We start from the raw sequence: 134,984 nt of genomic DNA on the forward strand, positions 1-134,984 counted from the left end.
CCAGCAGCTCCGGTACAGAATGACTGCTGTGGGTGAAACACAGACTCTTATGCTCCGCCTGCTGGGTGGAACCAGCAGGCAGGTTCCACCACGCATACTCCAGTATAAGGTACATCCCACCTAGGTACCACGATACCCCTAATATAGCCTACGACATTCACCCCCTGTTTAAAAAGGTGTCCGGCGGGGATGGTGGCCTTGCTTTTACAGTGGTAGAGGTTATAGCGGTACCCTTCGGTGCCTTTACATGCAATACACATATTTACAGACAATTATTTACAAGTTCATTTCACAATGAAACTATCAGCCGGTCGGGGGCCCTGGTCGTTCTCTGCGATCATCGCAGTCCCGGCGGTGATGCTGGCGTCGGCTCAGGCATCCGTGGCTCTGGGAGCGTGTCGTCCTCAGCTTCATCACATCCGGATGGGGCCAGTGGGAGGATGGATCCTCCTGGGAAGGGGGCTGCGGTGCTGTGCGACGGTGAAAAAATGGTTGGGGTTGGTGGGGGGGGGGATCCAGGGGGGGGGTCAGATCCTGGAGGGACACCGTGTCTTGTCGGCTGTCGGGGTGCGCCACATAGGCGTACTGAGGGTTAGCATGGAGGAGATGTACCCTCTCAACCAGTGGGTCCGACTTGTGGGCCCGTACGTGTTTGCGGAGCAGGACGGGTCTGAGGGCTGCCAGCCACGTTGGGAGTGAGGTCCCCGAGGACTTCCTAAGGATGGCAAGGAAACGTTCATGAGGTGTTTCGTTGGTAGTAGTGCACAGTAGTGATCGGATGGTGTGAAGTGCATCGGGGAGGACCTCCTGCCATCGGGACATTGGGAGATTCTTGGACCGTAGGGCCAGTAGGACGGCCTTCCAGAATGTACCGTTCTCCCTCTCTACCTGCCCGTTTCCCCGGGGGATGTAACTGGTCATCCTGCTGGAGGCAATGCCCTTGCTGAGCAGGAATTGACGCAGCTCGTCACTCATGAAGGAGGACCCCCTATCGCTATAGATGTAAGCGGGGAAACCGAACAGCGTAAAGGTGCTGTGGAGGGCTTTAATGACGGTGGCAGCCGCCATGTCGGGAGAGGGGATGGCGAAAGGGAACCGGGAGTACTCATCAATCACGTTTAAGAAATACGTGTTGCGGTCGGTGGAGGGGAGGGGGCCTTTGAAATCCATACTGAGGCGTTCAAAGGGACGGGAAGCCTTTATCAGGTGCACTTTCTCTGGCCTGTAGAAGTGTGGCTTGCACTCCGTGCAGATTTGGCAGTCCCTGGTGACGGTCCTGACCTCCTCGATAGAGTAGGGCAGGTTGCGGGTCTTGATGAAGTGGAAAAATCGAGTGACCCCCGGGTGGCAGAGCTCCTCATGGAGGGCCCGGAGTCGGTCCACTTGTGTGTTGGCACATGTACCGCGGGACAGGGCATCAGGAGGCTCGTTTAGCTTCCCGGGACGATACAAGATCTCATAGTTGTAGGTGGAGAGTTCAATCCTCCACCATAAGATCTTGTCGTTTTTTATCTTGCCCCGCTGTGCATTATCAAACATGAAAGCAACTGACCGTTGGTCAGTGAGGAGAGTGAATCTCCTGCAGGTCAGGTAATGCCTCCAATGTCGCAAAGCTTCTACTGTGGCCTGGGCCTCCTTTTCGACTGAGGAATGGCGGATTTCGGGGGCGTGGAGGGTGCGTGAGAAGGCCACGGGTCTGCCCGCTTGGTTGAGGGTAGCCGCCAGGGCCACGTCGGACGCGTCGCTCTCGATCTGGAAGGGGAGGGACTCGTCGATGGCATGCATCGTGGCCTTTGCAATGTCTGCTTTGATGCGGCGAAGGCCTGGCTGGCCTCTATCGACAGGGGATAAACTCTGGTTTGGATCCGTGAACGGGCCTTGTCCGCATAGTTGGGGACCCACTGGGCATAGTAGGAAAGAAAACCTAGGCAGCACTTCAGGGCCTTGGAGCAGTGCGGGAGGGGAACTCCATAAGGGGGCGCATGCATTCAGGGTCAGGGCCTATAACTCCATTACACACTACGTAGCCGAGGATGGCTAGGCGGTCGGTGTTGAACACGCATTTATCCTTGTTATACGTGAGGTTAAGGATTTTTGCGGTCTGGAGGAATTTTTGGAGGTTGGTGTCGTGGTCCTGCTGGTCGTGGCCACAGATGGTGACGTTATCGAGATACGGGAATGTGGCCTGTAAACCGTACCGGTCAACCATTCGGTCCATCTCTCGTTGGAAGACCGAGACCCCATTAGTGACACCGAAGGGAACCTTTAAGAAGTGGTAGAGCCGCCCATCTGCTTCGAAAGCAGTGTATTTGTGGTCACTAGTGCGGATGGGGAGCTGGTGGTAGGCGGACTTAAGATCCACCGTGGAGACCTTGTATTGCACAATCCTGTTGACCAGGTTGGATATGCGGGGGAGAGAGTACGCGTCCATCCTATGCTTCTCCCCGGTCTTTACCACTACTTGAGCTCTCCAGGCGCTGTTGCTAGCCTCAATGACACCTTCCCTCAGTAACCGTTGGTCTTCTGACCGAATAAAGATCCGGTCCTGGGCACTGTACCGTCTGCTCCTGGTGTGCAATCTGGGGTGAGGTTCGCAAACAGGGAAGGCGGATCGACCTTCAGGGTCGTGAGGCTGCAGACAGTGAGGGGGGGGGTGTAGGGCCGCCGAATTTGTAAGTTAGACTTTGGAGGTTGCACTGAAAGTTCAACCCTAGGAGCGTGGCCGCGCAGAGGTGGGGAAGGACATAGAGTCGGTAGTTTTTGAACTCCCTTCCCTGGACCGTGAGGTTAGCTACACAAAACCCCTTGATCTCTACTGAGTGAGATCCGGAGGCCAGTGAGATTTTTTGACTAACGGGGTGGACGGGGAGAGAACAGCATCTTACCGTGTTGGGGTGTATGAAGCTCTCTGTTGGATGTTCTCTTCGGGCGGTGTGTGGTCAGCCGAACTGGGGTCCTGGGAGTCCATCCAAGATGGCCGCGCCCATTGGTCGCACATGACTGGGGCTGCACAAAATAGTGGCGCCCATCCCTCGCACGTGGTGTCTGCAGGACAAGATGACGGCGCCCGAAGGCCACACGTGGCCCTGGAGGAGGAAGATAGCGGCGCCCGCTGGCCGCACGGGAACTGTGGGGAGAGTTGTGGTGGTATTCCGTATTCGCCTCCGGAGACCGCAGCGACCGCCAGGGCCTGGCATACCACCACGAAGTGGCCGTTTTTGCCGCATCCCTTGCAGATGGATGAACGGGCTGGACAGCGTTGTCGGGGGGGGGGGGTGTGTTTGGCTTGCCCGCCAAAATAGCAGCGCCCCCACCCCCCCCCCCCCGAGGTTGCCAGGCCGTCTCGCAGCACAAGCTTGTGGGGGGATGGGAGATGCCTCGGGTCGGCCGCGGGGGGGGGTTCCACGTTGCCCAGGAGGCTGCCGCGCGGTCGGGGACGTAAGCGCGGGCATTTTGGGAGGCCACGTCCAGGGAGCCAGCAAGGGCTCGTGCCTCCTTGAGGCCTGGTGTGCTGGCGGATTTGGGAGGGCAGCATACCTGCAACAAAAGCGTCCCAGATCAAAAGTTCTGTGTGGTCGCTCACCGAAACTTGCGTGCAGCTGCAGTTTCTCCCCAGCACCAGGAGCACACGGTAGAATTCTTCCAGTGATTCCCCAGGGATTTGTCGCATCGTCGCTGGTAGATGTCGGGCGTAGACCTGGTTTACAGGGCGAATATAATGTCCTTTCAGCAGCTCCATTGCTGCATCGAAATTGTCCGCATCCTCGATGAGGTAGTAGATTTCTGGGTTCACCCTCGAGTGCAGAACTTGTAGTTTCTGTTCCTCCATGGGTGTGTTTTCGGCCGTCCGGAGATATCCATTGAAGCACACCAGCCAATGCTTGAAGGTTGCCGCTGAGTTTGCCGCGTGGGGGCTGAGTTGCAGACACTCCGGCTTGATTCGGAGCTCCATTCTTTAAAAACTAGCGTATTAAATTGATGCACGATCAATGCCTCCAGAAGCGAGATTGGAGACAATTGAAGGATGTTAGATGTTTCCCCCAGCAGCGCAGGTACAGAAGAAAGCTGCAGGGGTGGCGCGGGCTCTTAGACCCCGCCTTGCAGGGCGGAGCTAACATACAAGCTTAACCAATGGGAACAAGTACATTCTCCACCAATGGTATTCCGGCATTACCAGGTACCGTAATCCTTCTAACATGGACTACCAGACCCTCGCTCCTGTGGGATTAACCATATTTACCCGGTGGATTCACCCCTGCCCTCTGGGGTTCCCCTTTGTTTGGGCGCCGTCCAGGATGGCCGCTGTCACTGCTCTCTCCATGCGGTCAGGCCCCTGCACTCCGGGGTTTTCCTTCGTCCAGGGGGCACCCGACATGGCCGCCCGCTATGCGACCGCCACGCGGGTAGCCCCCTGCACTCTGGGGTCTCCCTTCACCCAGAGATCATACTGGGTGGATGCTTGCAGCGATTCCGTGTTCCGAGCCCTTGGTTGTGGCACTTTGCAGCCTATTGTTGTTCCTTTTCTAGCCTTGTCTGTCCCCCTGTTCCCCCCCACTGGTCGCTCCCTTCCTGTGCCCCACCCCCGGTCCCTCCCTTTCCTCCCCCTCTCACCGTATATCTCTCCTTTGTCCCTCTTTCCCCTGTTGCTATCCCCGTTTGCTCTCCCGCCTCTGTTGAGTGCCCCCCCCCCCCCTCTGAATGGGGCCTTCCCCTCTGTTGGGGGCTGGCTGTGGCCCTGCTCTGTTGCATGTCCCCGTTGCTAGCTTTCTTGCTGGTGCGGTGACCCCCCTCTCAGAAGTGACAGTCTCGCTTCTCCCTTGCCCAGCCTCTGCATTTTTCTGCCACTCTTCCCCCCATCCTACCCTGTGCTCCCCTCACTTGATCTCCCTTCTCCGCTATTCTTGTTCCCCCGTGCTGGGGCCTGGTCTCCCACCTGTGACGGTCCCTCGGTAGTGGTTCGCTTTTTGTTCAGGGTGCGCTCGCCATGGTGGGGGTGGGGGACTGCCCCTGCCTCACCCCTCCCACCCCCCTCCGTCGGCGTGTTGTTGCCCCTTGCCAGGGGCCCCGTATTTCTACCCTCACTGTTGGCTTTCCAGCCCGTGTTCCTCTATAAACTTGTTTGCTTCGGCAGGGGCTGTGAAGAATTACTCTCTTTCTTGGTATGTGACCTAGAGTTTCGCTGGGTACAGCATATCAAAGTGCACATTGTTCTTGTGAAGAGCTGCTTTCGCTCTGTTGAATTCGGCCCGTCTCCTGGTGAGGTCTGCCCCAATGGCCTCGTAAACTCTAATGAAGTGTCCTTCCCATTTGCAAGCTCTGTTTTTCCTGGCCCAGCGCAGGATTGATTCCCTGTCTTGGTACCGGTGCAGTTTAGCTATAACTGCCCTCGGGTGGTCCCCTGCCCTGGGCTTCGGGCGCAGCGACCGGTGTGCTCTGTCCATTTCTGGTGGGTTGGGGAAAGTTTCCCTCCCCACTAAAGTTGCCCAGCATCTCGGCCACGGGGTTTCTACACTCGATCACCTCTGGTAGGCCCACTATCCTGACATTTTTTGTCTTGAGCGGTTTTCCTGATCATCCACCCTGCCCTTCAAGCTTCCCTGGGTTGTGCCCAATCTCGCCACCTCTTTCTACAGGGCCGTGATCCAGTCGCTCATGTCAGTCACGGCTTTTTCCAGCTCCTTAATGGTCGCCTCTTGGGTTTCCAGTTTCTTCTCTGCTCTGCCCAGGGCGAGCTGCACCTCCGCCAGGGCCTTGAGCATTGCTGCCTGTACTGCAGCCTCTATGTCTGCTCTGGTCCCTGCCTTGTTTTCCTGCTGATGTTCCCTCAGCGCCTTGGCAAAGGCTGCCTTCCAGTTCCAGTTCCTCTGGCCCAGGGGGGAAATACTCCTGTCTGACCAGTTGCGACGATGCTTCCGTTCCCCCGCTTCGTGCGCCAATTAGCTCGTCTGAACGGGCTTGCATGTTGCCCCGTTTGCTTTTGGTGCCCTTTCTCCCTCTGCCTTGGCGCCCTTCTGGCATTTTTATTTCCCCTTTCCCCCCCCCACCTCCCCGGGGAAACGCGGGGTAGGAGGAGGGGTGGGCCAAACGTCAGCAGGGAACGGGGCAAGCAGTAAGGAACGACTCTCACCTCCCCCTCTTATTCCCCCATGATTTCATCCCCCCATTCTGTTGGCCCTTCCCCTGCTGCCGCTCTTGGGGATGGGGGGGGGGGGGGGGGGATGTTCGCAGGTCCTCGGCCGCTCACGTTCTGCTGTGCAGGGGGAGGGGCTCGGCGAGCCGGCCCGTGCTCCGAGGTGCTAGCTCCGTTCGGGCAGGGGGGGCCGCGACTCTCCCCGGCCGCTTCCAAGTCTCTGCCCCCCCCCCCCCCCCCCCTCGGGCCACCGCTTACCGGTCCAGTCCCTTGCGGCCTCTTCTCCCCCTGCTCGTACCTCTGGGTGAGCGCTGCGTGGGTCCTTTCGTACTTTTTCTCCTCTCCGTTTAAAAAATAAATGTGCACAAAAATAAAAACCCACAAGGATTAAGAGGAATTTTAAAAACCCGGCCAAAACAAGAAGAAAAAAAACCCCTGAGAACCGAGTTCTGTAGCGGGAGCTGCCCCATGCAAGTCTTCCCCTGCAGACAAATAAATGTGAGACGGTTTGAAGTGATGACGTTAAGTTGATCACATCTGACGTGTTACAACTGACAGCCTTCCATTCTGGTAAATTGTGATTTGCACATGTGAACATGAATGAGGTCAGTTTATCACCAGTTTTGATGACCATTTGTGATCATAGAATCCGTGGTGCTCATCATCTTACAAATAAAATCAAATAAAAAAAGTGATTTCCCCAACTAGGCAAGTTCATCACGGTAGTGGTATCTGAAGCCAGAAGCTTTCAGAGTTTCAGAATACAATACAGTACAGACAATTCAGAGACTCTCCACTGCAGGTTTTACACTGGTTATATTTCTTATTTTAAAGCTTTTATACATTAAGCAAATTCAAGTTTATCAAGCCAAGATTTTTTAAAGCAGGCATATCCAACCCACCTACAGAAATCAATGGGTTAACACATAACTGTATACCTATGTTAAGTTAGATCATACAATTATTAAAAGCCATACATTATTCATGATTTAGTTTATTATACAATAGTTCTACTAAAGTCCTTTTGAATCAGGAATTCTGAACTATTAGAAAACTGAAAAAGCATTTAAATTCCTTCAAGTTTTTGACACTTCATTCACAGTTGTTGCAAAAAACTGCTCAGAATTGCAGCCAGTCTTATATGAACCGTTTTCCATTTATTCAGAGCTTCTGCAATAAATGTTACATTAAGAGAGCAGCTTCTCTTTAAAAAGCCAAGCCCCAAGATGTAATTGGCTCAAAGTTCATTTTAAGGGTCAGACAGAAGAATGCTGAACAATCCTGAAATTAAAAAGTAACTCCGATCCAGTTGGATCAAAGGAACACAACCAAAACAATTGGTCTTCTCTTGGATTCTGATGGAGCTGCTGAGTATGTTGGCATATTTTTAATTTCAGGTTTCCAACATTTGCAGTTTTCACTTTTTGAATGAAAACAGTTCTGATGAAAGCCCCAGCTGAATTGTGGAGCATTTCACAATCCTGCCCTCTCACAGAATAGAAAGACCAGGCCTCAGAAGCCAACTGATTTCCTCTTCCCAACTTCAAAAGGTGCTGTGATCAATTTCATCATTTCTACGATCCAAGATAAGAACTGCTAACTCAATACAGACAAGGGATAAAACCAGAGATAATCTCTCCTATCCTTATGACTAGAGATCAGACATTACTTTAATCAAAATGACTCTTTTACAAAAATGATCACCTTCAGGAAAAAAGTAAATCTACCATAAAAGGTCAAACAACAGGATGGATTTCCACTATAAATTTAGTGCTGGTGTGACATAGTTATTAAAAGTGTGGAGTTAAAGTCTAAATCAACTCTGTACAAGAATGCTCCAGAGAATCGAACTCTTCACATCTCATTCTTTAGCATAGAGTTAGATCGGACTCCGAATTTAAGCGACATTTACACCAAAATAAAGTGAAAAAATATTTCTCACAGACAATACAGTTGTGGTGTAAACATATTATTGGTGTATCAGTCTTAAGGATGATTTCATTACATTATTCCAGAAGCAAAGATTAGGAAAAAAACAGATGGATTTAGGCAAGTCATATTAGTGAAAGGATGTTTTTGGTGGCAGAATGCTGAAGAGAAGGAAGTGGGAAATAAGGATCCTTTTTGACCACTCCTAATGTCACGATTAGGGAGATCAAAAACAGATCACGCACATCATGACTACTTCAAATCATGACTAGCAAGACTACATCCTGGGATTGAACATGATGAAATTTACCAACAAAACCACTAGTGGGATTTTAAATGTAGAGTCAAGATAACAGGGACTGCAACTGCAGAAGCATGTGCTTTATGTAGGTTTCCCCATGACCTACAAATACAGGCAATTTAAATTACTTTCCCAAAATTTATTGTACTTGCTTTTTCTTTATGTCTATAAACAGGCAACTATTATGTTAATAGGTCACGGTTTGCGACACAAACTTGAGCAGCTATGATGCGAGTTAAGTCTGCAGAGTTTTATTTTTTCATTCCACTAACATTCTTAAAATCGGGGAAGAACCTCAGAGTAATATTACAACACTGCAGTTAGTTGTTTTTGTTTGATTCATTCATGGGATGTAGGTTTCGCTGACAGGGCCAGCATTTATTGCCCATCTCTCGTAGCGAGCTGCCTTCTTGAACTGTTGCAGACCACGTGGTGAAGATACTCCCAGTGTTGTTACAGCGAGGGAATTGCAGGAATTTGACTCAAGTGATGTTGAAAAAATGACAATATATTTCCAAATCAGGATAGCACGTGAAGTGGACAGGAACATAAGAGGTGGTGGTATTCCCAAGATGTCCAAATACGCCACTGGCTATTTTGGTTTTCTCCCTTTGCAGACTGCAGTGTGTTGGAGACACCAAGTTAGAAGTCACAATAAGGTGCATGAACAAAGAAGGGACATAGACATATCAAGTAAAAAGATAGGACTCTGGAAGGTGGAGCTGAAATGGGAAGAACAATGGATTTTGTATCCATGTACACAAAGTAAAAGCCAATGCACGATATCGTGGATACAAAGCTAATAGACTGTTGGCCTTCATCTCAATGGGTTCGGAATTAGAAAGTAATAATAATAATAATCTTTTCATTGTCACAAGTAGACTTACATTAACACTGCAATGAAGTTACTGTGAAAAGACCCTAGTCGGCACATTCCGGCGCCTGTTCGGGTACACAAGAGGGAGAATTCAGAATTCTCAGCTGGTACGGAATTGAACCCGCGCTGCTGGCCTTGTTCTGCATCACAAGCCAGCTGTCTGCCCAGTGCACATGAATGTAGCTCCAATAACATGCAACAAGCTCAACACCAGCCAAGACAAAGTAATCTGCTTGATCGGTATCCTACCCGTTACCTTAAACTCACCTCCGGCACCATTGGCACACTCTGGCAGTAATGAGAACCATCTACAAAAAGACCCAAAGCGACTCACAAAGGCTCCTTTGACTATGCCTTCTAAACACATAGCCTGCATCACCTAGAACGACTAGGGCAGCAGATACATGGAAACACCACCACCACCCGCCAGTTCCCCTCCAAGCCAGATCAGCCTGAATTGGAACTATATTGCTGTTCCTAGACAGCCGCTGGGTCAAAAACCTGGAACTCCCTCCCTAACAGCACTGTGGGTGTACTTACATCACATGGTCTGCAGCGGTTCAAGAACACAGCTCACCACCATCATCTCAGGGGCAATTTGAGATGGGCAATAAATGATGGCCTTTCCAACAATACTTATATCCCGAGAACAAATAAAAAGCTATGCTTCAGTTGTACAGAGCTCGTCAGACCCCCACCTGGAATACTGTTCTGCGCACTAAAGCGCAGGAAAGATATTTTGACCTTGCAGTCTAGAATAATAACAGCACTTAAAATAGACAATATTTTTACTCCTGCACGTTTAGAAGGTTGAGTGGTGATCTAATAGAGCGGTTTAAAAACTGAAAGTTAGAGAGCTTGTTTGTGTGTACCCTATTTCCTTTCAATGTGGGTGGGGCAAATCAAGTCGGCATAAAATTTAAAGTAACAGTTAGACTGTTGAAAATCAGGAAACATTACTTCTATAAAACAGTGGATATATGGAACGATTTTTCCCAAAAGGCTATGGGTGCAGGATCAATCAAAATATTCAAGAATGAGACAGAGATAAGGATACTAAGTGGCGGGGATGTGCTGAGCAGTCGCAAGAAAGCTGGCTCTCCTCTTGGAAACTTCAAACCAAGTACTTTCAACCCGAAAATTGGCTGCTAAGCCAACAAAGAAAACTCACCCTCCCCCGAAAATCACCACATACCCAAAGATACGACCTCGAACCAACAAAAGGGTCGGAGAGAGAATAAGGGCAGCAAGAGCCAGGATAGAAAGGACGAGACGGCAGACGGGAGAAGGCAGAGGAAGCGGAACTGCTGATACAAACGGCAGCTTACCCACCAATAGGACAATGGATTGAGATCCTAAAACAGATGCCATGAGAAATCATGGTAACGGTAAAGTTGGCGGTTGCAGATGCCCTGGCCACTTCAAAGAGGCGAGGAGGGAGCGACGACTGGAGGTGGCAACGTTGCAAGAACTCGAGAGGGCAGCCACCAATCAGGGAGACTGGATCATCTCGCTGGAAGCAGAGGTGGCAAGGTTGGTGGAAACCCAAGGAGCGCTCAAGGGGAAGGTGGAAGCTCAAGAGAACAGGTTTCGCTGCCAAAACCTTAGGATCGTGGGACTACCGCAGGGCATGAACCCGTGAGTACAAGGCACAGATCCTGGGTAAGATGGTTGGGGGCAAAAGCATTCCCAAGCCCAAAGCAGAAGGACCACTGCGGGCCATCAATGCCAAGCTCCACCGGTTCCAGGACAAGGAATGCATCTTGACCTGGGCGCGAAACATGCGGGAATTCCATTTGTAATTTTTTTCTCTCCGCCAGTAGTTTCATGGTTGGGGCCGTGGATTATCGCCGATCCATCTCTCATGCATGTCCGAGAGGTGGGCGTGGTTGGGGGAGGGGGTTGGAAGAAAGAGGAACAAAATGGGTGGGGAATGGAGGAAGCCTCCATGCTACTACACGGAAGTAAATGAAGAGGGTGAGCCACAGTGCAGCTCCTGACAGGGAGGGAACGCCTGGCAGAAGAGGGGGTTCAGAAGGAGGGTAGAACACTGGTTGCAACAGGTCACACATGGCGACAGCTGGAACAAAGGAACCAACGACACCCATCTTAGATGGCCCCCAAACAAAAGGGAAACCCAAGAGTGCAACGGCAAATCCACGTGGTGAGAATGGCTGACCCCACAGGAGGTGGAGGGTTGGGGGGGCGGCAGAAATCCCCCATAAAAGTCACCAAGAACGTGAGGGGACTTAATGGCCCAGTGAAAAGATCCAGAGTCTTTGCCCATCTGAAAAACCTGAGGGCTGACGTAGTCTTTCTCCAAGAGACACACCCGAGGATGAAGGATCGACTGAGGGTAAGAGTTGGATAGGACAGACCTACCCAGCATGTTACAGGACGAGAGCTAGGGGGCAGCCACACTACTCAATAAGAGGACGACATTCACAGCGACAAAGATGCTGATGGACCTGGGGGTATGCTATGTCATGGTTAGGAGTGTTCTGGAAAGGGCACCGGTGGTACTGGTAAATGTGTACAGTCCTCACTGGGACAACGTAGACTTCATAAGAAAAGATCATGGCAGAAGTCCCCGACATGGACTCCCGCTGACTCATCATTGGGGGTGGGGGGGGGGGCAGGGTCTCCTAATGGTGTACAGGACCCACAGATGGATCTCAAATCAGGGAAACAGTCGGCCATGGCAAGAGAACCGAGCACCTTTATGGAGCAGGCAGGGGCGGTGGACATGGAGGTTCACATAATCAACCCAAGGGAGAAGGAATTCTACTTCTCCCAGAACCATAGAGACTACACCAGAATCAACTTTTGTAGTGGGAAAATCAGGTGCTTCCAGGGATGGTAGGGGCGGAGTACTCCGCAATAGTAATCTCTGACCACACACACTACGTGAATGCGAGGTTGGGGATGGGCCAGGCCGGGCCCAACCCCCCCCCCCCCCCCCCCCCCCCCCCCACCCCCCCCCACCCCCAATGGAGGCTGGACACAGCCTTCCCCCCAATGGAGGCTGGACACAGCCTTCCTTGTTGACAAGACCTTCTGTGAAAATGTCACAATTCATTGACGGGTACGTAACCTGCAACTGGAATGGGAAGGTCTCAATCTCCACATTTTGGGAGGCATTGATTAAAAAAAAGGGGGGGGGGGGTGGGTTGAAATAGCGTACAGGACGCTTAGAGACAGGAAGGAGGACGGCTAGGCAGAAGCTGGTTGACTCCATATTGGAGATGGATTGGCGATACTCCATGGCCCTGACCATGGAACTACTGGCGGAGAGGAAAGGATTACAAATAGAATTTGACCTGTTCTCCACCAAGAAAGCAGTGCACCTGCTCTGCCAGACACAGGGGCCATTCTACAAGCACAGACCACCTGCTGGCTCTCCAGTTGAGAAAGCAAGCAGCCACAAGGAAATAGCACAGATGAATGTGATATGCAATGGCAAACTAGTCACAGCAACAGACGAGGTTAATGAGGCCTTTGTGACTTTCTACTGAGTTCTACACATCCGAGCTTTGGAGGTGGACATGGTGGTGAAGCGGTTACTCAATGGGCTGGATCTACCAGTTGTGTTAAAGGAAAACAAAAGAGGCCGGGCCTGGAACCACCATTAGAACTGGGGTAAAGCGCAGCACAGTGGCGCAGTGGGTTAGCCCTGTTGCCTCATGGCACCGATGTCCCAGGTTCGATCCCGGCTCTGGGTTACTGTCCATGTGGAATTTGCACATTCTCCCAGTGTTTGCGTGGGCTTGGCCCCCACAACCCAAAGATGTGCAGGCTAGGTGGATTGGCCACACTAAATTGCCCCTTAATTGGAAAAAATAATTGGGTACTCTAAATTTAAAAAAAAAAAGACTTGGGTAAGTCATGGAGAGCATAACTCCCATGTAGGCAGGGAAGGCGCCGGAACCAGACAGATTACTGGAAACAATTCTATTGAAACTCCACGCCAGCACTCACCCTGCACTTGTGTGAGATGTTCAATGACTCACTATCGAGAGGGACCCTGCCGCCTATGCTGGCACAGGCTTTGATATCACTGATCCGATAAAAGGACAAAGACCTGACTAAGTGCAGGTTGTACAGACCCATCTCACTCCTAAACACTGGCGCCAAAGTAATGACGAAGGCCCTGGCAAGACAAATGAAGAGTTGCGTGCCAGAGGTAGTCATAGAGGATCAGATGGTCTTTGTCAAGGGTAGACAATTAACAGCGCACATCAGGCGCCTGCTTAACGTGATCATGATCTCACCGGGGAAGGTGATCATCTCCCCAGATGCAGAGAAGGTCTTTGACAGGATTGAATGGAGGCACATCAGAGGTACTGTAAAGTTATGGGTTCAGGCCACGGTTCATCTCATGTGAAACTACTGTGCAGCTCATCCATGGCGTACGGACACACACCACCTCTTCTGAATACTTCAGGCTGCACAGAGGCGCTAGGCAGGGTGCCCATTATCCCCGCTCCGATTTGCTCTGGCAATTGAGCCACTGGCTTAGATCAGTAAAGGGGTGGAGAGGCATTCAAAGGGGAGACAGAGATCATAGAGTCTCACTCTATGCGGATGACCTGCTCCTCTATATCTCAAACCTCCTGGCCAGCATGGGAGGAATAATGGAACTCTGAGCCTTCTCAGGTTAAAGTTAATCTGAGCAAGAGTGAAATCCCTGTGAACCAGGGTGGGGCTGGGGTGGTAAGATTGCCATTCAAACAGGCCCATACTAAATTCAGATACCTGGGAATCCAAATAGCCCACAACGGGACACGGATCCATAAATGATACCTAAGACAAGGCTAGTGGAAAAGGTAAAATAGGACCTACAGAGGTGGGACTTGCTCCCGCTCTACTTGGCGGGAGAGTCCTGACAGGTTCCTTTTCCTGTTCAGATCCCTCCTGATCTTCATCCTCAAGGCCTTCTTCACCAAAACTGACAAACTAATCATGGCGTGTGTATGTGCGCGGGATGTGAAAGAGCTCTAGGATCAGGAAAAAGGTGCTACAATGAAGGAGAAGCATGGGGAAGTTTGGCCCTCCCAAACCTCCAATTCTACCACTGGGCTGCGACTGTAGAAAGGGTACGAGGATGGGTCAAGGAACTGGGGGTGGAATCGGTAAAGATGGAGCGTTCCAGTATGGGATATCCCACATCTGGAAAAACCATAGATTCATCCCCACAATGATGCACACCTCCTTCAGAAGATGGAGACAGGATGAAGTTCACTGACGGTAGGGGTCCTATACATACACGGCAGAGTAGCAGCTCTGGGGGAACTCACGGAGAAACTCAAACTCCCAAAAGGAAATGAGCTAAGATACAGACAAATCAGAAACTTCCTTCAAAGAGACGACGATGTTCCCCGGATACCAGCACGCTCACTATTGGACAGCCTTCTGACCGCAAACTACAGGACGGCAACTGCACGGACATGTGTGGACGGATACTAGAAGGGGTACGTACACCCCTCGATGAGACATGGGAGAAATGGGAGGATGGATTCTGGATCAGAGGACATTGAATTGAAGCACTATCAGGGCAAACATTGCCTCCACATGTGCAGAGCTGAGCCGAACGCAGCTAAACGTGATACACAGGGCACACTTAAATAGAACACAATTTTTTTGTTTGTTTGTTCATGGGACATGAGTTTCGCAGGTTGTGCTAGCATTTATTGCCATCTCTAATTGCCCTTGAGGGGCAGTTAAGAGTCAACCACATTGCTGTGGGTCTGGAGTCACATATAGACCAGACCAGGCAAGGATGGCAGATTTCCTTCCCTCAAGAACATTAGTGAACCAGATGGGTTTTTATGACAAGTCGACAATCGTTTCATGGCATCACTACTTTTAATCCCAGATTTTAATTGAATTTAAATTTCACCATCGGCAGTGGAGGAATTTGAACCCGGGACCCCAGAGTACTCTTGAGCCTCTGGATTACTAATCCAGTGAAAATACCACTATGCCACCACATCCCCCAGGTGCTTCCTAGAAGTGGAGGACAAATGTGAATGGTGCCATAGAGGCCTGGCCAACCATACCCACATGTTCTGGTCTTGCGCAGGCTTGTCGGATACTGGCGACCTTCTGTGAAGCCAATGTCCAAGGTTGTGGGGGTGAGAGTGGAGTCATGTCTGCTAATGGCAGTCTTCAGGGTATCGGAGCAGCCAGAGCTTTTTATGGGGAGGGGGGCAGATGCCTTAACCGTTGCCTCCCTGATTGCAGAAGACTCCTGATTGGCTAGTGATTGACAGCGCCACCCAAGGCCGCAGACTAGCTGTTTAATCTAGTAGAGTTTTTCAAATTGGAGTAGATAAAATACTCCAGACGAAGGCTTCCACAATGCGTGGAGGCTATTCATCAGCCTTTTCCAAGACCTGTTCATGACAGCAACCAATAAGGGGGGGGGGGGGGAAAAAGAGGGAAACAAAACAGATAGTAGAAGAGGGGGGGTGGGGGGAAGGGGGGAGGGAGATGCCAAGAGGGGAGCACAGGAAAGCAGAATGGAAGGGACGTAGGGAAAGAGCGTAAGAATGCAAGGCATGTGGCACGGTGGTTAGCACTGCTGCCTACATCACCGAGGACCCGGGTTCAAATCCCAGCCCTGGGTCACTGTCCGTGTGGAGTTTGCACATTCTCCCCGTGACTGTGGGGGTTTCACCCCCACAATCCAAAGATGTGCAGGTTAGGTGTATTGGCCATACTAAATTGCCCCTTATTGGAAAAAAACATCTATAATTGGGTACTCTAAATTTATATATAAAAAAGATAAGGATGCTGAGGAATGGACAGAAGGCATGTAATTAGACTTGAGGTAGAGCCAGCCACAATCTATAGAATGGTGGAATGAAATACTCCTGTTTGTAACTGGATTTATGTTACCCAGCAGCATGGGCCAGCCCAATATTTAGTAGTACCACAATACTTTGACCATATTTAAACTTCCTTCAATCTTGAGCAGATAGGAAATAAATGTATTAAAATGCCTGCATTAAGATGGTTCATCATATGTTGTAATGCAGGTTCAAACACATTTAAGCTTCTGATCCAAGTGTTTTGCAGGAGAGGCAAGGAAGGACAGGACAGGCAAAATAGCAGCAGTTTCATTTGATTGAAATAATTAACAGTAGCTTTTTTTTTTTTGGAACTTCCTACATGGAAACTATAAACTAAAAAAAGGAATGTTTCATGACCTTCATTGACAGGACGTCACACTAAACGGTCTGAAGCATCTTCACCTTATAGATCGATGGATTCCAAAGTATGAATTCTCTTTCACTGAGTATGGTAGAAGTGTCTTCTGGACACTCAATAGTAAAAGGGCTGGAGCTTACCCCACAGTGCTCACATCCAAACTTTTTTTTTTTTTAAAAAAAGGACCCATTACAAAAGTACATGCTTAAGGCGGGTGCAATATCTACTGAAGGACATTTTAACTAAAGCTGAACAGTGAAGGTGTCCCATATTCTCCAACCAAGGTGACTATTACAGAAAATTAAATCTTCCCCCTCTTTAAAAAGGCTATGGAAATAATCTTAAGCACAAGTACAGATCATAGAAGTCTCAACCTAGAGCAGCAGTCAGGATCCAAAAAATGGCCACAGTGCCCCAAATGAACAAGGGGAAAATTGGCAGCTAAGCTTACCTCTACTGATCATTACTTAGTGATTTTTACTGTAAAGTGCATGATCAGACATCAGGTGAGAACAGGATCAGGCTCAGCTGTGATGCCCAAGTGGTCAAATAGTCAGTTATGTGTAGGACTGGACATTAAATATCAATAGTCTTTTGGACAAGGCACCAGAAAAATGGCTGACACACATGGAGCTGTGCCCAACAAGAAAATACTTCCAGAACAGAAGGGGAAAAAAATTGAGAAATCCCAGCTATAGTTCAGAAAAAGAGTGAATTGTTAGAAAAAATAAATAAGACCACAGTGGCTCCATTGTAACTGCTGCTTCTCCATAGCAGGAACACTTCCTTTGCTTTGTACAGATGTAGATGAAGTTCTTCCCAAACGACCCATCCTTGGCAGGATATAAATTCTTAACGCAATGTTACAGTGGGATTCCACAGTTCGATGAAGAATACTCTTGAGTGACAATGTATCAAGAGTCAGTCTGCAGCGGGAAGACTCTGGGACGTTTCTTGCAAGTTCCGAAAAAGGTAGTCTTCTGATTTGCAGCTGCACTGTACAAGGCAAGCAGTTTTCACAATATCATACAACAATTGCTCTCTCCTGTCTTCTCCCGATTTCTTTGACCTGGAAAAAAAGGGCAAAATGACAAACAATTGTAATAAATAGTGAAAAAAGAGTTTCACTACTGGCTAAAAAAAATTTTTGCCCCATCATTTTCAGTAGGCTAGTTTTTTCCCTAAAAATATTTATTTAAAAAAAATATTTTTTATTCTCCTCCTTTTTCACATTTTCTCCCAAAAACAATAAACAATAATCAGTAACAAATATGTCAATCCCCATATCAATAACAACAATCCCATCCTCCCACCAAACCCCAAACATTAGCCCGCATGTTCACACAAACAAATGACAAAATGAATTAGGGATCACCCACAGTCGCCATTAACACACACAGCTCCCCTCCCCACAACCCTCCCACCCACACACCCCAATTAATGTTCGATGTGATCCAGTTCTTGAAAGTGCATAATGAATAATGCCCATGAATTGTAGAACCCCTCAGTCCTTCCCCTCAGTTCAAACTTAACCTTCTCAAGAGTCAAGAATTCCAACAGGTCCCCCCGCCAGGGCACAGGGTGGAGAGGCTGCTCTCCAACCTATCAGGATCCACCTTTGGGCGATCAACAAGGCGAAGGCTACAACATCTGCCTCCATACCAGTTTCCAAACCTGGCTGGTCCGACACGGAATGTGGCCTCCCGGGGGCCCGGGTCCAGTTTCACGTGCACCACTTTAGAAATGACCCTAAACACCTCCTTCCAGTAATCCTCTAGCTTGGGACAGGCTCAAAACAGATGAACGTGATTAGCGCGGCCCCCCACCCCCGCATCGTTCACACACACATCTTCTACTCCTTCAAAGAAACGGCTCATCCTCGCCCTCGTGAGGTGTGCTCTGTATACCACCTTCAGTTGTATCAGCCACAACCTCACGCACGAGGTGGAGTCATTCACTCACCGGAGAACCTCACACCAGAACCCTTCCTCCATATCCTCTCCCAACTCTTCCTCCCACTTGGCTTTGATCCCTTCCAGTGGTGCCTTCCCCTCTTCCAAAATAGCTTTGTAAACCGCTGACACTACCCCCTTCTCCAAGCCCCCCGTCATCAGCACCTCCTCCAGCAATGTGGAGGCCAGCTCCACCGGGAAGCTCTGTATCTCCTCTCTGGCAAAATCTCAAAGCTGCATGTATCTAAATATTTCCCCCTGCTCCAGCCCATACTTCGCTTCCAGCTCCTTCAATCCTGCAAACCGACCCCTTCCTAAAAATATTTATCACCAGATTATCAAGAATATGCAAAAGGTACTAAAAGCTCTCATTGCAGGAAAAGAATTAATTTTATATTATTAACAATCTTCACCAGGTTTATTAAACTGGAGCAGATAAAGTTTGCCCTGCGAGGATCGGCTCAAGGGTTCACCAGGCGGTGGCAGCCATTTCTCGACTACCTAGGGGTACGTTAGAGGGAAGACGGATGACCAGCAGCAGCAACCCGGGGGGGGGGGGGGGGGAGGCAGTTGAGTATAGGTCAATAGAGTACGAGGTTTTGTTACTTGTATATTATTACTACTATTATTATTATTGTTAAAAAGTTTAAAAATTTCTGTTTTGTTACTGTTATCGTTTCGCTTGTTTTGTAAGCGGGAAAAATGTTGCTCAGGGAAAAAATTTTTCAATAAAATATATTTTTTAAAAAAGAAACAATCTTCACCAAAGCAAGAGAGTCATTTCAACACACATTTCAGCAGAACATCAATACCAGCAACTGAGGGAGTTTGCAATTGCTAAACACCACCTTTACCCATCATATTTCTGGATACAAGGAAAAGGTCCTATATTGCATCAATTTCAAAATTACCATTTACTGAAATGTAGTGACAATGATGGATGTGAGAAAATTTTATCATGCCTTGACTGGAGCTGTAAAAAAAAAAAAGACAGCAAAACATGCTTCGTACAACATGCAACACCCTCAAGAGTCTGATGGGATACCTAAACAAGCCAAACTCACCACACAATAACTGTCCCTTCTCATAAGAATACAGACCCTCCCATCCTGCCAAATCGCAACAATGATGCCTGGAGGGCAAATTTTATTATTTGGACAGGAGGGCGGAGAGGAATTGCCTGACCTAGAAAATAGGAGCAGGAAGTAGTCATTCAGCTCTACGAGCCTACTCCGCCATTCATTCTGATTATGGCTGATCATCCAAGTCAATAGCCTAATCTCACCACCACAAGTGCTATAGCTAACTGCTTTTTGAAGACATACAATGTTTTGGCCTCAACTACTTCTCATGCTAATGAATTCCACAGGCTCACCACTCAACTCTGTCCAAAACTGTCTACCCTGTATCCTCAGACTGTGACTCCTGGTTCTGGACACAATCAATAACATCCATTTTTGCATCTACCCATTTAGAGCTTTATAGATTTCTGAGATTCCCCCCCCTTTCTTCTGAAATCCAGCATACAATGCTTTTTTACTGAAAATATTTTTATTCAAGGCATTTTCATACAGACCAAATCAGTAAAGTAACCAAACAATTCAATGAACAACCACTCCTGAGCAACACCATCCCCCTTCCCCCCTCCCGTAAGGGGGCACCTCTCTCCTTACAAGGTTCTGAACCTGCAGGTACCTGAAGCCATTCCCCCCGAGCAATTCATATACTTCCTCCAAGTCCTCCAGCCCCACGACTCTGTCCCTTATGAACAAGTCGTCAAAGTGCTCAATCCATGCCTGCCGCTACCCCCTAAACCTCTCATCAAGCCCCGCTGACACAAACCTATGATTACTACAAATCGGCGCCCACACCGAGACACCCTCCATCCCCCGATGCTGCCTTCACTGCCCCCACACGCTCAAAGCTGACACCATCACTGGGCTGGCAGCGTACCTGGCCGACGAAAAAGGTAAAGGCGTCAACATCAAAGCCCTCAAACATGTACCCCTGCACGATGTCGCCTCAAACCGCCCCCACATAATACAGCGAATACAATCCTAACCGACTCGATCTCTCCTCATACCGCAGTCTTGCCATCCCAAGAATCAGTCTGGCAAACCTTCGCTGCATTCCCTCTAGAGCAAGAGAATCCTTCCTCAGATAGGGAGGCCAAAACTGCTCACAGTATTCCAGGTGTGGACTCACCAAAGGCTCTGTATAATTGCAGCAAGACATTGCTGACCCTGCACAAATCCTCTTGCTATGAAGGCCCGCATGCCATTTGCTTTCTTTACTGCCTGCTGTACCTGCATGCTCTCGTTCAGCGACTAGTGTACGTGGACACCCAGATCTCGTTGCACATTTCACTCTCCTAATTTATGGCCATTCAGATAATAGTCTGATTTCCCGTTTTTGCTACCAAAGTGGATAATCTTACACTATCCAAAAAATATTGCTTCAGCCATTCACTTGCCCACTCGCTGAACTTGCCCAAATCACAACGAAGGATCTCTGTATCCTCCTCGCAGCTCAGCTTCCCACCCAACTTGGTGTCATCTGCAAATTTGGAGATATCACATTTTGTTCCCTAAACCACATCATAAATATGTTTTGTGAATAGCTGGGCTCCCTGCAATACCCCACTAGACACTGCTGATTCCCTGCGATAACCCACTTGAAATGAAAATCGCTTATCGTCACAAGTAGGCTTCAAATGAAGTTACTGTGAAAAGCCCCTAGTCGTCACATTCCGGCGCCTGTTCGGGGAGGCTGATACGGGAATTGAACCGTGCTGCTGGCCTGCCTTGGTCTGCTTTAAAAGCCAGCGATTTAGCCCAGTGTGCTAAACCAGCTAAACTTGTCACTGCCTGCCAATTTGAAAAAGACCTGTTAATTCCTACTCTTTATTTCCGGTCTGCCAACCAGTTTTCGATCCATTTCAAAACACCACATCTAATTACATGTTCTTTAATTTTACACGCTAATCTCTTATGCGGGACTTTGTTAAAAGCCTTCTGAAATTACAAATAAACTACATCTACTAGCCCCTCCTCATCAAATTCCAGTAGATTTGTCAAGCAGGATTTCCTCTTCATAAATCCATGCTGACTCCTCCTGATCCTGCCACTGTTTCCCCAAGTGCTCTGCTATAAAATCTTTGATAATGGATTCTAGATTTTTCCCACTACCAATGTCAATCTTAGTGGACTATAATTGCCGGTTTTCTCTCTACCTTCCTTTTTAAATAGTGGGGTTACATTAGCTACCCTCCTCTGCAACCCCACGGCACCAAGGTCCCAGGTTCGATCCCGGCTCTGGGTCACTGTCAGTGTGGAGTTTGCACATTCTCCTCGTGTTTGCGTGGGTTTTGCCCCCACAACCCAAAGATGTGCAGGCTAGGTGGATTGGCCACGCTAAATTGCCCCTTAATTGGAAAAAATGAATTGGATACTCTTTAAAAAAAAATTTTTTTTTTTTTTTTTAAAAAAAACATTAGCTACCTCCAATCTGTAGGAACTGTTCCAGAGTCTAGAAAATCTTTGAAGGTGACCACCAAAGCATCAACTATTTCTAGAGCCACTTCCTTAAATACTCTGGGATGCAGGTCAACAGGCCATGGGGATTTAAAATCGACCTTAAACCCCATCAATTTCCCCATAATCATTTCTTCACTAATACTGATCTTTTTTAGTTCTTCCCCTCACAAAATCTCGTCTTCCAATATTTTTGGTATGTTACTTGTGTCCTCCTTTGTGAAGACAGAACCAAAGCATGTGTTTAGTTGGCCAGCCTTTTCTTTGTTCCCCATTATAAATTCCCCTGTTTCTGACTGTAATTTCTTCACCACCCTTTCTCTTCACATCCTTATAGAAACTTTTACAGTTTTATGTTCCCCGCAAGCTTACTCATTCTCTATTTTCCCCATCTTAATCAATCACTTGGTCCTTCTTTGCTGAATTCAAAACCGCTCCCAATCTTCAGGCGTGTTGTTTCTTATTGGAGGGCATTTTGCGACACTGGACTATGATATAAATTATAGGTGGCCCTGGAACTACATTTGTGCTCCTATATTACTTTTGAATAGTTCCGATGAGACAAAAGGTACTCATTGGCTTAGATGCATGTTTAGAAGAGGCAATTTGTAGAAATAGAAAGTGTATACACAATGCTTGTTAATATCAGAAAGGACACAAAATGGCTCTTAACTATTTTAGCAATACCAAAGACACAAAATGACTGAACTAGCCACTTTCCTTTAAAAATAAGTTACAAACTGTGTAAACTACCTCATGAGAACCTAGAGAGTATTTCAACAGCCGCTGACAGCATTTTGTGTTCTGGGAAGCTGTTATGTGACCTTGATAAGATCAAGGACCGCAGTTGCAGACAGGACATCATTGTTAGTTTTGAATGACTTCTGTATGAAGTTAGGGGTGGGTAAGACAACACCCACTTTAACCATATGTGTGATAACTGGGATGCTAGGAAAATTGATTGACTGCATGCAATGAAGTGTGATGCGAATATAATTGATTGATTGTATGTAAATGAGGATACAACTAATTCCGCCCCTTGAATCTGTATATTAACCCGTGTGAGACCTAGCCCAAGTGAGAAAAGGTGCTGTCAATAGGCTGCAGAGCCTCAGGCCTTTTCTCCCAGAATTCTGATATAATAAACTGCTTTTTACTTATACTCAGGCCTTCGTGTGAATATTTTCAACTCAACATTTGGCGTAGTTCGGCAGGAGGTTGCTGAGCCGAACGGCGCTTGAGCCGGTGAACAAGGCGAGTAGTCAAACCTTCGACCGCCAGAAATTAGAGTCACTCAGCGAGGCAGAGGGAATTATTTTGGGGGTTTTGTTCTGTTGGTCCGCTATACCATTTACTTTAGTACTAATCGGCTGCTCGAGGACCCATGCCGAGCCGGAATTAAGGGAGCAATTGAGCCCTCACGTGACGGCCAGAGTTAGTTGGGAATCAGAGACGCACAGACTGTTGAGTGTTAACGGTCGCGGGATTTGCCGTGACATTGCCAAGCCAGGCCACCACCCTACGGGAGTGGACGAAAGGTAAAAGCTTCTGAGCACAGTCGCCTAGGTACACCAGATACGCGGGTGATAGAGAAGAGACGGCACGGTTAACACATCATGGAAAAGAAAAGAGAGGCACAAGGCCGCCTTTCTGGGGTCCCTGGGGATCCATGAGTCTGGTGTACGGATAAGAGCAAAATACTCTGATACAAAAAAACAATGATCAAAGATGGGTGGGATCCCGACGCAGCCCCCGTAGAACAAAAAGTGGTGGGATAAACAAAAGCGAGATACGGCAAAAAAAAATAAGGCAGGAGTCATCTTAGTTCACCAGTTAGAAGAACAAATGACAGAAATTAAGTGCACCCCCGTGCAGCATTACGCTAATAATGTAAATGACAAATTTAAAGCCTTCACACCGTTTGAAAAACAGGCTAGTTTAAAGGAATTGAGCTCTCTCTCCCACATTCACACCATATCATTTTAAGCATAGCAATAAAGCGAGAAAAGATAGCGGCAGTACAGATTGTGCAAACTCGCAAAAGAATCACAGGGAACGGCTACAATTACGGCTAAGGACTGTCCTGGAATGTATCAAGGAGAGGGGAAAGAAACAGGCTCCCTGGGACATTTTAAATTAACTAAAAGTTTAGACATGTCCAAAGGAAAAGAAAAAACTCAAATAAAGTAAAAATCCAAAAGATCAGACCTCGTGGTCATTGAGGAATGAGGAGGGGAAGGTACAATGCCCGAGAAACGTTGTAACCCAATTAATAATAGTGGAAGCCGGGTGGATTTCAATAAGACACACTGCGGCACAGTAAAACAAAAAGGGGTTGAAACACTCAAATCAACTTTTGTTCAGAAATAACACTGGATTCTTGTCTAGAATAACTTCAGATAGTTTCAAATTTTCGAGATCGGTTTTCAGTTGGAGATTAAGCCTTTCAAGCCGTCCAGATAAACTCGGAATTTGAGTAACATTAAAAAGGAAAGAATAAATAATGTTTGAGATCACGTAACAGACGCATATGGCATCATTCTAAGTTCTCCGCCTCCTTCGGTTCTGTACAAAAATTTAACTATTGCAGCAAGCAGGTCATCTGCACAAAAAAATATACGTTTCACAGTTAACTGATATTTGCGACCTGTGAGAATGTGTGTTTGGTCGGTGAATGTTAATATCTGCTAAGATTTATCTTCTGAGAAGTAACCTGGAGTTTATCATTTGCACCTTTAGAATAGGAACCAGAAGGATTTTTACCGAACTATTTTGGTGAAAGCACTGAAGTGCTAGGTTTCCTTTGTGAGTGTGGTGATATTTGTGTGTCGTCTGACTTGGTGATTTAAAGATGATAGTTTGAGTGTAATTAATACATTTTTCTTTTCAAAGGTTATCATTGACATTTCCAGGTTAATTTTGATACACCAGGAATTTCAATCAGGGTACAAAACCATGTATGCAAGAATAAGAAAATATTAGTTTTATGGTGTTCATTGGAAGTTAGGATAGTTGTAATACATAGGACAGTTGAAATACATATGACCAATCCGGTGTTTCATTAGTTCAGGGTTAAATCTTCCCTGACAACGCAGATGTATTAATTCTGAGATTGCAGAATTAAGTGTAAAGGACAGATGGGTAAATAAAATATGTCCATGATCATGTTTCTTGTTTAAACAAAAGGGTGACGACAAAATTATACAGAGAACCAAGATACAGCGCAAAATTGGTTGTCATATATTCAATAAGTTGTGTTTGATATTTTAAAATAAATGTTTAAACTAGCTCAGAAATTAAAACTTCATACAATGTGGAAGCTGGTTTTTAAAAAAAAAAACATAACTCTGATTAAAAGCAAATCTATATTCCAAGAGAACACATCATTCTAAGACACTTGATCACGGGAATTTGGCAGCAATCCAACTTTTACCCCACCTCCTTTTCAAACCAGCAGAGAATTGACCCGTGCTTGTTAATGCTTGGATTTGGTTATGTCTCTCTTGTAGGGACCATGAATTCGGATTCAGTTGAATTGGTTTTTGGAGCAGGCGAGGAACTGGATTAGGGGTTTGCCCTTGTCCACGAGCTCTGGCTTTGTAATTCTGATAAAGTAATTTTTTTTAAACCCAGCCGAAGATGTATTTTTAATTGGAGCTTACAAATTGTAAGTTTTGAATTGTCAGATATAATCAGATTAATTAACCCACTCTGTCTCATGCAGAATGGATCTTTTGTGTTTTACTTTACAAGTAACTACAAGTGGCACAATATTTGCAGTAGCTTCAGGAATTTGAGATAGTGGAGTTATTGTAAACTGGCTAATTAACCAGGCAAAAGCACGTCAAGGTCAGGTTCAAGCGCAACAGAATCAGACGTGTAACCACGAGGAAAATAGATATGAGAAGTTTGCAAAACTACTAACCCCTGAATAACACACGTGTTCGGCCCATACAGGAAAAGCTTTATACGGACAACATCTAACACCTGGTGACGACCAGGGCACTTTCCACTTTTCCTTTAAATTTTCAGGTTAAACATTCAAGAAAGGCTGGAACGACAGCAGCAGCTGTGGGGATTTGTGATGGCTCGAGATCTCAGAACAACTACAAGCACTGAAAAGTGCAGGAACATCACTGATTTCACAACGGACACAGGATGAACGTAGCTATATGAACTATGGTGCTTTATATAATTTTATTGACGGGATGTGCATCCCAGCAGCCAAAGACTGGAACAATGATATAGCTTATTTTAATGCTTGGCTGCAGCTACATTCGGGGAAAGACAGCAGATGCATACTCAAATTGTGTCTGTACTTCTCGCGCGTTCAGGTATTGTTTATAATATGAAATAAATATGTATAGTGTTTTTGAAGTAAGGTTGTTATGAAGCAGGCTGCCAATGACATGAGTGCCACTAGATTTTGAGGGCATGACAACCTACACAGGGTTAGAAGAGGCATAATCAATAATGCAGTGACATGACTTAACACAAACTTCTATGGTAAAGTCACCAGACATACAAAGGTTAAATGCAAAGGTGGAACAACTTACAGGAATAAGGAAGAGAATATTAGGGAAAGCAGAGAAAGGTCTAGCCAGTTTTGGAAAAGAGGGCCTGGATATACAATTGAATAGGACAACAGTGTTAGGGACGGTAGGGTGGCACGGTAGCACAGTGGTTAGCATTGTCGCTTCACAGCTCCAGGATCCCAGGTTTGATTCCCGACTTGGGTCACTTCTGTGCAGAGTCTGCACGTTCTCCCAGTGTCTGCGTGGGTTTTCTCCGGGTGCTCCTGTTTCCTCCCACAGTCCAAAGACGTGTAGGTTAAGTGGATTGGCCGTGCTAAATTGCCCTTTAGTGTCCAAAGGGGTTGGGTGGGGTTGCTGGGTTACGGGTATGGGGCAGAGTTCTGGGCTTAAAATGGGGGTGCTCTTTCCAAGGGCCGGTGCAGGCTCGATGGGCTGAATGGCCTCCTTCTGCACTGTAAATTCTATATGACACACACTGAGACAAACAACAATAATTAACAAACTCATCGACCAAGAAAAAGAGACAGCGGAAGGCTCTGACAGGGGCAGTTAAGCCACAATATTGATCTGATCTAAAGGGGGAGGTGCCTGATTGAATAGACAGCCCGCAACTGGCTAAGCTAACCAAATGACGAGGGTCGCTGGGCAACCGTACTCTGAAGGGGGTAACCAGAGTATACTCAGCGATCCCCGACTGCAAAATGGACGAGATAACGGGGGTAGAGATAGTCCTGATGATCCCTATCATCACACTGGACTCGGGGCCATACCCTCACAACCAACTGGAGGACAATAGAATCGTACGAGCTAACACCTCCCTCAGGTACTATCTCATCGACACCTCTGCTATACACAGGGATAATATATGGGATCACCCTCACGTTGCCCCCACCCGGTGGGACAGGGAGAGTTGGACAAATGTGGGTTAATCAGAACTCATGGTTGTCTCTCAGAGATTACACCTGCCCTCATGCATTTAATGTTCACAGGGAAAGGGAAATACTGCGTCTCCGCCACCGTAACCGCCTATCGCTATAATGTTTGTACCCCTTAGGCCCACCACTATAGGCCTAGTAAGGGTCATTTGAGTTATGATTATAAAGAGCCAGAGATGGTCCCACATCTTGCAGAAACTCTGAGGGAACAAAGACTCCGGATCAGTCAATCAGTTAAGCTTTACATGCAATGAAAAAAACCAGTCAATGAAAAAACCATGCTTTGAAAAAAAAACACCAGAGGAACTACTTCAGAGTGAAAGTTAGTGCGGGACTGTTAGATGAGCTTACTTGAAAACTGCTATGAATAACATCATTTAATGAGACAGCAGAGATAGCTAGGGAGGCAGGAATGATTGATATCAAGACATTAAATGTGACATACATGGGTTCGTTTGAGGGGCGATCTTTGAATCACATGCACGGTGTACATGGGGAACATCTGGAAGGTTACATACCCCAAAGGCTGTATTGTCTTTGCTACACCCTGCAACCCTCATATCATTTCATTGTGGTCAGTTGGAGTTCTTTAAACATCTTCATGATCAGAAGGAGGGAGTGTTGGAGGGCATTTTGTGATACTGGACTATGATATAAATTATAGGTGACCCTGTAACTACATTTGTGCTCCTATCTTACTTTTGAATAGTTCTGATGAGAAAAGGTACTCATTGGCTTAGATGCATGTTTAGAAGAGGCAATTTGTAGAAATAGATAGTGTATACACAATGCTTGTTAATATCAGAAAGGACACAAAATGTCTGTTAACTATTTTAGCAATACTAAAGACACAAAATGGCTGAACTAGCCACTTTCCTTTAAAAATAAGTTACAAACTGTGTAAACTACCTCATGAGAACCGAGGGAGTATTTCAACAGCCGCTGATAACAGCTTCCCAGAACAAGAAATGCCACGTGTCCTTGATAAGATCAAGGACCCCAGTTGCAGACAGGACATAATGTTAGTTTTGAATAACTTCTGTATGAAGTTAGGGGCGGGTAAGACAACACCCACTTTAACCATATGTGATAACTGGGATGCTAGGAAAATTGATTGACTGCATGTAATGAAGTGTGATGCAAATATAATTGATTGATAGTATGTAAATGAGGATACAACTAATTCCGCCCCTTGAATCTGTATATTAACCAGTGTGAGACCTAGCCCAAGTGAGAAAAGGTGCTGTCAATAGGCTGCGGAGCCTCAGGCCGTTTCTCCCAGAATTCTGATATGATAAACTGCTTTTTAACTTGTACTCCGGCCTTAGTGTGAATATTTTCACCTCTAAAATTTCTATTGGCCAATTTGCAGGATTCTTCCTTCGATCGAATACGATCTCTAATTTCCCTTGTAAGGCATGGATTGGCCACCTTTCCAGTTTTACTTTTGTGCAGACAGAAATAAACAATTAGTGCAGTTCAACAGTGCGCTCTTTGAATGTTTGCCATTGCCTATCCACGTCACCCCTTTTAAGTAATGTTTCCCAATTGGTCATAGCCAACTCGCGCCTCATATCATCATCGTTTCCTTTATTCAGGACCGTCTCAGAATCAACAATTTCACTCTCCACCTTGATGATAAATTCTATCATAGAATGGTCGCTCATCCCCAAGAGGTCTCGCACAAGTCTATTGCCAATAATTCCATTCTTTTACACAGTATCAAGTCTAGAATGGCCTGTTCTCTAGTTCGTTCTTCAACGTATTGGTCCATAAAACCATTCAATACACACTCCAGGAATTCCTCCTTTAATTTGATTTGCCCAATCTATATGCAGATTAAAATTATCCATGATTACAAATGTTCCTTTAATCGCATGCGTCTGTAATGTCCTGTTTCTAACATCCCACAGTTGTGGCAGTCTGTACAATGGCCACTAACGTTTATTGTCCCTTGGTGCTTCTCCGTTTGACAGATACAGATTCCACATGGTCAGAGCTAACATCCTTCCTCACTATTGCGTTAATTTACTCTTTGACCAGGACTGAAACTCCACCGCCTTTTCCTTTTTGTCTGTCCTTCTGCTGGAACCAACATCCTTCTTCACTATTGCGTTAATTTCCTCTTTAACCAGCATTGCAACGCCACTGTCTTTTCCGTTTTGTTTGTTCTTCCTAGATACTGGCAGAAACTGACGTTCAGTTCCCATCCCTGATCACCTTGCAGCCATGTCGGCATAAACAGATTACATCATACCCGTTTACATCTATTTGCACAATTAGTTAATCTGCTTTATTGCGAAAGCTCCGCACGCTAAGCACAAAGTCTTTAAGCTAGCCTTTTTAACATTCCTGCTCCCAATATTTTTCATCATGGCCCTGTTTGAAATCTAGTCCTTGGTTTCTCTGCCTATCATTTTTCTATTCCCCTTTCTGTCTTTTGTTTTTGCCCTCGTTTTCTCCTCTGACACCTTTCATAGGTTCCCATCTCCCTGCCACTTTGGTCATTTTAGTTGTCAAGTACTTAGTGTGAGACTGAGCCAGTCAGAGCAGGAAGCAAAGAACAAAGAACAAAGAAATGTACAGCACAGGAACAAGCCTTTCGGCCCTCCAAGCCCGTGCCGACCATGCTGCCCGACTAAACTACAATCTTCCACACTTCCTGGGTCCGTATCCCTCTATTCATGTATTTGTCAAGATGCCCCTTAAATGTCACTATCGTCCCTGCTTCCACCACCTCCTCCGGTAGCGAGTTCCAGGCACCCACTACCCTCTGTGTAAAAAAACTTGCCTCGTAAATCTACTCTAAACCTTGCCCCTCGCACCTTAAACCTATGCCCCCTAGTAATTGACACCTCTACCCTGGGGAAAAGCCTCTGACTATCCACTCTATCTATGCCCCTCATAATTTTGTAGACCTCTATCAGGTCGCCCCTCAACCGCCGTCGTTCCAGTGAGAACAAACGGAGTTTATTCAACCACTCCTCATAGCTAATGCCCTCCATACCAGGCAACATTCTGGTAAATCTCTCCTGCACCTCCTCTAAAGCCTCCACATCCTTCTGGTAGTGTGGCGACCAGAATTGAACACTATGCTCCAAATGTCGCCTAACTAAGGTTCTATACAGCTGCAACATGACCTGCCAATTCTTATACTCAATGCCCCGGCCAATGAAGGCAAGCATGCCGTATGCCTTCTTGACTACCTTCTCCACCTGTGTTGCCCCTTTCAGTGACCTGTGGACCTGTACTCCTAGATCTCTCTGACTTTCAATACTCTTGAGGGTTCTACCATTCACTGTACATTCCCTACCTGCATTAGACCTTCCAAAATGCATTACCTCACATTTGTCCAGATTAAACTCCATCTGCCATCTCTCCACCCAAGTCTCCAAACAATCTAAATCCTGCTGTATCCTCTGACAGTCCTCATCGCTATCCACAATTCCACCAACCTTTGTGTCGTCTGCAAACTTACTAATCAGCCCAGTTACATTTTCCTCCAAATCATTTATATATACTACAAACAGCAAAGGTCCCAGCACTGATCCCTGCGGAACACCACTGGTCACAGCCCTCCAATTGGAAAAGCATCCTTCCATTGCTACTCTCTGCCTTCTATGACCTAGCCAGTTCTGTATCCACCTTGCCAACTCACCCCTGATCCCGTGTGACTTCACCTTTTGTACTAGTCTACCATGAGGGACCTTGTCAAAGGCCTTACTGAAGTCCATATAGACAACATCCACTGCCCTACCTGCATCAATTATCTTTGTGACCTCCTCGAAAAACATATGTTCTATGTTCTATGTTCACAAAACCATGCTGCCTCTCACTAATACGTCCATTTGCTTCCAAATGGGAGTAGATCCCGTCTCGAAGAATTCTCTCCAGTAATTTCCCTACCACTGAAGTAAGGCTCACCGGCCTTTAGTTCCCTGGATTATCCTTGCTACCCTTCTTAAATAGAGGAACAACATTGGCTATTCTCCAGTCCTCCGGGACATCACCTGAAGACAGTGAGGATCCAAAGATTTCTGTCAAGGCCTCAGCAATTTCCTCTCCAGCCTCCTTCAGTATTCTGGGGTAGATCCCATCAGGCCCTGGGGACTTATGTACCGTAATATTTTTCAAGACGCCCAACACCTCGTCTATTTGGATCTCAATGTGGCCAAGGCTATCTGCACACCCTTCTCCAGACTCAACATCCACCAATTCCTTCTCTTTGGTGAATACTGATGCAAAGTATTCATTTGGTACCTCGCCCATTTCCTCTGACTCCACACATAGATTCCCTTGCCTATCCTTCAGTGGGCCAACCCTTTCCCTGGCTACCCTCTTGGTTTTTATGTACGTGTAAAAAGCCTTGGGATTTTCCTTAACCCTATTTGCCAATGACTTTTCGTGACCCCTTCTAGCCCTCCTGACTCCTTGCTTAAGTTCCTTCCTACTTTCCTTATATTCCACACAGGCCTAGTCTGTTCCCAGCCTTTTAGCCCTGACAAATGCCTCCTTTTTCTTTTTGACGAGGCCTACAATATCTCTTGTTATCCAAGGTTCCTGAAAATTGCCGTATTTATCCTTCTTCCTCGCAGGAACATGCCGGTCCTGAATTCCTTTCAACTGACACTTTAAAGCCTCCCACATGTCAGATGTTGATTTGCCCTCAAACATCCACCCCCAATCTAGGTTCTTCAGTTCCCACCTAATATTGTTATAATTAGCCTTCCCCCAATTTAGCACATTTACCCTAGGACCACTCTTATCCTTGTCCACCAGCACTTAAAAATTTACTGAATTGTGGTCACTGTTACCGAAATGCTCCCCTACTGAAACTTCTACCACCTGGCCGGGCTCATTCCCCAATACCAGGTCCAGTACCACCCCTTCCCTAGTTGGACTGTCTACATATTGTTTTAAGAAGCCCTCCTGGATGCTCCTTACAAACTCTGCCCAGTCTAAGCCCCTGGCACTAAGTGAGTCCCAGTCAATATTGGGGAAGTTGAAGTCTCCCATCACCACAACCCTATTATTTTTACTCTTTTCCAAAATCGGTCTACCTATCTGCTGCTCTATCTCCCTCTGGCTGTTGGGAGGCCTGTAGTAAACCCCCAACATTGTGACTGCACCCTTCTTATTCCTGAACTCTACCCATATAGCCTAACTGTCCTCTGAGGTGTCCTCCCACAGTACAGCTGTGATATCCTCCCTAACCAGTAACGCAACTCCGCCACCCCTCAAAACTCACATCAGTGCCAAAGCAGGGTAACTGTTAGTGTTACAGTTGACCTAAGCAGGCAGGATTTTTATCCCACATTAAAGCAAATTTTCCGTAATCCCAGGCTGCTCTCCCCTTTGTGGGACACACACACACACGACTGACTGGTGATGATTTAAACCAAGGATCCCACATCCCAGGTGAAAGGCAAGGTTGAGAAGGCGGAGAATTTATGAATAACCTCAGCCGGTATAGGAAGTGAACGTCGCTCTGCATTTCAAACCACTGAGCTAAACAGGCACCTACACCTTGTAATCCAACCGTGGAATTTGGTACGGCCACAAGTGTAGCATTAGGCAAGGGTAGATTAAAACCTCCCATAGTTGAACAACTGTGAACCTAATGAAGATGATGAAGAATGATTATTGGAGTGATATATCAGACAATAACCAGCACTCTGGAATTATACCTCAGCAGGAAAGGGGTAGAGAAATTAAAACATGAAGCAATTAACATTTTACATCACCCTTTTTAAACTGAATTAACATTCGCCTGTCGAAAAGTGGAGAGGAGAGGTATGGAATGCTTTAGTAACTTCAGCTCCTGAGCACTCAAACTTGACACAATATTACCTTGGGAATTAGGTTCTGGCAATGTCTCTCTGGCAACCAAGTGCATCACGGTCATCCTTCCAGGAGGAAGCTTCAAAGCTGACAAAGGGACAAAGGTTTTCAGAATATATTAGCATGAGAGAAACCAGATGTGCACAAAACTGGAGACAATTTTTCAAAATAGGTTACATGGTAGGATAAAAGGACATGGGTGCTGAATGGTCAGACCCCTTTTGGAGCTTTGTGACCCCTTTTGGAGCTTTGTGAGCAGTTTTGAGCCCCGTATCTAAGGAAGGATGTGCTGGCCTTGGAAAGGGTCCAGTGGAGGTTCACAAGAATGATCCCTGGAATGAAGAACTTGTCATATGAGGAACGTTTGAGGAATTTGGGTCTGTACTCGTGGAGTTTAGAAGGATGAGGGGGGGGATCTCATTGAAACGTACAAGATACTGCGAGGCCTGGATAGAGTGGACGCAGAGAGGATGTTTCCACTTGTAGGAAAAACTAGAACCAGAGGACACCATCTCAGATTAAAGGGACGATCCTTTAAAACAGAGAGGAGGAGGAATTTCTTCAGCCAGAGGGTGGTGAATCTGTGGAACTCTGCTACAGAAGGCTGTGGAGGCAAATTCACTGAGTGTCTTTAAGACAGAGATAGCTGGGTTCTTGATTAATAAGGGGATCAGGGGTTACGGGGAGAAGGCAGAAGAATGGGGATGAGAAAAATATCAGTCATGATTGAATGGCGGAGCAGACTTGATGGGCCAAGTGGCCCAATTCTGCTCCTTTGTCTTATGGTCTAATTGGTATTCTGCAGTGATCAGTACTGGGGCCTCTTTTGGAAGAAGGGAGTGTAATCAATTTGTACAGATAGGAACAGGAAGTTACAAAGGAACGCAAGTAGGTCAGTGAATGAACGAGTGAAATGGTATCAAATGGAGTTCAATGCGGGAACAGGGGAGGTCATCTACTGTACCGCTTGGAGTTCACATTAATTTAAAGGGGTGTGAAACTAGACACTGGAGAAGCAACGAGGTTTAACGCTGTGTATACAAATCACTAAAGAGCAAGTAGACAAAAAAAAACAAAGGTTAATAGAATATTGGTTATTACCTCAATAGGTCGAAATACAAAGGGGAGTAAGCTCAGCTTCAGTTATAAACAGCCTTATATTGACCCTGGAGTGGATACAGCACAGATTCACCAGAATGATGCCCAGGTTTAAAGGATTAAATTATTTGCAAACATTTGCCATGTATGCCCTTTAATTTAAAAGATAGAAGATGATCAAATTGTGGTGTTTAAAAGGATAAAAGGATTTGATAACAGGATTTCTTCTGGTGGGGAGAAGAATGGACCTTGTTAAAATTAGAGCCAGGCAATTTGGGAGTGAAATCAAAGATTTTTTTCACACAAATGGTAGTGGAAAGGAGCAACTGAAACTTTCAAGACTGAGATTAACAGATTTGTTGGCAAGGTATCGAGGGATATGCAATAAAAGCAGGTAAAGAAATTGTGGTGGTCAGGCATAATCTAACTGAAAGCTCCAGCTGTTGAATAACCTACTCACAAAGCAGGTACCGTAAAACATTCATCAGGCCTTTCAGCAGATAGAAAATAATCACATCTTTCCCGTTCAGATACTATTGTGTGCTTTCAGGTTTCCATTTAAATCACACAGAATGAAGGAGCAACACACTGCTCAATCTTCCAAAATCTTTTCAATTGTAAAAAAAACGCAACGTTTGCAACTTACCCCCCAAGGTGACATTTCCATGTAAAAATCTTCCTTGGTAAATAAGTCGAAGAATGTTGGGACTACTGACCTGTTCTTCATCCCAGTCTGCAAGGACAGCAAACACAATTTCACATTCAACTATAAAGCAAATATTTTAAAGTCTCCAATTTAAAAGTCTTTCTCAATATTGCATTTCATCCAACACTTGAGGGAAGGTAAAATGGTGGGGGATGCAATATTTTGCAGCTAAGTAAAAAATCAGGTCAAGCACAAAAACCTCTGAATGGGCAGGGTGTTGTGCCACTGGAAATATATCACAGGATAGGGTGCTGTGCCACTGGAACCATAACACAGGATAAGTCAAGAGATCCCCGACTGGCGAGAAAAACAAATCAGAAAGGCAAAAGGTTTGTCAAACAATTCAGGAGGAGGAGGAACAACAGTTTTAATGCAAAAGGAGAAGGGGTTAAAAAAAAAAAGTACTGGTGGGGGGGAGGGGGCATAGAAACAATGGTTTAGCACACTGGGCTAAATCGCTGGCTTTTAAAGCAGACCCAGGCAGGCCAGCAGCACGGTTCAATTCCGGTACCAGCCTCCCCGAACAGGACCGGAATGTGGCGACTAGGGGCTTTTCACAGTAACTTCATTTGAAGCCTACTTGTGACTATAAGCGATTTTCATTTCAAAATAGGAGCAGGAGGCCATTCGGCCCTTCGATCCTGCACGGTCATTCACTATGATCATGGCTGATCATCCAACTCAATAGCCTGATCCTGCCTTCCATATCCAACTGCTTCTTGAAAACAAGTGTTTTGGCCTCAACTGCTTTCTGTAGTAGCAAAGGTAAGCATGCAGGTGCAGGAGGCGGTAAAGAAGGCCGACCACTATGTGAAGAAAGTTCTCCATCTCAGTCCTAAAATGTTTACCCCTTATCCTCAGACTGCGACCCCTGGTTCTGGCCAGTTCCACCATTGGGAACATTCTCCTTGCATCCTACCCGGTCTAGTCCTGTTGGAATTTAATACGTTTCAATAAAACCCCCTCATTCATCTAAACTCAGCAAATACAATCCTTTTAAAATAAATTTCAAGTACCCAATTGTTTTTTTCAAATTAAGGGGCAATTTAGCGTGGCCAATCAACCTACCCTGCGCATCTTTGGGCTGTGGGGGTGAGACCCAGGCAGACATGGGGAGAAAATACAAACTCCACAGACAGTGACCCGGGGCCAGGATCGAACCCAGGTGCTCAGCGCAGTGAGGCAGGAGTGCTAACCCCTGCACCATGCCGCCCAACAAATACAATCTTAACCAACTCAATATTTCCTCGTACATCAGTCCTGTCATCCCAGGAATCAGTCTCATAAACCTCCTCTGTACTCTCTCTATAGCAAGAACAACCTTCCTCAGATAAGGAGACCAAAACTGCACACAATATTCCAGGTGTAGCCTCACCAAGGCCCTGCATAATTGCAGCAAGACATCCCTGCTCCCGTACTCAAATCCTCTCACTATGAAGGCCAACATACCATTTGCCTTCTTTACTGCCTGTTACACCTGCATGCTTACCTTCAGTGACTAATGTGTGAGGACACCCAGGTCATTGCACATTCCCCTCACCTAATTTATAGTCATTCAGATAATAATTTCCTGTTTTTGCTGCCAAAGTGGATAACCTCACATTTATCCAAAATATACTGGATCAACCATTCATTTCCTCACTCACTCAACTTGTCCAAATCACAATGAAGGATCTCTGCATCCTCCTCACAGATCAACCTCCTACCCAGCTTTGTCTCATCTGCAAATCTGGAGATATCACAATTTGCTCCTTCATCTAAATCATTAATATATATGGTGACTAGCTGGGGTCCCAGCACCAATCCCTGCAGTGCCCACTAGTCACTGTCTGCCATTTGGAAAAAGACCAGTTTATTCCTACTCGGTTTCCTGTCTGCCAACCAGTTTCCTGTATCGCAATACACTACCCTAATCCCATTTGCTTTAATTTTAGACACTAATCTCTTACGTGGAACATTGTCGAAAACCATCTGAAAGTCCAAATAAACCACATTCACTGGCTCCCCATCATCAACTCTACTAGTTACATCCTTGAAGAATTCCAGTAGATTTGTCAAACGGGATTTCCCTTTCATGAATCCATGCTGACTCGGTCTGATCCTGCTGGTGTTTTCCCAAGTGCTCTGCAATAAAATCCTTGATAATGGATTCTAGAATTTTCCCCACTACTGTTCTAAAATTCCCAATTTTCCCTCTACCTCCCTTTTTAAATAGTGGGGCTACATTAGCTACCCTCGAATCTGTAGGAACTGTTCCAGAGTCTAGAAAATCTTTGAAGATCACCACCAGCGCATCCACTATTTCTAGAGCCACTTCCTTAAGTACTCTGGGGTGCAGATTATCAGCCCCCAGGGGTTTAATTAACCTTCAATCCCAATTTCCCCAATACCATTTCTCCACTAATACTGATCTCCTTCAGTTCTCCCCTCTCATGAAAACCCATCTTCCCCAACATTTCTGGTGTTATTTGTGACCCCATTTGTGAGGACAGAACCAAAGCATGTATTTAGTTGGCCAGCCTTTTCTTTGCTCCCCATTATAAATTTCCCTGTTTCTGACTGATGTCTTCACCAATCTTTTCTCTTCACACATCTAGAAACGTTTAGTCAGTTTTATGTTCCACGCAGGCTTATTCGTACTCTACATTCCCCTTCTTAATTAATCTCTTGGTCCTTTGCTGAATTCTGGACTGCTCCCAATCCTCAGTTTTTCCTGACCAATTCGTAGGCTCCTTCCTTGAATGCAAGTTGGCATCTTCCAAGATTTTATATACTCTCGAACAGTACCTACAGATTGGAGGGTAGCTAATGTAACCCCACTACTTTCCTTGTAAACCATTGTTTGGCCACCTTTCCCATTTTACTTTTGCGCCAGACAGGAATAAACAATTATTGCAATTTACCCATGTGCTCTTCGAATGTTTGCCACTGCCTATTCACAGTCATCCCTTTAAGTAATGTTTCCCAATCCATCATAGCCAACTCATACCTCGTATCTCAGTTTCCTTTATTTTGATTCAGGACCTTAGTCTCAGAATTAACTATGTCATTCTCCATCTTGATGAAAAATTCTATCATATCATGGTCACTCATCCCGAAGAGGTTTCGGATACCTGGATTGCCAATGAATCCTTTCTCATTACACAATACCAAGTCTAGGATAGTCTGTTCTCTAGTTAGTTCCTCAATGTATTGATCCAGAAAACCATCCATATACACTCCAGGAAATCCTCCTCCACAATACTGTGACTAATTTGATATGCCCAATCCATAACCCATAATTACAGATGCTCCTTTGTCACATGCACCCCTTATTTCCTGTTTAATGCCATTCCGAACATCACCACTACAGTTTGAGGGTCTATGTATAATTACCCCCCCACTCCACCACCCCAAAAGAAGGTTTTTTGCCCCTTGGTGTTTCTCAGCTCCACCGATACAGATTCCACATTGTTGTACCTAATATCTTTCTTCTCTATTGCATTAATCTCCTCTTTAACCAGCAATGCAACTCCACCGCCTTTTCCTTTCTGACCATCCTTCTTAAATACTGCATATCTCGGAATGTTCAATTCCCATCCCTGGTCACCCTGCAGCCATGTCAGGATTACGGAGACTATAACATACCCTTTTACATCTATTTGCACGATTAATTAATCCACTTTATTGAGATGCTCATGCGTTAAGGCACAAAGCCTTACGGCTCATCTTTTTAACATTACTTGTCCCATTCCCACATATTGTTCACTGCGGTCCCAGTCCCACTTATTGCTCACTGCAGTCGTTAGTTTATCTGCCTATCACTTTCTTATTCCCCTTTTACTTTTGTCCTCTATTCCCCCTCCTTGGACTCCTTGCATAGGTTCCACGTGCCATTTTAGTTTAAACTCTTCCCAACCACTCCAGCAAATACTCCCTCTAGAACCTCAGTTCTGGTCCTGCCCAGATCTGACGCATCCAGTTTATGCTGGTCCCACCTCCCCAGAACCGGCCCCAATGCCTCAAGAATTTCAAACCCTCCCCTTCACACCATCTCTTCAGCCACATATTCATCCAATATATCCTATTTCAACTCTGACTAGCACATGAACCGGTAGTAATCCAGACAAGACTACCTTGGTGGTCCGACGTCTCAACTTTCTTCCTATCTCCTTAGAGTCTACTTTTAGAATCTCATTCCTTCTTTTAACTATGCCATTTATATGCAATTTATACCAGGAAGGTTGAGAATTTGTCTAAAATTTTATGATAGGATTCCTCTGATGAAACTGCATCCAGTACAATTTTTAGCCATGGATGCTGGAAGATCCAGGTTTGATTACTTTCTGATCACAGTTTATGAAAGGAGGGCGTCCGGCAGCAGATAGGTGGTGAGCAGTCACACATGCTCCCACCGGGGTACTTTGTTTTTGTCCCTCTCTGCCCATTCCAACAGGAATGAGGCAGTCTCTCCTTCCATGCTTAGGGATGCCCTGAAGGCAGAAATTAGTGGGGGAGGGGGGGGGGGGGGGGGCGCATAGGGACAAATCTGGGAAGGTTGAGAGACAGTGGCTGGTTCTTGAAGTGGACAGCCGGCATTCAAATCGTCCCGACACCAGAATTATTGGTGGAAAGAAATTGCAAATGGATCGAGTTGTCAATGGGTAAGGCGGTGAGCCAGCTGGGACACTCTGAAGTGGATTTACGAGTATGGAGAGAAGGCCAGTCATCTGTTGGATCACCAGTTGAGACGGCAGGCTGCCTCCCAGGAAATGCAGGTTAGGGACTCGGGTGATGAGTTGCTTTCTGCCCCAGAGAAGGTTAATGAGCTGTTTAAGACCTTCTATCAGGTGTTGTAAGAGTTAAAGCCCCCGGAGAAGGGTATATCAATGAAGCAACTTTTGGATGGGCTGACCATCCCAGAGGTGGAGCAGGATTTGGAGACACCGATCGGGCCACAGAGGACAATAAGCTGTATTTGGTTACTGCAGACAGGCAAAGCACCAGGTTCGGATGGACTCCCCATTGAATTGTACAAACAGTTTGTTGGTCACACTTCTTCTGGATATGTTTAATGATAGTGTCCTGGGGGCGTTGCCAGCCATGTTGGCACAGGAGTTGATGTCCTTGATCCTGAAGGCCAAGGATCCCATGATCATGGGTCGTAACGGCCTATTTCCTTATTAAACGCTGACGCTAAGTTGTTGGAGCCCCGCTGACTGAATTTGTTCAGTCTGCTGTTTGTACAATTCAGTGGGGAGTCCATCCGAACCTGGTGCTTTGCCTGTCTGCAGTAAACGAATACAGCTTATTATCCTCTGTGGCCCAATCGGTGTCTCCAAATCCTGCTCCACCTCTGGGATGGTCAACCCATCCAGGTCAGCAGGTTTTAGTATGGGGTCCCCCTCTGTGAATGTGCATACTAATGACCTGAGCTCAGTGTATTTCCAACTGAACAGGGGTACAAGGCAGGGATGTCTGTTGTCTCCACTTTTGTTTGCCTTAGCAATCGAGCCGCTTGCCATTGCGTTGAGATGGTCTAACAAGCATGGTGGGAGGGAATATAAATGCAGAAGATTTTTTTACCATACATCACAACCGGGAGGGAGATGATGGAGTTGCTCAGGAAGTTTGGCTCCTTTTCGGGGTACAAGCTGAATTTGGGCATGAGTAAATATTTTCCAGTGAACTCTCCCAAGGAGGGGAGCTGATCTGGGTTGCTGTTTGCCCAACCAGGACTAGCTTCTAGTATCCAAGAATCAGGGTGGTCCATGAACTTTTCTAGTCTGGTGGATGGGGTGAAGGTGGATTTGAAAAAGGTGGGATGCCCTCTCTCTGACCTCAGCAGGAAGGGTACAGACAGTTAAGATGAACATTCTCCCGAGGCTTTTGCTTTTGTTCCAGTGTCTCCCAGTCTTTCTTCCCAAGGTTGCATTAATAAATTGATATCCGATTCTGTTTGGGCTGGTAAGACTAGGATATTTTTGCAAAGGGATAAGCAATGGGGGGGGGGGGGGGGGGGGGGGGGGGGGTTGGGGTTGGCACTGCCTAATCTGTTATGTTACTGCTGGGCAGCAAATATTGAAACAGTGTGGGGGTATTTCAAGGATCCGGACTCTATAGTGGTTTTCTGCATAGGGTCAATCGGAGGGCCTTGATTACTGCACCACCACCCCCTGTTTTTCCCTGCTAGATTCTCTTCGAGCACAGTGGTGATAGCCACTGAGGTTTGGAATCAATTTAGGCAGCACTTTAAACTGGGTTCCATGTCACTGCTCGCTCAGATTTGCAGGAACCAGGTTTGTGCCGCCTGGCTTAGACTAATCGTTTAGGGCACGGGAGAAGGCGGGATAGAGAGGTTTAGGGACACATTTCTGGGGGGGCAGGTTCGCCAGCTCAGACAAGTTAATAGAGATATTCTGTCACCCTCGAGGGAATGCATTCAGGTGCAAGATTTTTTTTTGGCAAGGAACTTCCTTTATTTTCCTTGGTACCATCACCTTTGCTTATGGACAGGGTCCTGTCCTTGGCCGAGTTAGGGGAAGCATCTTGCTGATTACCACATACCGGCCACCATCAACTGAAGAAGCAGTACTCCGTTGAACACCACTTGGAGGAAGCACTGAGGGTGGCAATGGCACAGAGAATGCTCTGGGTGGGGGACTTCAATGTCCATCACCAAGATTGGCTCGGTACCACCACAGACCAAGCCCTAAAGGGCATAGCTGCTAGACTGGGGCTGCAGCAGGTGATGAGATAACCAAGAGGAAAAAACATACTTGACCTCATCCTCAATCTGCCTGCTGCAGATATCTGTCCATGATGGTATTAGTAGAAGTGCCACCGCACACTCCTTGCGAAGACAAAGTCCCATCTTCACACCCTCCATCATATTGTATGGCACTACCACTGCGCTAAATGGAATAGACTTTGCACAGATCTAGGAACTCCAGGCTGGGCATCCATGAGGCGCTGTGGGCCATCAGCAGCAGTAGAATTGTATTCAACCACAATCTGCAACCTCATGGCCTGGCATATCCCCCACTCTACAATTACCACCAAGCCAGGGGGATCAACTCTGATTCAATGAAGAGTGCAGGAGAGCGTGCGGCATACTGAAAATGAGGTGTCAACCTGGTGAAGCCACAACACAGGACTACTTGTGTGCCAACCAGCATAAGCAGCAAGTAATAGACAGAGCTAAGCGATTGCACAACAAACGCATCAGATTCAAGCTCCGTAGTCCCGTCACATCTAGTAGTGAATGGTGGTGGATAATTAAACAACTCACTGGAGGAGGAGGCTCCACAAATCTTCAGCCAGAAGTGCCAAGTGGATGATCCATCTCGGTCTGCTCCAGAGGTCTACAGCATCACAGATGTCAGTCTTCAGCCAATACGATCCACTCCATGTGATATCAAGAGACGGCTGAAGGCACTGGATACTGCAACAGCTATAGCCCCTGATAATATTACTGAAGACTTGCGCTCCAGAACTTGACTCACCGCTAACCAAGCTGTTCCAGTACAGCTATAACACTGGGACCTTCCCAGCAATGTGGAAAATTGCCCATAGAACATAGAACAATACATCGCAGTACAGGCCCTTCGGCCCACGATGTTGCACCGAAACAAAAGCCATCTAACCTACACTATGCCATTATCATCCATATGTTTATCCAATAAACTTTTAAATGCCCTCAATGTTGGCGACTTCACTACTGTAGCAGGTAGGGCATTCCACGGCCTCACTACTCTTTGCGTAAAGAACCTACCTCTGACCTCTGTCCTATATCTATTACCCCTCAGTTTAAAGTTATGTCCCCTCGTGCCAGCCATATCCATCCGCGGGAGAAGGCTCTCACTGTCCACCCTATCCAACCCCCTGATCATTTTGTATGCCTCTATTAAGTCTCCTCTTAACCTTCTTCTCTCCAACGAAAACAACCTCAAGTCCGTCAGCCTTTCCTCATAAGATTTTCCCTCCATACCAGGCAACATCCTGGTAAATCTCCTCTGCACCCGCTCCAAAGCCTCCACGTCCTTCCTATAATGCGGTGACCAGAACTGTACGCAATACTCCAAATGCGGCCGTACCAGAGTTCTGTACAGCTGCAACATGACCTCCCGACTCCGGAACTCAATCCCTCTACCAATAAAGGCCAACACTCCATAGGCCTTCTTCACAACCCTATCAACCTGGGTGGCAACTTTCAGGGATCTATGTACATGGACACCTAGATCCCTCTGCTCATCCACACTTTCAAGAACTTTACCATTAGCCAAATATTCCGCATTCCTGTTATTCCTTCCAAAGTGAATCACCTCACACTTCTCTACATTAAACTCCATTTGCCACCCCTCGGCCCAGCTCTGCAGCTTATCTATATCCCTCTGTAATCTGCTACATCCTTCCACACTGTCGACAACACCACCGACTTTAGTATCGTCTGCAAATTTACTCACCCACCCTTCTGCGCCTTCCTCTAGGTCATTGATAAAAATGACAAACAGCAACGGCCCCAGAACAGATCCTTGTGGTACTCCACTTGTGACTGTACTCCATTCTGAACATTTCCCATCAACCACCACCCTCTGTCTTCTTTCAGCTAGCCAATTTCTGATCCACATCTCTAAATCACCCTCAATCCCCAGCCTCCGTATTTTTTGCAATAGCCTACCGTGGGGAACCTTATCAAACGCTTTGCTGAAATCCATATTCACCACATCAACTGCTCTACCCTCGTCTACCTGTTCAGTCACCTTCTCAAAGAACTCAATAAGGTTTGTGAGGCATGACCTACCCTTCACAAAGCCATGCTGACTATCCCTGATCATATTATTCCTATCTAGATGATTATAAATCTTGTCTCTTATAATCCCCTCCAAGACTTTACCCACTACAGACGTGAGGCTCACCGGCCTATAGTTGCCGGGGTTGTCTCTGCTCCCCTTTTTGAACAAAGGGACCACATTTGCTGTCCTCCAGTCCTCTGGCACTATTCCTGTAGCCAATGATGACATAAAAATCAAAGCCAAAGGTCCAGCAATCTCTTCCCTGGCCTCCCATAGAATCCTAGGATAAATCCCATCAGGTCCCGGGGACTTATCTATTTTCAGCCTGTCCAGAATTGCCAACACCTATTCCCTACGTACCTCAATGCCATCTATTCTATTAGCCTGGGGCTCAGCATTCTCCTCCACAACATTATCTTTTTCCTGAGTGAATACTGACGAAAAATATTCATTTAGTATCTCGCCTATCTCTTCAGACTCCACACACAATTTCCCATCCCTGTCCTTGACTGGTCCTACTCTTTCCCTAGTCATTCGCTTATTCCTGACATACCTATAGAAAGCTTTTGGGTTTTCCTTGATCCTTCCTGCCAAATACTTCTCATGTCCCCTCCTTGCTCGTCTTAGCTCTCTCTTTAGATCCTTCCTCGCTACCTTGTAACTATCCATCGCCCCAACCGAAACTTCACACTTCATCTTCACATAGGCCTCCTTCTTCCTCTTAACAAGAGATTCCACTTCCTTGGTAAACCACGGTTCCCTCGCTCGACGCCTTCCTCCCTGTCTGACCGGTACATACTTATCAAGAACACGCAGTAGCTGATCCTTGAACAAGCCCCACTTATCCAGTGTGCCCAACACTTGCAGCCTACTTCTCCACCTTATCCCCCCCAAGTCACGTCTAATGGCATCATAATTGCCCTTCCCCCAGCTATAACTCTTGCCCTGCGGTGTATACTTATCCCTTTCCATCATTAACGTAAACGTCACCGAATTGTGGTCACTGTCCCCAAAGTGCTCTCCTACCTCCAAATCCAACACCTGGCCTGGTTCATTACCCAAAACCAAATCCAACGTGGCCTCGCCTCTTGTTGGCCTGTCAACATATTGTTTCAGGAAACCCTCCTGCACACACTGTACAAAAAACGACCCATCTATTGTACTCAAACTATATCTTTTCCAGTCAATATTTGGAAAGTTAAAGTCTCCCATAATAACTACCCTGTTACTTTCGCTCATATCCAGAATCATCTTCGCCATCCTTTCCTCTACATCCCTAGAACTATTAGGAGGCCTATAAAAAACTCCCAACAGGGTGGCCTCTCCTTTCCTGTTTCTAACTTCAGCCCATACTACCTCGGAAGAAGAGTCCCCATCTAGCATCCTCTCCGCCACCGTAATACTGCTCTTGACTAGCAGCGCCACACCTCCCCCTCTTTTGCCTCCTTCTCTGAGCTTACTAAAACACCTAAACCCCGGAACCTGCAACATCCATTCCTGTCCCTGCTCTATCCATGTCTCCGAAATGGCCAAAACATCGAAGTCCCAGGTACCAACCCACGCTGCCAGTTCCCCTACCTTGTTTCGTATACTCCTGGCATTGAAGTAGACACACTTCAAACCACCTACCTGAACACTGGCCCCCTCCTGCGATGTCAAATCTGTGCTCCTGACCTCTTATACTCTCATTCTCCCTTTCCCTAAAACTACAATCCAGGTTCCCATGCCCCTGCTGCATTAGTTTAAACCCCCCCAAAGAGCACTAACAAATCTCCCCCCCAGGATATTTGTGCCACTCAGGTTCAGATGTAGACCATCCTGTCTGTAGAGGTCCCACCTTCCCCAGAAAGAGCCCCAGTTATCCAAAAATCTGAATCCCTCCCGCCTGCACCATCCCTGTAGCCACGTGTTTAAATGCTCTCTCTCCTTATTCCTCATCTCACTATCACGTGGCACGGGCAACAACCCAGAGATAACAACTCAGTTTGTTCTAGTTCTGAGCTTCCATCCTAGCTCCCTGAAAGCCTGCCTGACATCCTTGTCCCCTTTCCTACCTATGTCGTTGGTGCCAATGTGGACCACGACTTGGGGCTGCTCCCCCTCCCCCCGAAGGACCCGGAAAACACGATCCGAGACATCACGTACCCTTGCACCTGGGAGGCAACATACCAAACGTGAGTCTCTCACGCTCCCACAAAATCTCCCATCTGTGCCCCTGACTATAGAGTCCCCAATTACTAATGCTCTGCTCCTCTCCCCCCTTCCCTTCTGAGCAACAGGGACAGACTCCGTGCCAGAGGCCCGTACCCCATGGCTTACCCCTGGTAAGTCGTCCCCCCCACAAGTATCCAAAGCGGTATACTTGTTTCTCAGGGGTATGACCGCAGAGGATCCCTGCACTGACTGTTTTTTCCCAGTCCCTCTTACAGTTACCCACCTATCTCCAATCTTTGGTGTAACTAATTCCCTGAAGCTGCTATCTATGACCCCTTCTGCCTCCCGAATGATCCAAAGTTCTTCCAACTCCAGCTCCAGTTCCCTAACTCGGTCTTGGAGGAGCTGGAGATGGCAGCACTTCCTGCAGGTAAAATCAGCCCAATTGTGTCTTGTACACGAGAAATATGACAAATCCCACCCAACCAATTACCACCCTATCAGTCTACTCTCCATTATCAACAAGTGATGGAAGAGTCATCAACAGTGCTATCAAGTGGCATTTACTCAGCAATAACCTGCTCACGGTCACTCAGTTTGGGTTCCGCCAGGGTCGCTTAGCTCCTGACCTCATTACAGCCTTGATTCAAAAACGGACAAAAGAGCTGATGAGGTGAGAGTGACTGCCCTTGGCATCAAGGCAGCATTTGACCGAGTAGAGCATCAAGGAGCTCAGCTAAACTGGAGTCAATGGGAACCAGGGGGGAAACTCCCCGCTGGTGAAGGTCAAACCTGGCACAAAGGAAGATGGTTGTGGTGGCGGTTGGAGGTCAATCATCTCAGCTCCAGGACACCACTACAGGAGTTCCTCAGGGCAGTGTCCTCGGCCTAACCATCTTCAGCTGCTTCATCAATGAAGGGTGGGGGGGGGGGGGGGGGGATGCTTGCAGATGACTGCACAATGTTCAGGACCATTCGCGGCTCCTCAGATAATGAAGCAGTCCATGTCTAAATGCAGCAATATCCAGGCTTGGGCTGACAAGTGGCAAGTTACATTTGCACCACACAAGTGCCAGGCAATGACCATCTTCTACAAGAGAGGATCAAACCATCGACCTTGCATTCAATGGCATTACCATCGCAGAATCCCGCACAATCAACATCCTGGGAGTTACCATTGATCAGGAGCTATATTAATACTGTGGCTACCAGGGCGGTCAAAGGCAGGGAATTCTATGGAGTGTAACTCACCTCCTGACCCCAAAAGACTATCCACTGTCTATAGGGCACAAGTCAGGAGTGTAATGGAATACTCTCCATTTACCTGGATGAGTGCAGCTCCCAACAACACTCACAAAGTTCAACACCATCCAGGACAAAGTAGCCCGGTCGATTGCTCCTCCTTACACAAAACATTCAATCCTCCATCACTGACGAACAGTGGCGGCCGTGTGTACCATCTACAAGATGCACTGGGTTCCTTAGACAACATGTTCCAAACCCACGACAACTACCATCTAGAAGGACACGATACCAGAGAAGCCCCCCCCCCCCCCCCACTTGGAGGTTCCCCTGCAACTCATTCACCATCCTGACTTGGAAATATATCATTGTTACTTCACTGTCACTGGGGCAACATCCTGTGGTCTTTGATGCTTTTTTTCCCCCATTCGTTTATGGGATGTGGATTTCGCTGGCTAGGGTGATGGCGAGCTGCTTTCTTGAACTGGTGCAATCCGAGAGGTAAAGGTGCACTCAAACTGCTGTTCAGGAGGGAATTCCAGGATATTTGAACCAGCAACGGTGATGGGAACTGTGATATATTTCCAAGTCAGGATAGTGAGTGATTTCGAGCGGAACCTCCAAGTGGTGGTAATCCCAAATATCTGTCGTTCTAGTCTTTCTAGATAGGTCAAGGGTTTGGAAGTGCTGCTGAAGGAACCCTGGTGAGTGCCTGCGGTGCATCTTGTAGATGGTACACACAGCTGCCATGGTTAGTCGGTGGTGGAGGGAATGAACGTTTGTGGAAGGGATAGCAATCAGGCTGGTTGCTTTGTCCTGGATGGTGTTGAGCTTCTTGTACTATTTGAACTGCACACATCCAGGCAAGAGGAGAATATTCCATCCCACTCTAAACTTGTGCCTTTTAGATGGTGGACAGGCTTTAGGAGGTCAGGGGGTGAGTTACTCGCTGGAGGATTCCTAGCGTTTGATCTGCTCTGGAAGCCACAGTTCAGTTTTGGGTCAATGGTAACCCCAGGATGTTGATAGTGGTGAATTCAGCAATGGTAATGCCATTGAATATCATGGCGAAAACGGTTAGATCTTGTAGATGGTCATTGCATGGCACTTGTATGGCATGGGTGTTGCTCATCACTTGCCAGCCCAAGCCTGGATATTGTCTAGGTCTTGCTGCATTTGCACACAAACTGCTTCAGTATCAGAGTTGAGTGGTGCTGAATATTCCCACTTCTGACCTTATGGAAGGAAGTTCATTGATGAAACAGTTGAAGATGGTTTGGCCTACCCTGAGGAATTGCTGCTGGGATGTCCTGGAACTGAGACGATTGACCTCCAACCACCACAACTATCTTCCCTTCTGCAAGGTATGACTCCAACCAGTGACCCAGGGCTCCTTGATGCCATACCCAGCCAAAGGTACCTTGATATCAAGGGCAGTCATTCTCACCTCATTTCTGGCATTCAGCTCTTTTATCCATGTTTGAACCAAGACTGTAATGAAGTCAGGAGCTGAGTGACCCTGGCAGAGCCCAGGAACAGAGTATTGCTGAGTAAGTGCTGTACTTACTGATCAGTGTAGACTGATGGGGCCGTAACTGGCCAGGTTGGATTTGTCCTGTTTTTTAGTGACCAGACATACCTGGGCAATTTTCCCATATTTTGCCAGGTGGATGCCAGTTTTGTAGCTTTATTGCCACACCCCTAGCCAGATTGTTGCAAGTTCAGCAGCACAAGTCTTCAGTACTACTACTGGAATATTGTCAGGACCCATAGCCTTTGAGTATCCAGTGCCTACAGCCATTTCTTGATATCACTAGGACAAATTGAATTAGCTGAAGACTGGTATCTGCGAGAAGTCAGAAGGAGGCCGAAATGGATCATCCACTGGGCATGCCTGGCTGAAGATTGTTGCGAATGCTCCAGCCTCATCTTACTGAGGGTGGGGATATTTATGGAGCCTCCTCTTCCAGTGAGTTGTCCAATTGTCCATCATTATGTAGCAGGACTGCAGAACTTGGATTGGATTGGATTTGTTTACTGTCACGTGTACCGAGGTACAGTGAAAAGTATTTTTCTGCGAGCAGCTCAACAGATCATTAAGTACATGGGAAGAAAAGGGAAAAGAAAATACAAAATAGGGCAACACAAGGTATACAATGTAACTACATAAGCAGCAGAATCGAATGAAGCATATAGGGGTGGAGTGTTAATGAGGTCAGTCCATAAGAGGGTCATTTAGGAGTCTGGTAACAGCGGGGAAGAAGCGTTTTTTGAGTCTGTTCGTGCGTGTTCTCAGACTTCTGTATCTCCTGCCCAATGGAAGAAGTTGGAAGAGTGAGTAAGCCGGGTGGTAGGGGTCTTTGATTATGCTGCCCGCTTTCCCCAGGCAGCAGGTGTAGATGGAGTCAATGGATGGGAGGCAGGTTTGTGTGATGGACTGGGCTGTGTTCACGACTCTCTGAAGTTTCTTGCGGTCTTGGGCCGAGCAGTTGCCAAACAAGGCTGTGATGCAGCCAGATAGGATTGCTTTCTATAGTGCATCTGTAGAAGTTGGTAAAAGTTAATGTGGACATGCCGAATTTCCTTAGTTTCCTGAGGAAGTATAGGCGCTGTTGTGCTTTCTTGGTGGTAGCGTCGACGTGGGTAGACCAGGACAGATTTTTGGAGATGTGCACCCCTAGGAATTTGAAACTGCTAACCATCTCCACCATCCCGGCCCCGCGATGCTGACAGGGGTGTGTACAGTAATTTGCTTCCTGAAGTCAATGACCAGCTCTTTGGTTTTGTTGGCATGGAGAACAAAAGAACAAGGAACAAAGAAAATTACAGCACAGGAACAGGCCCTTCGGCCCTGCCAGCCTGTGCCGATCCAGATCCTTTATCTAAACCCATCTTCTAATTTCCAAGGATCTACTTCCCTGTGTTACCCGCCCGCTCATATACCTGTCTAGATGCATCTTAAATGATGCTATCGTGCCCACCTCTACCACCTCCGCTGGCAAAGTGTTCCAGGCACCCACTAGCCTCTGCATAAAAAACTTTCCACGCACATCTCCCTTAAACTTTCCCCCTCTCATCTTGAAATAGTGACCCCCTCGTAATTGACACCCCCACTCTTGGAAAAAGCTTGTTGCTATCCACCCTGTCCACACCTCAATTTTCTAGACCTCAATCAGGTCCCCCCTCAACCTCCGTCTTTCCAACAAAAACAATCTTAATCTACTCAACCTTTCTTCATAGCTAGCAGCCTCCATACCAGGCAACATCCTGGTGAGCCTCCTCTGCACCCTCTCTAAAGCATCCACATCCTTCTGGTAATGTGGTGACCAGAACTGCACACAGTATTCCAAATATGGCCTATCCAAAGTCCTATACAACTGTAAAATGACCTGCCGACTCTTGTACTCAATACCCCGTCCGATGAAGGCAAGCATGCTGTATGCCTTCTTGACCACTATCGACCCGCGTTGCCACCTTCAGGGTACAATGGACCTGAAATCCCAGATCTCTCTGTACATCAATTTTCCCTGGGACTCTTCCATGGACCATATAGTCCACTCTGGAATTAGATCTTCCAAAATGTATCACCTCGCATTTGCCTGGATTGAACTCCATCTGCCATTTCTCTGCCCAACTCTCCAATCTATCTATATTTTGCTGTATTCTCTGACAGTCCTCCTCGCTATCTGCAACTCCACCAATCTTAGTATCATCTGCAACTCCACCAATCTTAGTATCATCTGCAAATTTGCTAATCAGCCCACATATACCTTCGTCCAGACCATTTATGTATATCACAAACAGTGGTCAGAATACGGATCCCTGTGGAACACCACTAGTCACCTTTCTCCATTTTGAGACACTCCCTTCCACCACTACTGTCTCCTGTTGCCCAGCCAGTTCTTTATCCATCTAGCTAGTACACCCTGAACCCCATAAGACTTCTTTTTCCATTAACCTGCCATGGGAAACTTTATCAAACGCCTCACTGAAGTCCATGTATATGACATCTACAGTCCTTCCCTCATTAATTAACTTTGTCACTTCCTCAAAGAATTCTATTAGGTTTGTAAGACATGATCTTCCCTGCACAAAACCATGCTGCCTATCACTGATAAGTCTATTTTGTTCCAAATGTGAATAGATCCTATCCATCAGTATCTTCTCCAACAGTTTGCCTACCACTGACGTCAAGCTAACAGGTTTATAATTCCCTGGATTATCCCTGCTACCTTTCTTAAACAAAGGGACAACATTAGCAATTCTCCAGTCCTCCGGGACCACACCCGTGCTCAAGGATGCTGCAAAGATATCTGTTAAGGCCCCAGCTATTTCGTCCCTCTCTTCCCTCAGTAACTTGGGATAGGTCCCATCCGGACCTGGGGACTTGTCCACCTTAATGCCTTTTAGAATACCCAAAACTTCCCCCTTCCTTATGCCGACTTGACCTAGAGTATTTAAACATCCATCCCTAGTCTCAACACCCGTCATGTCCCTCTCCTTGGTGAATACCGATGCAAAGCACTCATTAAGAATCTCACCCATTTCCTCTGACTCCACGCATAAATTCCCTCTTTTGTCTTTGAGTGGGCCAATCCTTTCTCTAGTTACCCTCTTGCTCCTTATATACACGAATAAAAGGCTTTGGGATTTTCCTTAACCCTGTTAGCCAAAGATATTTCATGACCCCTTTTAGCCCTCTTTAGTGCACGTTTGAGATTTGTCCTACTTTCCCGATATTCCTCCAAAGGTTCATCAATTTTAAGTCGCCTAGACCTTATGTATGCTTCCTTTTTCATCTTGGCTAGTCTCACAATTCCACCCGTCATCCATGGTTCCCTAATCTTGCCATTTCTATCCCTCATTTTCACAGGGACATGTCGGTCCTGCACTCAAATCAACCTTTCCTTAAAAGACTCCCACATTTCAAATTTACCCTTAAACAGCTGCTCCCAATCCACATTCCCTAGCTCCTGCCGAATTTTGTTATACTTGGCCTTTCCCCACTCTTCATCTGCCTTACCTGCTACACTTCTCGCATTAAAACAAATGCACCTCAGACCACCTGTCCCTTTGCATTCATCATCTCTTCCCTGTCTACTCTTCCCCTTAGTCACATTGAGTTTATTATCTAGTACCTTACTGGCTTTAGTTGCTGCCTCTTTACTGATCTCTAACTTCCTAATCTGGTTCCTATCCCCTGCCACATTAGTTTAAAACCTCCCCAACAGGGTTAGCAAAAGCAACCCCATGGACATTGGTTCCAGTCCTGCCCAGGTGTAGACCATCCGATTTGTAATGGTCCCATCGCCCCCAGAACCGGTTCCAATGTCCCGAAAATCTGAACCCTTCCCTCCTGCACCTTCCCTCAAGCCACATATTCATTTTGACTATTCTTGAATTTCTACTCTGACTGTCTCGTGGCACTGGTAGCAATCCTGAGATTACTACCTTTGAGGTCCTACTTTTTAAACTTATCTCCTAACTCCCTAAATTCTGATTGTAGGACCTCATCCCGTTTTTTACCTATATCGTTGGTGCCTATATGCACCACAACAACTGGCTGTTCACACTCCCCATTCAGTATGTCATGCAGCTGAACGGAGACATCCCTGACCCGTGCACCCAGGAGGCAACATATCATTCGGGAGTCTCATTTTTGACCACAGAAACGCCTGTCTACTCCCCTTACGATTGAATCCCCTATGACTATAGCCCTGCCAGCCTTTTTCCCGCCCTTCTGTGCAGCAGAGCCAGCCACGGTGCCATGAGCCTGGCTATTACTGCCTTCCCCTGGTGAGTCATCTCCCCCAACAGTATCCAAAACGGTATACCTGTTTTGGAGGGAGATGACCGCAGGGGACACCTGCACTGCCTTCCTGCTCTTTCTCTGCCTTTTGGAGAGATTGAGGGAGATATTGTTGTCGCTGCACCACTCCACTAGCATCTCTATCTCCCTCCTGTATTCTGATCTTTGTTCTGATCTGTTGGATATGGAATTGCTCAACTCTGTATTACTTGCTGCTCATGTTTTTTGGCAGCTTCACCAGGTTCACAGAATCCCTACAGTGCAGAAGGAGGCCATTTGGCTCATTGAGTCTGCACTGACCCTCTGAAAGAGCACCCAACTAGGTTCACATCCCACCCAACTAGGTTCACATCCCACCCTATCTCCATAACCCAGTAACCCCACCTAACATTTTTGGACATCAATGGTCAATTTAGCACAGCCACTCCACCTAACCAGCACATCTTTGGGCTGTGGAGGAAACCAGAGCATCCGGAGGAACCCCACGTAGTCACGGAAAGAACATACTCCACATGCTGAGGCAGCAGTGCTAATTATTGTGCCGCCTTATTTTTAGGTATGCCTGGTGCTGCTCCTGGCATGCTGTCCTGCACTATTCATTGAGCCAGAGTGGACTCCCTGCCTTGGTGGAAATTGTAGAATGCGGGATATGTCCCTCACCACCTGCCACAGTCCCAGTCTAACCGTTATGTCCTTTAGGACCCCATCTCAGTCTCCACAATGACTGTACGGTGGTCACTCCTACTGATGCTGCAGATGCACATTGGTGAGGGGCAAGACAAATATGTTTCTCCCTCTTGTTGGCTCCCTCACCACCTGCCACAGTCCCAGTCTAACAGCTATGTCCTTTAGGACCCAGCCAGCTCGGTCTATGGTGGTTATACCGCACCACTCTTGGTGATAGACATTGAAGTCCCCTAACCAGAGTACATACTGTATCCTTGCCACCTTCAGTGCTTCCTCCAAGTGTGTTTCAACACAGAGGAGTACTCATTCATCAGTTGAGTTGGGACTGTACATAGTAACCAGCATGTGGATTCCTCGTCTATGTTTGACCTGGTGCCCAGACACTTCACGGAGCCGAGGACATCCAGGGCAGCTCCCTCACAGATGTATACCACTGTGCTGCCGCCATTACCACTTCTGCTGGGTGGTGGTGTCTGGGACATCTGTAAAGATATGATTCCTTGAGTATGACAACATCAAGCTGTTGCTTGGCTAGTCCAAGACACAACTTTCCCAATTTTGGCACAAGTCCCCAGATGTTAGTGAAGTATTTTCTTTGTAGCAGTTGAATACAATGGAGTGGTTTGTTAGAGGGCAATTCAACCACATTGCTATGGATCCAAAGTCATATATAGGCCTGACCAGGTAAGGACGACAGGTTTTCTTCCCCAAAGGACATGAGTGAACCAGTTGGGTTTTCACGACAACGATTAGACTTTTAAAACCATATGTTTTTATTGAGTTTAAATTCCATCACCTGCCATCGTAGATTCAAATCCAGGTTCCCAGAGGATTACCAGTTCAGTAACGATAGCACTGCACCTCCACCTCCCCCATTGACCCTTCAGCTGGATTTCTTTAATATTAAATTTAAAACATTGGCACAAAAGAAAAAGTCCTGAACCATAAAAAAATGCATACAGAAAAGGTACTGGAGAAGTATTTCAGAGCAAATTATTTCAACGCTCTAGTTTAGCTTGCATGGTTCAGGACTTCAGCCCATGTTAGAATCAGCACTCTGTGGAAGATCACCCTTGGAGATCTAGTATATCTACCATCACACCAAAAAAACCCAAATATCTAGTACACTTACCCATAGGCCAGTTTTCATAGACATGTTTGGCAATATCGGCAGCAGAATCATTCGGTGAAAACATAAACTCCTGTGTCTTCCCACTCACTAGAATAAGGCGCAGGTTTACCTGTAGGCAACAGAAACAGCCAAAAAAGAATTGTTGACTAAAGGCAGAGTAAAGCAAGGTAGCGTGAAAGATCTCAGACCATAGGTGTGTAAGCCTCAATATACATTTCTACAAGATTCATCATAGCAGAAACTCACTGATAAGAAAACCAAAACTATTTATTCTGTTAGCTCAGGGTGCCTAACTGCACTGCCCACAATACAATTGCACTATACAGAAGATCTTTAGATTACACTGGGTTAGCAAAACTCAAGTGAATGATAGTGTAGATGGTCCACAATTGGTCTCACTGGAGCGGGCTATGTATGGTGGCAGTGGCGGTTGGTTGGGGGTGAAAAGAAGAAAATAAAGAGAAAAAAAAAATCAGCCAGGATTCCGGTTTCCATTACCATCCATTGATAGTCACTGAAATATTAGCATTTATGGCGACAAGAACAAAAAAGAATCAGCCATTATGGCCCACCACCACACAAGGGTGAAGTAACCTGACATTTATCCAAATGGCAACTAATCAACCAACCACTGATGGCATCTTGTAGGTCGACAAGAAACTTGAAGAAAATCCAGAGGGGAAAAAAAGTAGCATTCGTGATGAAAGAAGTGTTCGCAAACACTATACACCGAATATATTTTCCACAAAAACTACATTTAAACAAACTGTGGCACCTTTTAACCACACAAAGATATCTTGAGAAACATACTCAAGTGACATTTGATGTTAATTCAATGTTTACAGAAAAGGCGGACAGTGGCCATTAAATATTGGGAGGGGTTATTGGGTTACGGGGATAGGGTGGAAGTGAGGGCTTAAGTGGGTCGGTGCAGACTCGATGGGCCGAATGGCCTCCTTCTACACAGTATGTTCTATGTTCTAATATTAAAGATTCCTGCAGAGTTTTGCTAGAGGCATAAAGAACATTTGGCGTCTGACAGCAAAATATAATGTAAAGCTTTTTGATCCTTGCAACCATACCAGGGAGCAAGTTTACAGTATGAAAAACCTATTTAAGATTGGAACTGATTAAAGCCAAAACTTATTTGGATCAGTAAACTTGGGTTGCCTTAAAGAGACAGACTTCCCGTGGCGGCTATGAAGGAGTAAGTCGCACATTTGGTGGCTCCCGCTCGGGTCAGACTTTTGGACCTTTCCCCCCGATTTTCTACCAGACTTGAACAGTAAAACTGAAGACAGAGGCAATTGCGTACTGAATTCCCACATTGGTGCATGGAGAGAAGGACTAGAAGTGCTCGTAAAATGTAGAAACAGAAAGACAGAAGGCTTGGGCTGAAGCGGGAGAGCATGGCGGAGGACCGGACCTCTGGTTTGTCGACCCAGCAGTCAACGGAGCAGCTGATGCAAGTTATTCAGGAAGGCTTTACCAAGCAGAAACAGGACTGCTTGGACCGAATAAACAAGTTGATTGAGCGGCTGGAGCTTAGATTGGATGCCCAAGATCTGGCGATCCAGAAGGTGGAGAAGGCGCTGGCTGAGCAGGAGGAACATCAAACTGCGGTGGAGTTGGAGGTGGGGACGCTGAGAGACCAGCAGAAGAACCTCCTGGAGAAGGTGGAGGACCAAGAGAATAAGTCCCACCGGCAGACTTCAGAATCGTTGGGCTCCAGGAGGGGTCCGAAGGAGCGGACGCTGGGGCATACATCGCAGATATGTTTGAGAAGCTGCTGGGGGATGGGGCATTCTCCCAACCCTTGGAGGTGGACAGGGCTCACAGAGCACTCGCGAGTAAGCCAAAAATGGGAGATTCCCCCCCCCCCCCCCCCAAGAGGGAAATGGTGGTGAGATTCCACAGGTACTTGGATAAGGAGCACATTCCACAGTGGGCCAAGCAGACATGGAGCTGTTTGGGACAATAACATCCTGCAAGTCTACCAAGACCGGAGTGTGGTGGTGGCCAAGAGAAAAGCAGGCTTCAACCAGATTAGGTCGATCCTTTTTAAGAAAAAGGTGGGTTCGGACTGTTGTATCCAGCCCGTCTCTGGATCACGTACGAGGAACAGCACTTCTATTTCGAGTCGCCCGAGGACGCGCTGGACTTAGTGAAAAGAAAAGGACTGGCGTGGACTGAGAATTTTTGAACTTTTCTGCAGCGTTCATGTGTTTTTTTTTCTTTTTGTTTCTTTGTTCTTTTTAAAAAAGTTTCTTGTTTTTCGTTTTGTGGAAGCAGTTTGTAATGCCTTCTGTATTGATTTGGGACCAATGGCAGAGCTGAGCGAGTTAAGGTTTTCATTTGCACTGTTGGGGGATGGAGGTGTGCTTGATTAGATTTTGATGTTTCTCGGTCGGGCAATTGTGTGGGGATTGTTTGATGTCGGAGTATGTTTGCATGAGTTTGGGGGGGGGGGGGGGGGACAATAGGTGGGAGACTATCCGGCGCCAGGGATGGGGGGGCCACCAAGCTAGCTGGGCAGGCTAGCTCACGGAAACGCAGTGGGGGGGGGTGCTTATGTTCGGTTTAAAGGGGGGGGGTTCATGAGAGTACCTTTAAGAAATGGGTGTATATAAATATCTGTAGTGAGAGCACCTTTAATAAATGGGTGTTTACTACTGCAGTGATGTCAGATTGTGGGTGGAGCTGGGCTGCATGTCAGCTTTTTACTTTCGTTTTAGGCTGTTTGCTGCAGGGTGCGTTGTTTTCAGTGTTGGTGCTGAAGCCAGACCAAGCAGGTGTATTAGTGTTCTCTCTGCCATCAAAAGACTATCTCTTGATCATTTGGTGAATTCAGAATTATAAATGTTTCCAGTAGTGACTTTAACCTGACGTGCTTCTGATAAAGGTTTTGTTTTTAAGTCGTATGGATGTTAAAAAGGAAAGCTTAAAGGTTTACTTAGTGTTGTAGTCTTTGGGGGTTGTATTTGAATTAATGGTTGCTAAGATGTTCACTGTATGTTTTAAAGGTTAACTTGCGTTCATAGAATAAACATGGTTTTGCTTTAAAAGATACTTCCATTTCTGCTGTATCACACATGTAGAGTGGGCCATGTGCTCCCCATACAACAATCTAGCAAAAGTTGTGGGTCAGGTGAACTCCATGATACACTTTGGGGTTCTCTAAACCCTGGCCCATAACGAATTGGGGGCTCGAGGGGGATAAAAGTCTATCTATTGGTTTGGCTTAGTGAACTTAAAGACAGTGAGGGGTGTTTATATTGTGGTTGATTTTAAGGTGTGGTATTTTAGCTTAAGTAGAGAGTGTGTTGTGGACAATGGCTCTGAAGTTTCTGGGGGTGGAGGCGATCACACGCAGTACCTTATGGACAGAGACTAAAAGCAGACGGTTAGATTTGGCAAAAACATTGCAGTTAACATTACCTGACAAAATGCGAAAAGATGAGGTAATTATGGCAGTGGCTAAGCATTTAAAGTTGCCTGAGATGCAGTTTGACTCATTGGAAATGGCAAAAATTCAGTTACAACTTAGACAAATGGAACATGAGAAAGAATTAAAGCAGCTTGAATACGAAAGAGAGAGAGAGGAAAATGAAAGAGGAAGAGAAAGAGAGAAAGGAAAAAGAAAGAGGAAAAATAAAGAGAGAAGATAGGAGAAAAGAAAGAATTGCCCTAGTAGAACAAAGAGAGAGAAAGGGAGATACTGTGGTAAACCACTGTTAGCGTATTATATGTATTGTGGTAAACTATTACTGTACTACATGTATTGTGGCAAACCACTGTCTGATGGCTCCGCCTCCCCTCAGGCTCGGTTTTAAGGCGGCTGACCTACGGCCCTGCCCCAGTTCGGGATCAGTGGCCAGGAGGCTCTCTGTTTAGATTAAAGCCAGTTTCATTCACTACTAGTCTTCTGTTAATTGATGGCACATCAGATACAGATTAGGGAAAAAGATAAAGAGTGAGAGTTTGAACTTCAGAAAATGGCCATGAAACATGACAGTCAGTTAAAACTGGCAGACGCAAAGGGAAACGTACAGTTGGATGACAGAGATGAGGATAGTGAGAAAGAGCGTCATAGTCGAAGGCTTGGTGGGGATCTATTTAAATATGTCCAAGCATTGCCAAGGTTTGACGAGAAGGAAGTGGAAGCCTTTTTCATTTTATTTGAGAAGGTAGCTAAACAATTGAAATGGCCACAGGACATGCGGGTATTACTGATTCAAACAAAGCTGATAAGTAGGGCTAGTGAAATGTTTGCATCACCATCAGAGGTAGTATCTGGGACGTATGAAGGTGAAAAAATCCATCTTGGGTGCATATCAACTAGTAGTGCCTGAAGCCTACAGGTTTTGAAATTTAAGGAAATAACCCGGTCAAACATACATGGAGTTTGAAAGGATCAAACAGAGTAATTTTGATAGGTGGATAAGGGCTTTGAAAATAGACCAAACGTATGAAGCTCTCAGAGAAATTATACTTTTGGCGGGGTTTATAAATTCAATTCCTGATGTAGTGAAAACTCATGTACTCATATGGAAGAGCAGAGGGTTAAAACTGCGAGATTAGAAGCAGAAATGGCAGATGATTTATGAATTAGTTCATAAATCAAAGCTTGGTTTCCGACATCAGTTTCAGTCTGTGAGGGATAGAAACTGGGGGCATGAGAAATGCTCAAGTGGTAAAGGTAAAGGTGATCTGATGGGAGATAAGAAGGAGAGTGTACATCAAGATTAAAAAAGAAATCCAGGAGGGTGGAAAAGAAATGAAAAGTTTCAAATATTTTCACTGTAATAAACTAGGCCATGTAAAGTCAGTGTTGGTGGTTGGAGAAAAGCACTGGGAAGGCTGACGTGGTAGTGGGGTTTGTTAAAGTGGTAAAGGAAAGCCCAAGTGAAGCGAAGGAGGTGCAAAGGATTGTACAGCCTGATCAAGAGGTGATTGATACGAAGGTGCCAGATCTCTTTAAAGAATTTACTTGTATGGGTAAAGTTTACTCATGTGTATTAGGAGGAGCAGGTAAAGAAATCACAATTTTAAGAGACGGGAGCTAGTCAATCTTTAAATGGTAAGAGATGAGGAGTTATGTAGTTTGGGAAGAATGTTGCCAGAAAAGGTGGGCCTAGTTTCAGGAGCCGTTCGGAGGAGGAGGAGCAGCAGTCTCTGTGCGAGTATAAAAACCTACTTTAACCCGGGGATCGCGGCCTAGTTTCGGGAGCCGTTCGGAGGAGGAGCAGCAGTCTGTGCGAGTATAAAAACCTAACGGCAACTTCCTGTTTTCCACTTTTTTTTCCCAAAAGTGACGTCAGAGGGAAGCTGTGATCTGGTTGGTTGATTGCAATTCTGCCCCAAGTTTTTTTAAAAACACAGCTAGACTCGTAAACTTAAATTAAACTAATTAATTAATTAGAGATGGCTGGTCAGGTGACGTGCTTGAGCTGCTTGATGTGGGAGCTGGCAGATCCCATTGCGAGCTGCAGCGATCACATCTGCAATAAGTGTTGACTGCTCGAAGAGCTCCGGCTCAGAGTTGATGAGCTGGAGTCTGAGCTTCAAACAGTGAGGCACATCCGGGAGGGGGAGACTTGCCTGGACACTGTTTCAGGAGGCAGTCACACCTGTCAGAGTAAGTAGTTTGAATCCTGCCAGTGGCCAGGGACAGCAGGGTGTGACTGCAAGTCAGGTAGGTAAAGGGAACAAGCAGTCAGGAACTCAGGAGCCTCAGCCCTTGACCCTGTCCAACAGGTACAAGGCACTTGCTCCCTGTGGATGGCGAACAGGGCTGCAGGAAGGGTGAGTCAGCTGACCAAGGCACCATGGTTCAGCAGGCCATTCAAGGGGAGGGAGTAAATAGGCAAGTTGTAGTTGTAGGGGATTCTATTATCAGGGGGATAGATAGTATCCTTTGTCAGCAGGGTAAAGAGTCCATCATGGCATGTTGTCTGCCCGGTGCTAGGGTGCGGGACATCTCTGACCGGCTTGAAAGGATACTGGAGAGGGAAGGGGAGGATCCAGTTGTTGTGGTCCATGTCGGTACCAACAACATAGGCAAGTCTAGGAAAGAGGACCAGTTTAGAGATTATAAAGAGCTAGGATTCAAATTAAAAAACAGGTCCTCAAGGGTCATAATCTCCAGATTACTGCCCTCAAGGGTCATAATCTCCAGATTACTGCCCGAGCCACGTCAAATTGGCATAGGGAGGCAAGAATAAGGGAAGTTAACACGTGGCTGAAAGAGTGTGTGGGAAAGAGGGGTTCCTTTTCATGGGACACTGGCATCAGTTTTGGGACAGGGGGGACCTATACCGTTGGGATGGCAGTGTTCTGGCGAAAAGAGTAAATAGGGTGGTCAATAGAACTTTAAACTAGAGATTTGGGGGGCGGGGGGGGGGGGGGGGAGGAGTCAGGGAACCAAGAGGTGAAGTAATCAGTGGGAAGCGCAGCTGCTTAGGAATACAAAAAAGCACGAAAAGACAGAACTCAGGAGAGGTTACGATAGTCCCCATCTCACAAAATATGACACAGTGTATGGAAAGGCTCAGTAAACCAAGGTCCACCACACTAAAAAAAACAAAAAGGGACGGTCAATAGAGAATTAAAGGTGCTAAATTTAAATGCGCGCAGTGTACGGAACAAGGTAGATGAGCTTGTGGCCCAGATTGGGACTGGCAGGTATGATGGGGTAGGCATCACAGACGTGGTTGCAGGGGGTTCAGGACTGGCATTTAAACATCCAGGGATTCACAACCTATCGAAAAGACAGAGAGGTGGGAAGAGGGGGGGGGGGGGGCGGGGTTGCCTTGTTAATTAGGAATGAAATTAAATCAATAGCACTAAACGACATAGGGTCAGATGATGTGGAGTCTATGTGGGTAGAGTTGAGGAACCACAAAGGCAAAAAAACCATAATGGGAGTTATGTACAGGCCTCCTAACAGTGGTCAGGACCAGGGGCACAAAATGCACCACGAAATAGAAAGTGCATGTCAGAAAGGCAAGGTCACAGTGATCATGGGGGACTTCAATATGCAGGTGGACTGGGTAAATAATGTTGCCAGTGGACCCAAAGAAAGGGAATTCATTGAATGTTTACAAGAGGGCTTTTTGGAACAGCTTGTGATGGAGCCCACGAGGGAACAGGCCATTCTGGGCTTAGTGTTATGTAATGAGCCAGACTTGATAAAAGATCTTAAAGTAAGGGAACACTTAGGAGGCAGTGATCACAATATGGTAGAATTCAGTCTGCAATTTGGAAGAAAGGCAGAATCAGATGTAAAAGGTGTTACAGTTAAATAAAGGTAATTACAGGGGCATGAGGGAGGAACTGACAAAAATTGACTGGGAGCAGAGCCTCGTGGGAAAGACAGTAGAACAGCAATGGCAGGAGTTTCTGGGAGTAATTGAGGACACAGTACAGAGGTTAAGCCCAAAGAAAAGAAAAGGTCATCAGAGGGGGGATTAGGCAGCCAGGGAATGCATCAAAGCAAAAGAGAAAGCCTATAATGTGGCAAAGAGTAGTGGGAAGTCAGAAGATTGGGAAGGCTACAAAAACAAAAAGATAACAAGGAGAGAAATAAGGAAGGAGAGGATCAAATATGAAGGTAGGCTAGCCAGTAACATTAGGAATGAGTGTAATAGTTTCTTTAAATACATTAAAAACAAACGGGGGGCAAAAGTAGACAATGGGCCGCTCCAAAATGACGCTGGTAATCTAGTGATGGGAGACAAGGAAATAGCTGAAGAACTAAATAAGTACTTTGCGTCAGTCTTCACAGTAGAAGACATGAGTAATGTCCCAACAATTCAGGAGAGTCAGGGCCAACAATTCAGGAGAGTCAGGGGGCAGAGTTGAATATGGTAGCCATCACAAAGGAGAATGTGCTAGAGAAACTAAGAGGTCTAAAAATTGATAAATCTCCGGGCCCAGATGGGCTACATTCTAGAGTTCTAAAGGAGATAGCTGAAGAAATAGTGGAGGCGTTAGTTATGATCTTTCAAAAGTCACTGGAGTCAGGGAAAGTCCCAGAGGATTGGAAAATCGCTGTTGTAACGCCCTGGTCAAGAAGGGAACAAGAAAAAAGATGGAAAATTATAGGCCAATTAGCCTAACCTCGGTTGTTGGCAAGATTCTAGAATCCATCGTTAAGGATGAGATTTCTAAATTCTTGGAAGTGCAGGGTCGGATTAGGACAAGTCAGCATGGATTTAGTAAGGGGAGGTCGTGCCTGACAAACCTGTTAAGAGTTCTTTGAAGAGATAACAAATAGGTTAGGCCAAGGAGAGCCAATGGAGGTTATCTATCTTGACTTCCAAAAGGCCTTTGACAAGGTGCCTCACGGGAGACTGCTGAATAAAATAAGGGCCCATGGTATTCGAGGCAAGGTACTAACATGGATTGACGATTGGCTGTCAGGCAGAAGGCAGAGAGTTGGGATAAAAGGTTCTTTTTCGGAATGGCAACCGGTGACAAGTGGTGTCCCGCAGGGTTCAGTGTTGGGGCCATAGCAGTTCTCTTTGTATATTAACGATCTAGATGACGGGACTGGGGGCATTCTGACTAAGCTTGACGATGGTACAAAGATAGGTGGAGGGGCAGGTAGTATTGAGGTGGTGGGGAGGCGACAGAAAGATTGAGACAGTTTAGGAGCGTGTTCCAAGAAATGGCTGATGAAATTCAACATGGGCAAGTGCGAGGTCTTGCACTTTGGAAAAAAGAATAGAGGCAGGGACTATTTTCTAAACGGTGACAAAATTCATAATGCTGAAGTACAAAGGGACTTGGGAGTCCTAGTCCAGGATTCGCTAAAGGTAAACTTGCAGGTTGAGTCCGTAATTAAGAAAGCAAATGCAATGTTGTCATTTATCTCAAGAGGCTTGGAATATAAAAGCAGCAGGGATGTACTACGGAAGCTTTATAAAGCACTAGTTAGGCCCCATTTAGAATACTGTGAGCAATTTTGGGCCCCACACCTCAGGAAGGACATACTGGCACTGAAGCGGGTCCAGTGGAGATTCACACGGATGATCCCAGGAATGGTAGGCCTAACATACGATGAACGTCTGAGGATCCTGGGATTATATTCATTGGAGTTTAGGAGGTTGAGGGGAGATCTAATAGAAACTTACAAGATAATGAATGGCTTAGATAGGGTGGATGTAGGGAAGTTGTTTCCATTAGCAGGGGAGACTAGGACCCTGGGGCACAGCCTTAGAATAAAAGGGAGTCACTTTAGAACAGAGATGAGGAGAAATTTCTTCAGCCAGAGAGTGGTGGGTCTGTGGAATTCGTTGCCACAGAGGGCGGTGGAGGCCGGGACGTTGAGTGTCTTTAAGACAGAAGTTGATAAATTCTTGATTTCTCGAGGAATTAAGGGCTATAGAGAGAGCGGGTAAATGGAGTTGAAATCAGCCATGAGTGGAGTGGACTCGATGGGCCGAATGGCCTTAATTCCGCTCCTATATCTTATGGTCTTATAATATGTGGAATTCAGGGTGAGAGGAGTAGTGTTCAATTATATAAGGTAAGGTTGGAAAGTCCAGTGAAGAGTGGTGAAGTGGCAGGAGGAGTAATAGAGAAACTATCTTGTCCAGGAATACAGTTTTATCTTGGGTAATGATATAGCTGGTTCGCAGGTGGGAGTGATGCCTACTGTGGTTGATAAGCCAGTGGAAAATCAGGTAACTGAAGTGTTGAAGGACGAATATCCTGGGATTTTTCGGGATTGTGTAGTAACAAGGCCGCAAAGTCACAGGTTAAGACAAGAGGAGAAATCAAAGAGTGAAGATGAAGTTGAAGTGCAATTATCAGAAACGATTTTTGATCAGATGGTTGAAAAAGAACAAGAACAGGTGGAGGATGAGGCAGATATTTTTAGTTCAGGAAAATTGGCGGAGTTACAACAGAAAGATGTAGAAACAAAACGGATGCATCAGAAAGCATACACGGAAGAGGAATCTGAGTGGATACCAGAGTGTTATTACCGTAAAAGTGATGTCTTGATGGGAAAATGGAGACCTTTACATATGCAGTCGGATGAAAAGTGGGCAGAAGTTCATCAAGTAGTATTGCCGGTAGGGTATAGAAAGGAGGTGTTGCAAGTTGCACATGAGGTACCAGTGGGAGGTCATTTGGGAAGGAGGAAAACTCAAGCTAAAATCCAGAAACATTTTTATTGGCCTGGACTACATTTTGTCAATCATGTCACACATGTCAAGTGATAGGGAAACCTCAAGCAGTGATAAAACCAGTGCCCTTTCTACCCATTTCAGCATTTGAGGAACCTTTTCCAAGGGTCCTAATTGATTGCGTAGGACCGCTTCCTAAAACAAAAAGTGGGAATTAATATCTTTCGACTATAATGGATGTGTCTACTAGGTTTCCAGAGGCCATTCCAGTACGTAATATTACAGCTAAAAAGATTGTGGAGGAGTTACTTAAATACTTTACTAGATATGGACTACCCACAGAAATACAATCGGATCAAGGATCAAATTTTACCTCAAGGTTATTCAAAGAAGTTATGAATAGCTTAAGAATAAAATAATTTAAATCAACCGCGTACCATCCAGAATCACGGAGAGTCAGAAAGGTGGCATTAGACATTAAAGACAATGTTTTTTTTTATAAATATGTTTTTATTAAGAATTTTTCAATAACAATATTTTCTACCTTACAAACAAACCCGCCCCCCACGTCCCACGTAACAAAAAAAAAAAAAAAAGAAAAACGAACTCGCTTGCATGTACCTGAAGGCATTTCCCAGAGTTAGCCCAAACTTCTCCTCCAGCGCCCCTAAGCTCGCAAACGTCCTGTCAATGAACAGGTCTCCCATTCGTCTAATCCCTACCCAATGCCAGCTCTGAAATCCCCCGTCCATCCTTCCTGGGACAAACCGATGGTTGTCTCTAACCGGGGACCACACCAAGGCTCCCGTCGCACCCCTATGCCGTCTCCACTGCCCGCAGATCCTTAGTGTTGCCGCCACCACCGGGCTCGTGGTATACCTTGTCAGCGAGAGCGGCAGCGGTGCCGTCACCAGCGCCCCCAGGCTTGTCCCTTTGCAGGACGCCATCCCCAACCTCTTCCACGCCGTCCCCTCTCCCTGCATCACCCACTTACGGATCATTGCTACGTTGGCTGCCCAATAGTAACCCTCCAAATTCGGCAACGCCAACCCTCCTCGGTCTCTGCTACGCTCCAAGAACCCACTCCTTACCCTTGGGGTCTTGCTCGCCCACACAAATCCCGTAATGCTCCTGCTTACCCTCTTAAAAAAGGCCTCAGTGATCACAATTGGGAGGCATTGGAATACAAAAAGAAATCTCGGGAGGACCACCATTTTAACCGACTGTACCCTACACGCCAGCGTGTGGGGCAACATGTCCCACCTTCAGAAATCCTCCTCCATCTGTTCCACCAACCACGACAAATTAAGTTTGTGCAGTGCCCCCCAGCTCCTAGCTACCTGAATCCCCAAGTATCGAAAGCTCCTTTCCGCCCTCCTCAACGGTAGGTCATCTATCCCTCTTCCCTGGTCCCCCAGATGGATCACAAAGAGCTCACTCTTTCCCACATTGAGCTTATAGCCCGAAAAGTCTCCAAACTCCCGTAGGATCTGCATTACCTCAACCATCCCCTCCACTGGATCCGTCACATACAGCAACAGGTCGTCGACGTACAGCGACACTCGATGTTCCTCTCCTCCTCGAACCACCCCCTTCCATTTCCCAGACTCCCTTAACGCCATGGCCAAAGGTTCAAATGCTAATGCGAACAGCAGAGGGGACAGGGGGCATCCCTGCCTCGTCCCTCGATACAGCCGGAAATACTCCGACCTCCGCCGGTTCGTGACCACACTCGCCACCGGGGATTTATACAGGAGCTTAACCCACTGATAAACCCTCCCTCGAACCCAAACCTCCTCAACACTTCCCAGAGATACTCCCACTCTACCCGATCGAAGGCCTTCTCCACATCCATGGCTGTCACCATCTCCGCTTCTCCCTCCACCGATGGCATCATTATCACATTTAGGAGCCTTTGCACATTAGTATTTAATTACCTACCCTTTACGAATCCCGTCTGGTCCTCATGAATCACCCCCGGGACACAGTCCTCAATCCTCATGGCTATCATTTTTGCCAGCAACTTAGCGTCTGCATTAAGGAGCGAGATCAGTCTATACGACCCACATTGCAGTGGGTCCTTATCCCACTTCAAGATCAAAGAGATCGTCGCTTCCGACATTGTCGGGGGCAGGGTCCCCCCCCCCCCCCCCCCCCTCCCTTGATTCATTGAAGGTCCTTACCAGCAACGGGGCGAACAGGTCTACATATTTCCTGTAGAACTCCACCGGGAACCCATCCGGCCCCGGAGCCTTCCCTGCCTGCATGCTCCCCAGTCCTTTAACCAGTTCCTCCACCCCAATTGGCGCCCCCAAACCAGCCACCTCCTGTACCTCCACCCTTGGGAACCTCAACTGATCCAAGAATCGCCGCATCCCCACTTTTCCCCCTGGGGGCTGGGACCCATACAGTTTCTCATAAAAGGCCTTAAAAGCCTCATTCACTTTCCCTGCCCTCCCCACCGTAGTTCCCCTGCCATCTTGGACTCCACCTATTTCCCTTGCTGCCATCCTCTTCCAGAGCTGATGTGCCAGCATCCGGCTCACCTTCTCCCCATATTCGTATGTCGCCCCCTGTGCCTTCCTCCACTGTGCCTCTGCCTTCCCTGTAGTCAACAGGTCGAACTCCGTCTGGAGACTTAGTCTCTCCCAGAGGAGTCCCTCATCCGGAGCCTCTGCGTATCTCCTGTCCACCCTTAAAATCTCCCCCACTAACCTCTCCCTTTCCCTGCCCTCTCTCTTCACCCGGTGAGCCCTGATGGAGATAAACGCTCCCCTGACCACCGCCTTCAGCGCCTCCCATACTACTCCCACCTGCACCTCCCCATTCAATACACCCCTGCACCCTCCCGCACACCACCTCGTCTGCCAGCAGTCCCACATCCAACCTCCACAGCGGGCGTTGGTCCCTCTCCTCCCCCAACTCCAGCTCCACCCAGTGCGAGGCATGGTCTGAAATGGCTACAGCCGAATACTCCGTTCCCTCCACTTTCGGGATCAATGCCCTGCCCAGGAGAAAAAAAAATCTATCCGGGAGTAGGCCTTATGAACGTGGGAGAAAGAAGAAAATTCTCTGGCCAAAGGCCTGGCAAATCTCCACGGATCTACTCCCCCCATCTGATCCATAAACCCCCTAAGCACCTTGGCCACAGCCGGCCTCTTCCCCGTCCTAGATCTGGAACGATCTAATGCTGGGTCCAGCACCGTGTTCAAATCCCCACCCATTATCAAACTCCCTACCTCCAGTTCCGGAATATGCCCAACATCCGTTTCATGAATCAAGCATCGTCCCAGTTTGGGGCATATACATTCATCAGTACCACCTCCGTCCCCTGCAACCTACCATCACATATCGACCTCCCTTGTCCGCTACTATGTTCTTGGCCACAAACAACAGCCCCATTCCCACCAGTATTGCCACCCCTCTATTCTTCGCATCCAGCCCCGATTGGAACACCTGTCCCACCCATCCCTTCCTTAACCTGACCTGCCACCTACAGATGTGTCTCCTGAAGCATGACCACGTCTGCCTTCAGTCCCTTTTAAGTGCGCGAACACTCGGGCCCTCTTAACCGGCCCATTTAGGCCTCTCACATTCCACGTGATCAGCCGGATTGGGGGGTTACCTACCCCCCCCCCCCCCCCCTCTCCACCGACTAGCCATCTCCTATCTTAGGCCAGTCCCGTGCTCGCGCCTCCCGCACCCGCCAGTCCCCCAGGCGGGGGACCCCCGCCCCGACCTGCCATTTTCAGTTCCCCCTCGGACAGTGCAGCAGCAACCCTAAACTCACCCCCCTCCCCGCGAGATCCACATCTAGCTCTTTTGCTCCCCCCCATACTACTTCCGTGAGTCAGCTGACTTCTGCTGACCCCGGCTTCCCCCGCCTTCCCGTTGATCTCCCCCGTGTGGGAGTCTCTCCTCCTCCTTACCTTCCTCCATCCCACCCCCCTTTTTGGCGTGGGAAAAAGCCCACGCTTTCCTGAGCCAGCTCCGCCCCCTATGGCGCAGCTCCTGTTGCGGCCATTATCCCAGTTCCCTCATCCCAGAGTCTCACCTCCCTCCAGCACCGACGCCCACATTCCCCATCATCGTCATCTTGTCTGCAGAAAAGAAAAAAGGACATTTTAGGAATTTTAACCAGGACTCTACCCACATCCCCATCCATCATCCCACCCAAGCAATATTCTTTACCCATATTTACAACCCCCTGTACAACCACATCTCCTCAGTTCGAGTCCAGTTTTTCCATCTGAATAAAGGTCCAAGCCGCTTCTGGCATTTCAAAATAATGGTGTCGGTCTTGGTAAGTAACCCACAGTCGCGCAGGCTGCAGCATGCCGAACCTGACTTTTTTTTATGCAGCACCGCCTTGGCCCGGTTGAAGCCAGCTCTCCTCTTTGCCACCTCCGCGCTCCAATCCTGGTATACTCGGATCACCGCGTTCTCCCATCTACTGCTCCGCACCTTCTTGGCCCATCTCAGCACACTTTCTTTGTCCGCGAAGCGGTGGAACCTTGCCACTATCGCCCTTGGCGGCTCATCTGCCTTGGGTCTCCTCGCCAGGACCCGATGAGCTCCTTCCAGCTCCGGGGTGGGGTCGGAGAGGCCTCCGCACCCATCAGTGAATGAAGCATCGTACTCGCGTACGCCCCGGCATCAGCTCCCTCCACTCCTTCGGGAAGACCCAGAATCCGGAGGTTGTTCCTTCTCGACCTGTTCTCCAGGACCTCAATTCTCTCGGCCCACCCCCTGTGCACCGCCTCATGCGCCTCCATTTTTACCGCCAGGCCCAGGATCTCATCCTCGTTGGTATTCACTTTCTCATTCACCACACGAAGCTCCACCGCCTGGGTCTTCTGGGTCTCCTTCAGCCCCTCGATCGCCAACAGCATCGGCGCCAGCACCTCCTTTTTCAGCTCCTCCACACATCGCTTGAGGAACTCCTGCTGGTCTGGCCCCCACGCTGCTCGCTCGCCGCCCTCCGCCATCTTGTTTTCCCCCCCTCGTTTTGGTCTCTGCTCCAGGGCCTCTTTCCTCGTCGCTCTACTGCTGATCTCTGCCATATATTGTGAGGGGGGACCTCACTGCACCTTCCCACACGGGATTGAATCAAAACAGCTCCGTTGGGGCTCCTCTGGAGAGCCCGAAAGTCCGTAGTCGCGGGAGCTGCCGAAACGCACGGCATGGCTCCGCATCGCCGCAACTGGAAGTCCATTAAAGACAATGCTGAGGGCTTATTGTCAAGATTATCCAGAGGACTGGGATAAAGGAATTCCATTCGTAATGTTTGCAATTAGGAATGCACCTAATGAGTCAACCAAATTTAGTCCTTTTGAATTAATTTTTGGTCATGAGGTAAGAGGACCACTTAAATTGATTGAAGAAAAATTGGTGAGTGAGAAATCGGAAATTACATTATTGGATTACATGTCAAATTTTTGGGATCGATTAATTGGCAGGTGAATTGGCTAGACAACATTTAAAGGTTGCACAAAATGTGATGAAACGGGTAGTGGACAAGAAATCCAAAGTACGTCGTTTTGCCAGTGGAGATAAAGTTTTAGTATTGTTACCAGTCAAAGCAAGGTTTTGTGGACCGTATCAGATTGAAAGGAAATTAGAACATAGAACATACAGCGCAGGAGGCCATTCGGCCCATCGAGTCTGCACCGACCCACTTAAGCCCGCACTTCCCCCGCCCTATCCCTGTAACCCACTAACCCCTCCTAACCTTTTTGCTCACTAAGGGCAATTTATCATGGCCAATCTACCTAACCTGCTCGTCTTTGGACTATGGGAGGAAACCGGAGCATCCGGGAGGAAACCCACACAGACACGGGGAGAATGTGCAGACTCCGCACAGACAGTGACCCAGCGGGGAATCGAACCTGGGACCCTGGCACTGTGAAGCCACAGTGCTATCCACTTGTGCTACCGTGCTGCCCTAAGTGAGGTGAATTATGTGCTTAAAACACCTGATAGAAGGAAGACTCACCGAGTGTGTCATGGTAATTTGAAAGGGAAGGAGAGAAAAAGTAGGAGGTTTTAATGATTCCAACTCAAAGTGACGAACCAAATCCAGATGACTGTGAATTTGACATACCTCAAATTAAATTGGAAAACGAGGATGTTCTTAAAAATTGGGATAAATTGTTGAGTTACCTTCCAGGGGAAAAACACACTGATCTGAAAGAGTTATTGATATCACAGGCATATCTGTGGAGATAAATTGGGAAGTACTAAAATGGCTATACATGATGTAGATGTGGGAAATGCTGTTCCAATCAAACAACATCCATACAGACTTAACCCTTTAAAATTGGCACAGGTTAACAAAGAGATTGAGAGCATGCTTAAAAATGGCATAATTGAAGTGGGTTGCAGCCAATGGAGCTCACCCATAGTGATGATACCTAAACCAGATGGTACCCAACGGTTGTGTGTGGACTATAGAATGGTTAATGCAGTTACAAGAACGGACTCTTATCCTATCCCACGTTTGGAGGATTGCATTGAGAAAGTGGGATAATCAGCTTTTATTTCCAAACTGGATTTACTTAAAGGTTACAGGCAGGTACCTTTATCCGAAAGGGCAAAGGAGATTTCAGCTTTTGTGACTCCAGATAGTATATACCAGTTCAAAGTTATGCCATTTGGCATGAAAAACGCCCCAGCCACATTTCAACAGTTAACTAACAAAGTTGTTTCAGGATTACCCAACTGTGTGGTATACATCGACGATCTGGTAATTTTCAGCCAGACATGGAAAGAACATTTAAAACATCTGATGGAGTTATTCGATCGACTTCAGGAGGCGGGTTTGGTGATAAACCTAGCCAAAAATGAATTTGGAAAGGACCAAGCCACTTTCCTTGGCCATACAATCGGACAGGGTCGAATGGTCCACGGGATGTGAAAACAAAAGTTATTGGGGAGTTTCAGATACCCTCGACACGACAGGAAATAATGCGATTTCTTGGTGTGAGTGGATTTTACCGGAAATTTGTACCCAATTTCAGCAGTGTGGTCGCTCCACTGACGGACTTGCTCACGAAGCGTAACAAATTCCAGTGGACAGCAGAGTGTCAACAGGCATTCAACGGCCTGAAGGCTGTGTTAACCACTGCTCCTGTGTTAGCCATCCCAAATTATACGAAACCATTCAAAGTGGCGGTTGATGCGAGTGATGTGGGTGTAGGTGCGGTGTTTCTACAAGACGACGACGAAGGGCTAGAGCGGCCTATTGGTTATTTTTCAAAAAAATTGAATTCTCACCAGAAAAAGTATTCCACGATTGAGAAGGAGACTGAGTTTGGTGCTGGCTTTGCAACATTTTCACATTTATGCGACCAAAAATCCGTCTGACACCGTTATATATACTGATCGTAATTCGTTGACGTTTTTGGAGCGATTCTGGAATAACACTGCATGGCTGTTTCACTGAAGTTTATTGTTGCAGCCATTTCATTAAAAAATAGTACATGTGGCAGGACGAGAAAACGTAATACCCGATGCTTTGTCACGAATGTGATGAACGGAAGCAATTTCAGTTGGAGGAAAAAAAGCGAAAGAAAAAAAATTGACTATATTATTATACCTGTTTGCGTGTTGTTTTTTGAAACAAAAAAGTATATTTACTGTGTGCATTTCTTAAAGGATGGTGAAAAGGTGAAAAATGAAACCATCTTAAAGTTGATGGGTTTTTTTTGGAGGTGTCATGTGAGAGTACCTTTAAGAAATGGGTGTTTATAAATGGGTGTGTATATAAATATCTGCAGTGAGTACCTTTAAGAAATGGGTATTTACTACTGCAGTGATGTCAAGAGTGTGGGTGGAGCTGGGCTGCCTGTCAGCTTCTTACTTTCGTTTTAGGCTGTTTGCTGCAGGGTTGTTTTAGTTTCGTTTTCAGTGTTGGAGCTGAAGCCAGACCAAGCAGGTGTATTGGTGTTCTCTCTGCCATCAAAAGACTATCTCTTGATCATTTGGTGAATTCAGAATTATAAATGTTTTCAGTAGTGACTTTAACCTGATGTGCTTCTGATAAAGGTTTTGTTTTTAAGTCGTATGGATGTTAAAAAGGAAAGCTTAAAGGTTAACTTAGTGTTGTAGTCTTTGGGGGTTGTATTTGAATTAATGGTTGCCAAGATGTTCACTGTATGTTTTAAAAAGGTTAACTTGAGTTCATAGAATAAACATTGTTTTGCTTTAAAAAATACTTTTCCATTTCTGCTGTACCACACCTGTAGAATGGGCCGTGTGCTCCCCATACCACAATCGAGTAAAAGTTGTGATCAGGTGAACTCCATGATACACTTTGGGGTTCTCTAAACCCTGGCCCATAACAGTTGGGTTACAGAGTGTTGTTACCTGGGGGGTGGGGGGGAATGTTCTGCTGACGGAGGGAGGGATTTGGGCCAAGGGACAGAGTGCAGGTTGGGGGCGGAGGCTGCCTGGGGGCGGGCCAGTGGAGGCGCAGAGCATGGGCTGGAGGCAGGCCCAAAAAAGGGGATGGCTGATCGGCGAAGGGGGGGGGGGCAATGAGCCCCCCAACAAGGCTGAGTCAAGAGGGCACGTGTGTTCACGCACCTTAGGGGACTGAAGGCGGGCGTGGTAATGTTGCAGGAAACGCACCTTGGAGTAGATGACCAGATTAGCTTTAGGAAAGGTTGGGTCAGTCAGGTCTTTCACTCGGGACTAGATTCAAAGACTAGAGGGGTCGCGATCCTGATGAATAAGTGGGTGGTGTTTGAGGCGGGTAGAATAGTTTTGGATGTGGGAGGTCGGTACATTATGGTCAGTGGGAAACTGGAGGGGGTGCAGGTGGTATTAGTAAACGTGTATGTGCCAAATTGGGATGATGTGGAGTCTATAAAGAGGATGCTGGGGAAGATACCGGACCTGGACTCGCACAGGTTGGTCTTGGGAGGGGACTTCAACACAGTTATTGACCCTGGCTTGGACCGGTCAAGCTCAAATGGGCAGGGTGCCAGCAATGGCAAAGGAACTAAAAGGGTTCATGGAGCAGATGGGGGGGGGGATCCATGGAGATTTGGGCAGCCGAAGTTGAAGGAGTTCTCCTTCTACTCACACATGGATAAAGTGTACTCCCGGAACGATTTCTTCATTTTGAGTAGGGCCATACAGGCAGGGGTGGTGGACACGGGGTACTCGGCGAACACAATCTCAGACCATGCTCCACACTGGGTTGACCTGTAGGTTAGTAAAGACAATGACCAGCGCCCGCAATGAAGGTTAGATGTGGGACTTTTGGCTGATGAAGGGGTGCGGGCGGCTGAGGAAATGTATTCAGAACTACCTGCAGGTCAACGACACGGGGGAAATTTCAGCAGCGATGGTCTGGGAGGCACTGAAGGTGGTGGTCAGAGGGGAGCTCATCTCGATATAGGCCCATGGGGAGAAGGTGGACAGGGCAGAGACGGACCGACTGGTTGAGATACTACAGATCGATAGGAGGTATGCGGAGACTCCAGAGGCAGGGCTTTTAAAGGAACGGCAGAGGCTACAGGCAGAGTTCGGCTTGTTAACCACAGGGAGGGGGGTGGAGCAGCTGAGAAAGGAGAGGGGGTGATCTACGAGTACGGAGAGAAGGCCAGAAGAATGCTTGCACAGCAGCTTAGAAAGAGGGAGGCAGCCAAGGAGACAGGGAAACTAAATGACGGAGATGGGAACCTTGGAAATTCAGCAGGGGTGAATAAGGAGTTTAGGGATGTCTACAGTAGGCTGTATAGGTCGGAACCCCCTCCGGGGCCGGAGGGAATGAAGCACATCTTGGGGGGGCTGAATTTCCCAAAGGTGGACGGGGAGCTGGTAGAAGGGCTGGGGGCCCCGATCGGGTTGGAAGAGATAGTGAAGGGTCTGAAGGCCATGCAAGCGGGTAAAGCCCCAGGGCCGGACGGGTACCCAGTGGAGTTCTATAAAAAGTTCTCTGGGATATTGGGGCCGGTGTAGGATGTTCAATGAGGCAAGGGAAAGAGGTGTGCTGCCCCCGTCGATGTCACAGACCACGATTTTGCTGATTCTGAAGCGGGACAAGAACCCAGAGCTGTGTGGGTCCTACAAGCCAATATCCCTGTTGAATGTGGACACCAAACTGCTGGCCAGAATTTTGTCCTCCAGGGTTGAGGACTGTGTTCCAGACGTTATTGGGGAGAACCAGGCAGGGTTTGGTAAGTGTAGGCAGTTGGTGGCCAATGTAAGAAGGCTGTTAAATGTGATCATGATGCCCCCGGAAGTGGAGGTAGTGATCGCAATGGATGCAGAAAAGGCTTTTGATCGGGTATAATGCGATTATCTCTGGGAGGTATTGGGACGGTTCAGATTTGGGAGAGGCTTTATTGACTGGGTCAGGTTGCTGTATCAGGCTCCTATGGAAAGTGTACAGACGAATAGGACAACATCAGACTATTTTAGACTGCACTGCCATTTAGATTAGTAGGGGGAAGCTTTAGGTACCTAGGCATTCAAGTGGCACGGGAATGGGACCGGCGGCATAAATTAAATCTGGCCCGGCTAATAGACCAAATGAAGGACGGTTTTCGGAGATGGGACGCGCTCCTGTTGTCATTATCTGGGAGGGTGCAGACGGTGAAGATGACGGTCCTCCCGAGATTCCTGTTCGTGTTTCAATGTCTCCCCATGGTTATTCCATGGTACTTTTGTAAACGGGTCAACAAAGTGATCTCTGGCTTTGTTTGGGCAGCAAGACCCCGTGGGTAAGAAAGGTAATACTTGAGCGGAGTCGGGGAGAGGGCGGGCTGGCGCTGCCAAATTTTAGTAACTATTACTGGGTGGTGAATATAGCCATGATCAGGAAGTGGGTGGTGGGGGAGGGGTTGGCATGGGAGTGTATGGAGGCGGCTTCATGCAAGGGCACCAGTTTGGGGGCGTTGGTAACTGCGCCTCCGTCATTCCCGCCGACACAATACACCACCAGCCCCGTGGTGGAGGCAGCCCCGAGAGTCTGGGGACAATGGAGGAGACATGTGGGAGCATCGGTCTGGTCCTCAATCTGTAATAATCACCGGTTTGCCCCAGGAAGTATGGATGGGGGGGGTTCCGGATATGGCGGAGAGCAGGGATTGAGAGGATGGGGGATATGTTTATAGAGGGGAACTTTCCGAGTACAAGGGCGCTGGAGGAGAAGTTTGGGTTGGCGAGGGGAAACAAATTCAGGTCTCTGCAGGTGCGGGACTTCCTACGTAAACAGGTGTCAACCTTCCCGCTCCTACCGCTAAGAGGGATTCAGGACAGGGTAGTTTACACAGGGTGGGTAAGAGAAGGGAGCGTCTCGGACATTTACAAGGAGCATATGGGGTCAGAGGAGACGCAGACGGAGGAGCTGAAGCGCAAGTGGGAGCTGGGAGGAGAAATCGAGGATGGTCTATGGGCAGACGCGTTGAGTATAGTCAACGCGTCCACAACATGTGCCAGGCTGAGCCTGATACAATTTAAGGTTGTTCACCGGGCTCACATGACAGTGGCTGGATGAGCAGATTCTTTGGGGTGGAGGACAGGTGTGCAAAATGTGCGGGAGGACCGGCGAACCATGTCCACATGTTTCATAGAATCATAGAATTTACAGTGCAGAAGGAGGCCATTCGGCCCATCGAGTCTGCACCGGCTCTTGGAAAGAGCACCCTACCCAAGGCCAACACCGCCACCCTATCCCCATAACCCAGTAACCCCACCCAACACTAAGGGCAATTTTGGACACTAAGGGCAATTTATCATGGCCAATCCACCTAACCTGCACATCTTTGGACTGTGGGAGGAAACCGGAGCACCCGGAGGAAACCCACGCACACACACGGGGAGGATGAGCAGACTCCGCACAGACAGTGACCCAAGCCAGAATCGAACCTGGGACCCTGGAGCTGTGAAGCAATTGTGCTATCCACAAGGCTACCGTGCTGCCCGTTCTGGGCATGTGCGGAGCTTAGGGGATTTTCGCAGGGGTTTGCAGATGTCATGTCCACGGTGTTAAAAACAAGGGTGGCGCTGAGTCCAGAGGTGGCGATTTTCGGGGTGTCAGAAGACCCGGGAATCCAGGAGGAGAAAGAGGCAGACGTTCTGGCCTTTGCTGCCCTGGTAGCCCGGAGACAGATACTATTAGCACGGAGGGATTCAAAGCCCCCGAAGTCGGAGACCTGGCTATCGGACATGGCTAGCTTTCTCTGTTTGGAGAAAATCAAGTTCGACTTGAGGGGTCACTGATAGGGTTCACCCGGAGGTGGCAACCGTTTGTCGACTTCTTTGCGGAAAATTAATTGTCAGCAGAACGGGGGGGGGGGGGGGGGGGGGTTTGTTTAGCTTAGAGTAGGGGGTTAATAAAGATGGGACCTGTAACGGAGGGAGACGGCTTTTGCACTATGTTTATAGTTTCATGTACATTGTTTATTGTGTTGTTACAGTACCAAAAAATACCTCAATAAAATGTTTATTAAAAAAAAAGATTTAACAAGCAACTGAAAAAGACAAATACTAAAAAGGTACACTATAATCTTGAAATATCAAGGAAGGTTCAAATAACTGATGTGGAATGGAATCCAAACAAACAGTTACCAAGCAAATTAAAGGAATTTTAAGTAATTGGCAATTATATAGCACGTTTCAATATAATCCCAACCTAAATTCTTCAGAGAAAGAAAGAAAGATTCTGACCAAAGGAAATATCAATAAAATAAGTAGTTTTAAGGAGGGTCTTAAATGAGGAGAGGGAGTGCAACATTGGAGGATTCAAGGACAGGAATTCCAGAGTATGAAGCAGAAATGGATAAAGGGAGGGTGAAAATGAAGGAAAAGAATTTAAAATGTTAGCTTTATTTCTATTTGTTCATGGGATGTGGCACTGGCTGGACCAGAATTTATTGCCCATTTAAGGGCATTTAAGAGTCAACCTCATTTCTATAGATCTGGGGCCACATGTAGGCTACACCAACGAAGGATGACAGATTTCCTTCCCTAAAGGACATTAGTGAACCAGATGGATTTTTACAACAATCGGCAATGGCATCATGGTCATCATTGGACTTTTAATTTCACCGTCTGCCGTGGTGGGATTCGAAACTGGGTCCCCAGAACATTACCCTAAGTCTCATGGTCCAGCAACAGTACCACTAGGTCGCTGCCTCCTGTAACATGGATTGAAGAAACCGGAGGCATGTCTCTTGGATTAATTGGATAACGAGAGATATTGTCCTTGGATAACGAGATATATTGTAGGCCTCGTCACAAAGAAAAAGGAGGCATTTGTCAGGGCTAAAAGGCTGGGAACAGACGAAGTCTGTGTGGAATATAAGGAAAGTAGGTAGGAACTTACGCAAGGAGTCAGGAGGGCTAGAAGGGGTCACGAAAAGTCATTGGCAAATAGGGTTAAGGAAATTCCCAAGGCTTTTTACACGTACATAAAAAGCAAGAGGGTATGGGCGAGGTACTAAATGAATACTTTGCATCAGTATTCACCAAACAGAAGGAATTGGTAGATGTTGAGTCTGGAGAAGGGTGTGTAGATAGCCTGGGTCACATCGAGATCCAAAATGACGAGGTGTTGGGCATCTTGAAAAATATTGAGGTAGATAAGTCCCCAGGGCCTGATGGGATCTACGCCAGAATACTGAAGGAGGCTGGAGAGGAAATTGCTGAGGCCTTGACAGAAATCTTTGGATCCTCACTGTCTTCAGGTGATGTCCCGGAGGACTGGAGAATAGCCAATGTTGTTCCTCTGTTTAAGAAGGGTAGCAAGGATAATAAGGGTAGCAAGCCTTAAGTCAGTGGTAGGGAAATTACTGGAGAGAATTCTTAGAGGCAGGATGTACTCCCATTTGGAAGCAAATGGACATATTGGTTAGAGGCAGCATGGTTTTGTAAAGGAGAGGTCATGTCTCACTAACTTGATATTCGAGTTTTTCGAGGAGGTCACAAAGATAATTGATGCAGGTAGGGCAGTGGATGTTGTCTATGTGGACTTCAGTAAGGCCTTTGACAAGGTCCCTCATGGTAGACTAGTACAAAAGGTGAAGTCACACGGGATCAGGGGTGAGCTGGTAAGATGGATACAGAACTGGCTAGGTCATAGAAGGCAGAGAGTAGCAATGGAAGGATGCTTTTCTAATTGGAGGGCTGTGACCAGTGGTGTTCCGCAGGGATCAGTGCTGGGACCGTTGCTGTTTATAGTATATATAAATGATTTGGAGGAAAATATAACTGGGCTGATTAGTAAGTTTGCAGACGACACAAAGGTTAGTGGAATTGCGGATAGCGATGAGGACTGTCAGAGGATACAGCAGGATTTAGATTGTTTGGAGACTTGGGCAGAGAGATGGCAGCTGGAGTTTAATCCGGACAAATGTGAGGTAATGCATTTTGGAAGGGCTAATGCAGGTAGGGAATATACAGTGAATGGTAGAACCCTCAAGAGTATTGAAAGTCCCCCCTGGAGCTAGAAGGGGCTCACCCCCCGGAGCTAGAAGGAGCTCACCCCCCGGAACTAGAAGGAGCTCACCGGGTCCTGGCGAGGAGACCCAAGGCTGGCGAGCCACCAAGGGCGATGGTGGCAAGGTTCCATTGCTTCGCGGACAGAGAGAGTGTCCTGAGATGGGCCAAGAAGGAGCAGAGCAGCAGATGGGAGAATGCGGTGATCCGAGTCTATCAGGACTGGAGCGCGGAGGTGGCAAAGAGGAGAGCTGGGTTCAACCTGGCCAAGGCGGTGCTGCATAAAAAAAAAGGGTGAGATTCGGAATGCTGCAGCCAGCGCGACTGTGGGTCACTTATCAGGACCGACACCACTATTTTGAAACGCCAGAAGAGGCTTAGACCTTTATCCAAACGGAAAAATTGGACTCAAACTGAGGGACTGTGGATGTGGGGGGGGGGGGGGGGGGGGGGCGGGGGAGAAGAGATGTTGATTGTATACAGGGCTGTAAATATGGGTAAAGAATGTTTCACGGGTGGGACGATGGATGGGGGAAGAGTTCTTGATGGGGGGGGGGGGGGGGGACAGTGAGGAATGTGGGTGTCTGTGCTGGAGGGAAGTGACACTCGGGGATGGGGGAATTGGGATAAGGCCGCAACAGGAGCTGCGCCACAGAGGGCGGGGCTGGCTCAGGAAAGCGCGGGCTTTTTCCCGCGTTAGGGAGGGGGGTGGGGAGATGGAGGAGTGCAAGGAGGAGGAGGGATTTCCACACCGGGGGTGGGGGGGGGTCAACGGGAAGGGGGGTGGGGAGAAGCCGGGGTCAGCAGGAGTCAGCAGACTTACGGAAGTATTATGGGGGGAGCAAAAGAGCTAGATTCGGATCTAGCGGGGAGGGGGGGGGGCGGGGACAATAGGGTTGCTGCTGCATTGGCCGAGAGGGAACTGAAAATGGAAGAGGTGGTCGGGGCGGGGGTTCCTCGTCTGGGGACTGGAGGGTGCGGGAGACGTGAGCACGGGACTGGCCTAAGATAGGAGATGGCTAGTCGGCAGGGTTGGGTAGCCCCCCAATCCGGCTGATCACGTGGAATGAGCGAGGCTTAAATGGGCTGGTTAAGAGGGCCCGAGTGTTCGCGCACTTAAAGGGACTGAAGGCAGATGTGGTCATGCTTCAGGAGACACATCTGAAGGTGGCAGATCAGGTCAGGTCAAGGAAGGGATGGGTAGGACAGGTGTTCCATTCGGGGCTGGATGCGAAGAATAGAGGTGTGGCAATACTGGTGGGGAAGCGGGTGTCGTTTAAGGCCAAGAACATAGTAGCAGACAATGGAGGCCAATACGTGATGGTGAGCGGTAGTTTGCAGGGGACGGGGGTGATATTGGTAAATGCATACGCCCCAAATTGGGACGATGCTGGATTCATGAAACGGATGTTGGGGCGTATTCCGGGCTTGGAGGTAGGAAGCTTGATAATGGGTGGGGATTTCAACACGGTGTTGGACCCAGCACTGGATCGCTCCAGATCTAGGACCGGAAAGAGGCCGGCTGCGGCCAAGGTGCTCAGGGGGTTTATGGATCAGATGGGGGAAAGAGTAGATCCGTGGAGATTTGCCAGGCCTTTAGCCAGAGAATTTTCTTTTTTCTCCCATGTACACAAGGCCTACTCCCGGATAGATGTGTGTGTTTTGGGCAGGGCATTGATCCCGAAAGTAGAGGGAACGGAGTATTCGGCCATAGCCATTTCAGACCACGCCCCGCACTGGGTGGAACTGGAGCTGGGGGAGGAGAGGGACCAACGCCTCTGGCGGTTGGATGTGGGACTGCTGGCAGACGAGGAAGTGTGGGAGGGTGCGGGGGTGCATCAAAAGGTATCTGGAGGCCAACGACAACGGGGAGGTGCAGGTGGGAGTAGTATGGGAGGCGCTGAAGGCGGTGGTCAGGGGAGAGTTAATCTCCATCAGGGCTCATAGGGTGAAGAGAGAGGTTAGGGAAAGGGAGAGGTTAGTGGGGGAGATTTTAAGGGTGGACAGGAGATACGCAGAGGCACCTGATGAGGGACTACTCTGGGAGAGACAAAGTCTCCAGACGGAGTTCGACCTGTTGACTACAGGGAAGGCAGAGGCACAGTGGAGGAAGGCACAGGGGGCGATATAGGAGTATGGGGAGAAGGCGAGCTCGATGCTGGCACATCAGCTCCGCAAGAGGATGGCAGCGAGGGAAATAGGTGGAGTCAAGGATGGAAAGGGAACTACGGTGCGGAGTGCGGTGAAAGTGAATGAGGCATTCAAGGCCTTCTATGAGGAGCTGTATAGGTCCCAGCCCCCAGGGGGAAAAGAGGGGATGCGACGATTCTTGGACCAGCTGAGGTTCCCGATCGTGGAGGAGCACGAGGTGGGTGATTTGGGGGCGCCAATTGGGGTGGAGGAGCTGGTTAAAGGACTGGGGAGCATGCAGGCAGGGAAGGCTCCGGGGCCGGATGGGTTCCCGGTGGAGTTCTACAGGAAATATGTAGACCTGTTAGCCCCGTTGCTGGTAAGGACCTTCAATGAATCAAGGGAGGGGGGGGGGGGGGGGGGCCCTGCCCCCGACAATGTCGGAGGCGACGATCTCTTTAATCCTGAAGCAGGATAAGGACCCACTGCAATGCGGGTCGTATCGGCTGATCTCGCTCCTCAACATAAATGCTAAGTTGCTGGCAAAAATGTTGGCTACGAGGATTGAGGACTGTGTCCCAGGGGTGATTCACGAGGACCAGACGGGATTTGTAAAGGGCAGGCAGCTAAATACCAATGTGCGGAGGCTCCTAAACATGATAATGATGCCATCGGTGGAGGGAGAGGCAGAGATAGTGGTAGCTATGGACACGGAGAAGGCCTTTGACCGAGTAGAGTGGGAGTATCTCTGGGAAGTGTTGCGGAGGTTTGGGTTTGGGGAGGGGTTTATCAGTTGGGTTAAGCTCCTATATAGAGCCCCGGTGGTGAGTGTGGTTACGAATCGGCGGAGGTCGCAGTATTTTCGGCTGTACCGAGGGACGAGGCAGGGGTGCCCCATGTCCCCCTTGTTGTTTGCATTAGCAATTGAACCTTTGGCCATGGCATTAAGGGAGTCCAGGAAATGGAGGGGGGTGGTTCGAGGGGGAGAGGAGCATCGAGTGTCACTGTACGCAGACGACCTGTTGCTGTATATGGCGGACCCAGTGGAGGGGATGGTGGAGGTCACGCAGATCCTAAGGGAGTTTGGGGACTTCTCGGGCTACAAGCTCAATGTAGGGAATAGTGAGCTCTTTGTGGTGCATCCGGGGGATCAGGGAAGAGGGATAGATGACCTACCGTTGAGGATGGCGGAAAGGAGCTTTCGATATTTGCGGTTCCAGGTAGCTAGGAGCTGGGGGACCCTGCACATACTTAATTTGACGTGGCTGGTGGTGCAGATGGAGGAGGACTTTAAACGGTGGGACATGTTGCCACTCTCGCTAGCGGGCAGGGCACAGTCAATTAAAATGGTGGTCCTCCCGAGGTTTCCTTTTGTTTTCCAATGCCTTCCAATTGTGATCACCAAGGCCTTTTTTAAAGAGGGTAGGCAGGAGCATTATGGGTTTTGTGTGGGCGAGTAAGACCCCGAGGGTAAGGAGGAACCCCGAGGGTAAGGAGGGGGTTCCTGGAGCGTAGTAGAGATAGAGGAGGGCTGGCGTTGCCGAATCTGGGTGGCTACTACTGGGCACCCAACGTGGCGATGATCCATAAGTGGGTGATGGAGAGGGGGCGGCATGGAAGAGGTTGGAGATGGCGTCCTGCAAAGGAACAAGCCTGGGGGCGCTGGTGACGGCACCGCTGCTCTCGCCGACAAGGTACACCATGAGCCCGGTGGTGGCGGCAACACAAAAGATCTGGGGGCAGTGGAGACGGCACAGGGGTGCAATGGGAGCCTCGGTGTGGTCCCCGATCAGAGACAACCATCGGTTTGTCACAGGAAGGATGGACGGGGGGTTTCAGAGCTGGCATCGGGCAGGGATTAGAAGAATGTGGGACCTGTTCATCGATGGGACGTTTGCGAGCTTCGGAGCGCTGGAGAAGTTTGGACTACCCCCGGGAAATGCTTTCAGGTACATGCAAGCGAGGGTGTTTGTGAGGCGGCAGGTGAGGGAATTCCCGCTGCTCCCGGCACAAGGGATTCAAGACAGGGTGATTTTGGGCGTATGGGTCGGAGAGGGACAGGTGTCGGCGATATACCAGGAGATGAAAGAAGAGGGGGAGGCTTTGGTAGAGGAGCTGAAGGGTAAATGGGAAGAGGAGCTGGGGGAAGAGATTGAGGAGGGTCTGTGGGCTGATGCCCCAAGTAGGGTTAATTCCTCTTCCTCGTGCGCCAGGCTTAGCTTGATACAATTTAAGGTGGTTCATCGAGCGCATATGACGGGGGCGAGGCTGAGCAAGTTCTTTGGGGTGGAGGACAGATGTGGGAGGTGCTCAGGAAGCTCGGCGAACCATGCCCATATGTTTTGGTCATGCCCGGCACTGGATGGGTTCTGGAGGGGAGTTGAGAGAACTAGATCCAAGGTGGTGAAAGTCCAGGTCAAGCCAAGTTGGGGGCTAGCATTATTTGGAGTAGCGGACGAGCCGGGAGTGCAGGAGGCGAAAGAGGCCGGCATTCTGGCCTTTGCGTCCCTGGTAGCCCGGCGGAGGATCTTGTTAGTGAGGAAAGATGCGAAGCCCCCCAGTGTGGAAGCCTGGATAAATGACATGTCAGGGTTTATCAAGTTGGAGAGGATAAAGTTTGCCTTGAGAGGGTCTGCGCAGGGGTTCTACAGGCGGTGGCAACCGTTCCTAGACTATCTCGCAGAGCGTTAGATGGAGTTCGGTCAGCAGCAACCCGGCCGGGGGGGGGGGGGGGGGGGGGGGGGTGTATAACTGAGCAAGAAAATACATAAATGATCCGGAAAACTGATATGTACGGGAGGAATCCAATGTACAAAGTTCTGTATCATATTGACTTGCCATGTTTATGTCATTCTTTAAAAAAAAAGAGTATTGAAAGTCAGAGATCTAGGTGTACAGGTCCACAGGTCAACGAAAGGGGCAACACAGGTGGAGAAGGTCGTCAAGAAGGCATACGGCATGCTTGCCTTCATTGGCCGGGGCATTGAGTATAAATATTGGCAGGTCATGTTGCAGCTGTATAGAACCTTAGTTAAGCCACATGGAGTATAGTGTTCAATTCTGGTCGCCACACTACCAGAAGGATATGGAGGCTTTAGAGAGGGTGCAGAAGAGATTTACCAGAATGTTGCCTGGTATGGAGGGCATTAGCTATGAGAAGAGGTTGAGTAAACTTGGTTTGTTCTCACTGGAACGAAGGAGGTTGAGGGGCGACCTGATAGAGGTCTACAAAATTATGAGGGGCATAGATAGAGTGGATAGTCAGAGGCTTTTCCCGCAAGGTAGAGGTGTCAATTACTAGGGGGCATAGGTTAAAGGTGCGAGGGGCAAGGTTTAGAGTAGATGTACGTAGGTGCCTGGAACTCGCTACCTGAGGAGGTGGTGGAAGCAGGGACGATAGTGACATTTAAGGGGCATCTTGACAAATACGTGAATAGGATGGGAATAGAGGAATACGGACCCAGGAAGTGTCGAAGATTGTAGTTTAGTCGGGCAGCATGGTCGGCACGGGCTTGGAGGGCCGAAGGGCCTGTTCCTGTGCTGTACTTTTTTGTTCTTTGTTCTAATTAACTTGAAGAGACCATGCAAAAGAGATGCGAAAGAAAAATGAGAATTGTTGCTCAGGAAAGACGAGAAAGTAGCAGCAACAGCTGAATGAACAGCTTCAAGCTTAGGAAAAAAGAGATTAATAGATTCCTTGCACTTGTTAAAAGATAGACTTGCATTAACAGAGCATCTTTCATGACCACCATAGGTCATAAGCCAATGAGTGCAGTCATTTTGTAATGTAGAAAATACTGCAGTCAATTTGCACACAGTCCACCCACCCATAGTCTGAGGGGCATTAGGCATTTGTTTATTAAGACTCCACACTCCACTGTCATTCCTTCCTCTGTCCATTTTCTGATATTGTCCACCCATCAAGTCCATCCCCAATCTCACTTCTGCTTTCCTAATATTGCACCTGCTATTGTCACCAACACACGTGTCTCCCCCTCACATTTCCATTAGTCATACTCTCACAATTTCCGCATCTCGAATTCAGCCAAAAGCAATTGCCTGCTCTACAACAGCTGATTGATGTTGGATGTCCTCCATAGTCATCGACCTATGTGGAATGGCGAACAATGTTGCTGTCCCCAGTTGCGTACACTTTTGATCCAAGAAATTGATCAACATTTGCACTGGTTACGCACTACATCAGCACACTGTTCTCACAATGATTTGAATTTCAAATATGAAGTTTAAAAGATTGTGTTTGGTACTGGTTCAGTGAAGAACGCAGGACGACATGCCAGGAGCCGCACCAGGCATACTGGAAATATCAAGCTACAACTGCATAAGCAGCAAGTAATAGGCAGAGCTAAGCGATCCCACAACCAACAGATCAGATCAAAGCTCTGTCGTCTTGGCACATCCAGTTGTGAATGATGGTAGCCAATTAAACAACTCACATGAGGAGATACTACAAATATCCCAATCCTCAATGATGGAGGAGCTCAGCATATCTGTGCAAAAGACAAGGTTGAAGCATTTGCAATAATCTTCAGCCAGATGTGCCCAAAGGCCATCCCGGCCTCCTCCAGAGGTCCCCAGCTTCACAGATGCCAGCCTTCAACCAATTCTATTCACCCTACATGGATGTCAAGAAATGGCTGAAGGCACTGGATACTGCAAGGCTTTGTGGCCCTGATAATATTCCGGCAATAGTACTGAAGATTTACGTGCCAGAGTTTGTTGCACCCCCTCTCTCCACCACCAATGCATACCAGCAGCAGAGTATAGCATCTACAAGATGCACTGCAGGAACTCACTAAAGCTCCTTCGGCAGCACCTTCCAAACAGACGACCACTACCTCTCGAAGGACAAGGGCAGCAGAAACACGAGAACACCTCCACTTGGAAGATCCCCTCCAAGTCACTCTTCCTGACTTGGAAATATATTGCCATTACTTCACTGTCATTGGGTCAAAACCCTGGATCTTCCGCCCCAATAGCACAGTGGAATTGCCTACACCACATGGACTGCAGCAGTTCAAGAAGGCAGCTCACTGCCCTATTCTCTGGGGCAATTATGGGTGGGCAACAACTGGCAAGCGAAGTCCACATCTGGTAAAAATTAATTTTAAAAGCTGACTCTAATTTAGGATAAAATGGAGGACTGAAGGAGGTGTCACGCAACCAGTTCCGAATTCGGTTCGCTAACAAACTTGGGTGGTTTGGTTACCAAGGCTAAGGGGAGGAGAAAGTGGATGTTTTAATGGGAAGAAAATGGATGACCTGTAGACAATGGCATGTGTCAGAACTGTTAAGTCTCCAAGTTTCATAGGAGGTGGTTAGGAATATCAGGTTTATAAACGGTTACACTTTAAACAGTCTGTTGTGTTGCAGAACAATCTAGCCTTTAAACTGCAGCTCGAGTACAGTGCCCAGTTTTGATCACAAGAATCAAGGGTGATGTTCAAATGCCTGAGGCAGAGTAGCGAAGAGCCACACACAGGTGACCCACAGCATAAAAGGTCTACATTACATAAGGACAAAGCTTTTTGGACTGCTGGGGTGGCACCCGAGAAGTAATCATGGAGGTATACAAATTAGTTAGGGTACGAAAAATCAGAATATTTACTTTAAACTATATCACATGGGGACACGATTGCAAACTAACAAAGAATACATTGAAAACCATCAGCAGGAAGTTCTTCAGAGTAGTAACTATTTGATGGAGAAGCAGGAGGGGGACCAATGAGGAAGGTGTGCAAATCAGGTTCCATTAAAATGCAAAGATCTTCCATATTTGTCTGCAACCCTTTTAAAAAATATATTTTTATTCTCCTTTTTCACATTTTCTAACTCTTTTGAAGTTTAAATGGTTACTTAAATATGCTTGGCCTTGCTAATTTTTGGGACATTATTTCTCAGTCAGTCTGATTTAAAATTGGAGAACCTACTTGAGAGGTGTGGGAAGAGGGGGACAAAAAATCCAGAAGTATATTATTTTCCACTTACTAGTTTAAAATCTGGTGCATCACAGCTACTGTTCACCATGTTCATCTGCCAAAGTCTCAGCAGATCACAAGGATTTGTGATAAACCACTGAGCCTATTGTTACCCCAATAGTGGCTAGGATACTGGACTGAAACCCTAATATTTTAGTTTATTTTGTAAGACTGTGCAAAAAGAATACTTCACTCCAGAAGAATGCAGAAAGAATACTCGCTCCAGAAGAAATCATGATTTCACATTTTAAAACAAAACTTTATTAACACAAGACTAAATTAGTTAACATTCCACCCAAAATTAGCAATTACCCCATAAACAATACCACTCAATACAGTAAACACAATACCCTCAATTAGTATTTCTATTCACAATTAAACAGCAAGAAGAAAAACATATAGCTCTCAACCCATGCTACTTCCCAATGGCTAATACTTGATTCTCAGAACAGATTTGGCTCCTGTTATAACTCCTGCAGACTCTGGCTGAATATCTTCAAAAATCAGTTTCAAATAATCTGTTTCAGCTTCCCCCTGGTCCTCAGACTAGTCTGCACAATTAATATTGTTTTTTTAAAAAACTATCCTACCATGAGAGGGCGACTTCACTTGTGGTCTAAAAGGTGGTCTAAAAGGTAGCCAGGTCAGAACTGAACTCAAAAAGCTCTCTCAAAATGTCCGAGTGCCTTAGCTCAACCCAGCAATGACATCATCTCCTCTCCCCAAGCTGAAAACACAAACCTCCCTAGGGACTCTCTCCTCCCCTACCCCCCCCCCCCCCCCCCCCCCCGCCCCGCCCCCACCATAGTCAAAAACAGTGCAATAGCTCAGGCTTTTACAATGGTCAATTTCACCTCTGGCTTCTAAAAGCTTTCTGGTCTTGCAAATCAACATTCTTTTTAAAACACAACTCAAACACTAATCCAGGTTTTTAAACTCTTCTACCAAATGTCCAACATCTAAAATCTTTCATCACAGAGCCAAAATAGAAATGAATTTTCCATTAATTCCTTGATGCAAATTTATCTAGAAAAGTAAAAGTACTTTTCAGGGCTCATCTAAAATATCACAAAAAAGCCTCCAGGTCCCATGCTCATTAACCAAGTTAAACAACTTGCTTACTATTCTCAAAGATCAATCAAGATTTAAATTTACTTTCTCGAGTGAAATTAACTTAGTTGCCTGAGATTTCCTTCCTTGTCCTCCAAAGGAATAATCACAGTAATTCAGTAATAAAAATTAATCATGTAGCAAGCACAACACTGGGGCAGTACGATGGCACAGTGGTTAGCACTGTTGCCTCACAGCACTTGGGACCGCATTTGTTTCTAGCCTTGGGTGACTGTGGATTTCTTCTGGGTGCTACAGTTTCCTCCCATAGTCCAAAGATGTGCAGGTTAGGTGGATTGACCATGGTCAATGTGCAAGAGTTTCAGGGATAGCACGGGCAAGTGGCCCTGGTACAGTGCTCTCTCGGAGGGCTGGTACAGACTGGATGGGCTGAATGGCCTCCTTCTGCACTGTAGAAATTCTATGAACACTACCAAAGTAATGTATTTACGGTGAATTGCTTTGGGACATCAAAATAAGGCAATATTTAAACACAAAACAAAGATACAAATCTCTATTTCTTTGAGATGGAGGTAACCAAAACTGTAGTGTGGAGGTAGATGCCATTACATTAAAATAGAAATACAGGAATGATCAGCAGCAGAAAGATTTTAAGACAGTGCCACCCAGTTCCTCTCACTTTTATTGTATCGCAAACTCATCCTAAAATTAGAGTACAATGGGGAGGGAGGGTGACAAACTAATGAAAAGAAAAATACAAGAAAAAGATTTTTTTTAAATTACAGAGCCAAGCAACTGACTGGTGCCAGTGACTACAGACAGCCACAAAAGCAAAATATCTGGAAACAATAGGTTCAAGCAAAGTCAGAGCCCATTCTACTGGTCCTTGCAGTACCATCTGTTATAGCCAGACAAGGGATACTCTCACAGACTGGAACACAATTACACATTGAGTGAAAAATGTCAGCAGCAATGAATGGAGAAACACAGCTAGCATTTTAATTAAGAATGTCAACCCCCTCCTTCCATTACTCGTGCACACATACACCTAACACATGACAAAGCTGCAGTGGGATAGAACATGGTATTTTCTGCTTATGCCAGAGTCTAAACCTAGCCTAGACTTCACGGAAGCCCATTGTATACTCTTTGCTTGTGCAAAAGTCCCAACTGCAGATAGCTTTTACATTCTCAATCTAATTATTGATAGACAAAAGTCAACGGCATGACTCTCGCATCCATGTAGCATTGAAATGGAGATTGTCAAACTAAGGGATGATGACTTTGAATAGTTTCATAAAACATTTCAGTCTAGCAGTACAATTTTGTTGGTGGTGTGCTGGGAATGAACGTATATTCTAGAGGGGAAAACATTAAGCCTTGATGATGCTCTGAATACGAGGAACAACATGACCACCTTAGTCAGGGTGATTAAAGCTCAGCAAAAACGCAGTAAAAGTAATCTCGCCCCACAACTTAAAATAAGGATCTTCAATTTTTCCCTATTCAGATGATTCTCAAAACCACTGATGAGCTGTTCAAATAATTTAATTATAAAAACTATATTCTAGTGATATAGAATATCACTATATATTCTAGTGATACATGGTTAACTTGTCCATTGACAACTTTATTGGAATAATGCTTTGCTTGTGAAAAATGCTAAATGTCAACGAGTACCTGCCAAAATTCAATCTTCAGAAGAGGGTCGAGGGAAAGAGAAAATAAGCAAGTTGAAATATAAAGAAAAAGGCCAAAGAAAGCCCACTCCTAGTTTATTCAATGATGAGGGAGGGAGGACTAAATAAGGTAGCTTGAAAGGTTCAGAAAGAACAAGACTGACCTTTATTTGTCACAATTAGACCAAAATAAATCCAATATTAATAGTTCCAAAAACATCAATAAAATACACAAAATACCGAAATTGGAAAGACACTTGGGTCATTCATTGTGAACCAGTGATCAAATGCATTACATTCCAGAATGCAATCCTCAGAATACCCGTAAATATTTCAAGCCAAGTCAAATTCAGCTCACCCCAGGCATCATAAAACAGTTGCCCTGTTAAGAGTCAGACAACATAGGCCCTTAGCAACATTTCCAGAAAACAGGATGGGAGAACTCATCTCCTGATTATTGAAGACATCTCCTTTACAACAGAAGCATAATTTTGGTTTTACAGAACACCAATGAGGAAAAAGGCAAATGTATTTAAATTGTAATGTATCAGAATAAATGAGTGATACCAAGTGTCTAATTTTTAAAAAATTGTAAGATTGCAAGTCTTATTTGTACATGCTATGTAATGGGAAATCTAACTATGCCAGTTGGACACCCCATTACATAGCATGTACAAATAAGACTTGCAATCTTACAATTTTTAAAAATTAGACACTTGGGAGAACATACTGCTCACGAAGCCCCCTTAGAGCTGCACAGCCAACCGACTGGACACAACAAAACAGAAATCTCATCACTCCAGCTTCATGTTTCCAGTGCCAAAATATGCACTTCAATTCACCGTTATTCCAAATCTATTTGTTTGCTAATTCTGTAGTCAGAAGCTGCGAATTCTAGGTATAAACAGGGTGTGCTTTTAATATATTGCTTATTATACAATATAGGCAATGATTAAGGAAGGATTTTAAATCTGCCATCAACTTAAGTTTCAACACTTTTTTAAACTTTACCTTGTAAAATAATTTTTAGCTGCTAGAAAACATTCTGACAGCCCTTGCTACACGGAGTAATTCTTCCAGGTAGTGCTCAGCATGGAGAACTAATTTGACAGAAGTCTTTGCCCACAATTAAGACTTGATAGAGTTCAGAGTCAATCAGTCAATGCTGAGAACTTGCAGACCTGACTGTGTATCATTATACCACCAACTACAGTGGATTACCCTGTTGATACGACAGGACAGGCAAGGGATGGTGGCAGGGGTGACTGAAGGATATGACTCTGAAAATAAGACTGTCAGGCTGTTGGGACTGCTCTCCCAATTTTGGCACAAATCCCAGATAATAATGAAGACCTCTTTATAGGATGAAATGGGCTGGGTGTGCCTTTGTAGCGTCTGAATTCAATGCCTAGGTTCATGCAAGGTGATGTGCTGCGCTTTAGTTTTTATCATACAAAACCATTACAACAATAAAGTATCAATTAGAGTAGCTTGCTGGACAATTTCAAAGAGGCAAAATCAGAAGGAGGAGACCATGTGTCTGTGCTGGCTGAAAGAGTCATTCTCACTTTCCAGCCCTTGGTCTATTGCTTGTAGGTTACGGCACTTCCAAGTGCACATCCCACATGGTAATCAGAACTAGTATTTCTATCCCAACCAGCCTTTTCATTAGTGAATTCCAGATTCTCATCATCTAGGTGAAAGAAATTTAAATTCCACATTGCTGTGGATCTGCAGTCACATGTAGACCAGACCATAGAATTTACAGTGCAGGAGGCCATTCGGTCCAGAGTCTGCACCAGCAAAGAGCACCCTACTTAAACCCACACCTCCACCCCATCCCCATAACCCAATAACACCACCTAACCTTTTTGGACACTAAAGCATGGTCAATCTACCTGACCTGCACATCTTTGGACTGTGGGAGGAAACCGGAGCACCAGGAGGAAACCTACACAGACACGGGGATGTGCAGACTCCGCACAGACAGTGACCCAAGCCGGGAATCGAACCTGGGACCCTGGAGCTGTGAAGCAACAGTGCTACCACTGTGCCGCCCCTACCAGATTAGATAAGGACAGCAAATTTCCTTCTCTTTTGAAAAAGGCGGCAATTCTTGAACCGAATAGATTTTTACGGCAATTGGTGGTTACGTGATCATTATTTATTTAGCATTGGACTGACTGGGCATGTTTAGTGTTGAGTGTGCCAAGATTTCTAAGACTCTTCCAGCAGCATCCTTAGTATTTTCAACACCACTCTGCCAGTATACATGTCACCTATTTTGCTTTTGTTATGGGCCAGGGTTTAGAGAACCCCAAAGTGTTTCATGGAGTTCACCTGACCCACAACTTTTAATAGATTGTGGTATGGAGAGCACACGGCCCACTCTACAGTTGTAGAACAGTAGAAATGGAAGTTAACATTTTTTTTTTAAACATAGTGAACATCTTAGCAACCATTAATTTAAATACAACCCCCAAAGAATACAACACCAAGTAATCCGTAAGCTGTCTTTTAACATCCAGAAGACTTAAGAAACACCTTTTAACAGAAGCACATTAGGTTACATTTACTACTGAGAACATTTATAATTCTGAATTCACCAAATGATCAAGAGATAGTCTTTTCATGGCAGAGAGTTCAACAGTACACCTGCTCTGTCTGGCTTCAGCTCCAACACTGAAACGAAACTAAAACACACCCTGCAGCAAACAGCCTAAAACAAAAGTAAAAAGCTGACAGGCAGCCCAGCTCCACCTACACTCTAAACACCCATTTCTCAAAGGTACTCACTACAGATATTTATATACACACCCATTTATAAACACCCATTTCTTAAAGGTACTCTCACATGACACCTCCCTCCAACACTTTACCCCTAATCTGCATTAAATCAGTTTGTAACTGTTGTTCATGGAATTGCAGATCAAGCAGAAAGGCATTTGCTGCCAATCTAGCAATGGGTTTGAATAAAGCTTTGCACACTTCCAAGACCAGAGAGTTTCTTTTTCTTTACTCAGTTGATAAGCGGCCCAAGTGAACTGTTGCAATTTTAAATTAGCACCTTGGGAACTAATTAAATCGGCACAAGATGAATTCTACCATGGCTGTAGGATGATGTTCAACAATAACAATTCTACAGCATCACCCAATGCAGTGGAAAAGAACCACCTGTGATTATTTACAATGATATCTTGGGTCAAAATGATACCTTAGATTATGGGTTAAAAACCAAAGAGACATCATTTAGCCCATCTACATTACTATGTAGGCCACTCCCAAGATTAATTTCCTGCCCCCTCCAGTCTTGCTTTCAATCCATATTTTTAAAATTCACTGCTGAAGCAGGAATTTATGCATTTTGTTTTTAGCTGGCCAATCGAGCTGGGTCGACATTAATTATGCTTGGCAACAAAGCAACATCTTTATGCTTCAATTACAAGTCTTAGATAATAATCTGTTGGCTCCAAATAAACACAATCCCAATATGAATTTATCAGCTTGGATCATATTTCATTGTTCTCTCCACTCCTACCCAGGTCAAGATACAGCTCACTGAGCTGCACTGATCCAAAAAAAAAAAAAAAATAGCGAGCATCTTTTTTCTCCTTTCATTTTTCATTAATTCTGGTGTTGCTGCTTTTCCAATTAGTTATCGGAATGAGACCCACAGTGGGCTGGCAGTGGAAGGGGTGCAGGGAAAGAGTTTCAGGATTTTAACCCAGTTGTAGTGATGGGATAATGAGGATTATGGGGTAACAAGGATGTTCCAAGTGAGATGTGTATCCCTGGGAAAGAAAATTGCAGGTGCTGGTATTCCCATGTGACTGCTGGTACTGTTCCTCTAGGTGATAGAAGTCACAAGTTTGGAAGGTGTGTTTGGGAACCATGGCAAGTTGCAACAGTGATACACATTGCTGCTATTCCGCACTGGTGTGGAGGGGCTGCTTAATTCTGGATGGTGTTGAGCTTCTTGTAATTGCTAGGAGCTGCACTCAACCAGGCAAATGGATATATCCCATTGTTCTCCTTAACCTGTTATTTATAGGTAGTGGACAGGCTTTGGTGAAGCAGTTGGGGAGTTACAAGCTACAAAATTCCTAGCCCCCTATCTGCTTTTGTAGCTATTGCATTTATATGGCTGGACCAGTTCAGTTACTGGTCAACGAAACCCATAGGATGTTGACAGTGGATTTCAACAATTGTAATGTCATTGAATGTCAAAGGGGAGTGCAAGTGGGTTAGATTCTCCTTTGTTGGAGATGGTCTTTGCCTGGCCTGAATGTTAATTGCTATTTTTCAGCCCAAGTTTGAATATTCTCCGGGTTTGCTGCCACGGATGCAGACCTGAAGAGTCACAAATGATGCCGAACACAAATAGTCAGCGAACATCCCCACCTCTGGCCCAATGAAGAAACTGAAAATGTTTGGGCCTATCCTAGGACACCACCTCAAGGAGCTCCTGAAGTGATGCCCCGGGGAGAGATAACAGACCAACAACAACCATCCTCCTTAGTGCCAGGTAGGACTCCAGCCAGTGGAGTTTTTACACCCAGATTTCCATTGACTTATTGCTAGGGCTCCTTGATGTCACACCCAAACCAATTTTGTTTCTCTTTATTCTTTCAGTGGGAGGGGTCAGTGGCAAGGCCAGTATTGATTGTCCATCCCTAATTACCCTTGAACCAAGTGGCTTGCAAGGCCATTTTGAGGGCAGTTAAGGATCTAGAATCATATGTAGATCAAACCAGGTAAAAATGGCAGCTTTCCTCCCCTAAAGTGTTTGTACAAAAATCGATGATAACTGAATAGCTTCCTATTCCAGCATTATGAATTGAATTTAAATTCCATCAGCTGCCATGGTGGGATTTGAACCCCTGGTGGGATTCGAAACCCCTGTTGCCAGAGAATTAGCCTGTGTCTCTGTATAACCAGAGTATCACCATCTCCCCAAAGGCTGCCTTAAAAGGAAGTCACCCTCACCTCTTGAATTTAGCTCTTCAGTATATGCTTGGGCCAAGGACATAAATTAGGTCTGAAGTTAAGTAGCCCTGTGGTACTGAGCAAGTGCCGCCTGAAAAGACACCTTCCATTACTACTGATGATCGAAGGTGCTAATTGGCAGGAATAGATTTGTCCTGCTTTGTGGACAAGACATACATGGGCAATTGGGTAGATGCCAATGTTGTAGCTATACTGCACAAGCTACAATTCTGTTGGGGGCACAGCTAGATCTGGAACACTCAGTTTGACAGCTAGGACCTTGGCTAAATCCAATGCCTTTCGAAGTTTCCTGATATCACATGCAGTGAAGCCAATTGGTTGAAGAATGTCATCTGATGTTGGAACTTTCAAAAAGGTCAAGATAGATCATTGACTCAACATCTCTGACTGATAACTACAAATGCCTCATCCTTTGCGCTAATGTGCTGGACTCGCTTCCCCATTATTGTGAATAAGGATTTAGTTTGTGGAGTCTTTTCCACCAGTTAACTTTTTCAATTGTACCCCACCATTCATGACTGGATGTGACAGGACTGCAGAGCTTCGACCTGATCCATTGGTTGTGGGATTGCTCAGCTTGTCTATCGAAATGCTGTTGCCATTGTTTCGGAAGTATGTGATCGTGCGGTGTGGCTTCATCAGGTTGGCACCTATTTTTAGACATACCTGCCATACCTCCTGGCACACTTTCCTCAGTTGATCTTCAGACTTGATGGTAATGGCAGAGTGAGGGATTTACTAGTCCATAAGATTACAGATCGAGGTGCAGTACTGCTGATGACCCACAATGCCTCTTGAACACTCAGCTGAAGTGCCAGATCTATTCTGTATTCATCCCATTTAGCACAGTAACTGTGTTACACAATACAATGCAGCATGTCCTCAATGTGAAGACAGGACTTCCAATGCCAGTCACTCGTACCAACAATATCATGGACAGATGCATCTGAAACAGGTAGATTGGTAAGCACAAGGTCAAGTAGGTTTTTTCCTCTTGACTTTCTCATTCCCTGCCATAGGGTCAAGCTGGCAGATGTGTTCTCCAGAACTTGGCTACCTCGGTCAGTGGTAATATGACCAAGTCCACTCTTGCTGATGGGCATTATAGTCCTTGATGGCTCAATGCTTTTTCCAAGTGGTGTTCAGCCTGTAAGAGTGCTTTTTCCAAGTGGTAACTTGGAGGACTACGATCTCATCAGTTGAGTTAAGGTGGTAAGTGGTAATCAGTAAGAGATTTCCTAGACCATGTTTGACCTAATGCAATTACTCTTCATGGGGTCGGAATCAATGTTCAGGACTCGCACTAGCAACCCCCCCCCCTTTAGACATTTTGCTGCTAATGTATAAAGAGTCAAAGGTTCTGCTCGTTTTCTCAAACACCTTTATTTCACTTTAACAGACTCTGCATAAAACTCTATCATCACATCACCTCACACAAAGGCCACCTGAAGCCCCTTTACATATCAGTGTCAATTATTAGATACTTAACATAAATGAGACAACTAATTGGGATGTCTCTTAACCCATAACTTAACACCCCCAACTGTAAACCACTGGTGCCCCACTTGTGGTATACAGTCAGTGGGTTCGCTGGGACATACCCAGGGATGGCGATGATCTGAGAGATTGGCTGTTAGGTATGATTCAATGAGATGCAAGGAGTGTTACTATAACATACTGCTTGACTAGTATGTACGAGCACTCTCCCAATTTTGGCACAAGCCCCCAGATGCTAACGAGGGAAGTTTAAGCAGGGTATGCCTTTTATCATTTCCGGTGCCCAAGATGATATCAGGTGGTCCATCCAATTTATTCTTATTCTGTTATTATTCAAGGTTTGACACAACTAAGTGGCCTGCTTGGCTATTTTAGAGGGCAGTTAAGAGTCAACCACACGCTCAACTACAAGAGATAAACAGACTCCAGTTTATTGTTGAAGCCAAGTGGAGGAGCAGACACCATCTTAACAGAGATCTTACTATTTCAGGTGGGCACCTACTAATTTTGTAAAAAAAAAAATAATGCATACACTCAGCAACTCCTTCCTGATTTTGAAATATTTGCCTGCAAAGTGCAGCAATTTTTCTTTTAAATGCTCCCCACACAGCTATATTTTGGCAGTGCAATGAGTACGGAACAAAATGAAGCTCCAACTCTCCTCTTCATACTCTAGTGCGTGTGCAGATCTGAGAAGTATTTTAAAAACAAAACCTACCAACAATTAATTACACAGAAGCCAACATTCGAGAAAGCTTTTTTAAAAAAATGTTGCTTGTTTTAACTTGGCATTCTCTTGAAGTTATAAAGTTGAGCAAACTGAAAACTGATTGGAAAGAATCTTTGTTTTTACGCTCAGTGGGGGGTAGCATTCAAAGCTAAAGGCCATAAATTGTTTCGCCTCTGTTTACACAACATCAATGTGTGATCCCTCTGTTGCCATAGCATCACTATTGGTGACTGGTCAGCTTGGGATTTTTTAAATCTTTTCAGAAACTGAATTCCTTGCTCATAAAAGTCCCATATGTCTGCCCACAACCAATAGATATCTCTATGCCAACAGGTTAAGTGAAATTAATAAACAGCTGACAGCACTGGATATAAAAGCTATGGGTCCTAATCAAAATCCCAGAAGTAGTACTAAAGACTTGTGCGCAGGACTAGCCATGGTGTTCCAATGAAGTTATACAGGCATCTACCACACTTCAGGAAGCAAAGTCCTGTACACATCCCTGTCCGCATCAACGGGGCCGAGGTGGAGATGGTTAGCAGTTTCAAATTCCTAGGGGTGCACATCTCCAAAAATCTGTCCTGGTCCACCCACGTCGACGCTACCACCAAGAAAGCACAACAGCGCCTATACTTCCTCAGGAAACTAAGGAAATTCGGCATGTCCACATTAACTTTTACCAACTTCTACAGATGCACTATAGAAAGCAATCCTATCTGGCTGCATCACAGCCTTGTTTGGCAACTGCTCGGCCCAAGACCGCAAGAAACTTCAGAGAGTCGTGAACACAGCCCAGTCCATCACACAAACCTGCCTCCCATCCATTGACTCCATCTACACCTCCCGCTGCCTGGGGAAAGCGGGCAGCATAATCAAAGACCCCTCCCATTCGGCTTACTCACTCTTCCAACTTCTTCCATCTGGCAGGAGACACAGAAGTCTGAGAACACGCACGAACAGACTCAAAAACAGCTTCTTCCCCACTGTCTCACCAGACTCCTAAATGACCCTCTTATGGGCTGACCTCCTAACACTACGCCCCGTCTGCTTCATCCGATGCCAGTGCTATGTAGTTACATTGGATATGTTGTGTTGCCCTATTATGCATTTTCTTTTATTTCCTTTTCATGTATTTAATGTCTGTTGAGCTGCTCGCAGAAAAATACTTTTCACTGTACCTCGGTACACGTGACAATAAACAAATCCAATCCAATCCAAATACGAAAAATTGTCCAGGTACGACCTGTCCACAAAAGGCAGCATAGATTCAATCTGGCCAATTGGCACCCCATCAGACTGCTCTCAATCAAGTGGTGGTAGGTTTCAATAACAGTGCTATCAAGTGGCACTTGCTCAGCAATAACCTACTCTCAAATGTTCAGTTTGGGTAAAAAAGGACCACTTAACTCCATTACAGCCATGGTCCAAGCATGAAAGAGCTGAACTCGAGAGATGTGTGAACTAATTTGTAAAAAAATCAGCAACTATGGAGAATGTTTTATTTTTGCATGCATGCAGATAGATAGAACAATGCCATCCTCTTTCCTTTATTGTGCTACAAGACAATGCAAAACGTCCAAAGATTCTAATAATTCAGTTGGTAATTCTGAAATAATTAATTACAATTACATAATTAATTCAGAAACTTGGATAGGTGTATGAAATGCTGTAACCCAACAGGGCTATGGACCAAGAGGTGGGAAATTATAGCTGCATAGACAATTTGTCAAGCGGCCTCCTTCTCCAACTAGATTATGTAGATGGAGGAAACGAGATTGCCAAATGTAAATTTTCCACGTTTCACCAACCCACTGGCACCAACACTGAAAACCAGAATGATGTTGTGTACAATCTGCACCTTCCCCAAGTTAGTAAAACAGCAGAAGAGTTTCTACAATTGCCCGGTGCCAAAACCTGGGAAGAGGGACAAAAAAAAAGTAATGGTTCTGGCTCATGATCACTATCCATAGAGTACTGCGTAGATATCAGAGTCGAGTTGCTTATCAACAAATCTGGGTGATGTGGAATTGCAATTAAGCACACACACCAGTGCCCTTAGGAACAGAGTGAAAATTGGGCAATCATTTCACGTTCGTACTATATGAAACTTGGCATAGAAAGCACGTGCACATCACCCAAGGATAATTTCCAAAGGTGAATTGAGGAGCCATGACTGCTACTTAAATTCTTAGTGAGCAACAGAGTCGTCATTCTACTTCCTACTGGAGTCTTTTCTCCATAATACAGCAGAAGTAAAACAATTGACATGGAGGACATTATATGGCTGAAGTCATTTTCTGAGATATGCAAACAACCAATATAGTAAACATTCACGAGCCAATAATGAACATCTCAGGCCGAGTAATAATCAAAGCTGAATAATACAATTGTTAACTTCAATGATCTGAAGCTTCTCCCACTACATGCTCACTTATTGCTTGAAGTAGACAACTCAACAATGACGGTCCTTTTCAATATCTCGCTCCCATCTACATAATCTAATTAGAGAAATAGCACAGTGTGTGCACCTAAGCCAATATACCCAAGTCCTCCAAGAATGAACTTGGTGATCTAATGACCAAATCCAGTTACAGGGAGACCAGTGATTTTAAATAGGATTGTTTCAGAGATAATAATGTTGGACCATCTCCTTCCTTAGGTAAGAGGATGGACACAGTACTTGGCCACCAGGGGTGTTCAAGGAGTGCAGATATTTTGGGAGGATTGTGGGACTAGTGAATATTGCAAGGATAGGAAGAGGCAAAGCAATGAAGCTATTTGAATACAAGGCCGTGAATTCCAAAATTGCAGCATTGCTTAATTAACAGTCAGTGAGGGCAGGGTGATGGATGAACAAGGTGATGAGAGTTCTCCAATTACCTTAAGTTCATGGGGCTAGAACCCCAGAGGGCAACCAGGAATCTGTTGGACTAGTCATGCCTAGAAATAACAAAGGCACAGATGAGGGCTTCAGGGCAGATGGGCTATGGCAGTGGCAGAGTCGCCGACATTGTGGAAGTGGAATAGGTAATTCTAATGACTGCATGGATGACTGGTTGGAAGTTCATCATGAGATCAAGCATAACACAGAGGTTGCAAATGCTCCAGTTCTGCCTCAGGCAATGACTAAGGAAATTAATGGAATTGATAGCGAAGGAACAGAATTTGTAGTGGGGACTGAAGATTATGGCTTCAGTCTTACCAATATATAATGCTTTCCAGTACTGGACAAGCAATCTGGAGAGGGCAGTGGTGAGATAGAGCTGGGTTCACCTCGTCTTCTGACTACAAATGCAACATGTTGATCCATATGCCAACCGGAATCCATTAACACTATATGCCTTTCCATCCCTACCTCATTAGGTTTTTCGCCTGTTGGCATTAACTGATCCACACATTAGCAATCCAGCCAACTGATCCAACTGCATGACCACACCTCAATCAAAACCAATGCTGTTGGCATTAACCGATCCACACCTTAACTACCTAGCTAACTGATTACAACGCCCCCACCCCACCCCCCCACCTCTTTCATTGGATCACCCCTTACTCCATAGACTCTTCCCCCCCCCCCCCCCCCCCCCCGCAAGAGCATCCAACTTCCCATATTCGTTCATTTTTACAGACTTCCTCTGCACAGGAAATTTCTTCCACCCTTTCAAACCTACTAATACAGCCCCCTCAACCGTTTTAAGAAACACCATCCTGTATCCTCCATCTAAACAGTGGTTAGCACAGTTGCTTCACAGCACCAGGGACTCCGGTTAGATTCCCAGCTTGGGTCACTGTCTGTGCAGAGTCTGCACGTTCTCCCCATGCCTGTGTGGGTTTCCTCCAGGGCTCCAGTTTGCTCCCACAGTCCAAAGATGTGCAGGTTAGGTGGATTGGTCACAGCAAATTGCCCCGCAGTGTCCAAAGGTTCAGCTGGGTTGTGGGGATGGGGGCTTAGGCAGGGTGCTCTTTCAGGGGCTGGTGTAGACTCGATGGGCCGAATAGCCTCCTTCTGCATTGTAAAATTCTATGATCGCAATGTCCCTACCCTCATCATTCAGTTCTACATTATCGCCATCTTTCTTAAACCCAACAGCTGGCCCTATAGTACCAGGCTGCTTGTTCAGGTCCAGTTTCAGATGAACAGCACTACGGCCAAAGCTCCGGTTTTCAGCTCCGGTCACAAACTTCACGTCCTTGTCACTAAATCCACCTTCCTCTCCAGCCACAGTCGCAGGCTGAACCAAAGCGCTCCCAATTCAATCATGCACATTATTCCCTCCCAACAGCTGCTGAGCAACTCCAACAGTGTTAGTTACCGCCTGCGGGGCAAAGTTTGGGGCTGTTATTAGTCCAGCAACTCAGAACGGGGAGCAGAAACGCCTACCTTATCGATGGATGCCGAAGTCATCTTGGGAGACGTTTGCAAACTAAACGCAGCACTCAGTACAGACAGGAGGAGAAGACAAGGGGTCTATCTGCGGTATTAAAGGCCAGAGGAGGGTTCTGGGGTGGGTGGAGACAAGCCTGCGCCTTTAATGGGACCTGCGAGGATCCCCGCGATGTTAGAAGCCGCTGGCCGCAGTGCCTCACTGAGAGGCGGCTTTATGGGCAGCTGCTCTGCATTGACATTGGAAACTACCCCGCCACCGAAAAAGTCTCGGGGTGGATTCTGATTTTAAAGAGTCCGGCGTTTTCTGGGTGAATTCCGGATTACACCTGATCGTGGGATTTATAATGAAAGCGCGGGGCTGCTCCTCCAGCCGATCTTCTCACTGCCCAGAATAGGACAAGCCCCGGCCGGCTAACTGCCTCTCACCAGCTCATCCCCACACCAAACCCCGTCACCGGCTGATCCCTCAATCCCGCTTCATTTTAATTTAAATCCACCCCGTCTAAACAGCGACATACTGCCCAAGGCCACAATTTCCTCTCCTCTCCTGTTTATAACCGGCACCCGGCAACATGGCGGCCGGCCGACAGGCCCGGGAACCCCTGCGCCATTTCCTGCCTCCCCTCCACCTGCGGCATTCTGGGAGTTGTAGTCTTTCTCTTCTTACTCCTGAATAGCATCAGATGAGGAACTGTTCAACGATATTAAAATGTTCATTATCTTCATTGTAATGAAGATAATGAACATGACAATGGGCAGCACGGTGGTGCAGTGGGTTAGCCCTGCAGCCTCACAGCACCGAGGTCCCAGGTTCGATCCTGCCTCTGGGTCACTGTCCGTGTGGAGTTTGCACATTCTCCCCATGTTTACGTGGGTTTCGCCCCCACAACCCAAAGATGTGCAGGATAGGTGCTAAATTGTCCATGCTAAATTGTCCCTTAATTGGAAAAAATGAATTGGGTACACTAAATTTTTTTTAAAAGGAAGGTGGTGAGAATGTACTCATACATTTTAAGGTGCGTTGTCCCACTCCTGAGATGTTTCTGGTGTCTGTGTCAACCTAGCAAGCATCAGACCTGCTGTCTAATGAATGACTTGCTTGGCATCAATTTGGAATGCAGTTAGCTTTGAGGTGATATGCCTGATGGTGTGACATCAGAATCAACTTAATCTTCTTTAGTAAATTTGGTAATCTGATAAATAAACCAGGCATGTTGGCAGTATTCCAGGCTACAATTGACCAACCTGCCTGACTCATTGAGGGGCCTCAAGTTCTTTAGCAACTAGAACTCAACCCGTGACTCCACATAACTATGGAAGTAAAAATACTAATAGCTGAGCAAACAATTTGCCTGTGATTTGCAGAACAAAGGAAATAAACCAGCCTTTCAGCACATTGAACCTCTTCCATTATTCAATTAGATCATGGCTGATCTGTACCTCAACCCCATACCTTTGAGACCATTACCCAACAAACATTTAATCAATTATGTTGGTAGGGTGTGTGTTATAATTGATTAAACTTGAACAGTATCACTTGGATATTTGGGAATAAATAAACTTTGGATCTTTCCACATTATGCCTTGGTTATTTGGAACATGTCCCTATGAGTAGAGAGGTTACCGGGTCAACCGCAATGGAGTTCCGTTTATTTTTGGGCCTAATTAACTATTATGGGCACTTCCTGCTGAGTCTGGACACGGGGCGCAGTGCAAGACTCGGCTTTCCATCAGTGAAGAGAGCATTGGTCTCCTCCAAAGTTGTTATGCATTTTGACGCCACCTGGCAACACCTCGCCTTATGGGATTGGTGAAGTGCTCTCAATCCATATGCGTGATGGCCTCGATTGACCCATCGCTTATGCCTCTAGAACACTGATGACAGTGGAGCATATTGAAAAAGGGGGCATGGCGGTCATCTTCTGGGTCACATGTTTTCACCAGTATGTGTATGGTCGTCACTTTTTTATTATAACGGACCACAAACTACTGCTGGGCCTGTTTTGGGAAGACAAAGTGGGGTCCCCGATTGCCTCGGCCTGCATACAAAGTTGAGCCCTTCTTTTTGCAGCCTATCAATAGTCTTTTAAGCACCATCCCGGAACTTTGATTGCGCACGCGGATGCCTTGAGTCGCCTCCCATTGCTGGAGCAAGCGGTCGACCATCCCAAGGCTGATGAAGTTGTGTTGATTATTAATTTCATGGACTCCCTGCCAGCAATGGCTATATGCATCCGCAACTTGATGCAGGATGACCCCATTCTATCCAAAGTCCGACATTTGGTTCTGACCGGTAAGATGGCAGAGTTGATTATGGAGGATCAGTTCTTCCTCTGGGGCACCAGAGTTGTTGTTCCTAAAAAAGGGTGGTTGCTGAGACCCCTGAGGTCTCCGACCTAGATGTCATTGCCCGGCCAACACCTGCAGGTTCTCCACCCCAGTGTTCCAGCTGAAAGCATCGTTCCCTGGCCCACAATAGTCCGGCTACTCCAGTTCTGCTGCAGGGGTGCAAAGTGCCTCGGCCAGAGGGCCTAATCCACCCGCAGCCCATGGGGCCAGAGTCAGATTCTTCTGTTCTTTCAGCTGATCTTTTCCTGGTCTCAAATCCATCTCTTTATCTGTTCCCCATTCCCCTTTAACCTGTTTTTAATCAGAAATATATCTATCTCTTTCTTTCAACCATTTAGTGACTCAGATTCCACCGCACTATGGGCAGCAAGTTACCCAAATTCATCACCCTCTGCAAGAAGTAGTTCCTCCTCCATAGAGTTTCTCACTCAATGCTGTGTCATTTGTCAGGCCCATCAAAAGCTCCCAGCTGCAGTGCTTCTACATCTATGGGAATGACCTGGCTGTCACACAGATTTCACTGGGCCGTTTGTGGGCTCTATGTTACTGGTGATAGTGGATGCAAATTCAAAATGGTTGGAGGTAGATTGAATATCATCTATCACTTCCTGTGCCACCGTCGACCGGTTATGTGCCTCTTTTGCATACACAGTTTGCCGGAGGCCCTAGTTACAGATAACGGGACCTCGTTCACTAATGAGGAGTTCGCTGCCTTCATGAAGTTGAACGGTATTCGACATATCCGATCACCCCACATCGAATGGATTGACGGAACGTGCTGTCCAGACTGTCAAATAGGACCTAAAAAAAGTCTCCAGGATTGATGGACACCAAGTTGGCTCGATTTCTTTTCTCATACCGTACTACCCTCCATGCAGTCACTGGAGTTGCCCTGGCCGGGTTATTGATGGATCGTCGTCTTCGCACTCGTTTGGGGTTATTGTTCCCCGACATCGGTGCTAAATGTGCGTCGCTCACAAGAAATGCAAGGGCGTTGCCCCACTGGGCGTCACCCACTACACCGTTTAACACCTGACCAGCAGATCTCAGTTTGAAATTTTGGTGAGAATCCCGGTGGCTTCCAGGGGTCATCGTTCGACAGACCGGTCCCATCTCATATCAGGTCCGTATGCGCGGCCATCTACTGAAGAGGCGCCTTGACCACATTTGTGCCGGTTCATCTGTTCCTCCACCATACTCTCGGTGGTCTATGCCTACAATCCAACTGACCATTGGGACATCTCTTCGTGATTGATCCACCTACTATTGCCAACTGCATTGGCTCCGCTGCCTGCCGTACTATGACCGTCTTTTTGTGCTCACGATGCCGAAGTGCCAGATATATGGTCCTCGGATTCCGATATGGATACGCAGACCCCTGAGGTCTCCAACCTAGATGTCATTGCCCGGCCAACACCTGCAGTTTCTCCACCCAGCCTTCCAGCTGAAAGCATCGTTCGCTGGCTCACAATACTCCAGTTACTCCAGTTCCGCCACAGGGGTGCAAAGTGCCTTGGCCAAAGGGCCTGAGCCACCCGCAGCCCATGGGGCCAGAATCGGATTCTTCTGTTCCTTCGGCATCATCGGTCCAACTGACCTCTTCGACTTCTCATCGTCTTTATCGTCCTCATCTTCCCCTGAGGGAGTCTTCGGACTTGGGCGGGGGGCGGTGGTGGTGTAATATCCCACACAAAGAACATGGGACAGGTTTGACGATAGTTCCCGTGTGGTTCAAGGAATATGCACTCCCCATTATTTATGGGGTGGTGGCTGTTGTAAGTAATGGTGGCCTGAGTACAACAGGCCTCCCGAGAGAAAGGTCCGGTGAAGCCTAACTGCGTCATGTGTGTGTATATACGTTTCTATTGTGAAAAAAACAGTACTTTATTTTTACTCAACTAACTCCATTGTCTTTACTAAAGAGAGACTGACAGAAAAACAGAAAATAATCAGCCTTGGAGTTAGAAAAGCCAACAATGACTTAGCTTTTGCAGACAACAGCGATATTCGTTTGGCTCACTCACCCACTACTAATACCACTGTGGATAAAGTATTATAAATGCAGAATAATTCTATTTACATATATTATTAATATTACCCAACTAGAGAACATTAATTTACTATGCACTATCTGGCATATATCAGAACTTCAATGTACCTATATTATATTGTCACTTCTTGAGGAGAAAATTACTTAAGATCTTGACTCACTGAACTCATTAAATTATTGTATATGGTTACAAATTATAATATTATCAAATTTCTCACCAGAATATAAACCATTTTTCCCCATTGCGGATGGAACAGTAATGAATTGAATTACATACTATTAAATCAAATGCATGACAGCTCACAAAGAAAGCACAAAAGGGTTGAATATATTTAAATTACATAAGTAATATGATTTGTACCGTAAAAGTGATTGAACAAAAATGATCCTGTGTACTTAAGTATTGTTCATTCATAATATTTTGGACAGAGACGCCATTTATCCAACACAACACAGATAAATAAATTATTCATTGTTATAAGCAATGCCCATTAATTTTGTATACATAATATATTAAATTGAACTTTCAATGACATATATGCTAATATGTTACAATTTATATTCTCATTTTATAAATTATGGAAGTTTTAAAAAACTTTTTTCTCTCACTTTATCCCCACCTCTTCTGAAAGTTTTGAGTGTTTTGGAGGTTTAGTTTCACCAGCAACTCTTGAGTAGACAAGAGTCACCATTCTTCATTTATGAGCTGAGACAGTGATTGCAATTTTGAACAGTAGGGGCACAGTATCATAGAATTTTACACTAAAAGGGAGGCCATTCAGTCTTTGGTGCCCTTACTGGCTATTTAAAAGTGTTGTCTGCTCACTTTAAACCTACCCTTTCACAACACTCTTTAAAAAAATATATTTAGAATACCCAATAATTTTTTTTCCAATTAAGGGGCAATTTAGCGTGGCCAATCACCCTAACCTGCTCATCGTTGGGTTGTGGGGGTGAAACCCACGCAGACACGGGGAGAATGTGCAAACTGCACATGGACAGTGACCCAGGGCCAGGATTCGAACGCGGATCCTCAGCATCGTAGTCCCAGCGCTAACCACTGCGCCGTGCTGCCCTCGTTAACAAAACTCTTTAAATTTTCTCTTCTTCAAATATTTATGTATTTAATTTTTAAAAGCTAGACTGGATCTGATCCCGTCACTAATTCCTGTTGGACATCCTAGATTTCCAATCACACCCCTTCACGATTGAGTGCTTTTGAAGTGCTGATCTGGAAATTGACAGCACTTAGCTCTCTTTGATGTGGTTAATGTTTGTAAACATTATGGTTTCAGCACTTAGACTTATTCATCCATGGAGAAGATGAATGAAGGCTAACAGGTAGTTTGTGGAAGTTGTCAATCATAACCCACTACATGAAATGAATGAATGGCTTGCAGCTAAGGGGTCTGAGAGGTTTAGCACAGGTCACAACTGTTCTCTTTCCAGAAATTGACACATGGTGCTTCCAGGTAAGTGTTACAGCTGTAATTTGTTTCACTGCCCCTGTCTCTACCTTCCAGACAGGGGTCTCTTTTCTTGGATGGGGGGAAATGTTGGGGGCGGGGGCCTTTAGTCAGGTGGTATGGTTAATTCTCCCAGCAAGGACTGTACTGGGAGAAATATGCTGCTTTGATCAGAACTCAGTAAATAGTTTAAGAAATGAATGTTGATTTTCGACTGGCTTCATCAATTTACTAAACTGAAGATGAAGACTAAAGGAAACTCTGGACTCGCTCGCATAACCACCTGGCCACTGGAAGTTGCTGTTGGGACGTAACCATTTAACATGCCGTTATTCAGAAAGTTGGAAGCCTTTGAAGCAGGCCTGAAAGATTGGAACCTGTGTGCAGAGTGCATGAGGTACTTTATCCAGATAAACGGGATTTTGGGGGCAAGCCCTCCTCCTGACTATTTCCGGGGCCCAGATGTTTCGGATCATAAAGCGTCTGACTTATCCAGTGGCACCCGACTTCAAACCTTTTTCATTTGAGGTATTTGGGTGCAGGTGGCCCAGGATAGGGCAGGGCTTCAGAAATTTAACTTCACTAGTTTGGTGGGGAGGGTGAAGGCTTATTTGCTGAGGTGGGACAATTTCCCCCTGTCATTGGCAGGCGGGGCACAAGCAGTTAAGATTAATGTCTTCCTGTGATTCCTGTTTTTATTTCAATGTCTGCCAGTCTTTTTGCCCACGGCATTTTTCAGGGGGTGGACAGGTGGATCTTCTCGCTTGTTTTGGCTGGGAAGATGGCCAAGATTAAAGTGATACTGCAGAGAGAAAGCGGGTAGAGGAATTCCCACTGCTGCCTGCCCGAAGGATACAGGACAGGGTGGTTTCGGGCATGTGGGTCGGGGAGGGTAAGATATCGGAGATATACCAGGAGCCACAGGAGGCGGAGGAAGCCTCGGTGGAGGAGCAGAAGGGCAAGTGGGAGGAGGAGCTGGGTGAGGAGTTGGATGAGGTCCTGTGGGCTGACGCCCTGGGCAGGGTCAATTCCTCCTCATCTTGCGCCAGGCTCACCCTGATCCAGTTTGAAGTGGTGCACAGGGCGCATATGACAGGGGCGAGGATGAGTACGTTTTTTGGGGTAGAGGACAGGTGTGTGAGGTGTTCGGGGAGCCCAGCAAACGACGCCCATATGTTTTGGACATGCCCGGCACTTACGGAATTTTGAAGGGCTTTGCAAAGACTATGTCCAAGGTCTTGGATACTCGGGTAAAACCGAGCTGGGGGAGAGCGATATTTTGGGTATCGGACGATCCGGGAGTGCAGGAGTCGAAAGAGGCCGGAGTTTTGGCCTTTGCCTCCTTGGTAGCCCGGAGAAGGCTCTTGTTAATGTGGAGGGACGCGAAGCCCCCAAGCGTAGAGGCTTGGGTCAACAACATGGCACGGTTTCTTAGGTTGGAGAAGATAAAGTTTGCCTTGCGAGGGTCCTTGCAGGGGTTCTCTGGGCGGTGGCAACTGTTCCTTGACATTCTCGCGGAACGTTAGGTGGAGGTCAGTAGCAGCAGCAACCCGGGGCCGGGTTGTGCTATCCACAATGCTACCACGTGCCCGTTTAGAGGGTTAAGTTGTTTTGTTTTGTTGGCATATTGCCCTGTTTTCTTTGTATTATTTTCCTTTTTGGAGTGTTTTGTAAAAATTATTGAAAAACCTTGAATAAAAACATTTTAAAAAATAATGATACTGCAGAGGAGACGGCAGGCCGGCGGGGGTGGGGGGGGGGGTGTGGGGGGTGGGGTGGGGGCGGTTGGTGGTTAGGCCTCCCAAATTTGTTGTATTATTATTTGGCAGTGAATGCAGAGAAGGTGCAGGGTTGTAGCAGGGAAGTGGGCTCTGTAGGTGAGGATGAAGGTGGGCTCTTGCAGGGGGTCAGGGTTGCAGGCGCTGGCAATGGCACCGCTCCCGATGGTCCCAGGGAAGTGTTCAGTGAGTCTGGTGATGGTGGCCACGTTGATGATTTGAAGGCAGTTTTAGACAGCATTTTAGGCTGGGGCCAGGTCAAAGGGCATGCCGATTATGGGTTTGGGCCGGGGAGGATGGATGCAAGGTTTCAGGGATGGGATTAAAGAAATGAAGGATCTGTTTATGGGAGGGCAATTTGCAGGTTGGAGGAGATGGGTGAGAAGTTTTGGCTGGCGCGGGGTGAAAGCTTCAGGTATATGCAGGTGCAGGATTTTGCGAGGAAGGTCTTTCTGACCTTCCCGATAGTGCCTGCCTCCTCGTTGTTGGAGGCGGTGCTGTCAGTGGGGCGGTGGGGGGTGGGGGAGCGGGTGGCGAGGGAGGTTGTCTCGGCGATTTAAGGGGGGATTTTGGGGGAGGATGAGTGTCTGGGGGGGGTAAGGCGAAGCGGGGGGAAGAGTTGGGGGTAGTGATGGAGGCGGGTCTGTGGTGTGAGGTATTGTGGAGGGTAAATGCCTCGACTTTGTGTGCGAAGCTGGGGCCGATACAGCTGAAGGTTGTGTACAGGGCGCACCTCACAAAATCAAGGAGGAGCTGGCTCTTCAAGTGGGTGGAGGATGTCTGTGAGCGGTGTGGGAGCCCCCCCCCCCCCCCCAACAGTGTGCATATGCTTTGGTCCTGCCCAACGCTGGAAAGATTTTGGAGGACAATGTTCAGCACCATTTCAGGGGTTTTACATGTGGAAGTGGATTGGCCACGCTAAATGGCCACTTAATTGGAAAAAAACAATTGGGTACTCTAAATTTATTTTTAAAAATCCTTGTGAATGGCCGTGCTGGCCTTTGATACACCTACATTAAAAAAAAAATCATTTAGGGCGTATGTGTGACGCTGTTTAGGCCACCATTTATTGCCCATCTCTAGTTGCCCTTCAGAAGGTGGTGGTGAGTTGCCTTCTAGAACCGCTGCAGTCCTGGAGGTGTAGATACACCCACTGTGCTGTTAGGGAGGGAGTTCCAGGATGTTGCCCCAGCGACAGTGAAGGAACGGCGATATATTTCCAAGTCAGGATGACGAGTAATTTGGAGGGGACCCTCCAGGTGGTGGGGCTCCCAGGTATCTGCTGCTCTTGTCCTTCTAGATGGTAGTGGTTGTGGGTTTGGAAGGTGTTGTCTGAGGAATGTGGTGAGTTACTGCAGTGCATCTTGTGTATGGTACATATGGCTGCCACTGTTCGTCGGTGATGGAGGGTTTGAATCAAGCGGGCTATTTTGTCCTGGAACATCTTGAATGTTGTTGGAGCTGCACTCATCCAGTTTTCCATTACACTGTTGACTTATGCCTTGTAAATGGTGGACAGGCTTTGGGGGTTCAGGAGGTGAGTTACTCACCATAGGATTCCTAGCCTTTGACCTATCCTGGTAGCCACAGTATCAATATGGCTAGTCCAAGTCAGTTTCTAATCAATGGTATCCCCAGGATGTTGATTTGGAGGATTCAGCGATGATAATGCCATTGAATGTCAAGGGGCGGTGGTTAGATCCTCACTAGCAGAAGATGGTCATTGCCTGGCACTTGTGTGGCGTGAACGTAACTTGCCACTTCTCAGTCCAAGCCTGGATATTGTCCAGGTCTTGCTGCATTTGGACATGGACTGCTTCATTATCTGAGGAGTCCCGAATGGTGCTGAACATTAGGCATTCATCCGCAAACATCCCCACTTCTTACCTGATGATGGAAGGGAGGTCATTGATGAAGCAGCTGAAGATGGTTGGGCCAAGGATATGAACCTGAGGAACTCCTGCAGTGATGTCCTGGAGCTGAGATAATTGACCTCCAACCACCACAACCATCTTCCTTTGTGCCAGGTGTGACTTCAACCAGCGGAGAGTTTCCCCCCTGATTCCCATTGACTCCAGTTTAGCTAAGGCTCCTTGTTGCCATACTCCGTCAAATGCTGCCCTGATGTCAAGGGCAGTCACTCTCACCTCACCTCTGGCATTCAGCTCTTATGGCCATGGGTGAACCAAGGCTGTAATAAGGTCAGGAGCTAAGTTACCCTGACGGAACCTAAACTGAGCATCCGTGAGCAGGTTATTGCTGAGTAAGTGCCCCTTGATAGCACTGTTGATGACGCCTTCCATCACTTTTCTGATGATGGAGAGTAGACTAAGAGGGTGGTAATTGGCTGGGTTGGATCTGTCCTGTTTCTTGTGTACAGGACACACTTGGGCAATTTTTCACATTTCCGGGTTGATGCCAGTGTTGTAGCTGTACTAGAACAGCTTGGCTAGGGGTGCGGCAAGTTCTGGAGTATAAGTCTTCAGTAATATTGTCAGGGCCTATTGCCTTTGCAGTATCCAGTGCCTTCAGCCATCTCATGATATCATGTGGAGTGAATCGTATTGGCTGAAGACGACATCTGTTATGCTGGGGGCCTCTGGAGGAGACCGAGATGGATCATCCATTCGGAACTTCTGGCTGAAGATTGTTGCGAATGCCTCAGCCTTGCCTTTGCACATATGTGCTGGGCTCCTCCATCATTGAAAATGGGTATATCTGTGGAGCCTGCTTCTTCAGTGAGTTGTTTAATTGTCCACCGCCATTCATGGCTGGATGTGGCAGTACTACAGAGCTTAGATCTGAAGTGTTCGTTGTGAAATCGCGGATTTTATGGGACTGTTTCTGGGATCCATGTTCCACGTGTTAGTGGATGTTCACTCAAAGTGGCTGGAGGTGTATAAGATGGCTTCTGCAAAGTCCAGGGCCACAATAGAGAGGCTCCGGGGCATTTTTACCAGCCATGGGATCCCTGATGTCATGGTGGTGGACAATGAGATGCCATTCACTAGTGTCGAACTTGCTGTATTTATGAAGAGGAATGGCATTCAGCACATTCGAACCGCTCCCCATCATCCCTCCTCCAATGGTGTAGCAGAAAAAGAGGTCAGATCTTCAAGAGGGGCTTAAAGAACCAATCCACCCGGCCAATGGACACGTGACTGGTGCGGTTCCTTTTTAATTATTGCATGACTTCCCCCAGTGATGACATGAATCGCCCCAGCGGAGCTATTGATGGGTGTCAGTCTCAGAACCCGGCAGAAATGTAGAGGTACAACAGGAAATGCAGAAAAGCCACCATGACTTGAGGATGCCTGGGTGCACATTTCACTCTGGGGATGCAGTCTACGCTTACAATTTTGGTGATGGTGTGTTGTGGCTCCCAGGTCTAGTACTGGAACAAACAGGTCCAATCTCTTATAAGGTCTGGATTCAAGGGAAGGTCCACCGCAAACACTGACCACCTGATGAAGCTAGAATCCGCGCAGCTCGAAACCCGACCAGCAGTATGGCATCTCCGCCACGGCAGGGACCACCCCTGAGCCTGGGCACCCAGCTGTGCGGGTCACAATGCCCAATCCTGCAGGAGGAGGATGACTCTGAATCCTATATGCCTCAGCTTTGCCTTTGCACATATGTGCTGGGCTCCTCCATCACATATGGAGGAAACCATTCCGACAGACGACGACATATCGTGGACTGAGGTCCCACCGGTGACACTTCGGCAACGGCCTGGAAGCAAAGGTTGGCAAATTGATACACTCCACCCGACCTAGAGGTGCAACAGGCTGAAGCCCAGCCGCGGGCAAAGTGACGCAGAAGGCACCCACCATTGGTGGCTGAAGGGGGACTTTTGGACTTTGGGGGGGAGAGGTGTCATACTCCATACGAGGACCCTGGAGAAGCCATCATTGATCTCCAAGTGAGACTCGTGGAGTACGGGCTCCCCAGGTAAGGGACGGAGGAGCAGTGAGGTGTGACGGGACCCAGCTCCATGAAAATGAAATGAAAATCGCTTATTGTCACAAATAGGCTTCAAATGAAGTTACTGTGAAAAGCCCCTAGTTGGCACATTCCGGCACCTGTTCAGGTGGCTGGTACGGGAATTGAACCGTACTGCTGGCCTGCTTGACCTGCTTTAAAAGCCAGCTATTTAGCCCAGTGTGCTAAATCAGCCCCTGATGAAGGGGTGAGGATTTCCTTTATTCCGAGGCTTTTCGGCAATGACACAGCTGACGCATTGAAGCTTCTATGAATTTCAGAAACAGCTCAATGCAGCTGGATTGAATTATGCCTTGCATTATCCTATGCTCGAAGGGCGATATCTGATAAATCCATTAAGTCTTTGGATAATCTAACTAATGCCTTGGTCTTTGTTAAGTCCATATAAGGGGAGGGCAGTCTGCAGCTTGTTGAAATTTGAAATTTGGACTTTCTCCCTGTCATACTGTTTTTTGTCTGATTTTATATTGTCATTTGACATGTTTATTGGGAGGTGCTAACATCAGGTACTTTTATTTGTGGGGCCGTGTGCTAATTGTCCGTTGTATTTTCTTCTTATCCATATCTTTATGATGGTAATATCGGCTGTTTGGTATCCTCTCTTTAATCATGACAGAACCGAGTGGCGTCATTGACGGGAGGTGGACGGAAGGTTTAGGTCTTCATTGGTGGGTTCAAAATGCAGGATGCACATTTGACTTGCATTCCCTGATTGGCTTTTCTCTTTTCTCTGTCGCAGAGTATGTTGCCTGTTGGTAATGGTGGTATAGCCGTAGGGATAGCCTTCAGAAAATACGATGGATAATTAGCACATGGGTCCTGTTGGGGTGGGGATCAACTTCTCCACCCTGTGCCTCAGTGTGGCAGGAGGACCTGCTGACCCTGGAGAAGGTAAAGTTTTTGTTTCTCTTCTGTATGGTGAAAATGTTGAAAATATGGTGAATAAAAATATATTTTTAAAAAACTTTATCCAGCCAAGTAGCCTGAGGGAGAAGAAATCTTTTCTGGCGTCCAGTTCCCTCGATTTATATTCACAAAATAGAAATCAAAGAAACCTGGCCTCTGTGAAAGCTTCCTAATTTGCTTCAATATTGATATTTCAATCAGCGAAATGGCTGATGTGTGAAATGGTCTGGCCATAAGGGTATAATAACCCTAACTTTTCATCTCAATGTTATGGCACAGAATCCTGGAAAAATCTATTCCCCAGAACTAACAAGGTTAATTTAACAAAAATTCTAGCCTGATTAGCTTGCATTTCTCCACGCACTTAGAATTTTCAGCCCACATTAAAAATTCTATAGTTTACCAGTAATGAAAGAGAACTGGCCCATAATATTCCTGTTTATCCAACTCCAATTTTGAAATTGCGTGTAATATTTTCCACTATCACTAGAGGGCAGATGTGAACTTTTTTTAAAGTTTAATTTTATACAAGCGATTAAATTTCTCTTCAGTAACTCAGATTATCATAGTGCTTACAGAAAAATTGGATAAGACCAGTAATCGAGTGTGGGGTCATGATGTGTGATTAATCCCTGCCCTTTCATAGCAATGCCAGCGGCAGGCAAACTTTGTGCTAACTGCTAATTTGAGTGAGAATAGTGTGTGGCATTGCTGGGTAGTTATATGCTTCAGTAATGGACCCAGGTTTGTGTGAGGGTTGAACCACATAAAGCTAACCTCACCTCGTAAAGGTGAGTTCAGCAGGCCTGAAAGTGGCTGGGGAAGAATTTGAGCAAAAAGAGGAGAAATGGTGCTACAGGCTAGACTTTAGAATGTTGTTGATTGTTTTAGAATGTTGTTGATTATTTTAGAATGTTGTGGATTGTTTTAGAATGTTGTGGATTGTTTTAGAATGTTGTGGAGTGGATTGTTTTAGAATGTTGTGGATTGTTTTAGAATGTTGTGGATTGTCTCAGCTGCTGTAGTGAATTTGTTACAGTTGTCAAAATGTAAGCAGAGTTAACCAGGCAGGAATGTCCGATGTTCCACTTGTTATTTGCATTGACAATAGAGCCACTAGCCATGGTGCTGAGGACTTTGAAATCTTGGGAAGGAATAGTTGGAGAAGCGATGGAGCATAGGGTCTGGCTATACACCGACAATTTGCTGTTATAGGTTGGGATCCGGAGGCGTCAGTGGGAAACATTATGGGGATCTTGCAGCACTTTGGGGCCTTTTCTGGCTACAGGAAAGAGTGAATATTTGGTGGTTGGGCCACCGGGGCGGAGAGGGGAGCTTGGTGGGTTGCTTTTCCGGCTAGCAGGAAGTTATTTTTGATATTTGGGGGTTCAAATAGCAAGGGACTGGGGGAATCTCTGGAGATGGAACTACATGAATCTAGTAGGAAAGGTTAAGACAGACCTGCTTAGGTAGGACGGTCTCCCACTATCCTTGGTGGGCCAAGTGCAATCTCTTAAGGTGAATATCTTGCCGAGATTTTTATTTTATTTCAGTGCCTCTCGATGTTCCTGCCAAATTCTTCAGAGAGATCGACCGGGTTGTGACTGGGTTTATTTGTGCGGGTAAGGGCCCGAGGATCAGGAGGACAGTACCTCAAAGGGAGGGACAAGAAGGGGGCTGGGCCTTTCCAAACTTTCAATATTACTATTGGGCAGCCAATGCTGAAAATGTGCGGTGCGGAGACTTGGAGGAGCTATGGATCCGGGTGGAAGCAGAGTCTGTGAGGGAGGCAAGCCTGGGGGTGTTGGTAACAACTACAGTCCACGGTGGTGCCGAAGAAACATTAGACTAACCCGGTAGTAGTAGCCACGTAAACAATTTGGGGGCAATTCCGTCAACATTTTAATTTGAAGGCTGCCTCGAGGCAAGCTCCAATCTGTGGAAACAGAGCGTGCTAGGTTGGATGTGAAGTTTAGGGGGAGGAAGGAAAAGGGGATGGAGAAGGTGGGAGATTTGTTTTTAAGAATGTTGGTCCGTTAGCCTGTGCGAACTGAAGGAGAAATATGAGAAATATACAGATGCTGATACGTTCAGGTATCTCCAGGTGCGTAGCTGGGTCAAAGGCACTTTCCAGCCTTCCCAGTGAAGAAGCTTTCTAACTTGCTCGAAAAGATTTTATCCTGCTCAGGGTTGGAGGTCACCAGTACATCGGGCATATGCCAGTGGATAGTGGTACTAAAACTGCGCCACTAGCACCAAACAATGGGTACTACACAACCTAATTTTGCAACTATGGTACTTCACCGTGTTAGAACTTTTTTCCTGTCTCTGCTTTACATAGAATCCACAGCATGGAAACAGGCCATTTGACCACATTCGTCTGTGTTGGCACTGATGGGCCTGTTGTCTGTAAAACCTCAGACGCTTAAACCACTTCACTTTATTACTCAAACATTTTACCCAGGTGCCCTTACTTGCAAGATAAACAAAGGACAAATACAAGTTTTTGGATTCAACAATTATAGAGGGAGTCCTTTAAGAGAATTAGCTAAAATATACTATAAAATAAAATGATTCTTGAAAATTAAGGAAACTGCAGAAATCTGATCAAGTTATAAAAATTGGCTAAATTATTGAATCCGGACCATGACCGGCTACAAATGTTGCAAAAGATGTACTGTACAAATCAATATAAGGGTACTTTCAACGAATTTGCAACAATCTCGACATGACTAAACCAGATGTGACGTAGGGAGTTTGACCGTGGGACAGGAGGCATGAGAATCATATGATATCAAAGAAAGGATAATTAACTAGAGTACTTGATTAGTGTCTAATTAACCAATCACCTGTTAAGTGACTGACACTTTCCTGAAAGAATCAAGGCGGGGTCTCAGCTGAGAATTAAAACCAATGAAAGTTAGGAAGAGGCTAAACCATAGATAAGGATTCTCTTAAGAATGTGATCCATTTGATATCAGATGACTGATTAGGAGAAGAATTTTAGCCGTCCGAAACTTTTGATGCATTTGTGAAAATTACTTTAAAAAAAGCCTTTTGTTGAAATGACTTTTAGTTTGTAAATCTGGAGTTACTTTTATCTTGAAGCCTTTTACTTTCACTCTTCAGTATCTCAAGGACTTTTCAACGTGCTCTCAAAAGTTTTTCGATTTGGGCAGCACAGTGGCGTAGTGGGTTAGCCCTGCTGCCTCACGGCGCCAAGGTCCCAGGTTCGATCCGGCTCTGGGTCACTGTCCATGTGGAGTTTGCACATTCCCCCCGTGTTTGCGTGGGTTTCGCCCCCACAATCTAAAGATGTGCAGGCTAGGTGGATTGGCCACGCTAAATTGCCCCTTAATTGGAAAAAATTAATTGAGTACTCTAAATTTATTTATTTTTAAGTTTTTCGATTTAATTTTGTGCAAATGTACCAAGTGAATTATTGAAAATAAAGAGTGCTTTGTATACTTCTTGAACCGGACTAAGTAACTTATCCTGAGTAAGAGATAAGAGGATCTTTCACAAGTTTATGATTCAACCAAATTTATCATTAATCACAGTAAAACAGTCACCCCCCGTAAATGATCCCAAACAATAATAATAATCTCAAGATCCTTAATACTCCCCGTGTCGATAAACTCAGTCGAGCTGCGGGTTCAATTCTCTGAGCCTCGGATGTCTCAGTGCCTTTGTCTGCGAAGTATGGTCTCACATGCTGCTTTCTTCCATCTCTGGTCGGTCATTCAATTTTCTCTTCTACCACTGCGCCGAGTCTTCGCTGGGGAGGGTCTGGGGTAATCAATCATTTTATCCCTCGTCATGCCTTTCCAGAAAGTTCTCTGGCCCTCAGCCAATGAGGTCTGAGGGCGGGTATCATAGCACCCAATGGAGTTGCCGATTGCAACTCTGAAGCTCACCAGGAACCCACCCCCAGCGGTCTATATCTAGGTGTATTGTTCTCACATAACCTTACTCCTTATATGGTAACTGAGTCCCAGAAAGTCTAGCTTTATCTGGGCAATCCAAAATAATCGATCCATATGAATAGAACCAATTATCTCCTGATGTGTTGTTGACAGGGCAGGCCCAGGCATGTCCTGGCAGTCTGTCTGTTTTCAGTGTATTCAAACTTCAGAGTATTAGAAGATCAGGGGGGAGATGTTGTTTATATATACCCGAAATACGTGTTTGTTAGGTGAATTGGACATTCTGAATTCTCCCTCTGTGTACTCCGAACAGGAGTATGGCGACTAAGGGATTTTCACAGTAACTTAATTACAGTGTTGATGTAAGCCTGCTTGTGGCAATGATAAAGATTATTATTACTTGGCCAAGTTCAAATTCCCATTAGGCCTGCCTGAAGCTGATTGGGGTTTAATTTAAAATGTCTGATTCTTAATTTAGAGTGTCCAATTTTATATTGGGCCTAAAATTCAGGCCGCTGTTGATTTACCACAGTCCACTCAAGCTTCCTCCCACTGTAACTTCTTCTGCTCTATTTATTAAATTCTTTAATTTGAAGGGATCTTAACTTGCCGAACTACGCCAAGTTTGGGGGAAGCTTAGTTGATGAATCAAAGTCCTAGCGCAATACGACAAGTTGTAAGATTTGTAATATTTCTGGACTATGCCAAGTTGTTGGATTCCTAGTATTATTCGACTGTGTAAAGTTGAAAGAATTTATATCATTTCCACTATTCGGTTACCAGTAGCACTTTGCGATTACTGGGACTCAGCAGACATTTGCAGTTAAAACTTCTCAGGTGCCAAAAAGAATTGTTTTATTTGTAGTTGCTTGATTACAATTTGAAAGTCATTTAAAAGGCAATTCGTAGACAATTTGAAGCTTTCAGAGAATTACAGACGTTATCTTTTTGCTTAGGCAGACAGCTCGAAAGTAACTTTTAAAAGGTCAAAGTCTGGCAATGAAACATGAAGAGAGAGAGAGAGCTAATCTTCAGCTGAACTCAAAGTCAAAACAGACTAACAGACTGACAGAATCAAAAACAGAAAGACAGAACCCCCAAAAGACAACTCAAAACAAACTAACAGAAAGACAACAAACTAACAGAAAGACTATTAAGGACAAAACTAACACCCCGAAAAAGACAACTATTAAAGAACAGACTAAGAGAATTAAAGACAGACAATTAAGGACAGACTAACAAACTAGCAGAAAGACAACTTACAACACAATACACACAACACACACAACACAAAGACACTAAAATGGCAGGCGGAAACTTTTCAATTATACACTTTCATGTCTGTTTTAAGTCATCTAATCACACCCCAATATAATCCTAATTGGTTTGGGTTAGACTCAAACACATTTGATTTGATGGCAAGCCGTCCATCTTCAATGTGCAACATTAGCTGTTAATTGTTTCAAATCTTCATGTTATGGAATGCGATATTCTGCTAATCTTTACCAGCAATAGACTGGTTTTAAGATAGCTTGGCTAATGTAACAATGGAGACTTCATATCGAGAAAGATTGAGTAAAATATATATATGATTCAATGCTCTTACAAACTGCATTGGTCTCCTGCCACCTCGTTGCCATGGAACTCAGTTCTTGTCCTTGACAATTAGCACAAGCAGTGTCAAATTGTCTTGCAACTGTGATGTTATAATCTATGATGGAATTTTATGCTGTTTCATGTATCTATTGAAGACCTGAATTTATGTGTGCTGAAATTCTCATTTTTAAATGAGTATTTAAAACTAGGGCTTAATATTTATGCTTAAACAGCTATCTTTTACCTATACTAGTTGTAATTGAAATACCTGGCTTCTACACTGTTCCCTTCTTTGTTATGTATGCAGGTCTCACCTTCAATATATCAGTGTTATCGGTTTCATGTGACAGCCAATTTCTCATTCTGGCCAGTGTGCATGTGTTTGTTTTATCTTTCTCACTCAGTCTGTTTCTTTCTATGTCTGTATCTATCTGTGTAACTCCCATTCCCCGTATTGTACTGTGTGGTCTATGCTAATTTTTTTCTTCTGGATGAAACAAGTATCATAAACGATAAGACAGAGATTACAAGGTAGCGGCATATGTGTAAGATCAGAAAGGTGATATTGTTTATGCATCCCTAACTGCATACACATGTAAAGGAACTAAAATGATTTTGGCACTCCTGAGGAACATTTTTCTCGAGGGAAGGGTTTCCTTTTAATAAGCTGAGCAAATTTTCATTTTTAAACATAATTTATTCATTTTCACACATAAATCGCAGTTTAAACAATATGCAACCAACCAGTCTGCTAATGGTGTCTACATCCTTTTAGAGGTGGTTGAACTATCAATTACAATTGATTTCCCCTCAATCCCCTTCAGGGAGGAAGCTGCAAACTGTTTTTTTACACCAAAATAATGTGTTTAATGGGGGCTGGGAAAACAACAGGAGCTATAATTTCAAATATGTATCCACCATTGAATGAGGTCATCTGAATCTGACAGTCACCTCCTATTTTTGTTGGGGGCTAGAATCATAGAATCATAGAAGTTTACAGCATGGAAACAGGCCCTTCGGCCCAACCAGTCCATGCCGCCCAGTTTTTACCATTAAGCTCGTCCCAGTTGCCCGCACTTGGCCCATAACCCTCTATACCCATCTTACCCATGTAACTATCTAAATGCTTTTTAAAAGACACAATTGTACCCGCCTCTACTACTACCTCTGGCAGCCCATTCCAGACACTCACTACCCTCTGAGTGAAGAAATTGCCCCTCTGGGCCCTTCTGAATCTCTCCCCTCTCACCTTAACCCTATGCCCTCTAGTTTTAGACTCCCCTACCTTTGGGAAAAGATGTTGACTATCTACCTTATCTATGCCCCTCATTATTTTATAGACCTCTATAAGATCACCCCTAAGCCTCCTACGCTCCAGGGAAAAAAGTCCCAGTCTATCCAGCCTCTCCTTATAACTCAAACCATCAAGTCCCGGCAACATCCTAGTAAATCTTTTCTGCACTCTTTCTAGTTTAATAATATCCTTTCTATAATAGGGTGACCAGAACTGCACACAGTATTCCAAGTGTGGCCGTACCAATGTCTTGTACAACTTCAACAAGATGTCCCAACTCCTGTATTCAATGTTCTGACCAATGAAACCAAGCATGCCGAATGCCTTCTTCACCACCCTGTCCACCTGCGACTCCACCTTCAAGGAGCTATGAACCTGTACTCCTAGATCTCTTTGTTCTATAACTCTCCCCAACGCCATACCATTAACTGAGTAGGTCCTGGCCTGATTCGATCTGCCAAAATGCATCACCTCACATTTATCTAAATTAAACTCCATCTGCCATTCGTCGGCCCACTGGCCTAATTGATCAAGATCCCGTTGCAATCCTAGATAACCTTCTTCACGATCCACTGTGCCACCAATCTTGGTGTCATCTGCAAACTTACTAACCATGCCTCCTAAATTCTCATCCAAATCATTAATATAAATCACAAATAACAGTGGACCCAGCACCGATCCCTGAGGCACACCACTGGTCACAGGCCTCCAGTTTGAAAAACAACCCTCTACAACCACCCTCTGCCTTCTGTCGTCCAGCCAATTTTGAATCCAATTGGCAACCTCACCCTGGATCCCGTGAGCTTTGACCTTCTGCAACAACCTACCATGCGGTACCTTGTCAAAGGCTTTGCTAAAGTCCATGTAGACAACGTCTACTGCACTGCCCTCATCTACCTTCTTGGTCACCCCCTCAAAAAACTCAATCAAATTTGTGAGACATGATTTTCCACGCATAAAGCCATGCTGACTGCCCCGAATCAGTCCTTGCCTCTCTAAATGCTTGTAGATCCTGTCTCTCAGAATACCTTCTAGCAACTTACCTACTACAGACGTTAGGCTCACCGGTCTGTAGTTCCCAGGCTTTTCCCTGCTGCCCTTCTTAAACAAGGGCACAACATTCGCCACTCTCCAATCTTCAGGCACCTCACCTGTGGCTGCCGATGATTCAAATATCTCTGTTAGGGAACCCGCAATTTCCTCCCTAGCCTCCCACAACATCCTGGGATACATTTCATCAGGTCCCGGGGATTTATCTACCTTGATGCGCTTTAAGCTCAGTTTAGCTCAGTTGGCTGGACAGCTGGTTTGTGATGCAGAGCAAGGCCAACAGCGCAGTTCAATTCCCGTACCGGCTGAGGTTATTCATGAAGGCCCTGCCTTCTCAATCTTGCCCCTCGCCTGAGGTGTGGTGATCCTCAGATTAAATCACCACCAATCAGCTCTTTCGCTCAAAGGGGTGTTGCCAACTTTCGCTGTTTCTTAATTTGGCTCTGTTTAATTACGTTTGCTCAAGAGTCGCCAGGTATCTTTCGACACCGCCACAAGGTTCAGAACCGAATACTGATCCATGACGCGATACACCAGTTAGTAAGTTCAAAAGCAATGCTCAGTTATTTACACACAGTCAAATCTACTCATGCATAAACTCTACAAACTAAACTACAACTATTACTAAAGCCTATACTTAGCTTTGAGTGCCCACTCAGTCAGAGGAACAATGGCAGTTGATCGGTTCTCAGGCTGCTGGGTTGAGCTGTTTACAGGGTAGCAACTATGAGCGTCTATCTCGTAGCGTGCGTTGACTTGGAACTTACTTGGTCTGATGCAGCTGCTAGGCTGGTCTCTCTCTTCGCTGAGAGCCAAAGCCAAAGGAGAAATTCTCCCTTGGGGAATACCTTTTATACTAAAAAGGGCTTTGCGTGCTTTTGCCGGGCCTTGGACTTTTCCTCAATTAATTGGGTCTTTCCCAATCATCCGTATCGATCTTCCTCCAATAGAGGGGTGGTTCCCTGATCACTGGGCGTGTCCTGGTGACCGTTGGTCTGCTTTCTTTTAGTCTCTTCTGGCGCCGGGGTGTCTGCCTTAACATTGTGTACCTAAATGTTTCCCTTTTGTCCCCGGAGATGGCTCATTAGTATGTAGATTGCTTAGCAGTTTCTGTCCTGTCTGAGAGCTTAAGGTTCTAATCAACAGACAGACCTTGCACCTGCTCGTTTCTTAGTATTGTCCAGTTTTCCCTGCATTCTTTGCAAGTGTCCATTTTGTAATCGGGACGTGGCCATCCCAGATGGCTACACCCCCTCCTTGTGATCCTCAACGCTAAGCATGAAGGATCACACTAATACGTCATCTTCATCCTCTGACCAAACGGGGCACCCATACTTAGGCTCTACACTGTCCTATCCTATGCAACACACTTTTACCTAAACCATTTTAAATACATTCATTATCATAAAACTCTACGGGGCGCTATGACATTAATACATGCATTACAGAAAAATAAAAAACTGGAACCTCTAACTATTCTCAATAAACTATCCTCATTCAAACAATCCAAAAATACAAACAACCCAAAACTAATCTATACATCTTAAACTGTACAAAATAGCAGCACACAAATTTCTCTGGCCTGGCAGTCAGACACAGAGGTTTACATCTCTTTATTCCACAGAATACATAAAGAAAAATGGATGGGGGCTTCCGGTGACGGTGGGCGGGAGGCGGCCACACAATGAAGGGCTCCCGTTTGAGAACGGCATTTTCGGGGCTTTAAGCCCGGTCCCAGGGTCCACGGAGGCGGCAAAAGCATGGAGAAGGCACAGAGGCGGCAGAGTGAAGGCACAGTGAAGAAAAATGTCGAGGGTGAGCAAAAGAATGTCCGTAAGGTAAACAGCTGAAGGTCCGTCGGGGAGTGGAAAGGTCACCGCGGGGTCACCAAGGAAAATGGAGGCTGGAGCACCAGGGGAGGCCGCATTGCTTACGGCTGAAGAAATAACTAAGGTGATGGCTGCGGAATTCGAAAGGCAGTTTACAAAATACATGGAGACAATGAGGAAGGAGATGAGGGAGGTTTTGAGTGCGCAGTGGTGGAGGTGCGAGAGCAAGGGGAGGCACTGAAGGAAGTGGAGGAGACGGTATTGCAGCACGGTGATCAACTTGCCTCGATGGGGAAGGAGATGAGGAAGGTGATGGAGATTAACAAGGATCTGCGAGGGAAAATGGAAGACCTGGAAAACAGATCCAGGCGCCAGAATTTGAGGATTGTGGGGCTGCCCGAAGGAGTTGAAGGACCGAGGCCAACTGAGTATTTTGCCGCGATGCTGGCAAAACTATTGAGGGAGGGGGAGGATCCCTCCCGACATGAACTGGATCGGGCTCATCGGTCGTGGAGGCCTGTACCAAAGGCGAGTGAGCCGCCAAGGGTAGTGACTCTGTGCTTCCGTAGGTACAGTGTGAAGGAGAAGGTCCTGAGCTGGGCCAAGCAGAAGCGGGTGGTGCAGTGGGCTGGAGCTGGTATACGTGTATACCAGGACGTTACGGTGGAGCTGGCGAGGAGGCGGGCTGCCTTCAACCGGGTGAAGAGGGCACTGTACATTAGCAAGGTGCGGTGCCGCATTGTATATCCAGCGAAGTTGAGCGTGACTTACTAGCTCAGGGACTTTTATTTTGGAACGGCGGAAGCAGCGGAGGAGTTTGCGAAGGCAGAAGGACTGTGGCAGAACTGAGAAATTGAGAAATGGCCATGTGCCGATGTAACCTCATGACTGTATTTTCTTCTTTTTTGTTTCACTGCGTGCGGGTGTATGGGCTAAAGGAGCCAATGTTGTATATATTTGGACAAGGGACGTGATGGGACTTTCACTCGAAATGGGGGCTCTTTGGGGTGTAGGTGGATATGCGGGGTTTGTGTGCTAAAAGGGGATTTCTGGGCTTTCCTAGGGCCGGGCAAGGGGGAAAGGGGCCATTGTTTGGGGTGGTGGGAGGATGGGATCGTTGGTATTGTTAAGGGGATTGATTTTGTATTTGTTACCATTTACTGTTTGTGGGTGGGGTGTAAATTTTGAAGGGAAATGTGAAAATGGAGAATAAAAACATTTTTAAAAAATAAAAAAATAAACAAATGGATGCACTTTAATCCGTCCCAATGGGTTCGGGGGTCTGGTGAAATCTGAAAATGGGGGACCTAAACCTGTATACCGGGGTGCGAGAACGACATGCTCTTTTTCGCTATTTCCTAACTCTAAACATTTGCACGACACTGCAAAGTATCGCCAGCACTAAGAGTGCTTCGACTACATATGAAAGTGAGTACCAGGTGATAAACTTATCACACCAGGTCGGGGTATTGCTAGCTGTCGCTGGGCTAGTTATCTCGGGGTTCCATGTATTGCAGGGGTGGAAATCATTTACGGGTTGTGTGGTAGGGGTCAGGGGGGTAGCGTCCGTGCGCAACTGAAGGGATCCCGCTAAGATCCATGTGAACACGAAGGCTGTCTTCATCTTTGTCGGTCTTCTTCTTTGTCTTCCTCTGGGGTTCTGGGTTCTGGAGTTCTGTGAACACACGCATAATTTCTGTTATTATCTTGCTTAAGATCTCGTATGTCTGTTTGTCCTTTATTGCCAATTTCCCTTTATAATTGGTCACCATCTGTGACTCCCTCATTTAAAAAAAAAACGAATATTTGGACAAGACATCTAAGAAAAATACTGCCGTACTGCGAGCCATCTCGCAGCCTTTTCGATTTACCATCCCAGTGTTTGAGGATGTAAATAGCATAGGGAAGCAACCTAAGGGTTGCCAAAACCAAACAAAAGAATTTTGAACGTAACGAGCCAAAATGGGGTGCGTATGGGCCACGGCGGGTAAGAAATGGGTGGAATCCCCGGGTAGGACGGTGATCAATGCCGTATGTGCTCTACCCGAGCGTAGCTGACCAGAGGGGGGTCCTCAGGCAGGTCGGGGACCAATGCTGTTTCTCCACTGCCTAGCAACCGACAAGAATGGGTAAGAATGTGGTCGTCGTGGGGGCTTCCTCTCGAATCAGGAGAGTAACTATGAGTCGTGTCTGTCGACAAACTAGTTCCTCTGAACTGTTGTCTGGGGATAAACATGTTCCATTTACAGCCAGGGGGCATTAAAGGAGTGGTGACGTGGGGCCGTGAAAACTTTTGAGTTTACGAACAACACTTAACGTTAACACTAACGAACAAACATACAACAAACATGGTGCAGCTTCCATCAGAAAGGACACCGTATCTCTCCAGCGGTTCCTTTTTTTTTCTCCATCATCTGGACACCTCACTGCTTAATTGGGCGAATTGGGGTCCATCTCATCATTCCGGATGAGCCTGAACGAATTGTCTCGGTGCCAGAATCGTGTGTCGAGGTTGGAGCTACTATGCTTCAATCCGTAATCGCCGGGTGGTGGGTCTGGGTCAGGGGCTTTGATATAAGTGATCTCAAATGGTTCACTAGAATCATGCTCAGATTCGCTGGGAGTGGGGCCTGGTACAGGGGTATAGTCGTAATGTGGTGTGCTGTGGCTATTGTCAACATGATCGCTATCACTGTCGCTGTCGTTGCTGGTTGAGGGAAGGGAGAGGCGGAGTCGTGCCTCTGGGGGCGGAGTTGAAGTTGTGTCGGAGGACAGGCTGGACTGGGTGGGGGAGGGTGGGAATATGTCATCTGCGAGCAGGATGTGGTGTGTGTGGTTATTCTGTGAGCCGTAAGCCTTGAGCTGGTTTATATGAAACCCCACAGACTTACCATTGGGATAGGTTATTTTGTATACTGAGGGGCTGAGTTTGTCCGAAATGGAGTACGGTCCGAAAATTTTGGGTAAAGGAATGAACTGGGGTTGTAAAGGGAAAGTATAACTTGTTGCCCTACTGTAAACTCAGTGGCGTGTACTGTTTTGTCGAAACAAGCCTTGCTCTGTTTCTTCCTGGTTTCAAGTCTCACTGCTGCTGCGAGGTGGGCTGCCTTTATGTTCTGTATCAGTTGTTTAACCGCATTTTCATGCATGAGGGCTGCAACTGCGGGGCTGGCCAAATCCAGTCCTAATAAATACTCAGTGCCTTTCATGGAGTGTCCAGTCATGAGGGTGTGGGGGGGGGGGGGGGGGTGTCCTGTGGATATGGATACCGTGTGTCTTAAAAACATTAAATCAAATGGGAGTACTTAACCTCAGGTGCTATTATTTTGCTGTACCATTTTCCTGAGGGTGGCTTTCAATGTCCTATTCATTCGTTCTACAATACCACTTGCCTGGGGGTGGTATGCGATATGGAACTTTTGTCTAATGCCGAAAATCGTGAGGATGTTTTTCATTACACGTCCGGTGAAATGGGAGCCTTGATCGGACTCTATACTGCGTGGGAGGCCCCATCTTGTATAGATGTGGTGTGTTAATATTTTAGCTGTTGTCTTGGCCGTATTAGTTCGTGATGGAAATGCTTCCACCTATTTTGTGAAGGTGTCTGTGACCACCAACACATACTTGTAACCATTTCTGCACGGGGGTAGGGGTCCTATATAATCTATCTGGAGATTTGTCCAGGGTCCATTAACAGGGCGGGTATGACTAAGTTGAGCCTTTTTCGCATATCTGTCCGGATTGTTCTCAATTTAGTGCGTTACATCGGTTTTTAAATCAGGCCACCAACAAAGCGGTCTGAGGTGGGCTAGGGTGGGTTCAATTCCTTGGTGTCCATGATTGTCATGGAACTGACAAATGATCTGGTTCCTGTCCTGGTTATTGAGTTTTTTAATTTGTCGTACGGGGCTGGGAAGGTTCTCTTTAAAACTTCCATGAGTTTCTCGTCCTTTTTCTGTGCCTTCGCTAAATCCTGAATGTTGGTCTGTGAGACCTGAACTGCGTGTACTGGGGTGCTCTCGGGGGGGTTCCAAAAATAACCATTGGGGGGAAGAACGGTGATGACTGCAAACCTTAATTATTCCGTATTTTCTATCCTTCGCTGTCTCTAAGATATGGCAGAGTAATGGGGCTGAGGGTAGGGGTTTACCGTCCGCGGAAACAAATCCTTTTGTTTCCCACAGGGGTAGGAATTCTGTCAAACTATTACAGACATACAAGCTGTCTGAATAGATGTCTGCTGGGGTCAGGAACGAGTCTGGGTGATCTACAATGTATGCAATCGCTGCCAGCTCTGCTGCCTGCGAGCCTAAGTGTCCTGGCAACTTTAATGACATTTCATCCATGGCGCATCCCTGCGCGTCCTCTACATATATACCGCAACCGGTAATTCTCTCTCCATTTAACACTGTGGATGAGCCATCCACATAAATCCTCAGGGGTGCTCACATGTCTGTGGGCTGGGGTCTCTGGGGTGGACTACCTGTTTTCCTGGGAGGTATTTTGGGAATAAATGGGCCTGTGTTCTGTTTTGTGGTGATGATTTCACATTCATGAGGGGTGCCTGTATACTGCAAATTATCGTCAAGGAAGGTGTGGGTTTTGGTTCTCTTTGCCGTGATGTCCCGTCCGTGTAAAAGAAGGGTCCGACGGGCTGCGCGGATTTGGCTGACTGTGCCATCTTTAAGTCGGCCGTCTAACAATAGCTGTGTTGGTGTGTGTTCTGTGAGGATGGTGCTGGGGTTGTGTCCTGTAATGTAGGCGAAGTATTGTACTGCCCAAAAACTGCGAGCAGGTGCCTTTCACAGGCAGAAAATCCTTGCTTCACAGGGTCTAACACATGTGAGGCGTATGCTACGGGGCTGTAATTGGTCATGGCGTTCCTGGAGGAGCATGGCCGAAAGGGTTCAATCGGTGCTTGCAACTTCGATTGCGCATGGGAAAAGTAGATCTGGGACCTGTAGTGCGGGGGCTGTGCTGAGTGCTCTTTTTAAAGCGTCCACAGCATCTGTATGCTGTGGAAGCCATTCCCAAAGTGCCTGCTTCTTGAGAAGGTCGGATAGGGGCGCTGCTTTAGTGGCGAAACCGTCAATATGGTTTCAGCAGTAGCCAACCAGTCCTAAAAATGACCGGAGGGCTGAGACATTGTGGGGAAGGGGCAATTTGACGATCGAGTCAATTCTCTTTTGCTCGATCTCGCGTTTACCATGAGTGATCACTATTCCTAAGTAAATCACTTTTTCTTTCAAAATCTGGGCCTTCTTGGGGTTGACTTTACAACCAATTTCTTTTAGGAGTGCGAGGAGTTCAGCGAGAAGCAAAATGTGCTCTCCCTTTGTGTCTGTCTGCAGTAACAAGTCGTCTACATACTGGACCAGACAATCGGGGCGAGAAAATTTTGCTAATCCATTTGCCAGCTGCCGGTGGAAAATGGAGGGGGAGTTGTGGAAGCCTTGTGGATGGCACGTCCACGTGTATTGTTGCCCTTGGAATGTAAAGGCAAATTTGTACTGGCACGCTTTAGCCAATGGAATGGACCAAACGCCATTATTAATGTCCAAAACCGAATTTTTTTTTGACTGGAGTCCCTGTTTGAGCATGGTCTCAGGACTCGTGGCTAGTTTCTTTTAGGAGTGCTAGGAGTTCGGCGAGAAGCGAAATGTACTCTCCCTTTGTGTCTGTCTGTAGTAACAAGTCGTCTACATACTGGACCAGACAATCAGGGCGGGAACATTTTGCTAAACCATTTACCAGCTGTCGGTGGAAAATGGAGGGGGAGTTGTGGAAGCCTTGTGGAAGGCACGTCCACGTGTATTGTTGCCCTTGGAATGTAAAGACGAATTTGTACTGGCACACTTTAGCCAATGGAATGGACCAGAAGCCATTACTAATGTCCAAAAACGAAAAAAGATTTGACTGGAGTCCCTGTTTTGAGCATGGTCTCGGGACTCGTGGCTACGGTGGGGGCTGCTGCTGGGGTTACTTTGTTCAGTTCCCGGTAATCAATGGTCAGTCGCCATGATCCATCCGGTTTCCTGACGGGCCAAATCGGTGCGTTGTTTGTGGAGGCTACTGACCTGAGTACGCCTTGATCCAACAAACTCTCTATTACTTTGGAGATTTCTCCCTCTGCTTCCTGGGGAAATCCGTACTGCTTCTGGGGTTTAGGGTCAGGACCTGTAATGCTCACAAAGCCAGCCAAATTGCCACAGTCGTGCTTGTGCTGTGCAAATGCTGCTTTATGTTCCTGCAGGACTGCCCTAACCTGTTTGTCTGCACTAATGGCTCGAGGGTCGAACCAGAAGTCTCCTACTGAGCTAATCCTGTTTACGTATTCTCCTACTGTGAACGTGGCGGGGGCTTGTGCTGCCTTTGCCATTTTCCAAACACACTTGTTAACTGGGTCGAGAGAAAGGTTATGGGAGCTCATGAAATCGATCCCAAGGATACGTTCTGCTGTCTGGGGCAGATCAACCAAAACTACGGGATGCTTAGTTGTGATGTTCCCTATCTGTATTGCTACAGGGGCTGTGGTGTGTCCCTGTTGTAAATGGCCTGTAAAACCGCTGAGTGTGATGGTGTCTGTTGTGGGCCACGTGTCTCGCTGGAACATCGTGGAGGAATTGAGTGTGGTGCGGGACCCTCGTGTGTCCCAAAGAAATTCTACGGGTTGTCCCCGGACTTTGCCTGCTACTACCGGTCTACCGGACTTGTCCCAAAGGGTGTCGCAGACCCAAGTTGGGGAGACCGAACAGCGTCAGTCGGTGCCGTTCATGTTGTCATTCTCTGAAAGGGCGCTAACGCTATGGATCGGCTATGCCTTATTCCTGTTTAGGGTGCCTGTCTGTTGGCTTCTCTGCTGCTTCTGGGGCGCGTTGCACTCTCGTGAAAAGTGTCCAAGCTGTCCACAGTTGTAACATTCCTGAGCTTTGGGCTGGGATTGGCTGTCCCTCCCCTCATTTACCCATGCAGGGTTCTGGTGTGCTTTAACTGGGTTCATTTCTTCCTGCTCTTTATTGGGTGTTATAAATGCGGTTTTGCCTGCAATTGATTGCTTCCAAGCACGGGACAATCTCTTCAAAACCCATTTTTCATTGTGGGCCTCATCTGAGGGGTCATAATTTGCGCAAGCTTTTCGTCCTGAGTCTGTGGCATGGGAGACTAGAATTCGGGTCCATTTGGCCATATTATCTAGGGACAAATGGGCGCGGGCTAACTCTTCAAAAACTGCGGTAAAGTGAATCCAAAAACGTCCAGCAAACGGTATGGGGTGCTCTGTCTTCTTTTGCCTACACTTATTTAGGCCTTCTATGGGGTCTCCTCTGTTAAAGCCGATCGCATCAAGGATCGCTGTGTGCATCCCTTGGAGTGTGCCGCCTCCTACATTCTGTGGATCGGGAAGGGCTGCTACGACTGAAGGGTCGAGGCTTAAAACTGTGAGCTTCACTTGCTCCTTTTTGTCCAGGCCATACATGGTAGCCTGTTGTTTGACTTTTGCGAAAAATTGGTGGGGTCTGATGTGGGAAGGAACGGTGTAATTTTTCCATACGCGTCCTGTAAATGGGTCACGGTTAATGGGGTCGTGTAAAGGAAATCTGCTTCTCCTTATGCTGTGGCCCTGCGGTGTGTGGTTACAGGGTTCATGGGGGTGTGTTCTGCCTGTTCGGTTGGGGGTTGGGATGCTCTCCTTTTCTGGGGGTTTTCCTGCGTACATGTCCCACGTACGTATCTATGGGCAGTCTCGTTTAATTCCTGCCAATCGGGGCCGTTTTCTTGACCTAATTGGGGTCCGAATGTACTTTGAAATCCATTTTGAATGGAAAGCAGAGATTGCTTCCGGCACTTTGCGTGGTCTACGGAGCTCTGCCTTTGTTCCGTTGTGGAAGTATGGAGTGCTCGTAGGGCTGCTTTTAAATCATTGCACTGTTTCTGCAATTCCTCAACTTGCTGTTCTATTTCTTGTCTTACCAAGACCGCACGTTGTGTGTCCTTATCATATTGCGTCTGAAAACTGTTCAAATGTGTGAGACAAGACTGATGTGCCCGCTTGGCATCATCCACCTCTCTGTCCCTTGCTGCTAACTGCTCTTTTAAATCTCGATTCTCCTTCTCTACCTCACTCAGGTCTACCTCACTGGTTCTGTCTCTCTCCTCTATCTCTCTACGGAGCGTCCTAATGACCTCCTCTGCGCCTTGCAATTGTGCCAAACAGGACACGATTGCCATCAGCTTGCGAGCTTTCCCTAAGCTCTTCTTGTGGATCTCTGACAGGTTCTCCCACCAAGTATGTCCTGTGCTCCCGGGACCCATTTCCTCATTATTGCAGAATTCACTCCAAAGGGGCCATCCTTTCCCTTTGAGATATTTCCTGATCTCATCTTCCCAAACGGAACAATGTCCTACTCTACTGGTCGCTGCGACCTCAAATTCCTGGGGGTTCATAAGGCGTTCCATTGCCTTCATTGCCATTTTCTCTATCTAAGTTCTCTACTGAATTTGGAACAGGGGGTGATAAAGTGGTGATGTAAACACGGGTATGGCTTACGCTAATGTCTGGCCTACAAAACTCCCAACAGTTTTACGCAACAAAATCTCTCAGGTTTACCTTATATCCCTATTAGTACGCATGCATTAACACACTTCCGAATCTCAGAGGCTTGATCAGTACTGTTTTGACGCTTGTGGTTTTTCTTTCTGTTCCCAATTGGATTCTCAATTCAAATTTTGGGTTCTCTCGGAGTGGTTAGGCCACTTCTAAGTCGAGTCCCGGCGGAGTCGCCAGTAAATGTTGCTAACTTTAGCTGTTTCTTAATTTGGCTCTGTTTAATTACGTTTGCTCAAGAGTCGCCAGGTATCTTTCGACACCGCCACAAGGTTCAGAACCAAATACTGATCAATGACTCGATACACCAGTTAGTAAGTTCAAAAGCAATGCTCATTTATTTACACACAGTCAAATCTACTCATGCATAAACTCTACAAACTAAACTACCACTATTACTAAAGCCTATATTTAGCTTCAGGTGCCCACTCAGTCAGAGGAACAATGGCAGTTGATCGGTTCTGAGGCTGCTGGGTTGAGCTGTTTACAGGGTAGCAACTAGGAGCGTCTATCTCGTAGCGTGCGTTGACTTGGAACTTACTTGGTCTGATGTAGCTGCTAGGCTGGTCTCTCTCTTCGCTGAGAGCCAAAGCCAAAGGAGAAATTCTCCCTTGTGGAATACCTTTTATACTAAAAAGGGCTTTGCGCTCTTTTGGGCAGGCCTTGAACTTGGCCTCAATTAATTGGGTCTTTCCCAATCATCCGTATCGATCTTCCTCCAATAGAGGGGTGGTCCCCTTATCGCTGGGCATGTCCTGGTGACCATTGGTCTGCTTTGTTTTAGTCTCTTCTGGTGCCGGGGTGTCTGCCTTAACATTGTGTACCTAAATGTTTTCCTTTTGTCCCCGGAGATGGCTCATTAGTATGTAGATTGCTTAGCAGTTTCTGTCCTGCCTGAGAGCTTAAGGTTCTAATCAACAGACAGACCTTGCACCTGCTCGTTTCTTAGTATTGTCCAATTTTCCCTGCATTCTTTGCAAGTGTCCATTTTGTAATTGGGACGTGGCCATCCCAGATGGCTACAGGGGAAAGCAGCCAATGGTCATCTGGGACTATGATGACTTTATTTTACTTCTACATCCTTCTTATCTGCTTTGTTATGTTTTCTATTCCAGATCAGCAGCAGTTAGGGAGTATGGGTGAAGTTGGGAAGTTACACAAGTTTTAGACCGGGACAAAGGGAAAAAAGAGTAATTGCAATTTACTATAAGGAATGTATGCTGAGCCGGCTAACTGTAACTGAGTATTAAAGCTCTGATGCTGGAGACTGCTCGAGCGTCTCTCGTCCGATCTATGATGCCATTCAAACACCTGTTTCTTCCACACTTCAATTTTCTACCTCCATTTGTAAAAGCAGTTATTCACAGAATCAGAATCACAGAATTGTTACAGTGTAGAAGAAGACTATTTGGCTCAGCATATCTTCACTGGCTCTGTATGAGCAACTTACCTAGTACCACACCTTCTCCCTGTAACCCCGCACATTCTTCTTTTTCAGATAACAGTCTAATTCCCTTTTGAATGCTTCACTTGAACCTGCCTCCTCCACACTCTCAGGCAGTGCATTCTAAACCCTAACCACTTGCTGCAAGAAAAGTTTATCCTCCTATCACTTTTGCTCCTTTCACTAATTACTTTAAATCTGTGCCCTCTCGATCTTGATCTTTTCACAAATGGGGGCAAGTTTCTTCTTTGCTATTCTATCCAGACCTTGCTTGACTTTGAATACCTCTTTCAAATCTCCTCTCAACTTTCTTTTCTCTAAGGAAAGCAGTTCTAACTTCTCCAATTTGTGCCAGTATAGGATTTCACAGGCATCAGCTTACCTCGGGCAGCTTATCCAAATACCCTGTCGTCCTGTTCAAGTATCAGCAGACAATTCAACCATGTCAATCGTTATATTCTATCTTTGTCTGTTGTTCATTTTTACACCATGTTCTGAGCTCATTGGATAGTGAATAAGATTGGGATTCCTGACTGATCTTTCCATATATAACACAAGGATATTAAGGTTATATGCAGCTATTGTCCTGGCTGTAATCAGCTAAATCACAATAGGCAGTCAGAACCTTGTTTTCATCTGAAGGATGTTCTCTCTGACAATACAGCATAACCTTAGTTATCAAGATGCATTCCCAATAGGTGTTGAGTTAACTAGAGTGATAGTGAGTGGCTAAGGAAGAAACAAATTAACCAATGAACTCTTGT

General features: G+C 46.5%; 1 protein-coding gene across 1 annotated transcript; it reads right to left on the minus strand.

The window, feature by feature from the left end:
* Positions 1-17,317: 17,317 nt before the first annotated feature.
* On the minus strand, positions 17,318-102,510 carry LOC140421121 (ubiquitin-like protein 3). The gene is made up of 5 exons (XM_072505531.1): positions 101,923-102,510; positions 54,848-54,956; positions 34,990-35,076; positions 33,255-33,332; positions 17,318-17,518 (listed from the first exon to the last, which is right to left on the minus strand). Exons 1-5 carry the CDS (start codon positions 101,944-101,946, stop codon positions 17,466-17,468), a joined length of 351 nt encoding a protein of 116 aa, XP_072361632.1. The 5' UTR covers positions 101,947-102,510; the 3' UTR covers positions 17,318-17,465.
* Positions 102,511-134,984: the final 32,474 nt, after the last annotated feature.

This window comes from Scyliorhinus torazame, chromosome 5 (assembly GCF_047496885.1).
Source record: "Scyliorhinus torazame isolate Kashiwa2021f chromosome 5, sScyTor2.1, whole genome shotgun sequence".
Lineage (NCBI taxonomy): Eukaryota > Metazoa > Chordata > Chondrichthyes > Carcharhiniformes > Scyliorhinidae > Scyliorhinus > Scyliorhinus torazame.

Bases quoted from the DNA above. Each gene is read 5' to 3' on its own strand.
- LOC140421121 (XM_072505531.1), bottom strand. From the start codon at position 101,946: ATGACTTCGGCATCCATCGATAAG. The intron at 54,957-101,922 runs GTAGGCGTTTCT...TGTTGCCTACAG, and splicing joins CTTCGGCATCCATCGATAAG to GTAAACCTGCGCCTTATTCT. The intron at 35,077-54,847 runs GTAAGTGTACTA...CTGTCCTTGCAG, and splicing joins CTATGAAAACTGGCCTATGG to ACTGGGATGAAGAACAGGTC.